The sequence below is a fragment of the Rhinolophus ferrumequinum genome, chromosome 25, assembly GCF_004115265.2.
Source record: "Rhinolophus ferrumequinum isolate MPI-CBG mRhiFer1 chromosome 25, mRhiFer1_v1.p, whole genome shotgun sequence".
Lineage (NCBI taxonomy): Eukaryota > Metazoa > Chordata > Mammalia > Chiroptera > Rhinolophidae > Rhinolophus > Rhinolophus ferrumequinum.
The window spans coordinates 20,214,145-20,355,406 of NC_046308.1; the positions used below are offsets into that span (position 1 = coordinate 20,214,145).

The 141,262-nt window shown below is 48.0% G+C and overlaps 4 protein-coding genes and 1 non-coding gene across 10 annotated transcripts in view; 3 read left to right on the plus strand and 2 right to left on the minus strand.

The window, feature by feature from the left end:
- The first annotated feature begins 2,866 nt into the window (after positions 1-2,866).
- Positions 2,867-57,265, plus strand: LIMK2 (LIM domain kinase 2). Of its 2 annotated transcripts, XM_033097847.1 has the most exons (16): positions 2,867-3,035; positions 14,490-14,589; positions 40,729-40,864; positions 41,523-41,632; positions 42,232-42,420; positions 43,595-43,700; positions 44,061-44,257; positions 45,964-46,150; positions 46,987-47,073; positions 47,773-47,904; positions 48,148-48,204; positions 50,166-50,231; positions 51,175-51,349; positions 52,097-52,152; positions 53,290-53,447; positions 55,495-57,265. In XM_033097847.1, exons 1-16 carry the CDS (start codon positions 3,020-3,022, stop codon positions 55,637-55,639), a joined length of 1,917 nt encoding a protein of 638 aa, XP_032953738.1. In that variant the 5' UTR covers positions 2,867-3,019; the 3' UTR covers positions 55,640-57,265. The 2 variants fall into 2 exon arrangements, with proteins under 2 accessions (XP_032953738.1, XP_032953739.1); XM_033097848.1 differs by lacking the exons at positions 2,867-3,035; positions 14,490-14,589 and adding an exon at positions 32,562-32,998.
- Positions 9,305-9,378, plus strand: TRNAT-GGU (transfer RNA threonine (anticodon GGU)). The gene has a single exon. It is a non-coding gene; the product is annotated as a tRNA-Thr (tRNA).
- Positions 57,266-58,422: 1,157 nt separating the features above from the next.
- PIK3IP1 (phosphoinositide-3-kinase interacting protein 1) lies at positions 58,423-69,289 on the minus strand. The gene is made up of 6 exons (XM_033098356.1): positions 69,090-69,289; positions 68,142-68,258; positions 67,936-68,055; positions 66,369-66,569; positions 66,196-66,274; positions 58,423-60,155 (listed from the first exon to the last, which is right to left on the minus strand). The coding sequence occupies exons 1-6, from the start codon at positions 69,172-69,174 to the stop codon at positions 59,951-59,953; spliced, it is 807 nt and encodes a 268-aa protein (XP_032954247.1). The 5' UTR covers positions 69,175-69,289; the 3' UTR covers positions 58,423-59,950.
- Positions 69,290-89,054: 19,765 nt separating this feature from the next.
- PATZ1 (POZ/BTB and AT hook containing zinc finger 1) lies at positions 89,055-107,864 on the minus strand. Of its 5 annotated transcripts, none has more exons than XM_033097288.1 (5): positions 105,849-107,511; positions 104,367-104,430; positions 97,933-98,104; positions 92,057-92,194; positions 89,055-90,581 (listed from the first exon to the last, which is right to left on the minus strand). In XM_033097288.1, exons 1-5 carry the CDS (start codon positions 107,117-107,119, stop codon positions 90,166-90,168), a joined length of 2,061 nt encoding a protein of 686 aa, XP_032953179.1. In that variant the 5' UTR covers positions 107,120-107,511; the 3' UTR covers positions 89,055-90,165. The 5 variants fall into 5 exon arrangements, with proteins under 5 accessions (XP_032953179.1, XP_032953181.1, XP_032953178.1 ...); XM_033097290.1 differs by having other exon boundaries at positions 89,070-90,584; positions 92,057-92,129; positions 105,849-107,864; XM_033097287.1 differs by having other exon boundaries at positions 89,070-90,584; positions 105,849-107,864.
- Positions 107,865-130,108: 22,244 nt separating this feature from the next.
- Positions 130,109-141,262, plus strand: part of DRG1 (developmentally regulated GTP binding protein 1) — an 18,924-nt gene continuing 7,770 nt past the window's right edge. Inside the window, exons 1-5 of the mRNA XM_033097293.1 lie at positions 130,109-130,266; positions 131,103-131,226; positions 132,047-132,222; positions 138,920-138,989; positions 140,920-141,089. Coding sequence (XP_032953184.1) covers positions 130,225-130,266; positions 131,103-131,226; positions 132,047-132,222; positions 138,920-138,989; positions 140,920-141,089 — 582 coding nt within the window. The 5' untranslated portion in view covers positions 130,109-130,224. The remainder of the gene's footprint in view (positions 130,267-131,102; positions 131,227-132,046; positions 132,223-138,919; positions 138,990-140,919; positions 141,090-141,262) is intronic.

The following is a 141,262-nucleotide window of genomic DNA, read 5'->3' on the forward strand; positions in this document are numbered from 1 at the left end:
TGAGTTTCCCACAGCTTCAGTTTTGCTATTTGCATCACTGTGATGTTAACAAGCTCCTCATACTCTTGTATTTCCTGTAAATTGGTTGTTAGATCTAGAGGCTTGACCAGATTCACGCTTGATTTTTTTTTTGTGGGGTGGGGGTGGGGGTAAGAAGCTTATGTCCTAAATGGCAGTGTATACTTCTTGTTGCATTGTATCAGGAGACACGTAATGTCTGGTAGTCCCTCTTTGCGTCGTTAGCAATCCTTACTGATCATTTTCTAAAACAGCACTCACTACTGTCCAATAGAATTTTCTGCTATGATGAAGATGTTCTCTATATGTACTGTCCAACTCAGCCACCAGCCACATGTGGCCATCAAGCACATGCAGTGTGGCTAGTGGGCTGAGGAACTGAATATTTCTATGTAAATGTAGCTACATGTGGCGAATGGCTATGGCATTGGACAGTGCAGATTGAGATTAATTCATAGGGGTTGCAAAGTGGTATAATTGAAAATAACAATGTGCTAAGAGTTTTAAAACAAGACTGCACTTCTGGGCAGAATGGGACAACAAAATTACAGAGAATGTGGGGGTACTTGCAGGTGGTTATAGGAAGGACAGAGTGGTAAGAGGGCAGAATGTGTTCAGGGGGAAAAAGCAGAGTCCTGGGGTGAATGGAGCAGAGAGAGATACCACAGAGTGAGATGTAGTTAGCTCGTGAGGGCCAGGTTTGGCCTTTGTTTCATAGACAATGGAACTATTGAAGGTTTTGAGCAGAGAGGTGATAGAAACATAATTTGGGAAAATTTATCAGTCCATCTTAGGTGGGATGATTCAGGGAGGGGAGAGAGACTAGAGGTCAAAAACTGGCTTAATTTGAAGCAAGCGGTAGTGGCATTAAGGTCTGGCTGGGGACTAGTAGACTAGTTCTCTCAGGATGGCAGATCCTGAATTTGAAGATGGTGGTCAGGGTTCAGGTTCTATTTCCAGAGAGTTGATTGTGAGTCAGTCGAGGATCTGGGCTCAAGCCATGGTCAGGTAAACTGGTCAATGGACTTGGGTGTTAGAAACCCAGTAGGTCTTTTTCCTGCCCAGGCCTTTTCCGTCCTCCAGAAGTCTCCCTCAAATTCACAAGTGATTTTGGAATGTTTGGGGGCCCATATTGAAAAGATATCTCTTGGTTATATCATTTCTTCAGACTGCTGTGCTCTTCCTTTACATTTCAATTTGCATTTCTCAGAGTTACCTGAACTTTCTTGGGAGGAACTCAGTGGAGGCACACCCTCCTGGTGAAGACCATGAGGCTGGAGGGAAAGAAGTGGGATGAGAGACAGTGAAAAGGCAGAAGAGACAGACCTGGGTGCAGAGGGAGAGGGAGGATACCTAGGGGTCTTGGTTCCAAGGATGCCAGTGCCTGGGTATCTGGGAAAATACAATGTAACCTCTTTACATGTAAATAACATCTCCACCCCATCCCACCCCCCCTTTTGCTAGCCATGAGGTGGCTTGGCAGAAGAGTTCCCTGGGTCCCCGTCACTTTAATTCAGTACACAATCTTACGGTTACTATTTATAATCCTAGCAGAGATTTCCTCAGAAACTAAAGCCGACTGCTGAAGAGGGTTCCCAGGAATTAATAGAAGTCAGGCACACTGCCCCCACCACCGCCGCCACCCCCTTTTCCCACCCCCAGCATTTTCTGCATGCTCAGGATATCAGGAGCCACCTGCCACACCCAGAGGAGAAAAATCTGACCTGCATCCGGTTTGGACTAAATGGTCAGGGCAGGAAGAAAGAGAATTGCACTCATATTTGCTTATTTCAGTGCTGGGACCAGAGGCAGCTGGGTTGACCTTTGTCCTTGGTGGAGGCGTCATGATCCATTTCCTTGGGCCCCATCCCTGTCCCTTCCTGGTCATTTGGACACTTTTCCCATGACCTAAATCTGATCTAAGGAAATGAGTTCCCAAAGATCCAGCATTAGAGAATCAGATGGGAGGGACCTCAGGGACCAGATGATGTGGTCAACCCTTCATCACATGGAGGACCCCAATTCCCTGCCAAGCCCATGGGGGGGAAATGGTTCTCAGGGCCCCTCAGCCAGCTAGCAGCTTCCAGAAACCAGTGTGCTGTCCTAACTCCTCATCCAGTGCTCCCTCTATAAAGAGGAGCCCACAGGGCAAATCCAGTCCACAAGTGTGTTTCCTTTGGCCTACATGGCATTGTTAGACTTTTTACATGTTCCCAACATTTTTAAAAGTGGGAAATTTCACCTAATATCTAATTTGGGGCTTGTTTTCAAAAACCGGAAGATCTGATGTGCTGAGTTCATTTATATACCTACTTGGCCTAGCTAAGGAACTGCCATGGAATGGTGGCTGCACCACCTCCATGCCATCTTTGACTTAGAGATTACCTACTGAGTGTCATCTTAATGGCGCAGAGAAGTTGCATCTCTGAACTGGAAGCTTCTAAGAAAAGTCCACCCTCAACCCCCACCCATCCCCCCCAAAGCTATTTTGTGGGGTAGACCTTGTTTTTCCATATTCATATTCTTGATTCCAAACATTCAACTTCAAAGAGCTTTAGACTGGGAGTCAGGAGACCTTTCCATCCCAGCTCAGCTCCTAATGAGCTTTGCTATTTTGAGAAAATCGAACTTGTCCTCTCTGGCCCTCAGCTGTCCCCATCTGTAAAATGGGTCCTCTGTGCTGAGGCCTCCGGCCTGCGCAGAATCATCCTTACCAGGTCTGGCACCCACGGATGCAGAGCTCGCACTAGGGGGCGCCAGGGCCACCGCAAAGCCCAAGCGAGGGGCGGGTCCGGGTCCCCGGGGCGGGCCGTCGGCAGGGTGGGGCGTCGGCGGGCGGGCCCTGGTGCCAGGTGCGGTTTGGTCCTACCCGGGTCCCGTAGGCGGCGCATCCCGCTGGTGCCCGGGGCTGAGGTTCTCCAGCGCCCGAGGCGACGGCGGGAGCTGAGAGAAACTGCTGCGGTCCCCGCCTTTTCTTCCCCATTTCCGCGCCCCCGGGACCATGGCTGCGCAAGCCGGTAAGGAGGGGCCGCGCTATCTTGTCCCGCCGTTACCTCGGAAGCCGGGGCCCTGAAGGGAGCCGGCGGCCTCGGGGGCGTTCGGGCTGAGTGAACCCCCATGGGTCCCGGGTCCTTGGGAGGAGAATTTGGGGAGTGAGCACCGCGGAGCCTCGGAGGTTGTGGGGCTCCGGAAATTGGGGAGCCGACGTTAGAGACTCCAAGGAGCATGCGGGGGGGGGGGGCAGCTTCCCGCGAGTTGAGGTCCCCGGGAGGAAGGGATGCTGGCTCTGCCGGGCGAGGGGGGGGCAGCTTTTTTTGTGGACCTGGCGGCGACCTGGCAGGTTCCCAAATTAAAACCCTTTCTAAGGAGCGCATTTGAGAGCTTGCTTCCCAGCATGTCATCAGCTCGTCTCAAACTCGCATAAAAATTCTCAAAAAAAAGAAAAAGAAAAACCTTTCCAAGGAAGTTGAGGGGTGTGGGTTCAGGTGAAGTTTGGGTGTTTTGGAGTATCGGGATTACGGGATCCTCAGCGTTCGAGATAATTGTGAGGGGATGGAGAGTTACCCCGGCTTCTGAATTTGCGGTGAAAAATGGAGGAGAGTATCACTTCCTGACAGGATCCAAGATGTCTCGCAGATATCTTGGTGCCTGCGGTCCCCTGGGTCTTGGGGCTCTTTGCAGGAAATAGGTGAATGTGGGCTCTTCTTGGGGAAGGTAGGCCCCTTGGGATTATGGGCCCTCCCATGGGAGCTGGGTCCTCCCTTGTCCTCTGTCAGACAGGAGAGGAATGTGACCAAACACCTCCTGGAAGAGTGTTCCAGGGGCGCAAGGGTAGCTTCGGGGTTAGCTTAGCTGGACCTGCGGTCCTCTCCCAGTCACCTCCCACACCACCCTGCAGCTTCCTGCCCTCCTCCGCTGTCTCCCAGCAACAAGGACTTTTTGTTGCCTGTGTTTCCCAGCCACCTGTGTGAGTGGCCCAGCCTCTAGGTGACCAGGGTCAGCGTCCAGAAGCTTTCTACAGGTGGCAGGAGGGAACAGTGGAGGAGGGAGGCTGTCCTGGATATGTGCCCCCACTTCCTGGCTTTCAGCCTTTAGACAGTCACTTCCTCCATCCTGAATACAAGGACCAGGCCACGAGTGGGTCACTTCCTCACCATGGGAGTGTGGGATTTTCTCCTTATTCTTGGAGGGCTAGGGGTAGAACTGTATCCTGTTCCTTCCTTTTATTTTTTTAGCTTCCAGAATTCTTCAGCTGAAATGATTTCTGATGACTTTCTAACCTCTGTGTAACGTAGGTTCCCTGTCTTGAATCTCGATCCTCAGAAACTTGTAAAAGATCTTAAGAGTGCAGGAGTGTGGATTAGGTTTTCTCTGAGTGAACCAAAGCCTGGCTAGAGGCATCAAGCCTCTAGGTGCATTAGTTGATGCATTCTTCCATATGAATATTTGTTGGATACTTCTGCGCCATGTATTTAGCCAAGCACTGAGGAATATAGTGATGAACAAAACAGACAGTGCCATTTGCCTTTGTGGTGCTTATAGTCCTAGAGATGGACGGTAGGTAATTGAGGTAACAAATGAGATAAATGCTGTAATAATTAAACAATTGAAGTAAGTGTTATAAGAGTGCCCTAGGGGTGAGGACAGTGAATAGGGAATACTTTCCTTTAAAAAGCATACTTTTTATGCTGACCCCTAAGGCTAAGTAGAAATTAGCCCAGCAAAGAAAGGGCAAAGAACATTCCAGGTTGAGGGGAGACCCTGAGGTAGGAAGCACGTAGTACCTTTGAAGAGCTGAGAGAAAGCCAGTATGGGGAGGAGGCTAAGGCTCAGAAATCACTTGTTCAAGTTTCCATAGCCAAATAAATGGCAGTGGTCAGAGTTCATATTTTCTAACTTCAAGTTCAGTGCTTCATCCTCTCTGTATCACAAACACCAGAATGAGGTTGCCTTTGGAATCAGAGAAGAAAGTGGGACTTAAACTTTTACTTGTTCTGACCAAACTGTTCCAAGACAACTCCGATTCCTGTGTAACAGGAGAATCAACAACAAAGAAATCAAATATTTACTGAGTGCCTGTGATCTCTAAGACATTGGGTTGAGACAGGTTTTACCTCTTTTAACAGATTCTAGAGCCAGGAGACACTTGAGGTAATGTAACTCTCCTCGTTTTACATAAGAAGAAACTGAGGCCCAGGGAGGAAAATGAATTTGTGCAGGATCCTTCAACTAGTGGTAGAGCCAGGATTAACCTAGGACTTCTCCAGCGCTCTTTCCTTTCTTTCCTAAGGTTTTTAAAAACTTTTTTGAATTAAAATTTATTGAGGTGACGGTGGTCAACAAAACTACATAGGTTTCAAGTGTACAATTCTATAATACGTCATCTATATATTGCATTATGTGTTCACCACCCAGAGTCAGTGCTTCCATCACCATAGACAGAGGGTGCCAAAAAAATGTATACATATTTTAAGAAAGTAAAGAACTGTTAAGATTGTAATACTCAATATACACCGATAACAAAAGATGAATACAGGTCACATTTGACTTCTGCAATTACAAGAGGTGCTCAAAGTAGTTACCATCAGCGTCCAGACACTTCTGATGACGGCGAACTGCTGCTTGACTTGTTGCTGTGCGAGGCCTCAGGATCTTCCCTTGTGCCCGTCACACACGGTACCATGCATCTCAGACTTATCACGAATGCGTGCAGTTGTTAGGCGTGTTGGAGCTTCTGCTGCATACTCACGCCTCCATTGTCATACTTCCACAACGTTCTCGAGTTTCAATTACCACTTCCAAATGGTCTTGCGCTCCTCCAACTACAACTGTGCGTCTGCCATTTTCCTCGACTGTCCTACCTGTTGATGGTGGTGCTAGCATTCATTTAATTAACACCATCTTTTGAGCGAATGTCATACTACACTGCTACCATAATTCAGTTCAACTTCGAAAAGTAATACATAGATAACATTGCTTAAAATGTGTACACATTTTTTTGGCACCCCTGGTATTTGACCCCCTTACCCTCTTCTACCATCCCCACTCCCCCTTTACCCTTTGGTAACCACTAAACTGTCGTCTGTGTCTATGAGTTTTTGTTTCTTTGTTTGTCTTGTTCCTTTGCTGCCTTCAGTTTTTTATCCCGCATATGAGTGAAGTCAGTTGGTTCTTGACTTTTTCTGTCTGACTTACCTCACTTAGCATAATAATCTCAAGATCCATCCGTGTTGTTGCAAATGGCAGTATTTCATCTTTTCTTATGGCAGAATAGTATTCCATTGTGTATATATACCACACCTTCTTTATCCATTCATCTATCGAAGGACTCTGGTTGTTTCCATGTCTTGGCCACCGTGAATAACGCTGTAATGAACATTGGAGTACATATATCTTTACGGATAAATGTTTTCAGATTTTTGGGGTAGATACCCAGGAGAGGGATTGCTGGGTCATATGGTAATTCTATTCTTAATTTTTTGAGGAACCTCCACACTTCCTTCCATAGCAGCTGCACCAGTCTGCATTCCCACCAACAGTGTCTGAGGGTTCCTTTTCCTCCACAGCCTCTCCAACACTTGTTACTACATATTGGCCTTGTTGATGATAGCCATTCTGACTGGGGTGAGGTGATATCTCATTGTGGTTTTGATTTGCAGTTCCCTAACAGTGAAGTTGAACATTTTTTCATATATCTGTTAGCCGTTTGTATGTCTTGTTGAGAGAAGTTTCTGTTCTCCAGCGCTCTTTCTAATATTCCAGGCTGCTTGAGGCATACAGGGTCTGCCACACAATAAGCCCTTAATAAGTACATATGGAAATGAATAATACATGGTTTGTGCCTTCGAGAAATTCACTGTCTGCTTAGAGTGATTAAGAAAAAAAGGATAAATCAAGACAAGCTATATAAAGTCTGCGTGTGATAATATTATGGAATTTCAAAGCTAAGGGAGACCTCTATTCATACACTCATTCTACAAGTATATATTGAGTTCCTACTATGTGCCAAGGACTTTCAGGCCCTGGAGGATACATCAGGGAACAAAGTAGACCAAATCGCTTCCCTCATAGGAATTATGTGCTGGTGCAGAGAGATAGGCGATGATTAAATATATGAATACCGTACATCAGGGATAAATGCTCTGAAGAGAAATAAAGTAAGGGCACAGGAGCAATGGGAGATCAGGGAAGCTTCTCTGGTTAATGACATCTGAGCAGAGAATTGAAGCAAGGGGTTGAGCCATTTGGATGTCTGGGTGAAGAACATTTTAGAATAAAAGAATGAACCAAGGCTCTGAGCCAGGAATGTGCGTGGCATATTTAGGAACAGCAAGGTGTCCAGGCTGGCTACCAGATTTGGTCAGGGAATGCTGCTTCAAGGAGGTAAGATTTGAAAAGTCTTAGGTCGGTTGAAAAAAGGATGGAGGGCATGATATCTTGCTAGGGAAGAAACTGGGCGTGGGATTCAAAGCTGGGCAAGTTTCAAGGTCTTCGCCAGGGATGTTGAATTGATACGTGTGGTAGAGACAGCGACTGGAAGGTGGGAGCGTTGTGGGAAGTGGAAGGTAAGGCCGAGGGTGGGTGAAGCCACGCTGTGGAGGGCTTCATGCTAGGCGTGTGGACTTTTCCAGTCTGCAGTAGAGACTGTCATGGGCAGGGCAGGGTGACTTGGATAGCCCTGGATATAGGATGGGGGGGATCAAGGTAGGGTCGCGAGGACCAAAAGGTTTCAAGCTGACTAGAAACCCATCAGGTTGAAAAGGCTGTATTAAGCTTGCCACATTCCTGATGGGGTTTCTGCATCTGTTGGAGGCTGGGTTGATTCCCAGCCTAGGGCTAGCTTCTGGTCGGTGCAACCTGGAGGGGGCATCGGGAGGGGGGAGGCATCACTGGCCTTTCAGTGAGAAGACCTGGAGCTGTACCCGTCTCTTGCAAGTCTATCTTCTCTCTGATTCTAGACCTTTCTTTATCCAGTAGCAAGAATTACGCTCTTTTACCTTTTAATTTACATCCAACAGTAGCTAGACCATGAAACCATTGCTTGGTTTGTATACCTTGAGCGTCCACCCTGGGATTCTGTTTGGTCAGTTCTTTCTGCCTGTAATTTATTTTTCCAGGAAAGAAAGTCTAAAATGTAGTTGAAGACATAGACTTTGGAGTTAGCGGACCTGTGGTCTAATCCCAGCTCGGCCACTTGTAGGTTGAGCATTTCAGCTTCCTCTTCAGTGAAATGGGAACAATAATAGTCCTTCAATACTAGTCCTTACCTCATGGGATCTTTATATTTGATTAATTCATGCTTGCATAGTGCTTAGGACACTGCCTGCCACATAATAAGGACTCAAAGTAGTTAAGAGTTTTTTTTCTCTGTCATTGACAATGGGTAGAGAACTGCTGTCTGGGATATATGAATTGGTTAACCAGTTTTCTGATAAAGAGATTCTTTGTAGGCCTTCCTCTCTATAAGAAATTGCGAACTCATTCACAGTTAAGTCAACTTATGGTTGGAAAGGAAAACCTGAGTGCCCTAAAGCCACAGGAACCATCTGTCTTTTTGTTTTTCTACCAAGTATCTTATTACTCTGCCAAGTTTGCCCTGCCCCCAACACCTGATTTATCCCTCGTTGATATTTCTGTGCATATCCTTGACCCTCACACCCCAGGAGTTCTCACCAAGGCCTCCAGCTGTTCGTGGCGGCCTACTCTGTGTCTTGCACATAGGCACATAGAAAACATTTGCCGAATTTGTTTTGAAAACGTTCTCTTCAGATTATAAAGTGTACTTACTTAGTGTACTCAGCTCAGCCTTTTCCCAGGCCAACCCCCTAGATATACATGAAAGACAGAAGAAAAGCTACTCACAATTCTAAGTGCCAGGCATCATGGGAGGTATTTTCACGTATATTGCATTATTTCTCTAATCCTCTTGGTAATCCTGTAAGGAAGTGGTGATATCCTCTTATTAAAGATTAAGGCACAAGCTCAGAAAGGTTAAACAATTTGCCTAAGGACACAGAGCCAGGTTTCAAACCTAAGTCTAACTTCAATTCTTCTGCTTGACCCTTACAGATTTTTCCTAATAAATTAAAGTGCAGAAGAAAACAACAGCAAGGATGAAAGCTTCTGAAATGCCTCTGTCTGTGCCTTAACCTGAAAAATGAGAGGCCCCTGTTTTGGTGTCACAGACTCTCAGAGCTAAAAGGAATAATTTGATCCCTCCTTTTATAAAGGAAAAATCTAAGGTCCAGAGAAGTCCAGAAGCTCCTTTAAAAATCAGCTAGGGCATGGCCTGTTAGCTCAGTTGGTTAGAGCATGGTGCTGGTAGCACCAAGGTTGCGGGTTCGATCCCCACATGGGCCACTGTGAGCTGCGCCCTCCTTAAAAAAAAAATCATCTAATCTTTTTTCCTTAGACACTCCCTTTGGTAATATTTGGTAAGCTAGTGAAGAGGAAAACCCTTTGGGATACAGGGGAGAGTATCTGGAGGAACATTAGTTGTTACTATTAGTCTTGTTGATAGTCACTTCATTAAAATGTGATCTTTTCTCTCTTGGCTGTTTCCCGCCAGTTGCTGCCCTGCCCTCTGCTTCCTGCTTTATCCTGGAACAAGTGGGATTTATACACCTGACCTGCCAGTTCCCATGAGGCCCAGCGGTTAATATGCTTGTTGTTTTGTGCTACACTGAATTGGCTGGGTTTTGTTCCTGGTTCTCATTGTCTAGTGGAACATGAGAAGCACCAAAGATTTTTCTTAAATGAAAGGATAGGATCTGTGCATGTTGGTTCAGTCTAGGCTTTATGGTCTCATGAGCTCTCAGCCCTCGGGGATTTCTCACAACTTTGAAGTCTGAAAAGGACTAGTTTGCAGAAACCCAGCTCTCAGACCAAGATTAAGGTGAATGGTAGTGTCTTGTGAGAAATGCACTGGCACTGAGCTGGGGTACCAGGCCGAGCCCTTCCACTGAATAACTGTGTAGTCTTGAGCAAGTCTTGCCTTGTCTGAAGCTGCATTGGGTAATAAAAATGCAACTGATGGGGTAGTCTCAGAACTCGGGTTTGAGCCCCTCCCAGACCCGCTTTCTCATGGTTAGAAAACTTGATTCTCCTTCTCCAAGCCCATTTGTCTTCCAGAAAAATGAAAGGGTTGGATGAGAGTAGATGATTTTTAAAGGCCCTTCCCACCTTACCATCCTGCCATTCTAGTGCCTGCCCAGTGGATTCACAGCTTGGCTGAGGATCACATCATCAATTATTAAGTTGGGAGAAAGAAGTGTATATAAACTGAACGTATTTTATACCAGTGTCCAAAAGCTCCTGAAGGTGAGAACCTTGTAATGAGCCATTTGCTACAAGTCTTACCTTGTTTGCATTGCACACTTCCCACTTAAAAGCAACAAGTTCCCATAAGGAAGGCACAGTTTTCTGATTATTAAACACCTAATAAAGGCCCATTATTGTTTGAGGCTGCTGGGGACATTTACTTAATCAAGCTCCCTTTCTGGACTCTGACAGTCAGTAGCCCTGTTGATAAGTGCAAATATGAGAGAAAAACACAGTAGAGGGAGGGAGAGGGTAAACAGCCTGGTGCAATGAGATATTTTCCTAGAGGAAGAATGTCCCAGCAGACTGGGCTGGACTCTGTAAGACTGGTCTTCCACGAGCCCTCACAGGCATCTCCATAGACTTTGTATTATTATATTTATCTTGCTTTTCTAGAATGAAAGTTGTTAGAGCTAGGATCATCAACTTTCGGGGCTATGAGAGAGTTGAAGAGACCAAGAGTGTTCTTTTGAAGAGTGTCTGGGCTTGGGAGGCTGAACGCTCTGGGTAAATATGTTTGCTTGGGTGCAACATGATAGATGAGGCCTGTGCATCTACATGTGACTTTACCTGTAGGTGGTCACCTGGGAACCAGAACACTTCTTGTGGAATCATCCCTGCCGACCGTTGGAGCTTATCTTTGGAAATTACTGGCAGTTGGCTACAACTTTTCAGTTGGATTCATCGCACAAAGGAGTATTTATTCTGCACCAGGCGTTATGCTAGGCCCTGGAGATCTGAAGATTTTCAAGATGCAATCTTTGCCCCTTAGAGCTGGGGGCGGGCCGGAGGGCAGAGAGGAAGGGACCGAGGGAGACAGAAATATAATGGACTGTAATTACAGAGCAAATAATATAAAACACATATAGACAAAGTGAAACAACCACTGCCTGTCTTTGGGGGACCATCAAGGAAGGATAGAAGTTTGATTGGGGCAAAAGGTGGGTAAAATATTCTAAACACAGAATAGCTTGAGGTGTGACTGTTAGGATGTAAGAACATGAACATGTGTGGTAAGAATAGAAAATAGATCAAGATGTGACTAGAGCATCCCCTTGTAAGGGGTGATGAGATATAAAAGTTCTTTGGGGCCACTTTGAGGAGGGCCAGGGACCAGTCTTGGGTCCACTAGTCCTTTGGAACTGATAATAGCCAACTTTAATAGTGTGAGGAGTTTTCACTCCTGCCACAGGACCTTTGCACATGTCTCTCCCCCCATCCCAGTCTCCAGTGATCCTTCCCTCCTCCTTTTTGCCTGGTTAATTTATGTTCCTCCTTCAGAACTCAGCTTGAAAATTACTTCCTTAAGGAATACGTGTTTGCTCTACCCCACCGCCATTTTCCTGGTTATGAACTTGATCTCTCCATACCACTTGCCCTAATTATAATTAACATAATTATGTTATTATTCACTACCTGTTCTATGTATAATCTCTCTCTTGTTTGCTGCTCTTTCCCCAGCACAATGTTAGACATGTAGTTGGCATGCAGTAAATATTTGCTGAAAGATTAACTGAAGCATGTCCATTGAATTTAGCAATAAGCGGTCACTGTTGACCTTGGTGAGACGGTTTCAGAGAAATGGTGGGGGTGGAAGTCAGTTTGCAGTGGAGTATGAGGTAAGTGGGAAGTGAGGAAATGAGGGCAGACAACTTTTTAATACATGTGGCTGTGAAGGGGGAAGCAAGTGTGGTAGTTAGAAGAGAAAATGCTGTCCAGAGTGGTGGTTTTTTTCAATGGAAAAGACTTGAACTTGTTTAAGTGCTCATTGGAAGGAGTCAGTAGAGAAGAGAGGGGTGGTGGAGATAACTGAAAGTGGAGATGTTCGAAGAGGTGGGATAAGATGGAATCCCCCACAGAAGTGCCATGCTAAGCAGTTGAGCCTTCGTTCTCTAGACACTGGGGAGCCTGGGTGAACCAGCTAATGAGGAGAAGCCAAAGACCTGAATGAGGGCTGCGGTGAAGGGTGGGGAAGGACTGGAGGGTCGTCTGGGAGGTAGAACCGGGTGGATATGAGAGGAGAGAGTAGGGGTCTTGAGTTTTGCGCCCCTCGTGCCCAGCCCAGAGCAGGTGCTAAATAAGGGTTGAGTGGCTTGGAGTTTCTCAAGACTGGAGAAAACAGGGCGGGCTCTGAAGGGTACAGCAAGAACAAGTTCTCCTGAATATCCTCATAGTGGAAAGTCCTGATCCTTTTCGTGTTTTGGAAACCCCCCAGTCTTTCAGAGCCAAGATGTTGAGTTGTTGAGTAAGTGGGTGGTCAGGTTAGAAACTGTGCCTTTTGAGTTAAAAAGTAAAAACATGGTGTGGCTTCACGTAATGAGATTTGCTGGGGTGGGGCGTGGTGGGTCACAAACGGACTCTGAAAGCCCTGCAATGTAAGAGTTCCACACATATTTCACACGGGTACCTCCAGAACTCGGGAGATTCGTTTGGACATCTGTGTTCATTAAAACCCTCTCACTAGTTCAGTGTCTCGCCCACTGTCCATAACTCAACTGAATGAGTCTCTCGGGCTTTCTGCCTTGGAGTTTGTGAGGATGATGGTATTCTCTCAGGCCTCTACCACTCCCCAAACAAAAAGTCCTCTTGTGAGAGTCTGAGAATTTGAGATTCAGGTGAGGGGCATATATATGCCCCCTCACTGGAACTAGAAGAGAGGAGCGGGTGGATGGAAGTTTTCAAGCCTCTACCAGCTGACTGAACTCTCTTGTGGGTATGAGGACAGCTTCTGTGCCCTGGCTGCCCCAGAATGCTGCTGAACAATCTTGAAGTGCCTGGGGCTGTGCATTGTCTATTCATGGCCCCTGTGCCTGTGAAACGGGGGATTGGTGACTGTCACTGTGCCTGTGGCAGTCTAGAGTTACCCAGAGAGAACAAAGCTGCCTACACAGAGCACACAAGGGAGTCTTGTAACAACCTTGTCCCGCTTTCTAGGGCTGAGGCAGGTACCACAGCTTGATCTCAGCTGCCCTCTTTATTTCAAGAAGTTGGCATCTGAGCCACTCAGGAGTATTGTGTTTTGTCCCTTTTGGAGGGACACAGACCGACTCGGTGCTATTGTCCATGCTAATATCTCAGCCTACATAGCCCTTCCCCAGCCTTTCTCAGCCTTTGGTAAATCTTCCCCATCTTTCAAGGCTCAGCTCAAGTGTCAGCTTCCTCTCCAAAGACTTTCCTGGCTCCCCTAAGTGGACCAAGTAGGAATTAACGTGGTGGAGAGAGAGGGACGAGCACGGGCTTTAAGAACGAGCCAGACTTGAGTTGGGATCTGAGATCTGCCACTTGGCCTGGCACCCCTGGCCCCAAGTTTCAATTCTCCCGTGTGTTAAATGAATATAATAATATCTGACTCACAGGATTGTTTGAAAATAAAATGAGATTGGATCTGGGAAAGCACCTAGCACAGTTCTTGGCATATGGGAAGTATTCATTAAATGTTTGTTCTTTCCTTTCTATACCTGTTAACTTCTTTCCCTGAACTAAAATAGCACTTCACTTCTACTGCTGAAAGAACATCTAAGCGAAACATGACAATATGGAAGAATTGTTTCTTTTCCAGTGAATTTGCTCCCTGGGGAACAGGGATGTTATCCAATAGTCCCCAATGTAGAGCTTGGAGAGGACTCATGGGTCCATGGAGAGGACCCATGATGTTGGCTAAATGAGTGAGCTCCTGGACCAGGTGATGGCAAATCTGCACAACCAGGACTTTTGAGGGATAGGAGAAGGAAATAATGTGATTAGCCCAGAGAGGAGACGTTCCTGGGTGCTGGTTGGGAATAGCTGTAGGAAGGGCTGACCTGAAAAGAGACCTTGTTCACGTATCTACTCAAAACTAGAAGCAAGGACTGACACTTCTAGAAATGGCAGGTTTTGTTTCAGTAGCAAAAAGAATGATCAGAACCATCTTGTAAAAAATGGAATGAGACTACTTTGGAGGCCATGAATTCCCTGTCCCTGGGGCTGTGAGCAGGCCCCGTAAGTGCTTACCAGAGATCTTGTGGAGGAGGGAATTGTGCACATAGCACGCTGTTGTCCCAGCCCTTTCAATATGAAGGTCTGTTAACTCGAGTCTTATTCCACACGGTAGGACTCCCGTCCCTCTGCCCCATGCTGCTTCCCGCCTCTGAATCCCTTGGGTTTGTGTGCAGGTGAAGACGCCTGGAGGTGTCGCGGCTGTGGGGACCATGTCATTCCGAGCCAGAGGCGGTACAGGACTGTCAACGAAGCCTGGCACACCTCTTGCTTCCGGTAAGTAGCTCTGTAGTGTTTTTGCCAGTTACAGGCCAGGAACTATTTCATTTTCTGGAAAACACAAAAACAAGCTTCTGCCGGGAGAGTTTCCATTTCGGTGGGTGTGGAGTGGGGAGAGATGTGCCAAGGAAGAGCCCGTGAGCAAAGTGAAAGTGGAAGAGCCACAGATGGGTTTGGTACATGTTGGGTGAGGGGAAGGGAGGAGGCCTTTCCAGGGTGTCCCAGCACCCTCACTTTATAGGTGAGGAAACTGAGGCCCACAGTGACTTTCTCTTGCCTGCACCACTGATGACGCAGGTGCCGTGAAGGTTGTTTTTCAGTGCAGTTGGCAAAGCCATCTCTTCACTGCAGGATGCCTCCCTAGTTTCCTGCTTTTTGTTATTAACTTTATTGTAGCGCTTACTGTTTTGAAGCAGCTTGGTTTCTTGAAAATAACACCAACTTTAAAGTCAGATTTGTTCCTGTTGTCTGAGGTTGTTTCCTCATCAGGAAAATACAGATGTTAAGGATCTGCCTCGTAGACTCACTAAGATTGAATGAAATAATAGGCCAATATACGCCAAGGGCCCAGCCCGTGGTGAGCCCCCACGGGATGGTTGTTCCTTTCTTCTGTGAGATTGGAATCCTCAAGAGTGGGAGCTTGTCTCTGCATTTTCCAGAACATAAAACAGTGTCTGGCCTGTAGCCATGACTCACCAGAGGCTGGGTGGGCATGTGGCCCCCGCGGTCTGAGTGGTGGGGCTGTGCACCCATCCCGAGAATGAGGCAGACTAACTGGGCACCACTTGCTGTAGATTCCAGCTCCCACACGTAGCTCTTGCTGCAAAGCATCCCCTATACTGATATCAAGTAATTTAATTGACCTTTAAGCACTTGCCTTCCCCCCTCCTCCCCGGAACTACGTGGGGGGGTTGGCCTGGAGAGCTCTGGCCTCTGGAAGAATTGGAGAAGAACCAGCCTTTTCTGCCCTTTCAGTTCTAACTCTGCTCTCCAATCTTCTCTGGATCTTACCTTCGTTCCTCTTCCTTTTACCCTCAGGGAAGTTGATTTCTACCTTTACTGTGCCTTTTAGTAAGCAGAGTGTGAGAGCTGTAAAGCCTTGGGCTAGCATTTTAGAGCTGAGGCTAACCAGCAATATCAGAATCAAGTAAGTTTCCAGGCTAGGGCTGGCCTTGGCATCTAACCCATAGGGTCATATTTGTTCCTGCTGTTTTCCTATTTGTATGAATATTTCCTATCCAAAATAAGCAGAAGCTGGTAGAACAATCTAATCTTTGGAATTTCTGGATTCTCTTATAACCAAAGAACTTTAGAACCAGAAGGGACCACCTACTTATGCTATAACCCCTTCACATCGGAGATGAGAAGCTTAAAACCAGAAAAACAAAAAGAGTTACACAGACACAGACAGGCGTGGATGATAGGAGCTGGTCTTAGAACTGAAGTCTTGGGTCATTTGTAGGCCTGGGCAGATGCTAGCTTATTAGAGAGCACTGTGTGTGTGAGTGTGTGTGTGTGTGTGTGTGTGTGTGTGTGTCAGAGAGACAGAGGGGGGACATACACACAAATACATGCTTGTAAAGAAGTAAGGCACGTTATTGTGGCAGATAAGAGTGCAGGTTATGGATTGAGACTGTCTGGTTTCGAATCCTGGCTTTGCAATTTATTAACTGGCCTTAGGTGACTTTCCTGAGCTTCAGGCACCTCATGTATAAAATGGGAATGAGAATAGTACTCATCCCACGAGGTTGTTGGGGAGAATTAGGTGTGCTGACCTGTATAAAGTGCCTAGCGTAGCACCTGACACATAAAAACCCTTATAATCAGTAGCTGTCACTTGATATTATATACTTGCTCATGCATACATTTATTTCTCTTATTACATACTCATTGGCCATTTGATGTGGAACCTCTGGAATTAAATTTAACTTTGAACTACCCTGGCACAATTAAACCAAAGATAATGCCTGTGGGGGAAGTAGAGCATCCAGGTTCGGTCTCCTATTTACAGCTTTTCCTCAAGGACATTGTCTCTCTAATCCAGCTCTATTGAAGGAGCGATCTCCTGATTCCTGAGCTTTCCCACACAAACTGGATGACACGGAGTCTGGTTTGCAGCCTGGTCCTTTGCCCTGGGGAGAATGGCTGCTTTGGAGCCAATCTGACTTTTGCCCAAACGGGAGGAAAATCTTCAGGGCAGGAAAGGACTGTACTTGTCTGACCCCAGAAGTAACCTACGTGGTGTGGAGCATGAGGCGTCAGCCTGAATGGTCTTTTTTTAAGGTCTCTCCCACCCCAGCTTATCTGTGATTCTCTGATGAATTCAGAGTGACTGGGTGCAGGCCAGCAGGACGCTCCCTTCATGCCACCCAAAGCAATTCATTCTTCATGACTCCCTTCCAGCCTCGCTCTTACCCAGCTGGCCTACAGTTACAATAAAGGAAATGACTTTTCTTACCCCTGCCCCCACACCTTTGTTTTCCTAGTCACGGGGTGGGGCTGGATATTGAATGGAGAAATTGCTGGGGTTTGGCCCAGAGTCCTCCCCTCAGCTTCTCCTTGTACTACCCCATTCGCTGTCTGTAGCCACATCCGTAATCCTGCCTCTCAGAGCCCTCCGCCAGTTTCTAGGGGCCTGGGACAATAGGAAGCCACTTAAGGCTGGAACCCTAAGTGGAGGCCAGCTGACAGATCGCCTGGAAGTAGCCCAGTCTGTAACTGTGCTGGTGCAGCTGGGCACCTGGCCAGGGTCCCTCTGATCTCTGGGCACCTGGCTGACCAGCCCTCCTGTTTCCTCTCTCCAGCCTCACAACAGGCCTGTTTGGACTCTGAAGTTCCCTGTGGCTTTCGCTTTCCTTGAGCAGTGCCATTGGTTCTAGAGCGGGGGCCATTCTCTCCGAAGCTCTCTGGAACTGGCTGCCTCTCCTTGGGGAAGGCCGGGAAAGGAGCTGGACTGCGTGTCGTTTGCAGCTGAGGTTCAAGTGTGGAGCTATGAATGTTGACCTGGCCTGGTGGCATGTTGGCAAACCAAGGAACCTTAAGTTTTCTGGTGATTGAGTTTTCACCCTCATTAGAGGTGTTTGGCGCAGGAGGAGGAGCTGTGGGAGGAGGGCGAAGCTGTCTCTATTCGTGTTTATGGCCCCTATCTGGGGCTCTGTTGCTTGACCTGGTTCCTAACAGCCTTGTCAGAGGGGAAAAACCCACGATTCTTAAGGCTCCTGGGAAGTGTTCAGGGCCTCCTTTCTCAGGATCATAAACACGGACTAGTTGAGCTTTCTCTTTTGAAAAGGGATTTCTCATGCCTATGTTCTAGAAAAGGGGTAATGCAGACAGAAAGCCGTTGTCAGTTCATCAGACAGCAGACCATTTCCGCCAAAGCTGTGACTCCAGGAAAGTCCAGTGAAGAAATTACACACGTGGCAACCAGAGACTGTGGTGTAATAGGCTGGCTGATGACAGTGTTTTCTGTGACACCGAAAGCCATGCTCATTTTCTCACCCACACCCCTATCTAAACATGCGCGGTAGAAGCGTAATTACAGTCATAGGTTCCATTTATTGAGTGCTTGCTCTGCATTAGACACTGTCCTAAGTATTTGACATGTGTTCTCTCATTTAATTCTTACAACAACCTAATAACTGTAGAACTGGTCCTAACCTATGTTACAGAGAGGGAAATGGAGGTTACCTGCTCACGGTCACAGAGCTAGTCACAGAGCTGGGATTTGAACCCAGGCACTCTGACTCCTTACCTAGAAGAGTCTCTTTGCACTCCTGAATATGGACATGTCACTTAACTTCCCTGAGGCTCTGTTTCCTCTTCTGTAACTTCAGGGTGAAAACACTCACCCTGCCTGCCACATACTGGGTGTCAGATAACATTGAAGTGTATTGGTTCATGAACTCTCAAGTGTCAATAGAAGTGCTGTTTAAAACGTCTCCTGGATCTCTGGCTCCTGGCGTGGGAGTCAGTGGAGCAACCCCGCCATCTGCTGTTGATGTTGCTGCCGCATTTATTGACCCAAGCCTTTGATTCTGGTTTGCTCGTTTGTCTGGTTTATCTCTAAGGAAACAGCCAGCCAGCAGGTCATTAAGTCTAGCTGTTGGACAGGGGGCTGGGGCCTTCCTGACAGAGGAAGGGAAGAACAGACACCTGGGCCTTCCTCTGCCCCCACGAGGGACTCCAGCATGAACAGAGAGTATAGGATTCCTGGTATGTAGCAGCAGCAGCATGTAACGTGCAATGTGTCTTAATCCTGCTCTGTTCTTTGGGAAGAGAGAACTAAGACCCTATAGAAGCTCCACAGGTGCTGTTCAGCGCAGAGATGGAGAGGAGCGGGGGTGGGGCCGGGGGTGGATGATATTATTTATTAAGCATTGTTTAGCGAGCTTCACTTAGATTATCTGATTCAGCCCTCACAATAACCCTGCAACCCCATTTTAGAGTAAAACAGGAAGGCCCAGACAGGTGGAGTAACTTGCCCAGGGTCACACAGAGCTGACATTTGAACTCAGGTCTCCCCAGCTCCCAAGAAGGTCTTCTTTGCACTGGGACTCCCAGGAAAGAACAGGAGACTTGGAGTCAGAAGACCTGAATTTGAGCCTTAGCTGAGCCAGGCCAGCTATGTAACTGGGCAAGTTCCTTCGCCACTGTGAGCTTCAGTTTTGTATGTGTAAATTGTGATGACAGTAACCCACTTTGTGGAGGAGTTGTGGGGGCCAGGTAGGTAATGGAGAGGGAAGCACCCTGAAAACATGCGAATGGTGTCACGTGAGGGTTAGCAGCAGCACGTGGCAGCTCCTTACACTAACCGCTCGCGTGTAACTGTTAGCATCATCTGCTGTATTACGGGCAGCAAATGAAATGCCATTGCGGATACAGACTTCATGTATTGGCCTGGTCCCCTAACTGGCTCCCTCAGACAGCTGCAAAACAGGTACTAATGTGGAACCGTCCTAATAGTGGGCTCTAGTCTGGCTTCCATTGTGTCTCGCCCCTGAAACTACGTACATTCTCTTACTAATGTTCCAAGGACAGTCTCATCAGTCGGTCCACAGGCTACTCTTCCGTCTTCATCTTATATGACCTCCAAACGGCACTAAAAGTAGCAGAGAAAAGTGAGTCAGAGTTGAGAGTCAGCTGCTTGAATTTTCATCCCAACTTCTCTTACCAGCCACCTGACATTGAGTTAGCTGCTTAATCTTTCTCTGCCCTGGTTTCCTCATCTCTAAAAGGGGAAATGGTTCTCCTCTGAAAAGGTTGTTGTGCAGATTAAATGTGATCATATATTCAAAGCCCTTAGCCAGTGCCTGGCCATAATTAGGATTTAACAGATGTTAGCATTTATTATTGGTGTCTTTGTCACTCTTGAAATGTTCTCTTCCCTTGGCTTTCATGACATTCCTCATTCTCCCGCTTCCCCCGCTCACTTCTCTGGTCATTTCAGTGTGCTTATCCTCCTCTGTGTCGCTCTGAGATGTTGACGTTTCTCCAGGTTCTCTGGGTTTGCCCCCTAGGCAGTCTCCCCCACACCGGTGGCTTCTGTTGTCCTGATGACCCCCAAATCAATATCTTCCACTGAGCTCTAGACCTAGCTATCCTGCTGTCAGCGTCCCATGTCCATTTGAATGTCTTCCAGGCATCTCATACCCAGGTGGGCTTTCAGTCTTCCCCCCAAAACTGGCTTCTCTCCCGTCGTAACCTGCCGCGTTGAATGGCAGCACCACCCACCCACTGCTGAGCCAGCACCTTGGAGTCCTTCTCGATGCCTCCTCTCTCTCGTCCTCCAAGCCTCCAGGCTGTGTTATCTCCAGATTCTATTTTGAGTGTGTCCACCTCTTTCCATTTCTCCTTCTACCACCCTGTTCCAGGCTACCATCATCTCACATGGATGACGGCAACAGCCTTCTGTCCATCGTCACTGTACGCCCTAATCCATTCTCCACAGGGCAGCAGGAGGGAGTGATCGTTAAACAAAAAATCTGACCACATCACACTGTCATCTCTCTGTCCTTACACGTTGCCACAACTTTCTAGCGTTCTTGGATAAAGACCAGAGCCCTTAAAGTGGCCTGCAGGGCCCCCCGGGGGCTGGCTTCTCCCCACAGCCTCCTGCTCTCTCTACTTGAGCCTCACTGCTCTTCACAGGGCCCAGAATACACCCTTCTTCCTTCTGGTGTGGCCTTTGATCCTGCTGTTCCCTCTGCCAGGAATGTCCACTTGCCCTCTTTTGGCCTAATTAACTCCTGTTCATCTCTCAGATCTTTACCTGGATGTCTCAGGGAAATAGTTATAGAACAGGTCATGGCCCTGTTTCATGCTTTCCTAGACCTTCCCTTTTTTGTGCTTTTAATTTCTTGTTTATTTATTTAATCCTCCCCTTAATGACATCCTGAGACCTCAAAGATTCTGTAAGCATAACTTGGTCAGGGACAATGGGGCTTTTTGCCCCTCATTGAGTCACCACTGAGCATATTGTTGGCATGGGAGGGACATTTGTTGAAGGAATTGCCGCGGTGGCCAAGAGATATGATGTAAGCGGGGCCTTCCCCTGCCCTTCCCCTCCCCCACATCCTTCCCTGAGCGGCCGCCGTGGCACAGTTACTGTAAATGGCAGGCAGGGATCCGTTCCGGACATTGGGTTGTTTTGGAAAATTGCCTGCAAGTGTCGGGGTGAGAAGTTAAAGCTTTGTCTTCTGCCCCCAAGTGAGCCCGAGAGGCTGACCCAGGAGTCCCGGGTAGCAGCAGATCCGGCGCTGCACGTTTCTGCAGGTACAGTCCTTGAGAGAGGCAGTCGAGGAAAGAATGATTTCAACTACTGTAGCCCCAACGAATTATGAATTGCCCTGAAAGCTGACAAACCTCAATTCTAATTGTAAGTTTGATTGATTGATTGATTGAAATTTTAGAAATCTTCGAAGATGGCGTTCACTAAAGATGCTCATTGAGTATAGAGGGGAAGAAAGGGGATACTTCCACAGTATCTTTTACTTACAGGTGATTTACGGTGGGGAGGAGGTAGACAGGTGGGTGATGCCCCCACGAACTTTGAAATGGAAGTGTGTCCTCTGGGAGTTCACCTGGCTCGATCTACACGTTAGGAGAGCAGTCGTGTGGTGGTTAAGAGCACAGCCTCCAGAACCAGATTGCTCAGGTTCAAATCCTGGCTCGGCCACTGATTAGCTGTACACCTTTGGCAAGTTACTCGCCCTTTCTGTGCTTCATTTCCACGTCTATGAAATGGAGATACCGACCTACGGCCTGCCTCCTAAATGTTACTGTGAGGGGTAAGTAAATGAGCGAAGTTACGAGTAGTACTGGGCCTCCTTGCACAGAGTGAGCGCTCTTGAGTACTAGCCACTTGTTATTAACTACTAGGGAGCCCCGTGTCTCCCAAGGCTGACTACTGTGTGAATTTGCTGATACATGTTTAAAGAAGTAATGATTTTTTTCAGTTACAAAGTAGTTTTAAGAAACAGTGGGATAATGAATGGCCAGCAGTGAAACCGAAAGTGAAAAGTTACTGAGGCAAAACCAGTATGTGTCTTAATAAAGATACTGAATCTGCATTTGGTCACCCGAAGGGGTTTCTTTGTTGTAGGCGGGGCTGGTTTGGCCGGCTCCTGCCAGAAGGAGATTTCTCTCCATGGCTTCTCATTTCCCCTTCTTTTAGGTCCGTGCTCACAGAGCAACCTTCTGATGCCTAGTTCAGCTTCCTAAGACTCTTGATAACAGGAAGGGTTGGGAGGTAGTACCTGTAGAGGGGGTGTGGGTGTTCTGATTTCAATTGTCAATTCTTAAATGGACAGTGGGATTGATAAATGTTAGGTAGAATCATCCTAGAACATCTGCACCTGTCTGGGTACTGTGAAGTCCTGTTTCTGGATCTAAAAGACCAAAAATGAGGCCTGGATTAGGATCGTTCACCAAGGTGACGCAAGCCTCAGGGTGGTCGGCCCATCAGTCTTTCTCTGACCATAGTCGCTTCCTCCTGGCTTCCTTCAGCATTGACCTACTGGTATGGAATTTTGTATTCACCTAAGTACTCCTTCCTTGTACAGAGGAAGATATTGAAGCCCAGAGAGGTTTCATGGCTTACCTCAGATCACACAGCAGGTTAGTTATTAGCCAGGTCACATTTTCAGCTCTTCTCTGCCATGGCCAGGGCTCTTCTGGCATTCCCCGGAGATTTGTTAAGGTATCCAGCCAGCCCTTTTCCCCAGTGCAGACAGGAGGAGAACATCAGTGTAAACACAGCATTTGACACTGAATATTGCACATTCGATTTTCTAATATTAGTATCACAGAGCAACCGTGGATGATTATATACAAGGGGTTGTGATCCCATTCTGCCGTCCATACAGACAAATCTCATCTGTTAAAATGACCAACTCAATAGAGACGTAGCCTGAGGACGAAGCCATAGTCTGCTGATAGTGGATACATGTTGGCCAGCAGATGTCACGTGGACATATATGCAGCCAGCTGTAGACTTGAGAGAGAGAAACTGGCAGCTAAAGACCAGGGCTCGCTTTGGTGTTTCAGGCTTTACATCCCATTCATTGGGAGCCTCTGCTCGTGTAAATACCTCCAATAACTGTTCACTGCCTATGGGCGACTCTTCCACCTGGCAGACCCGGCCCTTGGTGCTCTTACCCTGCTCTCTTCACCATGTCAGCCTCCTCTCTGCTCACTCCTCACCTGTGCCCCGCGCTGCAGCTTGCAGGCCAGACTCTTAGGCCCCAGTGCATTTGCTCCTGGTGTTCCCTCAGGCTGAGATGCTGGTCTGCCTGGCTCTCAGCCTGTTAGATTCGGCCAATACGTCCTGTCCTCTGCGGAGGAGCCTCCCCAAATCAACCCTCACCCTTCCCCAGCAATAGAGGAGACTTTTTCTCTTGGCTATTCTCCTATCTTTGTTACAGCCGTGTCATTATTTGTTTACAGCTCTAACGTCACTCTGAGGGTGTGAAATTCTGTCAGTATCTAGTTCGTAGGGGATTGATATGGAGCCGTATCTAGTTCGTCTGTATCCCAGAGCTTAGCAAAGTGCCTAGATTTGGTGGGTCCTCAGTGTTTGTTGGACGAATGATGTTTTTGTCGTGTGATCACCTTTCCCTTTGGACACTTGGATCATGCCCTTCTGCTATGCATCACCACGGTCTCTGCTCTGCAGTATTCTCCCAGGCAAGAGCTTTTCTTTTGACGTGGGGGCAGGGAATAAGAGCTCTGTCTGCAAATGTCAATCCCAAGTCTACAATCACCAAAACTAGGGCCTTCTGCACTGCCTCAGGGGGCTGCTGATTTGCCTTGTATTTTTCCCCCAAGCATTAGAATCCCTCCTCCCCTGGGCAGTGTTGGAGCGGTGCTAATAAATTCTCTTTCTCCATGTTCCTCACCATTACCAGGACAAACGTCCAAGTCCCTCAAGGCTGACTTGAATGAGGGTAGTTTTCTTCTGGCCATGCCTTCCTGAAGCTGCTCTGTAGTGGTCCTGCTCACATCGGAGGGTGCGTGGCTGGGCTCCGTTCCCCTCAGTAGCACGGTTTCTGAAGTTAGCTAATGTCAGTCCTTGGGTTTCGTTTCTTTAAACTTGTTTCAGTACGAAAGGCAGCCTTTTCATGAGATGACCCTGTATTCTGGAGTCACCTTTTCCCACTGTACCCTGAGCACCACCACAGTTGTCACTGAGGAAAAGAGAGAGGCAGCACCTGGAGGGTTACAGATGAGTAAGAACAGCACCGGGAAGGTGAAAGTCCCCCACCAAACGTTTACTCATTAAGCTGTATCCAGAATAAGATGAACAACCTATCTTGTAATCATTTCCTCATTTGTATCAAGGGGATAAATAGTGATCTATCCTACCTGCCTCGCAGGGTTCGTATGAGAGTGGAATGAAATCACGTCGAAGAGCCCGTAGGAAGGAGGAAAGCAGTGGTTTCCATCATCGGTGTGCATCAGAAACTCGGGGGTTTGTTTCGAATGCAGATTGTAGGGTTAGAAATATTCATTTTTCAGCAAGCTGCCCAGCGGAGTGCAATGCTGCCATTCTTTCAGCCACACTTTCAGAAATGCCAAAGTAAATCAGATAGCAAATGTAAAATAGTTATTTTTTTCTATTCTCGTAATGTTTATTAAATCATCCCGAATTCAAGAGTTTCAAAACAATATAATTCTTTAAAGAAGGCACTTTTGAAAGTAGCCACAATTGCATACATAATGGTCGTCTCTCTCAACATTTTAGTGTGTATTTCCCAGGAAAAAGTATATTCTCTTTTGTAACTACTACTGTGTTTCCTCGAAAATAAGACCTAGCCGGACCATCAGCTCTAATGTGTCCTTTGGAGCAAAAATTAATATAAGACTCAGTATTATATTATATTATATTATATTATATTATATTATATTATATTATAAGACCTGGTCTTATAGTAAAATAATACCGGGTCTTATATTAATTTTTGCTCTGAAACACGCATTAGAGCGTGTTTTATTTTTGGACAATAAAAAAATAATAAAACTAGGTCTTATTTTTGGAGAAACACGGTAGACAGTTATCCACTTCAACACTTTAACATTGATATTTTATTCTATGAATCTTATTCTATGAATCATCTTCTGATTTTTGTCCTTCATGGTACTTTTTGCTTTGAGGCTGGGGTCCAGGATCACATTTCGCTGTCATGTTTCTTTGGTCTCCTTTGATCTAGAAAAATTCCTTCGTCTTTCATTGTTTTTCATAACATCGCCTACCATTTTTGAAGAATCCATTCTATTTTATAAAGTACTTCTTAATTTGGGTTTGTCTGATATTTCCTCATGATTTGATTCAGCTTATGCATTCCTGACTTTTCTCAGGATTCTTCATGCTTGTGGAGTGGCTGTTATTCTAAAAGGGTATATGGAAGCCGCCTGGCCAAGGAAACAGATCAATTCTGCGAGGCTAGTTAGTCTTCTTGTTTTAGGCCTTCAAAGCTCCTGACCTACTGGACTGCAGGTTCCTCCGTTGCTGTTATTTTTTAAGTACTTTTATGACTGTCTGATAGCTGACCTATTGATAAATCTGGAACTTATAAAAGTCAGTTTTCCTGACTCCTCGCTCTGCAAGCCTTCTGGCTAACTCCATCTCATTTTTCAGTGCTCTCCAAGAAGCTCTCCTGTTATCTCACTCTGAGACAACTTTAGTGTCTTGGACCTGGAATCCAGAGACTTGGGTTAAATCCCAGCTCTGCCAAGTTTCAGATCTGTGACCTGTACAACAACCTTCACTGTGAACCTCAGTTCCTCATGTACAAAAGAGATGACAACCCCAACCTCAAGCGTTACGAGAATTAAATAAATGGAAGCATATGTGAGTGAGCCCACTGGAGTGCTTGGCTCATGGAACAGGCAGTGTTTTCCAGAGGGGGAGCTAAGTGTCCACGCCTGCTGGAAGGTGGTGTCATGTTCACAAACATCAGGCAAAAGACACTCCTTGGCGTCCATGTTAATCAAGTATCATGGAAATCTGGATAGAACCTTAGAGATTTAGTTGAATCCTTTGTTTTATAGCTCATGAACTTGAAGCTAGGAAGGAAGGTTGGGAAGCCCGACAATGTGCTTAGATTTTCAGACTGGAAAAATTGTGTCCCAATATGCTGAAAAAAAACTTACCAGGACAGTAATGGAACCACTGTTAGTAACTTTTGAGAAACCATGGGGAATGCAGGTAATACCCCAAGTATGAGTATTTGTTCCACACCTACTATATATCAGGCACTAGGGATCGATTAGTGAAATAAAAATGGAGATGGCTAACTGGTCCAGTTTTCAAAAAAGGAGGTAAAAGAGATCCTAGAAAAAGGATCAAGTCATAATCCTTTTGACTTGACTCCTTCCCAAATTTCTGATGGAATTTTGTGAACCAGTTCTGAGGGAATGCTGTGGAGTTTTGCAGATGATGGACTTGGTGGACAGGGCATACTTTGAAAAGGAGCTGGCCTCTAGGATTCGGCAGCAGTGAATTCGTCATGACTAATCAGATTTGACTTCGTGTTTTCACTGGGTTGCTCATCATGAGACCCTCCCTTGATTCCCACAAGGCATTTGATTACCTCTTTTCATGATGTCCTGTAACAATGTGGGCAGAACATCTAGAAAACTCAGATGCAGGAGTTCAGCATACCCATCAGTTTGGGGCCCGGTACTAGAGAAGCGGGATTCCTGAAAGCCTCGGAGGGCTCACGTTGAGGAAAGGGCATGAGATTTGAGCTCAGCAAACCTGGATTTAATCTCAGTCCTACACATCCCAGTAGCAACCTTGGATGAACTACCGAACATCTCTGGGCTTCCTGGACCCTTCCTGTGCTGTAGATACTCCTCAAGGGGTTGTTGCAGGGACTAAACTAGATGATGAGCGTAAAAGCCCTTTATAAACTGAAAACGCTTTGTAAACGTTAGTTCTCATCACCATTCTAGTACTGTAGTTTCTCATAAAGGGGCTCCTGAATCATGTGTTTAGTTATATCTGCGGATGCCAGGTGTGGGCCTGGTGAGGGCCTCACGTAACTGATGTGGTGGTAGACAGGTATGGGCTTAGAGCCCTTCCTGTGTGCGATGTGCTTGGGGACACGTAAACGGAACCCTTTCCAGAGGAGATTGATTGAGTGCTGTGTTGAAGTGGGGCCTGGAAAAAAAGGAAGAGGAGACAGCCACCAGCTGTAGACATAGGAGGCTACAGAAGGAGCTAAGAGAGAAGACTTAGAGGGCTTCTGGGGAGAGTCTTATGTGATGGGTCAGGAAGTGGAGTGGGGCAGGAGGTGGCCAGAGTGGTCAGCCTCGTGGTGAAGCTGAAGAGAGAGCCCTAGGGGTCGTGCGTGCAGTGTACCCAGGCAGGCTTTGCCTTTGGACAACAGCACTAGGAAAAAAGTGAGAAGGAGGTGTTCACTCTCAATCGTGGGACTTCTTTTTGTTGTCCATTTATCATTTTTAAAAGTAGCACTTAAGTGTAAGAAAAAATGTAAACAATATCAAAACAATAGAAAATAAGTGCTATTTCGTCCTGGCTTCTTGTCTCATTACTCTAAAGAGAAACTGATAATAACCATGTCGAGGAATCTTCCAGATGGTCTCTGGATTATGTGCAGAGACTGTTTAAACGATGGGACTATACTATACACTCTTTCTGACGCTTGGATTTTTCTCGTGACCCCTTACCCGGGAGAATTTCTGTTGTAGTACCTAGGATTTACCTGCCTGTTTTTCACAGCTGCATAGTATTCTGTTGTAGGGATGTGTTATTTGGCCCACGCCTGTTGTTGGACCTGTGGATTGTTCCTAATCTTTTAGTATTAAACAGTGCAAGATACATGTCTTGGCACACTTGTAAGAATATTTCTCTAGGCAAAATTTCTAGCAGTGGAATTCCTGGGACTCTTCTTTTAGAAAGAAGACTACTGATGTAATGTAGAAAGTGAGTTGGAAGAGAGGAGCAGAGGCAGGAAAAATGGTGAGTAATGGGGGTGACAGTGCTCACCTTTCAAGGTTCAGAAGTTGCAGCATCCCCAGGATTTGCCTTCCCTGGTTGGAGTCCTCCCAGCCAGTAGAGGGCCCCATATGAACACAGTTCCCTGGGCTTCAGATTATCTGAGGAGAGCCGCCTTGTGAGGAGAAGTTGGAGTGATTCATTCATTCGCTGCTCCTCCCCAGAGCTTTCGCTTGGGCCTGCTGGCCCTGTCGGCTGTTGTCTCCAGCCTGTCACAGCCGCCCTCAGGCCTGTGTCTCAGCTGGTTCCAAGGAGTCAGTTTGCTCGGCTGCCAGCCAGTTTTCCAACTTGTGAAATGTGCAGGAGATTAGCACCTCTCCTACCATCTTATCCCGTCTGTAGCTGCCAGTCCAAGGGTCCCTGCAGTTGCCTCTGGCAGCTGTAACTGCTGAGTCCTCTGCCAGCTGCTCTGGCGACCTAGAAGAGAAGCTTTCTACCCGGAACAGTATCCAACGGCAAGAGGGGGAAATATATCCTCCAGTGTGACCTTCCTCCCCCCAGTTCTGGGTGGTGGGGCCCTTCAAAGTTGGCCCCGAGGAACGACACACTTGGGGCTGAGTGGCCAGCAGTTGATCACATCTGATGTGGTTCCTCCTGAAGTCCGGATTTATGGGGGTCAGATGGCTTCCACCTCGGAGGAGCTTCCGCTTCAGATCAGGACGTGGGGAGACCGCTGCCCCTCTTCCACGGGGAGGCAGTTCTCGCGGCATTGAGAAGTCCTCTCACTAGTTCCCCACACACCCGCCCACCCACCCACAGAGTCCTTTGTAAGGAGAGTGGGGGGAAAGGAGAACGCCTGCAGCCTCCTGCTCACATTCCTAGACATCGACTCACTGCACCCGCCGCCTCTGGAACAGCAGAGCTGTGTGAAATGTCAAGAGGAGTTATGCTCACGGGCTCCCTGGCCCCGGTCTCTTTGTGGCTTGCATTTTCTTCCATCCGCACTCTGTTCATCAGATGGAAATCAGAGGGTGCAATTGGAAGATAATTTGCTTGTTCCAGGCTTAATTTGGGGCCCCATTCTTGCCTGATCGAATTACAGGAAACATAATAGATTTTTGGTGAGAAAGAGTTGGCTCTGTGGCTGGGAGAAAGAGAGCTCCCGGCTCTCCAGCTGGGCAGCCCTTTCAGGGTCCTGTGTTGTTCCCCCCCTTCCACCCTGCTCCTCTGTGGCTCTTGTGTGGTCCCCACGCCAGGATCCTGATCCCCTCAGGACAGGCTCAAGAAGTTTAAACTCAACTTGAGACCCAAGGAAAAGAGGGAGCCCTCTGCAACCTCAGAGGGCTGAAAAATGTTGAAGCTGGAAGCTATTTAGAGACCTAATCAAGGCCCAGACAGAGGCAGCGCCTTGCTGAAGGCCACATAGCTAGCCCATAGTGGCGGTAACAATAGTCTTAATGATATTAGCAGCTAACATTTATCAACCCTTAATGTGTTCCAGCCTGTGTGCCAAAGGCTTACGTGCAGTGCATTGTCGCATTCAAACCCAGACAGTCTGGCTCTGGGCCCAGGCGGGGCTCCAGCATAGCAGTGGTAGAGCTCAATATGCACAGCCTGGGTTCGAATCCTGACTTCACCTCTCCCTGATACAGCTGGGTGACCGCAAGCAAGTGATTTAAAACCTCTGCACCTCCGTTCCTTCCTCTAAAAGACGGGACACCCCAGCACTACTGACTAGTGTGGGTTAAAAGTTCATTCATATGTGTTAAGTGCTGCAAGCAGTGCTTGGTGCAGGGTGAGCGCCTGTCCTAGGGCTCCCTCCCCGCTGCTTCTGGGGCTGGAGTGTGGTGTCTGTGTGGCAGTCGATAAATGTGGCTGAGTGCTGCACAAATGCCAAAAGCTGGTCTTTACTATTGGAGGTAGTAAACAGAGTGGGTGAGTGCACTGGCTCTAGAGCAGAGATAGCAGACGGTAGCCCCAACTCTCATTTTCGCACATCTGTGATTTTTACATTTGTAAATAGTGGTGGGGGGGAGCAAAAGAATATTTCGTGGCGCATGAAAATTAAATAAAATTCACCTTTCAATGTCCATAAATAAAGTTTTATTGGAACACAGCCATGTCCATTTGTTCACATTTTAGATGTGGCCACTTTTGTGCTCCAGTGACAGAGTTGAGTAGCTGTGACAGAGTCTGTATTTGTACAGATCTGCAAAACCTAAAATATTTGTTCTTTGCCCCTTTACAGAAGAAGTGTCCTGACCCCTGCTCTAGAACCACACTTACTGGGTTCGAGACCCAGCTCCACCACTTACCAGTTGTTTGTCTTCAGGCTAGTGACATAACCCTTCAGAACCTCAGTTTCCTCATCTGTTAAATGGGGACAATAACATCTAACCCATATATTGGCAATTTAAGTATGATAACAGATGCAGGCCTATGCAAATTTGAACTATTGTCCGTCACCTGGCCGCATGGCCTAATGGATAAGGCATCTGATTCCGGATCTGGAGATTGGGGGTTCAGGTCCCTTCGTGGTCATTCCTGGGCTTGTTTTTCTACCTTCATTTTAAAATTTCCCCCCCTTGGTACTGTGCCCTACCCAGGCCTGGGACCCTCTCGTTGTGCCAGCCACCTGCCTTCCCACCCCTCCAATGTAGTCCTGTGCCTGCAACCATGGAGCTTGGGACACAGGGCCAAAATTGCACCCAGGGCGATCCCAAGGGTGCTGCTGGACCAATGCTGACCAGACTCGGGCAGACTGTGTGTCCTGAAGCCACTGACCCCAAGTCTCGGGAACCCACTGGGGATTGGCTACATGAATTAGAGTTCAGGCGAAGAGAACTGTGACAGATGAGGGGTTGGACTAGGGTGGAGGGTGGGAGAGTGGCCCCAGGGGGTTCAAGGGACAGGTGCATTTTAAAATATAATAGATTATTGTGATGAAAAAGGTTTGGAAATAGTGGTGATGGTTGTACGATATTGTGAATGTAACTGATACTACTAAATTGTACATTTAAAAGTTTAATGCCATACGTTTGTGTGTGTGTGTGTGTTTACCACAATAAAGGTGTTTTCAAAAAAATGGATGCAAGGAACTTAACACAGGGCCTGTAATGTATTAAGTGCTCAATAAATGGTAGCTTATAATTGGGTGCAAACACAATCTCTCTTATCACTTTCATTGTTATCCCTGTGCCCAGTCAGAGGAATAGAAAAGGGCTCCCTTGTAACCCAGCCACCATCTTTGCCACACACTTTCCTGTCACAGTGACAGGGTGACTTTGGGGAGAGGAATGTATGCCTGGTGGGAGAGAGCTGGTGTCACTCTCTCAAGTCCAAAGGTGAGGTGTGCACCTGCCCCAGTCTCCTCCAGCAGCCTTGCTTTTCCCCTCAATAGTCCTGCAGACAGGGGGCGGGGCCTTTTTCAGTGGTAGGCTCTGGCGTGGGCATCCCTACAGCTGGGCTCCTCAGGCAGCCCCTCCTCCAGGTCCCGAGGCCCATCATCCCACAGGCATCCAGGCCTTGTCCTCCATCAGGCCCCGTTTTTTTAGTTTGAGCAGCCTGGTTACCATGGACACAGTGGAAAAAGCACCACTGCCCACTGAGGCTGACAGATGGCATTCTGGGAGTGAACACATGAATGACAGAGAGGGGACAGGTGACTTGGTCTCCAGTCCCTGTGCTGTCTCCTACTTGCAGAAGGGCTTTGAGGGAGATGTTTCCCTTTGAAGAGGCAGCCAGAACTCTGCCTGAGAGTTCCGGCTCTGGAATCACATGGATCTAGATTTAAATCCCACCCCTGCCACTGACTAGTTTTTTGGCTTTAGGTAAGTTACCTAATCTCTCTGTACCTCACTTTCCCTGTTTATAAAGTGGAGATAATTCCCATCTCAGGGAAATAGGAGCGTGCTTACACAGTACTTGCCACATGGAGAAGCGTGAGGTGTCAGTTAACACTCTGGGCCTTGTTCCCTCATCCACAGCACTGCTCTGCCCAGAAAAGGAGTGGCCGCCCCCATTGGCCAGCTTTTGGGGCTGTCCCCGGGCCAGGCAGAGGGAAGGGATGAATGGGAACCTCAGCGCCAGGACCAAGTTGATGCCTGCCTGAGCAGAGAGCAGAGAGCTCAGAGGGCAGCTCTCCCGACCTGGGTCTCTGGACCAGCCTCTCCTGCCAAAGAGCCCTCCCTCCCATTCTGGGGGCGTGGCTTGGCCTGGAGCTGGTATCCTGGGCTTTTCTTCACCTCCCAGCAGAGTTACTGGCATTTGGGCAGCTTCTCAGGCTGGGGACCCTTGGGGGCATATGTGCTCACTCTCTTTCCTCCCCTGCCCTGCCCTGCGCTCAGGGATGGACGCCCTGCCAGCCCTGACTATTGTCTGCGGTGCTGCCGACAGCCTCTCTCCAGCCCAGCTCCACCCCTTGCCTGCAAGGTCTGTTTCCTAATAGCTGCTCCAACCACACACCTCGGTTCCGCGAGGAGCCCCTCCTCTTCCTCCCTCCCTCCCTCATCAGGGGTGGGACTGAAGAAGAAGGCTAACTTGACAGCAGCGCTTCTTTCTTAGCTAGTCACCGGCCCCTGCCCAAGAATGCTTGTGTGTGTGTAGCCTCCGCAGAGGTGGTTCTCCCGGAGTCCCGAGGGGCCGCCTGAGCTTCCGAGAACCAGGGAGGAGCCGTTCCAGCCATGAGCCCCTTCGGGAATCTGCCGGGGGGCAAGTGGCCCAGAGTCCTCATGCCCCTCCGGCTGCTCCAGAGGGAGAGGTGAGCGCCGGAGAAGCCAGCCTGCAGCCAGAGGTGCCGGGAGCCCCGGGCCTGTCATGGTGGCCGTCTGCAGCCAGCCTGAGGCACTCCCGGACGGGTTTGCAGTTGAGCTTGTGTATCTGGTGTGTGAAGAAGATGGGGAGTTACTTGTCCATCCCGGCTTACTTCACCTCCAGAGACCCCTTTCGGTGAGTTGGGCTCTGAGTTCTCCTCCCCATCTCCTTCTGACCCCTGGTCCTGAGAGGAGGGCAGAGCCTTCCCTGAATCTACTTCTCAGATTTCATTAGTCCTCTGACCCTCGATTCTGTTAGGCAGAAGCCAGCAGAAGCTGTTCCCAAGCAGAACCAGCCTGGCAAAGGCTCGCCACCATGTTCTGGGGATGGTGAGGTGAGGGATCTGCCCAGAAGGAAGCTCCTGGGGAACTCTGGCTCTCCTTCCCTCCTTCCTTCCCAGACACACCTGGGACAGCCTCTGAAAGATGCTGCTGACCGGCCTGCTCTTGGTGTTACTGCTTCCGGGGGAAGAGCACAAACAGGGTGCTGTTCTTCCAGCTCTCACATATCTTACCTGCAGGCTGTGCTGCCTCCCCGGGAATTTGTCTCAACAAGCAGGATGGACAGGTTTTGCCAAACTGCATGGAAGCTGACACGGTCTGGGTGTGGGCAGCCTGGTACACAGTAGGCATTCTTCATGGCAAGCACATTTGCCTCTGGTGAGTTCAGGTGCTAGGGAAAGGCCTGTGCTGGTGCTTCGGAGACTGGGGCAGTTGGCCTTGGAGTGTTCCTGAGCTGTAGGGCCAGCCCCATGCATGCCAGGCCTGAGGACCTCTGGGGGCCTCTTTCTGTGGAGCCTCTCAGAGGGAGGTGTGGAAACTTTCTCACTACCTCAGACCTGCCTTTCTTTGCTCTCTGCCCCACCCTACCTCCAACAGAAACTCCCCAGGGGGTGACTGGCCCTCAGGGTCCCTCCTGAATGGAGTCATTCCTGGCTGGGGTGGGGCTTGTTTTCATTCTTTGGGAGCTGCCTGTTGTTCCAAGGGCTGCCTCCTCCTCACCAGTGGTCCCATCCCGCTTGATGTCTGCCTTCTGGCTTCCCCAACCCAGCACCATGCCCAGACCTCACTGCTGGTATACTAGGTCAGGTGGCCAGGCCTGGGCAGGAAAGCAGAATGCCATGTAGTTTCACGGAATTGCTGGACCCTGGCAGAGAGGTGGGAAGCCTCTGGATTTTGGGGACGGGGGAGGGAACTGGTCCTCCGTTGGGACCCCACTCGGCATCCTGATAGGCGCCTTATCCTTTGATCTCTTAGCAGCCTAAAGACATTATGTATCCCTATTTTTCAGCTGAGGTAACCAGATTTAGCAGCATTAACACGTGAGGTCTCTCTGGCCAGCCTTTCTGTCTTCCTGAGTTTCTCTCATCCTTCAGAAGGCTGTACCTCCCCCCAGGGGTGCCCTAGGTTTGGACTTTCTCTCCCATCAGAGAAGGCAGGAAAAAGACCCCCAGAGTTTGTCTGGTTGGCAAACTGGAAGGGATGACCAAGATTCTTTTCTGAAGAGCCGATGGGAATTGATCTTGAGTTTAGGAGGCAGGTTTTACCACGTGGACTCCGGATGCCAAGTGTTTGAAATCTGAAGTAGCCACTGGTTTAAACGAGGACCTCATTAATCCCTTTTACTCTTAATCCTAGAAAGGGAGATTGGCGGTGGGGTTGTTCCCTCAGGAGCCAGGAATGCTGTGCCCCTTTTAATCTCTGGGAGTAGGACCAAACTTCTCTGGAGCTATAGCAGATAATGAACTCTTAACCTGGACCTTTGAGGGCCAGGCCACCAGTGCTGCCCTGGTCTTCCTGTCCTTTGTCTTGTTCTGCCCTGCCCCTCTGGGGAACCTGTCAACCCCCACCCAGCTCTGTTTGCCCAGCTGGAGTCGGGGGTACTGACTCACTCACTCTAAACCCTCTCCCCTCCCCCAAATTGGAGGCCACATTCCTGAAGCCACTTCTGAAGAGATAGCCGGCACCCTGGGCTCTGTCCCACTGGAGGGACCACCCAGACCCTCTGCTCTCCCTCCCAGGTATCAGTCTAATCAATCACCACTGTCACTGCCTGGTCAGAAAGCTGCTTCCCCCATCAGCCCCCTCCTTTATTACAGGGTGCCTCCAAGGTTGCTGTCTGCTCAGCCAGGTGCCTGTCCCCTGCCGGGCCTCAGTTTCTTCCTCTGCAGAGCACAGGGGCTGAACTTCCTGGGGTCCTGAACACGACCCTTGCCAGATTCTGTGGAACAAATTAAATCCTTGACCCCAGGCCTCTGGGGGAGTACAAAGTCCACCGGGAGTTCAGAAGCTGTGGTCGTAAGGAAAGTGACGCAACCAGATTCCATGGGGACATGATCAGGCGTGACAGCAGCAAAAGAGGGAAGAGGGAGCAGAGAATGAAGAATGTACCCCTGCCTGACAGGCCGCACTCCGCAGAATGCACTGTCTTCCTCTGCCAGTGCCACTCGTGTCAGGGGTGAGATGCAATTAAGGTGTGCTCCCAAGAAAAGACCTCAAATTGGAATTTACATGAGGGAAATTAAGGAGTGACTTTTATCTGACATCTTTAAAGCGTTTTTCTTTTTATAGAATTTCCCTTAATGTCCAACATTGATTTAATGGGTTTGGTTTACACATTGTCCCTTGGAGAAAACAAGAGCATCTTTGTAGTCTAAAGCAACCCATGTTTAAAGGGAAAAATGATTCTGAACCCTGCCCAGCTTAGCAGTAACTTTTGGCAGCTGCTTTAGGTCCTCGGGGATGCTTTTCCTCCTCATCTGAAAAATGAAGGGCTTGGATCAGGTGAATGGTTCCCAACTCCGCAACTCCTGTGGCTCCTCAGAGACACACAACCTCTTTTCCTTTTTTTCCCAGTAACGGAGGCTCTACCCTTAACTGCAGTACAAACGGCACAAGTTACTTGAAACTACATAGGTCTCCTGGTTGGAACTGAATCAGTGCACTCTGGTAACACTTATTTCTTGTTGACCAGAGGCTCATTATGTGTTTGGTTAATTTTTAAAAACAAGATACCAACATATTCCATAATAATCAGAGCTTAATTGAAAGCCTGTTTCAATGTACAGGGTCTGCAGGAAGGAGGAGTAATAATGGGCTCTATGGTGGTAGAAGACAGGGCTCTGATGACCAGAGTCTTTACGCCCCTGTTTTATCTGTCCCTCTGGGCCCTGGGGGAACAGTTGGCATTTCATCTCCAGTTGTGACACACCCAGGGTGAGCATGAGCCAGGCCTTTACCGGGATGTGGGAGGGTTTGTGCTTTAACCTGCGTAAATCCACTGTAATGGTGACTGTTTGATTCCATTACCACGTAAGGTTGACAATTTAGCCTGAAGAATTTACGGGTGAGCGAGGGCTGGGCCTCTCTTATCTCATGTGGTGTCTCCCCGTATAGTACCTTGCCTGTTTGGTCTTGCACATCCAAGATGCACAGTAACTGTTTCCTAATTGATAGGCATTGATTAGAATCTGTTGATTTTCTCATGGATTAGATAAATAATTCATTTTAGAACCTTTTCTACGCACAAAAATCTGTTTGGTTCTGGGCCAAAAAGCAGGTCCATATACTGCGTGGGCACGGGAGGAAAAGGAGTCTGTCTCCTTTCACCCTTAACGTTCTCAAGCTAAAGAGGAGAGGGAGACACGTGAATACTTACTGGGCACCTGCTGTGAGCCACACATCATGCTAGGCCTTTGTAGTCAATCTAATTCTCATAAGCCCGTGAGATTTTATCATCACCAGTGTGCAAATGAGGAAACTGAGGCTGAGTCATAAAGTTAACTGGCTCTAGGTGACATATAGTAAATGGCAGAGAAGGAACATGGACCTGGGTCTTAAAAGAGTTATTTGTGAGAATCTCAACCGATTTATCTTTTTTAAAAAATCTGTGTGTTCCCTGGTGACTCAAAAGACATCGATTTAGATCTGAGCTGCCCACGGAACTGACTGCCAGTGTTCGGTTCACTGTGTAGCTACCCAGACCCTCTAATGCTTTGGAAGGAGTATTGGAGGTCGTCTCAATGCACGTGAGCCTTAGTGATCTCCCCTGGCTGGAGGGTTTCAGCTCTGTTCACTCTGGCTGTTCCAGCGCAAACTTGGACTTTTCAGTTGAAATTTCCAAAAATTGAAAGCTGGAAAATCTTTGTCTTTGGGAAGAACACATTGTAACCAGAGCCTCTGAGAACCTGAGGTGGGATTTTTTGTTTATGAGTAGCACCTTACATTTCCAGAGTGTGTTTTGGGTTCTTAAAAGGGCAGAGATTGCTGGGGAAACCAAATGCTGTAGAATAAATGCAGGAGGAAAATCTTGCCATTTAATATTTGGTACTTGGGCTTAAGGAAAAGCCTCACGAAATGTAACACTCCGGGGACTTGAGCTGTCAGGGCTCCAGCCTCTGTATTTTCACAGATGCGAATCCTGAAGCCCAGCTGAGCAGATGTGCCGCCTTAGGCAGGTGATGCAGTACAGTGGGAATGGCGTCATAGCCAGGTCCACACAGTTCAGATTCCAGCTCCATCAGGTGTTAGGCAACACTGCAGAAGCGACTTGACTCTGCGTTTCAGTCTTCTAGTCTAGAAAACTCACGGGGTAATCCTGTCACCTTGCAGGGTGTGGTCAGGATTCGAGATAATGTAAGTATACGAGGCACCTCCTAGAGTGCCTGGAATGTGGTTGGCATTCAAGTAACCAGTAACAGTAGCTGTTGTTACTGTCGAAGCTAGGACTCTATGTCCTAGGAAGGCAAGGCACCTTCACCAGTGGCCAAAGAACCACTTGTGTTCCGTAGCAAAACAGCTTGGAGACCCATAGCTGTTCACCTTCCTGTTCTGCACAGACACCAGTGGTGATTGACTCTGGCTGGTTTCCGGCCGTGCCTTTCAAAGGCATTCCTTGACATAGATGTGTGCGTTGGTGATGTCGCTCTCCAGCCAGGTGCTCTTCCCCGCAGGCTGGCGTGGCTTTTGCCTACATGCCGACACTCGTTTCTCTCCCCACTCCCTCTCCTGAGCCTGGCCGGGGCATTTGTAGCAAACAAAAGCAGGATATTGGCAATGGAAACGAGGACGTGTTCTGGTGCTCCCGTGCCCTACAGCTCACATGCCATTGCAAGGGTGTCACAGGGCGCACGTCTGCAGTTGGGTCCACATACATCTGTACCAGGTGTTCTCCACTGCAGACAGAAGCGTGACCCGGTGACCATGAGCCCCCGAGCCCCTGTGCTCCCACCTGGACTGCTGGTTCTTGCCACTCGCACCATGTTTGGTTTGGAAACATTTGCGAAGGGCTTACTCTGCCAGGCCATTTGCAAGGTGCTGATTCCACCACGACTAAATGGGACACTGTTCCCGTCTTTAGGGAGCTCACAATCTAGTGAAGAAGAAAGACGGGTACCCCAGAGCTTTAAGTCAGAAGGTGGGAGACGAGAAGGGAAGCCCCCGCTTCTAGCGCTGGCCCTGTGCTGGGCACCTCACAGCCATTCAGAACCTCACTGAATTGTACCCCGCAAGTAGGTGGTGATGGTGCCGGCTCACAAATGAGAAGTGAAGCAGCCAGTCACTTAAGTGTAAGTGGCGGTGCTGAGATCCGAACCATGCGTCATCTAGAGAAAAACGTCCATATGCACAGAATTGAGGAGGTCTGGGGTATAGCCAGTCTAACCGTGTCATTTCACAGGTGGGGAAACTGAAGCCAGAGAGGGAAAGGGACTTGTCCAAGAGCACGTAGCTCCGAAGAACCTGAACAGAGAGGAATCCGAGCTGCATGCCCAGAACAGGGTCATCCCCTCGGCCTCTTCTAATTTATGGTTCTCACTGCACCATTCTAGGCACTTCGTATCCATACTCTTGATGCCATACTGAGCTCTTACGACCCTGTAGTTCAGCATCCATGGGACAAGCAGGAAACGATACAGGATGGGGGTGGCCGATGACAGAAGCCACCTGTTTGTTGAGCACCTAGGGGAATTGGACACTCCAGAAGGAGGGATTCTCAGAGTCCTGCTTCTCTAGACTTCCCTAGCCCCGCAGCTTCCTCCCTTTCCTTCTTCTCCACTGCTGCTTCAATTCATTCCTGCCTCCCTCCTCTACCCTGCCTCCTGTCGTACCTGAAGGCGGTAGCACTCACTGTGGCCTCTCACCTTGCATTATGAAGTTTTGTTTAGACATTCTCTTCAGCTCATTGTAAGCTCTTGGAAGGTGGAGTAGGGGACCTTGTATAGCTATCTATCTTTTGTATCTGCAGTGCCTAGCAAATGGCTACAATAATACGCTTGCTTTGTTTGCCCTTCACGGTTTGCCAAAGGCTTTCCTCATACGTTCACTTATTTACATTATCACCATTTTCGCGGTGGCTCTTTATGGGTAGGATGCTGTTGGTCTCTGGAATGGGCTGGCAGAGAGATGTCACATTTTGTCAATGAGGAAATGCTACTGAGAGTTGTCCCGAGCTATCCAGCTAGTGGCAGTAAGTGGCCAGTAACGTGGGCTCCCATTATTACCATCTGTAATAGTTAACACTTACTGCGTTCCTACTGGACCAGGTCTTTTATATGTATACTTTCATACATATGATTTCACTTTCACAGTGGTCCATTTTACCGATGAGGAAGCTGGGTCAGAGAAGTGAAATCACTTGCCCAAGATGACATAGCTAGTCAGTGGCAGGGTCAGGATTCAAACCAAGAGGCAGCTGCTCTCTGTCTCAGAAGCAGAGATGTGGCCAGTGTGGGTGGTATGAGGCCTTGACACCAAGAATAGAGAGTCTGTTAACTAGGAGGAGAGGTGGCACGGGCTCAGCAGGGCACGGAGCTCTTAGCCTGGGTGCTGGGAGGCTCAGAGATGAGGAGGAGCTCGTACGTGCGGACTTGGCCTGAGAACACACCTGACCGGACTGAGGTGGACTGAGGTGGAGATTCACACCCATGTGACTGGAGAGAAAGGCGCTGTGGTCTAACATACACCGTGCATAGTGCTAATGGAGTTTTGGTTTGTTCCCCACAATGTTTGGTTTTGAAATTTTCCAAATATATAGAAAAGTTGAAAGAATACTCATGCCCTTCACCTAGATTCATCATTTGCCATTTTATCTGTCTCTACACACATACACACAATGTATGTATTTTTGCCGAACTATTTAAAAGTAAGTTGTAGGTATCTTGATTTTCGCCCTTAATTAATATGTTTCTTGTAAGAATTCTTCTGTGTAACCAAAGTACTGTTATCACATCCAAGAAAATTGACAATTTCACAATATACTCTAACGTATAGTCCGAATTCAAATTTCCTCAGTTGTTCGAAAAATGTCACTCATGGCTGTTATCTTTTTCAATCCAGAATTGAATCCAAGGTTTAGGTGCTGAATTTAGTTGCTATGTCTCTAGGCTTTTTTAATCTCTGTGCCTCTCCTGCCCCCAAACCCCCCGTGACATTAACATTTTGGAAGAGTCTAGACCAGCTGTCTTATTGAATGGCCTGCATTCTGGATTTGCCTGATTGTTTCTTTATTCTTAATATTTTTGGGGAAAGAATGCTATATCAGTAATGCTGTTGGTGAAGCATTACTATATCAGTAATGCTAATTTTGAAGCATACAAGTGTCTAAGCTTCTTTGGTTCAAGATATCTCTCTAGACCAGAGGTTCTTAACTGAGGCCGTAATTAGGCTTCAATTCTTAACCCCCACACACACCCCATAACTAAATTACATGCACCTTTTCCTTGCATATGCATTTTTCTGGGAGAGGCTTCTTGACTCTTACCAGATTCCCAAAGAGCTTCAAGACCCAAAGAGGTTAAGAAACACTGGATCCCAGAGACATCTGAATCCCGAGGATCCAGGCACGTTTCTTTTCATCTTGTCTTTCAGGTGTTCAGAATGCCAGGAGCCCCTCACCAGCTGGTGCTATGAGAAGGATGGGAAGCTGTACTGCCACAAGGATTACTGGGGGAAGTTTGGGGAGTTCTGCCATGGCTGCTCTCTGCTGATGACAGGGCCCGTCATGGTGAGTGGAGTCCCCCGCCTCTGCCCCTCTTGGTCATCAGAGTCCATTGAAAGTGTCTCCAGGTCCCTATGGCCATGCATCTTCCAGTCTTCCCATCCACGCAGGCCTTTCCCTTTTATTTAACCATTGAAAAGATATCTGTTGAGCACCTGTTAAGTGCCAGGTAAGATCCTTCCCTCAAAGGCTTAAGAGTCTGACGTTGGGCGTGGCTGGGTAGGCAGGCAGGGAGGAGACACAGCACAATGGGATGCAGGCCTCAAAGGAAAGCATTCCGGGTAGAGAGGAGGATACACCTAAGTTGGGTTCAGGGAATCTGGAATGAGCTGGCAGAGAGAGGTTCCGCCTCCCCTACCTGCTCTAGACCAAGGGCTGCAAGGCCAGTCACAGACTTGCCAGCCCTGTGTGCCTTTCTAAGGGGGAGATTACTTCTGGGGATTTGTTCTCATGGCTGAGACCAAAACAGTTTCACAATCTCAGAAATGTTAGGGAGGCAGCAGCCTGACACTCCTCTGGAAGCTCTAGGGCAGGAAGTGCAAAGGTACATTAGGATCGGGGTCTGTAGCTCCTTGATCGGAGGTCACTCACCCACCCTTACCCTCAGTGCAGTGACAGTGACGACTCACTTTCTTTGTCCACCCTTCTCCCCACCTGCTCACAGGTGGCCGGGGAATTCAAGTACCACCCAGAGTGCTTTGCCTGTATGAGCTGCAAGGTGATCATCGAGGATGGGGACGCATATGCCCTGGTGCAGCACGCCACCCTCTACTGGTAAGATGGTGGCCCTGTGTCCCTCCTCCCCTCCCTACAAGAGCGGCTGAGAGAGAGTGACAGGGGCAGTGTGAGTGGGGCAGAAGGACTGACTACTGAAGTATCAGAGCACTGGATTCCTTCCTACCACAGCAATGCTCTTAACCAGCTCTGTAACCTATAAGCAAAACGATTAACATTCCTCTGGCCTCTGGCCTTACCTACTGGGAGAATAACAATACTCTGCCCTGCGACCCTCCCAGAGGGAGAGAATGGCTGCAATGCCTGCAAGGTCCTTCTCAGAGAAGGATCCCAGAGCCCCTTAGAGCTCACTCAGTCCAACTGCCTTGGTTGACAAAAGAAGTCAGGCTGAGGCCCAAAAGAAGTCAGGAAGGGGGCTGGGTTCTCACTGAGTCAGAGAGAACCCAGGCCACCTCCCCCCTGTCCCAGCCCGCCCCAGAGAACCCAGGCTCCCCATCCTGAGCAGCCAGCTGCATTGTGGCAAGGACAGTAAGAGTGGCACTAGGGGTAGTGTTACTTAAAGCCACATGGTGCGGTGGTTGCTGGGGGCGTCCAGGTGGGGCTCCGTGATCTTAGCCCCTGTATGCTTCTCTCCCCAGTGGGAAGTGCCACAACGAGCTGGTGCTGGCCCCCATGTTTGAGAGGCTCTCCACGGAGTCTGTTCAGGACCAGCTGCCCTATTCAGTCACCCACATCTCCATGCCAGCCACCCCCGAGGGCCGGCGGGGCTTCTCTGTGTCTGTGGAGAGTGCCTGCGCCAACTATGCCACCACTGTGCAAGTAAAAGAGTAAGTATCGCGAGAACCCGGAGCAGGGGTTCTTGGGCAGAGTCCATAGATGGGCCCCAAGGGGCTCAGAGTTCCCAAGTCTTCGGCAGAGCTCCCTTCATCCTCATCTCATATCTTCCTCCCGGAGCTCACTGTGCTGTAACCACACCTGGGATTTGGCACTTACCGTTCTCTCCCTACGCTGCTTCCCACCTAAGATACTTAATGCCGGAACTGCTCACCTTTCACGTGTCAAGTTCCAGATCATGTTTGCTCTTTGAAATTATCTGGCTTGGTTATGTGTATTGGTCTATCATCTGCCTCCCCACGAGTTCCTTCTGAAACTTAGTCGTGTTCAGTACTGCGTGCCCTGGGCCTAGAACAGTGACTGGCATCCCGTAGGTGTGCACTGATTCTTGTTTTATTGGCTGAGTGAACGGAGGAAGGAGGAGAAAGAGATTAAGATGCCATCCTAGGTCCAGGTCAGAGGCCAAATGGAGAAAGAGTCTGTGTCCCCCTCAGTACCAGTAACGAGGCGCCTGCGGCTGCCAGTGCTGTAAAGTCATGGCTGTGCACTTGCTGTGTGCCGGGCGCTGGGTGCTTGCAGTGTAGGTGAGAGGTACTAGGGTTGGGGGGGGCGGGAAAGGGGGAGGTCTGCGCTGAAGCCTGTACATGAAGAGGGAGGCACTTGTGCTCAGGGCAGAGGTGGGACTCGGTGATTGTGTCTGGTGGAGCTCAGGGGTTGGGAGTAGCCAGAGATGGGGCTGGTAAGTCATGGAGGGTCTGGATTCTGAAGATTTAGCAGGACTTTTGAGGGATTAAAGCCATAAAGTGACTCGACCAGGTTAGCTATTTAGAAGGATCGCTGGTGTGGAAGTTGGTGAGAGGGGAGCAAGCCCAGAGATGTAGAGACCAGATAGGAGGCTGTTGCAAGATCCAGGTGAGCGATGTTGGTAACTATGGTGATGGAGAGAAGGCAGGATTCTCCAAGATGGCGAGGGTCGGGGGCAGTGAGGGAACTGATGGGGAGGATGGCGTCCAAGTTTCTGCTGGGTGAGTGGCCTTTTCCTGTGAGTGGCCTGGGCCCTGAGGGCCAATAGGGGCCTGGGACCTGGTGAGCATTCCTTGCACAAGTGAAATTTTTTAGCACGTTTTTAGGACGCCTTTGCCCTACCTCAACTCTTGTCTGGCCCAGGGTCAACCGGATGCACATCAGTCCCAACAACCGCAATGCCATCCACCCGGGGGACCGCATCCTGGAGATCAATGGGACCCCCGTCCGCACACTCCGAGTGGAGGAGGTACAGTGTGTGTCCAGTCTGTTTTAAGGGGGTGGGACATGAAACAGACCCTCTGGGAGATCAAGCTGTGGTCTTTACCTTTCCCCACCCCTGGTCTATCTCTTTGTCTTGCCACTGAGCCTGTGACCACTGGTGAACTGCTCTGTCAGCCTGGCATGTTCCCCAGGCAGCAGGGATGGCTTCCCAGAAGGGGAAGCTGACAGGATGCCAGGCAGAGTGTACTGTGGGCAGTGGCAGCTGGAGGTCACCGTTAGCCAAGTTAAGCATTGGCCACACTGGACCTGGATCATCTGGGCTGGTGGTGGGCGGCCGGTCTGGGGCAGCCAGTGGGAGCCAGCCTGACATTGCTCTTGGCCACAGGTAGAGGATGCGATTAGCCAGACGAGCCAGACGCTTCAGCTCTTGATCGAACATGATCCCGTCTCCCAGCGCCTGGACCAGATGCGGCTGGATGCACGGCTCTCTCCCCACATGCAGAATACTGGACAGTCCCACACCCTCAGCACCCTGGACACCAAGGAGAATCTGGAAGGGACACTGAGGAGACGCTCCCTGAGGTGCCACCTTCCACCCTCGCTCTGTGCTGTGCCATGCCCGTCTCTCAGATGAGGCGGAGCTGGCTTTCGGAAGCCAGCAGAGTTAGGAAGGGAACCAGCTGGCCAGGGACAGGCTATGAGGATTGTGCTGACCCAGCTCCCCCCACGGAGATCACAATTCATATCCAGGACGTGTGTGTGAGCCGACCCAGCTGTCTGCCAGGTTTCCTTAGAAACCAGGGGGTCAGCCTCTGTCCACTGAACTCCTGAGCTAGACAGGAGGCAGTGACACTGGACCCTGAAAGGCAGCATGGCCTGTGGGGGGAGCAAGTAGGGGCACAGATAGGATTAAGCAGTATAAATAAGGACATGGAAAACTAGAGAGCCAGAGAGGTGTCGTGCAAGAGAGGGGGCAGCTCACCTGGTGTGCAAGAGAAGAATCCAAGTTATTTTAGACTTGAGGGACCAACACCTGAAACCTCAGAGTTGTCCAGGTGTGTGGGGAGGGAGCAGGCGCCAAGTAGGGAGACAACGAGTAGGAGTCTGGAGCACTGGCTCTCTAGGCAGACACACCCACATGGCGCCCGCCTTCGAGCTGAGCTCCCTCCCTCCCTCCACAAATCACTCGTCTCTCCTAACCTCTGTCTGCATCTGTGAAGTGGAGTTGCAAGATAAAGTTGGCTATCTCACCAATTATGCAAGGATTCCGTGTGGGAAAGGATGCAAAGTAGCACAGTGCCATCACAGGGTCAGTGCTTGGGAATCAGGTTCTTTATCTGCCCTCCTGACCAGATAGACTGAATCACTCGGGGCCCTCTTGGCTGACACCTGGTGGAAATAGGGCCCTCCCCACAGGTGACTCCTGCCACCCCTGACTGGTCTCTTGGCCTCAGTCAGCATGAGTGAGCTGGTGGAGGCAGGGCTCCAGAGCGCAGAGAAGGCCTGGGACCAGTGCATGGCCTGGAACAGGGAAGATGTGAGTGGTGGTGGCCAGAGAGCTGTCATGCAAGAGAGGGGGCAGCTCACCTGGTGTGCTCCATGGGCACACTTGGCAAGAGACCGAGCAGAAGAGCAAGGGCTGGGAAGCTGCAGGCAGTCCTTTCCAGGTCACCCAAGGGAAACGAGCACACCGGGAGAGGAGGGGGAGGGGTCATAGCCCACCTGCAGTGCAGTGGACTTCAGCCACCTTGTCCCTTCTTCAGGGAGTCAAAGTAACTAACAGTCATCAACCATTACTATTACTGTTGCTTTTAAAAATGTAAGCATACTGGATTTATTGCTAAACAAATTACACATGCTTATTATTTTAAAGTTTGGGAAATGTAGACAGGTACAAAGGTGTGCAGAATATCCAAAATCCCGTTGGGTCATTTTTTGGCTGGCAGTGGGCCATCACTCTGACCCAGTTAGTGCCTTGAATCAAGCAGACATGGAAGGTGGCGCACGACCTACAGTGCTGTCACGTATTGAGCACTATAAGCCAGAAGCATCTAGTCAGTTATTCCAAATGAGACGTTCCTGCTTTGAATGTGTTTTTACTACACTTAAACTGATGTCTGCAGCCCCCCAAAGGCACGTCGGTCTGATATGAGCCCCCCTCCTCCATCATAGCCCCTGAACTACAGACATTAGAATGGACAGGTGGCCCTGAGGTTCCTGCCCCCAGAGTTTTCTGGCGGGTCTCTGAGGACTACCCTGTCCTTACCTCCCTCTTTCCTCCTCTGCAGGCGTAGTAACAGCATTTCCAAGTCCCCCGGCCCCAGCTCCCCAAAGGAGCCCCTGCTGTTCAGCCGAGACATCAGCCGCTCAGAATCCCTCCGTTGTTCCAGCAGCTACTCCCAGCAAATCTTCCGGCCCTGTGACCTGATCCACGGGGAGGTCCTGGGCAAAGGCTTCTTTGGGCAGGCCATCAAGGTACACACAGCCGCTGCTCTGCGCCTCTGTCCCCCCTCCCTCTCTTACCGGGTTTCGGGGAGTTCTTACCACACGGTCTTGCCCTGCATCCTGCAGGACACCAGGCCTCCTTGCTGGTGGCAGGTGATGTGAGGGCTGCAGCCCTGCCCTCCCAGGGCGCCCACGCGCAGCGTTGCTGTTGCCGTGAGCTTAGCGAACCTGGAGGCCTGGGATGGGGTGAGCTGGGCCATGGTCCTCCCACCTCCAGTCAGTGGGTGTTTTAGGAGCCCAGAGGCCTGTGCTGGGCGTACCACAGGGAGCACACCGGGGAGTGGCTCCTGCCTCCTTGATGAAGTCTCGGGGACTAACCTCTCTCTCTTTTTCTCCTCCTCCTCCTCTACTGAGAGCTGGGAGGGGGGGTCAGGTAAGCCATGTGTCTCAGCTTTCGGGGCATTGAGGCTGGAGAGCTCACCCCCGGCCCACCAGCTCCCTGGCGCATGTCTGTGGCACTGACCTTCCTGTCCCCAGACTTCTGTTCACTCAAGGGACATTCCTGTGTCAGATGATCAAAGCCCCTGCTTGGCTTGAAAGCGTCCCCTTCTGCCTCCTTCCGCACGTCCCTTTTCTGAATTCTTACCTCTCCTGTGTGCATGGCCAGCCAGCTGTCCAGAGAAGAGGGAGTGCTCCCTTCTGAGAGCCCTGTTGCCCTGTGCTGTGTCTTCTACACGTGAACTCTGTCCATCTGATCCGGCTCAGTGTGTCCTCCAGGGCATGGGATGGCCAGCTGCATAGATTTTCACACAGTTCTCCAGAACTGCCTCTGGTCTCTGCTCTCATAACCATCGCCCTGTTTGCAGGTGACACACAAAGCCACAGGCAAAGTGATGGTCATGAAGGAATTAATTCGGTGTGACGAGGAAACACAGAAGACTTTTCTGACTGAGGTAGGAAGGTGGGGTGGCGTTAGGAGTTTGGTGTCACTGTTGGAAGAGGGAAGATCTGAAATCATGGTTTCGAGAGGAAGCTTAATTTGGAATCATTTTCTTAAAGGCTGAGCCGAAAAGTGTACTAGAGGAATGGCCCTGGCCCTCTGAATTACAGCATTATTATTTGCTCCATGAACACGTACTGAAGACAGGGCCTGGGTACAAGGGATGCAGTAACAAATGAGGTGTGGTTCAGAGGCCTTCACGGATAATGGGGTGATGAATGTGAAAGCAGACCAATGTAGTACAACTGGGTACTGGAATCACTGCCTGAACAGCCTGCTAAGGTTCCCTGGAGAGGGGCCTCCCAGAGAACTGACCACCCTTGAGCATTTTCACAGCTTTTCCCACCTCTCGCAAGGTGCTCCATTAATTTGGCTGGGTACGGCTGTGGTCCGGGTGCTGTCCTCCAGGCCTTTGGTGCACTCTTGGGCCGTTCCACTCCAACATCCCCCCGTGCACTTCCTAGAAAGGCAGGGTCCTAAGGGTAAGGCCTGGGGGGCCCTTCCCACCCACGTGGAGGTGTTCTTCACCGTCACATAAGATAGGAGGTAGGAGGTGCAGGTAACACGGGTCAAGCTGACCCCTGGAGGGAAAGCGTGAGGAAGACATAGGGGGAAGTAAGCGCCCGCCTTCCTTGGCTCCCCCCACCCCTAGGTAAAGGTGATGCGCAGCCTGGACCACCCCAACGTGCTCAAGTTCATCGGCGTGCTGTATAAGGACAAGAAGCTGAACCTGTTAACAGAGTACATTGAGGGGGGCACGCTGAAGGACTTTGTACGCAGTGTGGTGAGCACCCCACTCCCATAGTCCCCAAGAGCCTTGGTGGGTTGTCAGTTGGACCCCTATATCACCACCGCCCTGGAGCCACAGTGGCCAGAGAGACTTGCTGCTTTGCATACAAAGGGCCATAATGAGTGGAACTGGGCACAGGCAGGGAGGGTTTGCTGGAAGATCGTGTTGACCCATGGAGCCTGGACCACGAGTGGGACAGGGCCCACAAGCCTCTGATGGACATTCCTCATCTTGCAGGACCCGTTCCCCTGGCAGCAGAAGGTCAGGTTTGCCAAAGGCATCGCCTCTGGAATGGTGAGTCTTGGCAATAACTTTGCCAGCGGGTTACGGGGGGTGGGGAGGTCGGGAGAGGTACAAGGATTGCAGGCAGGCGTTGGAACACAGAGACCCCACCCTGGGGTGTGCGCTGCACACCAGCAGCGTGTGCGCTGGGTCATTCAGCAGCTGTGTACTGAGCTTCTCTGTGCCAGTGAAATTGACCCCAGATGGCTGTTCTCAGCTCACAGCCCTACTCTCAAAGAATCCAAACCTTCAAGGGCAAACAGGACATGCATGAGCAAGGCAAACTGGAGAAGCAAACTAGCACAAGGTGGCCTGGCCTTACTGTCACAGAGTTGTCCAGGGTCTTCAGCGTCTTTGGAGCAAGCAGAGAACCTCGCTGCCTAGGAAATATGAGAAGGGGGAAAATGCGTTCTACTTGAGCGCTGAAGGATGAGGCAGAATTGGGCAAAAGTTCCTCTTGGCAGAGAGGCCCCAAGGTTGAAGAGAGGACAGCAGCCAAAACCTGGGAGGAAACAGTGTTTTACCTGGGGAAGAATGTCACCAATGAGACCAATAATAAGTGACAATTGCTGAGTGCTTTCTAAGTGCCAGGAACGAGCTGAGGGACTAACATGCATGTGCCTGTTTATTCCTCTCCACAGCCTGGTTTCCAGATGAGAAGCTGAGGCTAGAAAGGGACAGAGCTAGGAGCTTGGGCTAGTCAGTCCTGAGATTTTAATCACTCTTCATGTGGGGTCGTGAAGACAGTATTAGTCTAGGGGCACGTGAAGGCCCTGTGTTTTTAAGCTAAAGTGTCTGGACTTGATTTAGGAAGCCAAAAAGACATGTAAAAAAATTTTAAGCAAGAAAGGTTGATGGCGAGAGCTGGGCTTTTTTGCAATTGAGTCTGGTGTGGTCAGCAGGTTGGGGGGGAATTGGAGGATACTCAAGGCAGAAGGGCGTGAGGGGGTGCTAGTCACATCTCAGGTTTCTGAATTAAGGTACGACTGGGGGAACAGAAGATGGGGAGGCAGGGTGCAGTCAGGTTGGCAGTGAGGGCACAGGGGTCGAGGGAGGGGGGGTTGGGTGGCTTGAGGTGCCGAGAAGAAGGATGGCGTCTCTCACCAGACATTCGGGGATGGCAGTTATGGTAGGGAAACAGGTTTGGGAAGAGCTAGGATAGGTGCCTGCTGAGGCTGATGTGTGGTTCATGGGGGTCAACACGTAACAGAAGGTGGCTTCGAGAAGGGCGGGAAGGAAAAAGCAGGCACGCAGGTAGTGTGGGAGAGGTGTGGGCAACCTGTGTGGAGGGGGTGGGCAGGTCACGAGCTACAGCGATTCAGGAAATGCTCCCTGGGTGTGAGGGCACCTCCAGAAGCCTAGGGGATGGAAGCAGTATTGCAGGGGCCTGGGGAGGTGGAAGTGGCTTCAGAGTAACAAGAGCCAGAGGTGGAGGCTTGGAGGAGGGAGATAGCAAACAGACCTGTTTGGAAACATTTAGGTAGGAAGAGGGAGAAATCAAAGTGCAGACAGAGAGAAAGGAGGGTGCCGAGTCTCAGGGGAGGAGAATATGAGGAATACAGAGCCAGCTGGACCAGGGAGAGGTCATTTCTTCCCCTGTCACAGGCTAAAGGGACCCAGGGTAGCTGAAGCCAGAGATTTTGGGGTAAAGGGACCAGGAGCTGTGCATCTGAGGGCACTGACTTCAGCTGGCCTGGATCTAAGTAAATGAGTAGAGGGGAGGGGGACATGCCAGGGCCTGGGCCCAGTATGTTGGGGACTTCAGGAGGTAACAGGAAGAGAGAGGAAGCCCAGGCAGCCTTGGCTTTCTGTCGGTGTTAGGACAAGGGAGTGACAGCAGGAGGGCCTGGGCTCTGGAGTCCAGGGTGGATTCTGAAGCTGGGTGAGGATGGCCTGGGAGAAGAGCGGGTTCTATGGCCCCAAATCCAGAGTCAGCGTCTGGTTGATTTACTCAGCTCATCCTTCTGTTCCAGGCTTATTTGCACTCCATGTGCATCATCCATCGGGACCTGAACTCACACAACTGCCTCATCAAGCTGGTATGTCCCGCCGCTCTGGGCCTCCCCGGGGCCCAGCCTTTCTGCCTTCCTTGTCTCAAAGGAGACTGACCTGACCCTCTTGTTTTAGACCAGAAATATTGCTTAGGGCTCCTATCTTGCCCTTCCTGCTGCCACCATATGCCCTTCTCAGTCTTCTAGGGGCTCCCAGACACATGCAGACACAATTCCGTCTTCTTCCGGTAGCAGCCTTTGAAATCCTTTAGTTAGAATGGATTTGAGAAGTTCTTTACCTGAACTTATAGAGCCCTGTCAGTTTTCCTGGTTTTGCCCCGTGATGGTCCTGGAGAGCAGCTCACGGTGGACTCCATTTTACAGCTGCGGCACCTGAAGCCACAGAGCTAGTGAATTTTCAGTGACGGGCTGGAGGCCAGCATTTGTCCCACTGGCCGGGACGCTCCAGTTGTTACAATGTTATTCCTCCTGTTGACTTGCAGTCAGGCTTCCCGGGTGTCCACTGGCCCTGGCTCCACCCTCTGGACTCACACCAAACAATCTTAATCCCTTTTCCACATGACAGCCCCATCGCTATTTGAAGAGTTTATCTCCCCCACATCCCCCACTGACTGCCTCCACCTTGCCTTTTTCTGTCTTATCCTGGTTCTAGCCGTGGCCTTAAGTCTTTGGGGGAATAAGGCAGGATGGGGAACAAACAAAAGAGAAGACATCCCCTGTGCTGCCTCTGCGTTCCACTGTCCAGGTCCCAGATCCCTGCTCCTCCAGGCTCCACGGGCTCTGCTGCGAGTGCCCCCAGGCCTGGGGAATCTGCTGTGCCCTTGATACCAGCCTGTTAGAAAGCCAACGATGCCTCGGCTGCCAGGGCTTTGGCTGTGACTCTCCTTTGCTACACCACCCTTTCTCCCCTTCTCAACGGCTTCTCTTGGAAATGTCCCCACCAAGCCCTGACCTGGCCCTATCGTACCAGGACAAGACCGTGGTGGTGGCAGACTTTGGACTGTCACGGCTCATAGTCGAAGAGAGGAAAAAGCCCCCAGTGGAGAAGGCCACCACCAAGAAACGTACCCTGCGTAAGAATGACCGCAAGAAGCGCTACACTGTGGTGGGAAACCCCTACTGGATGGCCCCTGAGATGCTGAACGGTGAGTCCTGGTGCTCTGAAGGGGACATGCCCCCAGAGGGGAATTGGGGGCCACATCTTACAGCAGAGCCCTGGTAGCTCCAGGGGACGCCTGTGAAGTGTAAGGCCAAATACCTAGAGCTGAAGTCGATATGATGGTTATCGCTCGTCAGACTGGGTCTCTAACTCCTCCCTGAGCCCAGGCCTACCAGCTGGTCAGTGTTCCATCCTGGGCTTAGGGTGAGGTGGCTTTTGTGGCCCAGGGGTACGTGAGAGCACAGGCTGTCTATTGCCTGAGCTTAGCCTTTTCTTCTCTCTCCGTGCTGAAGTGTGGTGCCCCCTTGTGGATAATGCTCAAACCAACCAGAGATGCTGCTGGCTGGATCTCTTGAAACACAAGGTTGTGAGGCCTCAGAAGTGGCCTGATACAACCCTTTTTGGGATCTGAGGACCAGAGAAGCTCAGTGCTTTGCTCAGGAGCACACAGCTGGCTAATGGAACCGTCCAGATGAACCCTGGTCCAGTTCTCTTTCATTATCCCACGCAGTTTCATCATGGGCAGTGTTGTTCCATAAGATCTTTCCAAGGCAGCCCACCCAGGGCTTAGGAAAGGTAGTTTTCAGATGGTACCAGTCCTGGGAATCCTGTGGGGCATCCCCACGGAACCTGTTCTGACCCAGTTCTTGGCTATGGCCTGGCCTGGCCCTAGACTCAGTGCAGGGCAGGTAAGGGGCCAAACCTAACACACTGCTCTCCTGTGTTCCCCAAGGAAAGAGCTACGATGAGACGGTGGATGTCTTCTCTTTTGGGATCGTTCTCTGTGAGGTGAGCTCCGGCACGTACGCAAGGCCTGAGGCAGCTCTGCCCTGCCTCATAACTGGGGTCCCTCCTAAGGATGAGTAACTCGCCATGAAACCAACACGACTGTAGGATTGTACAGTTCATCACACAGCTGTTGACACATTCAAGTCTCATTGGTCCCATGATAAGGACGAAGTAGGGTTTTTTCAGGTGAGGAAACAGGCTTAGAAAGAGGCAGTGAGGGTGGCCAGTTAGCTCAGTTAGTTAGAGTGTGGTGCTGATAGCACCAAGGTTGCCGGTTCGATCCCCACATGGGCCACTGTGTGTTGTGCCCTCCTTTAAAGAAAGAGAAAGAGGCAGTGGCTTGCTCTTAGTCACATGGCTGGTGAGGGGCAGGTGAGACTCGGAACTCCACCAGGAAAGGCAGGAGATTGGTCATGGTGCTGTCCCTCTAGCTCTTGGGCCAGATGCAACCTCCTCCTTCCAGGCCCTGGTGGTGCCCCTGCCCTCAGCCTGGAAGTGGAAGTAGCCACTCCAGGAAGTACCAGCCCATCTGGCACAGTGCTAGGTACTGTGGGGTACAAAGTGAGTCTTCGAAAGATACATACCCTTAGGAGCTTAGCTCAGTCTATCTCAAAGCATGCAGTGGAACATATATTTTCAGAGGCTTCTGTAATCCCTGCAAAGTGGTGAGTGATAGAGGAGAGACAGGGACACTTGGAATATTGAAGGAAGGTTCTTTTAAAAATTGTTTTCTTTAATAGAGATCAATTGAACATTTGTGTACAAAGCACTAGGCTGGCACCAAAGGGTTTCAGACATGAATCAGACATAGCACCTCACTTCACAGAACCTGACTTCTGGCAGGGGACATGGGGACATGCAGGGTGGGGTGTATAGGAGCTGCCCCTCCAGATTTGGAATACTGTGCTTCGGCTACAGTGACACCTCTTCTAAACCCTCTTCAGTAACCAGACTTTCAATTGAGAGACAAATCTGGATTAGCCAGATTTGGACAGAGTTGGGGGGCAGCTCTCTGACCTCGGTTTTTATCTCCCTCTCCTGCCCATCCTTCCTGTCCATGATCCAGCATCCCTCTCTCCTGCTCTGTGGCCGCACCCACCTTAGTCCATTCCTGACCAGCCATCTTCTCACCTGCAGATCATTGGGCAGGTGTATGCAGATCCTGATTGCCTGCCCCGAACACTGGACTTTGGCCTCAACGTGAAGCTTTTCTGGGAGAAGTTTGTCCCCACAGACTGTCCCCCGGCCTTCTTTCCCCTGGCTGTCATATGCTGCAAACTGGAGCCCGAGAGCAGGTTGGTATCCCACCCCTTTCCACCACCTCACAAGGTCTTGGGATGCTTGCTCCGGCCTTCGGCTATCCCCAAGCCTTTCCCAGGCACAGGGGTGGGGCAAAAGCCTTGAGATCAACCACTGAAGGCACCCAACAACTCTGACGTGCCAGGTGGGGGATTGGGGTGCGGGGGGGAACGAGGGCATAGTACTAAGTGACCTGGGTATAACACAGAGACACGGCCGTTAACAGAAACTTTAACAGAAGAAAACTCACCCAAACCTATACCATTCTAACAGAATAAATGTCTTCGTGTCTCCATATTCCCCTGTCCATGGCCACACACACACATTTTTTTTTTATAATTATGATCTGAGAGAAAAGTTTTATATTTTGCCCTGCATTTTTCTTGTTATTACCCAGTCTTCCTGTTTATCATTTTTGTTGACTACATGAAATTCTATTAAGAGACTCTAAACATATTATAATATATATAATGTAAATGTTTAGTTTTTTTCCAGTTTCTTTTCGTAATAGGTATTACCACAGTGAGCGTCTTTATATGTTTAGGTAATTTTCTCCTTTAAAGAAATCTTTTTACAATTACCTTAATTCTCTCAGGGTATAGCTTTCATTATTACCAGTTTCCCTAGGTCTTTACAAGTTTGTGCATTAGAGAGCTAAAATCTTTGTGCTTTTTTCTGCTATCAAAAGCATGTTTCTTTTAAAAAAACAAATTGAAACATTAACAAAATACAGAGGGTGCCAAAAAAAATGGATACACATTTTAAGAAAGGAAAAAACTATTGAAACTGTAATACTCAATATATACCAAAAGATGAATACAAGTCACGTTTGACTTCTGCAATTACAAGAGGTGCTCAAAGTGGTTACTATCAACGTCCAGACTCTTCTGATTATGGCGAACTACTGCTTGAGCAACGGTGACCAAAGTGTCCACTTGTCTACATTTTTTGGCACGCCCAGTTTATAGCACGGGAAGTGTACGTCGTCTGTCATCTCCTAACCAATATGCCTGTCAACACTCTCCTGCCCCCCAACTCCATCCCCCCAAGGTAACCAGTTGGCACATAACCTTTAGTTTAAAATGATTTCCAAAGGTCCACCGTTGCATCTGGACTGGCTGGTGGGGGGCTCTATATTCATGGGCCAGAGGACCGCAGTCCTTCAGTAACACCGGAGTAAGAGCATGAGCAAAACATGTGAAGCTACACAATATTTGTTTGCTAAAATTAATAGCCCTTCTCTGTCATTCTAAATGTCTGTCTTTAATTCATTGACAAATATCTACTGAGTGCCTCCCATGTGCTGGATACTATGCTAAATATGTGGGATACATCAGTGAACAAAACGAAGGTGCCTGCCCTCCTGGAACTCACATCCTAGCACGGAAAGATGATGAGCAACAGATAAACGATATTGAATATAAGAAAGTGACAAATGCTATTAAAAAATGTAACGCTGAGGAAAGAGGACTATTTAGGGTACAAGTTGTCGTTTTAAATCACAGTGTTGGGGTAGCTGAGAGGTTGATAAGATGTTGAAGCAACAACATGGGGCGGGCGGGGGCGTGAGGCTGAGACGTCTTATTATTCCGGGGCACCTAAGCTACCCCTGTTTGCTTTCTCCTTGGCATGAGCTGCGGAGTCTCTGAAATGCCCCTTCCCGGGCTGATCCACTGATGTGGCAACAGTCTGAGGACTGGAAAGGAACTTTAAAAAGGCACTTAGTCCAGTCCCGCCTTTGATGGTTACATTTTCTCTAAGGCATACGTAGGAGGAGCTTTTTTCTCCTGGACTTTCTTTTTTCAAGCTACCCCCTGGAGCAAGGCCAGCCTTCTCACAGTATTATCTCTGATCTTTCTAGCAACTCTATGCAGTAGCAATAGCATCATCTCATCCCCATTTCCCACAGAAGTGCAAGGTTAAGAGGCTTTCCCGAGGTCCTACAACTAGGAAGTGGTTGAGCCACAGGCCCGGGTACCGCCCACACCACCCCATGGCCTGCCCATATTTTACCTGCCTCCAACTCACCCCTTTTCTTTCTAGACCGGCGTTCTCAAAACTGGAGGACTACTTTGAGGCCCTCTCCCTGTACCTGGGGGAGCTGGGCATCCCGCTGCCTGCAGAGCTGGAGGAGTTGGACCACACTGTGAGCGTGCAGTACGGCCTGAGCAGGGACTCGCCCCCCTAGCCCTGGCCCAGCCCCCTGCGGGGGGGCGTTCCACAGCCAGCATTGCCCCCTCTGCGCCCTATCCCTGCTGTGGGCAGGGCCATCTGGGCTTCCTGTGGATTGGCGGCTTGTTTAGACACAGAACAAGCCATCCCTACTACCTCCCCAGGAGGCGAGCGGGCGCAGCACCAGGGAAATGCATCTCCACAAGTTTTGGGGCCTGGTTACTGTCTGTAAATCCAACACTCGCCTGAAAGCTGTGAAGAAGACAAAAAAAGCCTGGCTCCTGGGCCAGGAAGAAGCTGTTACTCGTGACCACTGGGGAACTACCTGGCAGTGGGTTTCCAGGAGGCTCTTGCTTACACTAATCAGCGTGACCTGGACCTGCTGGGCAGGATTCCAGGGTGAACCTGCCCGTGGGCTCTGAAGTCCCTGGTCCAGCTGGGGACAGGAGGACTTCAAATGGGAGTGTGGATAAGAGAAAGACTGGTGGCCAGGTGGCGATCCAAGGATGTGAAATGAAAGTGGTGCTACCCCCCTTCCACTCCATGTCCCGCCCTCCCCTGGGGCAGGGGTTGAGGGAGTAGATTTTGAAGAGTCCCTTAGTTTGTGGTGGAACCGGCCTGGAGTCGGGAAGGAAGGGTTGGGTTCTGTTCACCTCAGGCCACATCTGTGTGAGGGGAACTTCCACCTAGTTCTCAAACTGTACTGCTAACGACTGGCTGAGAACGTCTGGGTGGCATCCTCTCTGCCTGCAGTAAGAAGTCACCCACAGTGCAGGAAGAGGCTGGCGGATGGAAAGAGGCTCTGCCCTCTAGAAAACCCGTATCCTGCCTGCTGTCACTCATACCCTGATGGGCATCTCAGTCAGAAGCCCGAGACACTTTCTATAGCTAGATGGGTTCTGGAGGACAGTGTGGCTTGTCATGGACCCAGTGTGTGAGGCCGGAGGAGTGGGACTCTCAGCCATCTCTTGGCTTTGCGGCAGCTACTGCTCACCCTTCATGCCTGGTCCAGGTACCAACTTGGGCAGGAAGAGGTGGGGCCAGTCCCAGAGCTTAGAGACAGCTCCCTGAGCTGGGCCTTCTGGCTTCTACGTCCCTCGTTGGCTGGCCCAGCTCACTAGCTCCCGGCTGCAACCTCCTGAGCCACAGCCATGGGTTGGAAAGCCCTGGGGGCAGCCTCCACCTTGGCTCCCACAGTTCCAGGGACTCAACACAAATACTAGATTTGCCTCCTCCTAAGTGTCTGTGTGCTTGCGCCATATTTAACAAATTGCGGGTGGGTTTGGGATATTACTGCGATGTGTGGTGGTTGTATTGGGGGTGGGAGGGAGGAGGCGGGTGGGACTGATCCAAAAGAGTGGTTGCTGTTAATACTATCTTGTTGTATCTGTTGGGTGATATGTGAAATACTGTTCATAGACCTGATGAGCTGTGGGATTCGACGTCATCTCTGGCTATGCTGTATAGACCATACTTATGTGTGAGTGTGCAAGCTCGTGGGGTTGAGCCCTGGGCTCCCAGCAGCAGCAAGGTCAGCATTGTATGGCTGGTTGTGCCTCAGCCGTCCCGCAAGCTTGGGAGTGGTGGGTCCAAGCCGGGCCATTGAGCAGACCAAATAAATTAAGCAGTTAACAAAACTGGAGCTACTGAGAGTGTGACTTGGGACCTGGCTCAAAGAGATGCATGTGGAGGGTCTGCTGGCCTGTCTGCTCCCTTCTGGAGGAATGCTACTGGCCAGGCCACATGACTCCCCAACTCTAATCCCCATTCCTTATAGAACAGGTACATACCACCTGGGGCAGCCCAGGCCTTAGAGCAGGTCTGACGCCCACCTGCCAGCTGGGTCGTTCCTTTGGAGCCCTACACTCCCCCCCCCAATACACGTGCACTCCTGAAGCCTGGCTATCCTGGAGTCCTGTCCGCAGGGCTGGTGCCGCCTTCATGATGGGAAGAAAGGAATGCAAGTCACCCCCAGCCCTAGTGCTTGTGAGAGGAAAAGACGCAGTTCTTGCTTCTGCACGTGGGGGTGTTGTCGAGGGGTAACCATTGGGCAGGATGATGCTATCTGGTGTGCGGGATCCTGAGCACAGTACACATCCATCTACCCAAAGGTGATTTCTCCAAAGCCTGAGGAGCCCCAACTTAAGAGCAGAATCTGATTCCTGGAAAAACTGAAGCTGGAGGGTGCCCCTTGCAGATAGAACTATAGAGCGGTGTCTGGGCGTGGGCAGAGGTCACCCTCGTGTTCCTACGGACTAAACCTATTGCTAAAATCCCTTGCTAAAACTCTTAACAAACACTCCCATTGTTAGTTGCTTCCCATTGTTAGGGAGCCCTAGGAGTCACCTGGCAGGGTCCTTCCTCAGCCCAGAGTTGTCCCCGGCGGCCCAAGAATCCATCCCCCTCTGCACACACACCCTTCCTCTGGCTGCTGCAGCACCACCACCCACCAGCTGTTTCCAGCCCCAGCCAAAGGCTGCCTGGATGTCCATTTTAACTACCCGCACCTCAGAAAGAACGCTGAGGGGGAGAGGATTTGCAGTGACCAACAACCTATTGAGACGCCCGCACACCCATCTTGCCTTCAGCTTCAACCTGAAAGATTCCTGGTGATGACAGACGGAGGCTGCAGTTACCAACCATTCAACTGTTGCCACCTCCAGGTTACAGGGCCAGGGTGAGGGAGAAAGCCAGAGCTTGCCACACAGGTGTTGACAAGGTAACCAAAAGCTTTCCACTTTCTGGGAGGAGTGTTTCTAGCACCCAAGAAAAACTTGGCAATATGGAATCTTTTTTTTATTTATTTATTTATATAAGTCAAATGCAGAGCAGTTTTCTGCATTTTATATGCAGGTGTCAGAATGAGGTATATTAAACATGTAGAGAGAGAAATGCTTTTATAGAAAAGTAGAAACCAGTAATGTTCTCTTCTTCAGTATCAGTAATACCAAGGGACCCCCTGAGGCATAGGTCCCAATAGGTACCACTGACCCCTGGGAACAGTCTGCTAAAGAGGATGGGCCCCACTAACCGCCGCCCCCCACCACCACCAAAGGGGGCAGTGGAAGGGCTTTGGGAAGGAAGCTCTGGATTGGGAGCACTCATAAGGCCTCCGAGTGTGACCTCAGGACTTGGAGGCCCTGCTGAGCCTTTGCCACAGGTAGCACAGTGGGAAAATGTACTCTCTTGGCCATGCCAGTAGCTTGTTCTATGGCCTCGGGTGTCACTTTCCCCCTCTGGACCCCTGTGTCCAAAAGGCTTGAGGAACCCTAAGATCCCTTCCAGTGGTTCTATGACAGCTTTACAAGTTAGGGGTTGTGACCCTAGTCCCAGTGCCCCGCTGGAAGGCACTGGCCTAGAAGCCACAGAGCCACCTGCAAATTTAGGCCACTGCAGGGGTAGGCCCTGAAGCACTTTATTACCTTGCCTCTGAGCTTAGTTTCCAGGTTAGTCTCTGAGTAGCAGCTCACAAGGCCCCACAGTGTAATTCCCATAGGTTAGCTGGCTGTAGTCTTACCCCTGCAAAACCAAGAGAGGTCACTGAAAGACAGCATCTGGAGCACTCCAGCTCCATCTCAGGTCCTGTGGCCTAAGGCAGTCGCGATCCTTCTCTACCCTCTTCCTAAGTGGAATGTTCAGTGCTCTTCTTCCGTTCCTTTCCTTTCGAAACAGGAAGAGTCCCTGGGCCCGGGCCCAGGCCCAGCCCACTGGTGTCAAGGCACATCTCTGCCAGCAGGCTGGTGCACACCCAGCGGTCCCCCGCCTAGATCCCGTTCTCAACCCACAGCTCAGACTGTTAGACGAACGCATTTCCCGTTCTCAGAGGTCAGTAGAGTGTTCCATCCCAAATATTTAAAAAACTAAATATATTTTTTTAAATGCCGCCTCTCGACCTGCTTGACCTGAACTATGAATAACAGTGTACGCCACTCAAGCCCACAAAAAACAAATGGAAGGGCGGACACCAAGGCCACCTTAGATAATAAAGCACAGAGGAGCCCCGGGGAGCTCGCTGTCCATCCCTGATTCAGTTCTGGGGCACAGGCAGTGTTTGGAAGCCCTTGTCAGCAGCACTGCTGTGGGGGCTGCCACAGTCTCCATCCACGGGCAAACTCCTGCTCCAAGAAACGGAGAAAGAGCATTGGTAGGACCCTACTCAGGACTCGCCCTCAGCCCACAGTGTCACGTGCTTCTTATGATTCACCAAAAACAAAGAAAAGGAGGGGAGGGTTTTAACCACAACAAAATGTGTCAGTCCTCCCAGCTGTAGGAGGGTAGGCCATCCTGCACCAGTGTCTGCATGGGCTACTGCCCACTGTGCAGGGGCTCAGGCCCCAGGAGTGCCTGCCTGGCCCATAAGGGGGACGCTGCCCTCCTGAAGGTCGACTGGAGTCTGATTGGTGTGGACCACGACAGTCGTCTCATCCACGATCTCACAGGTGGGGTTAGTGAAGGCAGACAAGGGCAGGGTGATTCGCTGCATCTCCCTCTCACACACTTTGTGCTCATGCTGCTCTTTCAGGTCCTTCCCCCTGGCGAGAAAAGAGGAAAGCGTTTAGGCTGTGCCTCCTGCAGGCTCGGCTCATTAGATAGCATCTCGAGGCCCAGGCAGGGCAGGAGCCAGCTGTGTGGTCCCAGCGATAAACAGTGATGCCTAGATTTCCATTCTGCCAGACCCTTAACCAGGAGCTCGTGCACCTCTGGTCTCTGCTTCCTCCTCTGTAAAATGGGGGTGATAGTGGCATGAACCTCACAGAGCTAGTGGGCTTCCATGAAGAGAATGTAGAGGAAAAACACTTCAAGTAAGATGAAGTTTTGTTCTTTCAGCCTAAGACTCCAGGAGACCCAGAGAGCTATCTCAGCCCAAACCCATAAAGTCCATAAAGCTGACCCGACTATCCTGTTCTGAGACAGTTGTCTTATCCTAAAGTCCCAGCAGGTGTGAACCCCAGCTGGAAACAGGGACAGTCCTCAACCCACGCAGACGGCAAAAAGTACTCTGAAGGCTGCTTAGCTCAACTGGGAAATGAGATAATGACCATCAGACCCCTCAGTTTTCACACGCCTTTGAATTTTCATAGTGCTCAGTGACCCAATTAGGCCATGGTGTTGCCTCATTTACTTACGTGGAATATTTACTCCATGCTAAGGACTTTATGTACATTATCTCACTTCATTCTCAGCTGAACTCGAAGAATTAGATCTTATTCATTTTACAGATGAGGAAATGGCCCAGAGAAGTTAAAGAACTCCCCAACCACATGATGGGCTCAGACTGAAGTCTTGAACTCTGCTGATAACTCAGGAAAGTTCAGACCGGATCAGGCTCACCCCAAAGAAATGGTGGGGCAGGGACTCAAGCCCCGTGTTCTGGCTACACATGTAGGGCCATCCCCACTGGCCCAGGCTACCCGCATGGCAGGCCAAAGGGGTGAGTGCCTAGCACACTGCACACCAGAACCAGCACCCAGGACCCAGGTCAGCATCCTCCAAAGCCAGCAACTAGATATGTGGGCTCAGCTGCCAGAGGAAATCTTCCTGGAAGGAGCACCTCCCCCAAAGAGGCCTTGTAACAGGCAGCTGACGGATGACTCGGTGAAACAATACGAGCCTACTTTAGACCTCCTCACAGAGATGGATGAGATCTGAAAGATTATATATCTGTCACGATGTGAGATGCAATGACAGAAGTTTCCAGAGACAGGAGACTATTAAGAAAATAATAGGTGCTGGAAGAAGTGGAGTTTGTACAGGTACCTCAGAACTGTCTAAATCAACCAGTTCTCTTTACTCATGTTCTAGTACCAACGGCCTTGGCTGTGTGACACTTGGCAAAACACTTAGCCTTGCTGAGCCTTGGTTCCCTTATCTGTAAAATGGGGATAATATCTGCCTCAGAATAAGATAATGAATGTGAAAGCATTTCAAAACCAGTGTAACTGCTATATAAAACTCATAGGAGGTTATTATGATTTGTCCTGAATATGACTTGACTCACCAAGCAATGTTATCTTAATCTGGTTTCCCAAGGAAACTCTCCTACTGACCAGCCAAGGCTAGTATTGTTTACGTGACCTCAGCAATTCCCCTCCTCTCTGGGCATTCATTTCATCCTCTGTAAAACAAGGAGATGGAATACGGCCCCTAACACTCTGTAAGAGAACTAGGGAATCAGAGCATGAGACGTGCTCTGATTCCCTAGTTCTCAGTGTAAGGTCACAGAAGGCAAATTTGTGAGCTCATCTCCCTGAGTCACCCTGGGTGACTGAGTTTCTGGATGTGCAAGCCTGAGGCTCCTCCCCTATCCTTCTCACTAGTCTCTGTACTGGACTCCACCAACTCCTGCAGCAGAGTAACTCCCAGAGCGCCCAGAGGAGAAACGGAGGGACATGGGGGAAGGGTCGTTTAGACCAAGTGCATCCCCACTCACAGCCCGAGATTCATTTTGTCCCTGGACACTGTTCATCAGTTACAACTGCTGCCACATAGAAGGAAATACCTACCTCTATAATAAAACAAAAAGCCAGATTCTTCAAGGTTGCCCATGTAGGGAGAATCTTGGAAGATCTGGGTTTAATTTTATTTTTAAGGGAGCCCCTAAGCCAGCAGAAGAGCAAAAGGCAATTTTCAAAAGAAGTGGAGTGTGCAAGTGTCTTTTGCCCAGGCCTGAATTTCAAAATCTAAGGGGCTGGAGGGAAAGGGTTCTTCCTGAGTACCTACTGAGGTGCCAGGAAATGGCCTTCCCATCCAGGATGAGGAGAGCTTCCTATACATCTACTGGATGCCACACACTTTATATATCATCTTTAATTTCCACACCAACTTTGCAAGATAATATCCACATTTTATAGATGAAGAAACAGACTGTTTTCCTTAGCTACCTCCTTTACCAAACATCTGGCTGTGTTCAGCCGAGCTGTTGACAATGGTCAGGCTGCATCATACATGAGTCTTTAGGGGGGAAAAATCAATTTCATATTAATGAGGCAGAGCAGGGCCGAAAGAGCAGCCAAGGGTAAAGGAAGCAGGTGCTGGGATTCATCTGGATTATAGTGTCATCCATTTAGAAGCCTCAAAACACGCCCAACCCCATGTGCCTCCTGTTAACGATACCTGTGTGTCCTGCAGATGCAGCGGCCGCCCCCAGCTCCCTTCAAGATTTGAGAGGCTACTAGGCCTGCTGCTTTGACCATCAGGCAGCTCAGCCCATTCTCACTGCCTTTCTTGGGGGGTGGGGGCAGCCAGGCTGTTGTCTGGCAGCCAAGAAAGGACAAAAGGCTTATTCACTGACTCAGCTCCTTTCCTAAGGGGGTAGAGTGGTTTTGACTTACAGTTTTTCCTTTGCCTTTTTAATCAGAAAAAAAGCGCTCCCTCCAGAGCTAGCAAAGGCACTGACTGCGCTTGGGGCAGGGACCAGGGAGGGAACTGCAGACTGGACGTCTGAACCTCGTGGCCTAGACAACCAGGACAAAGACCAGCCTGGCTAAGCCCTCACCCACCCCCACCTGCCGCCCTTCCTCCCCTGAGAGGAAGCCTGGTGCCTACCCGCCCTTCCCAGCCAGGGGAAAGCTCCATCCCATTAGCCTCATGGCCTTTGGCAGAGTTCAAGGCTTTGGTAATTCTATCCCCGACTGCTCCAGAGCCAGGATCGGGAGCTGGCCAGAGAGAGCAGGTGTGGATGAAACTCCTGCCTGCCTCTCACATCTTTTTTTCCCCCCGTGGGGGAGGTTGTGGAGCCACTGAAGACTACCTTCAGGCAACACAGGTTTCTTCAAATTATTACGTAACTCTGAACCATGGCTATTTTCCCAGTCAGCAGTGCTGTGCCACACTGCTGCTCAGGGAAAGTTCCTCAAGGCAGCTAAGGTGAACACCAACTGTATGCCCAAACAACACTGTCTCGTTTCATCCTCACAACAAACCTGTATGGTATCTATTAGGATTTGTGGTTCAGAGATGGGAAGGCAGGTGCAGAGAGGTTAAATCATTTATTCAAGCAAATGGCAGAGCTGGGATTTGAACCCAGTACTGCCTGCAACCACCAGCACGTAATATTGTCTTTTTAGGAAATATTAGATCATCATATCTAACCTCCTGCCCCTACACTATTTTAAGATGAGGAAACCAGAGAAGGTAAATGATTTGTCCAGTGTCTCACCCAGAATTGGTAGTAGTTCCAGAACTGGATCCTGGTTTATTTTATTTTATTTTTTTATTATTTTGACTTCTAAAGCCAGCTATTTTATTTTTAAAGTTTCTATTTTTCCTACTGGCCTTTGCAATTCAAAGCAAATTTGCATGAAGCTACGAGGCCTCTCTGGAGGTATGGGAGCTATTGATAATCTGTAGACACAGCTTATTAGCTGTGTACCTTGGACATGGCATGTAAAACAGTGTAAAAGCAATTCTTCTAGTGTGGCCATGAGGCTTGGGCAAGATCCTACAAGTGTTCTACTATTTACATTTACTATTTGTAATAATCTTTGGGGGGGTGTGGGATGCGTATGATGTGTGTGGAGGGAGGCTATATCCCCATTTAACAGACAAGAGACCGAGGTGCACAGTGGCAGAACATACATTCAACAGGACACGTGTTCTCTGACTCTGGGGAGAGCTTGCCGCTAGCCCACATGTGGTTTCCTGTTGTATAGTGTTCTCAGAGCACTTTTGCGAGGAAAGGGGTGGTCCCGGTGGTTAGTGACGGAGAGTCTGGTGACTTGGTGTCCTGCCCTGAGTTTACAGGAAAGTAAATATTAGGCTTCAGGGCAGTCTCATGACAATCTAAGAGTAGCAAATCTAGAAGAAAGGCCTGGCCTCCTCAATGGGCATGAGAACTGAGCTTGGAATTAAAAACGTTTAGTCAATTCAAGCACCTGGAGACCAGGAAACTGTCACAAGATTGGAGGAGAGTCAACTGCTATCCAGTGGCTGAGGAAGGAGGGTTAAACTCAGCTAACATGGTTTGGTTCTGACTACAAACTGTAGGCCAGGGCCACTACATCATTTCCTCTAACTCTCTGATATGAACAGGCAGGTGTCCCTAGACCTGCCATGTCAACCATCCCACTGGGGGCAACCACCTTGGACCGGGACTCAGGAGATCCTCTCAGGTCAATACTTCCCTTCTCTGAACCTCTGCTTCCTGAAATCACGGAAAATTAGAGAAGCAACAGGGCTTGGAGAGCGCTAGTACAGTACCCACATTTTACAGAAAAGAAAAACAGCTATTGTTAGGAACCACCGAGCTAAGCAGTCATATGCCTTAGCTACAGCAATGTTCTGGAGTAGGAAATAGAAGCCCCTTGCCCAAAGTCACACCGACAGCTAGTTAGGGGCAGGGCTAAAACTTGCTTCCACCAAATGTTAGGTGTGTGATCTCAGGCAAGGTACATATCCTATTTTACCTTCAGTTTTATAATCTGTAAACTGGGGATTAATAACATTATTTGCCTCATAAACGTGATTGTGAGAATTGAGTTAAAGCATGCAACTGCTTGAGGCAGCATCTGGCATATGTTAAATGTTTGTTGCTGCTGCTGCTGCTGCTGCTAGTGTTGTTTTTGTCGTTCCCTTTTACATCTGTAAAATGAGGAGGTTGACGACATCACCTCTAAGGACACCTTAGGTTGATTTAATGCTGCGTGATTCACTAGGGCTGTGGGCTCAGACATGCAGGCCACCATGTCACTTCCCTTACATGAAGACTTCTCAGACCACAGGAGAGAAATGCCACAGAAAATCAGGGCTGGAGGGCAAATCCCCTGATTCTGACAAATCCCCCAAAATGGCAAATAGTTTTCCCAGCATCAGCCATTCCTATAAAAATGAATGCAACTCGGGCTTATCATCATGCACCTGTCATATGACAGCCTTTGCCACAGGTTAACTCAGGGAATCCTCTCAAAATAAGCATTTTTCCTCTTGCTGTCTCATGACACAGGTCATGTCCCTGGGTTTCCCAGGTAGCCTCTTGGCTTTCTGATATGTGGTGAGGGGTAGTAAATAGGCTCTCTGTCCTCCAACTCACTTTTGTCATCCTGTCCTAGAGGAGATCCTTAATGGCTCAGGAAATTCAAGCCACAGTGGCAAAAGTGGTGGCTGGGGACCTCTTCTTATAGCAGAATTTTATAACTCATGGAAAGAATTCCATCTCTGGATCCCTGCAGTGAGTGTCCAGCCTGATTTCTGCAGTGCCACTCACTTCACCCAGACACACTGGCTTAGACCATCAGGGAGTTTGGTATCAAAAGAGCTGGGTTTGAATCCAGGTTCTGCCACTCCCAGGCAGTGACCTTGGGCAACTCACTTTACCTCTCTGACAAAGGTTTCCTCATCTATAAAATGGGGAACAAGAACACCTACTTCCAAAGGCTTTTGGGTGGGGAGTAAAGGCACCAAAGGAAAGGGTCTGTCTAAGGTCGCCTAGTAAAGACTAGAACCAAGTCTCTACATCTTGAGCTGGTATTTCCTCTTTCCTCACTTTCTTTTTGAGTAATGACCCAAAGAAGTGTGGTTTGACTTTGTGTACCTTCCCCCCGTCCTCTCAGGGAGCCCAGAAGAGAAGCTACTGACCTCTTATAGGTGTAGCCCAAGATGATGCCAGCTCCAATGGCAATGATAATCACCATCATGGTAATGCCCAGCACATAACCTGCCAAGGACAGGACATAAGGCCCATTAGCCTCATCCCAGATAATCAGCAAATACTTCATGAATCCCACAGGGCCGGGGTGGGGCCGTCCTACCTAGGGTTCCCAGATCCTTTTTCTCCTTAGCATTCACCCGCACCCGCTGGCTGATTCCAATCACTGGCTGAACAGCTGCCACCTCGCTCCGGGCAGGCAGGGTGTTGGCAGGAGCGAACACCTGCACCTCATCTCCACCTGGCACTTCAGACGCCTCCTTGGTTTCTGTTGTGGAGGTTGGTGGGTCCTGGGAAGCGGTCTCTGGAAGTGAAGTGGGACACAGCTCTCATCAGAGAGTGACCTGAGCGAATTCCACAATTAAACCAGGCCTGAGTATTGGGGGAGTAGGGGTTGTCCACCTTAGAATGACCCATACACACTGAAATCAAACCTTGCCCCAGCGGCAAGACCAAGCCTGAAAGGGCTGTACCATTGCTGGAACAAGGGAAATTGTGGGGACAGAGCCCCAAAAAGCAGTTTCCAGGCTCTCGGCCTCACATAGAAAGGTGCTGGCTCAGGTAGTAAATGACCATCGACTGTGATCAAATGGCCATCAGCTGTGGCTAGTTGGCCGTCAGCTGTAACCAGTGAGCCATTGGGCACTAATATAACTGCCATGGCTAGGCTAGCAGAAAATGGGGCTAGCAAGAAGATGGTGGCTGAGCCTGCAAGCGGCACAGTGAGGGTTGAGAATTGTGTGGCTCCTGTTTCCTGTTTCTCCAACCCAGCCACCAGTGAGAGTATAGAGATATGACTCCCCTACTTATGGCTCCGTGGGTGTTCCTTTTTGGCCTCACCATATCCTGCGTTCTTATGTGGGAAGCGGGACCAGAGACCCCACCTGACACCCCGCATGACACATGGCACTGTAAGCAGGGTCTCCCACATGACAGAAATGTAAGGGGAAGGCCATAAGGCCTCTCCTGCCTCCCATGTCTTCATCTGTTCAAATCTTTGCCCTCCTCTCCAGGGTGCCCCCCTCTATAAGAGAAGACAGTCCCAGTGTCCCAGTCTTCTGGACAATTCACCTTTATTGAGCCCAAGCTACACACCAATCCCTGTTATATGCTTTATGTATTCCATTTAATCCTAGAGAACTGTCTTGCTGCCTTTGAAGCAACAAGCCTGCGCTCTGGAATCTAAGAAACTTGGATTCAAATCTGGACCCTGCCATTGCCTTCAGTAAGTTGCTGAACTTCTCTGAGGCTTAGATCCCCCAGTTTCTTCCCAGGGGGCGCTGTGAGCATAGCCTAGCAGAGAGCAGATGATCCACAAACTGTCAGTAAACACTGAGGGGATCGCTAAGGGTGTGGGACCCAGGACGCGGGTCCCTTGGGCTACCCCAGGCAGCCGGGCGGGCACAGGGCTCACGGCCGAGGGGCGGAGCCCCGCCTCCCACGGTTGTTTACAAGGCGGTCGCGTAGGATGAGCTCACTCCGAGAGGCTGCAGTGGCCAATGAGCTTTGGGCCCCGCGGCCTGGAGATAGCCCTGGCCAATCGGACGGCGCGGGGGCGGGGCTGGGCCAGCCGGCGTCGTGCGGCCGCACGTGCGTGGAGGCTGTAACAGCCGCTCCCAGGCGCCCTGGGCTTGGGGGCTCCTGAGGTTCCCCGGGTCTGAGGCGGGTACCTGGGCAGCGCGTGTTCTCGCAAGGTCGCTTCTCGGGAGCGCCCGCCTCGCCGCTGACGTAGCACCAGGGCCCGCGCGGGTCCTGGTCTGGGTTCCGGCAGTAGCTGTGGTTGCCGGCGCCTGGGAGGGGAAAGAAGGCGCCATGGACCCGGGCCGGGGCCGCGACCGCGGCCGCCTCCCGCCCACCGCCCAGGGTGGACACTCACCGGACTCAGGGGTAGAGGCCAGGCTGCTCTGCGCATTCAGCCAGTTGAGGCAGCGGAGGCCCGGCGAGGGAGAGGGCTGGTCTGCCCTGTACAGGTGGCCGTTGTCCCAGAAGCAGCCTGTGAGGAAAAGGAGTTCCTCGGATACTGAGTGGCGAGCAGGGAAGTCCTGGTCACTCCGCCTGGGAGACCCTAGGTCCTGCTGGGCTTTCCCTGCCTCACGTGGAAAACCCCGCCGGTGCCCAGACCTCTTGTTTTTCTTTTTTAAGCCGGAAAACACTGCACAAGTGCAAAGGGTTGTTATCCTGGTACCTGTGGCCCCTCAGGAGGAGGGTGCGGGGGAGGGCCTGGGTGTTTTGGGTCAGTGGGCAGCCAGGCCTGAAATTCATCCCTGTGTTGTAATTCCATGTTACGTAAATTCTGGTGTACCCTTCTCTGCGGATATGGCCAAACTTCCAACAGGCAACACTGCCAAGAGAATTCTACAAAAGCCTTGATAAGAGTTAGGCAAAAGACATCCTCAAATGGAGGGAATCTGCCTCATCAGCTGCCTGGATGTGATTCCACACTTCCACTCCCCTCAGCAGGAGAGCCACGGGAAAAGGCTGGGGAAGGAGGGCCTATGCTCTGGCCGCCGCACCATGCAAAGCCCCTGAAAAGAACAGGACTTAGGGAGTAGGGGGGATAAACCCCCAAGTTCCATCCACTCATGAGCCACAGGCAAGGAAAAGGAAAGAGAAAGTGGCTATTTGCCTTTGTTCTTAAAAGCAAAGATGGAGCTGCAAGTCTCTTGCAGGGAAAGAAGGGGGAAAAGCTATGGGACAACAGAAACCACCTAAAAGCTTCGTGTCCTGTCATCTTCCTGTGGAGCCTGGCCATGCTTGGGAAATGGGGAGCTTTTCCCTTTCTGCTTCCTTAAGTTGCTGCAGAAAGGAAAGATTGTAATCTTACCTCCAGATCCATAGACTTCTGCTAGGAGCATGTTGCTGAGGAGGAATGTTTGCATCCAGGCTAACAGCATCCTCACCAGCTTCATCTTGCAGGTGATTGACCAACCAGTGTCCCACCGGAGTCCCTTTTTGCGGCAGCTCTGCCTCCCTGTCCCAGCCTTGCAGTCAGACCTGCCCTTGTTATGCTCTTCTGGTAAACAGCCTCTCTTTAGAACTGGGAGCTTCCCAGCTAGCTTGCTGCAGCGAGGTGTTTTTCGGCTGCAAGGCGCCCCCTGGGTCCTAAGCCTCCTATGCCACGCAAGATCACTAACCCTGAGCCAGGAGAGGAACTCTGCTAGATGAAAGGAGGCAGAGAAATTCAGGTTGTGCCTAACGGGCGATCAGTTTGAGACCTGCACTGGCTGCATCCCCAGGGCTTTTCATTTCTTCTGTTTCCATTTGTGTGAGTACAGAAAGTAATTCTGTCAAGAGGCATCATTGCTGGGTAGGGGGTTTGGAGTTATAGTCACTAGGGCAGAACAGCTTAGGGAAAACATGCTAGCTGCAACAACTGAGAGGAACTCAAGACCACAGAGGGGGCACAAATAACGAGGTGGGAGTAACCTCTTTAAAAAAAGGGCCTTTGTGGTTTATGCGTGTTTATGAACATTGACTTTTTTTTTTTTTAACTGTAACTGCTACGGTCAGATCAGACATATTCCTTTGCTTATATTTGGAGTTTGGGTTATCATATATAGTAGGAATATAGAAGTAGTCTCTTTAGTTGAAAACACATGCAAACATTGGGACATTTGCTCAGCCATATTTAATAGTCTATCCTTTCTAATAGCCCTGAATTCATATAGAGGAAGTTAAATGTTTGCTTTCTTCCCCCCACCCTGTGGGAAATCCATTTGCAGTGATTTATATCCATCATTAAACCTCACCACATCCATATGGCTTAGGCCTTTTGGAGTTAGGCAGAAGGGCCCTCTTCCTGTTTGGCTGACAGTTCAAGTTCCCAGGCAGCTTCAATAAACTGAGAGATAGAGCAGAGTGATTCGCCAAGACTACCTTGTGACTCAGGCAACTCTCAAAATAGAAATGGGAGACTGTTCCGTCTGAGAGCGTGCATCTTGCAGGGAGTAATTTAGAGAGGAGAGAGAGAAAAAACTTTACTAAATAAGTTTGGACATTTTATCAAGGAAGAAAGCTAATGTCAAATCCCAACTAATCTGAAGTGAATTTGAATTCACTACAGTCAGATTTCAGATATGGAAAGGACAGAAATAAATTTTGTTTACTCTTTAGAGAAATTTGCTGACATTGATTGATTCCTTCAGTCCTTTTAAGAAGACATGTTGCTTTGTTTTGTTTTTGCAGTCACTCTCCTATCTCCTCACACAAGCTTCTGGTCCTCTGACTCCTGACTTGATCTATATTGGGAATTACACCATAGAGTCGGTAAATTTACTCTCTCACACACACGTATACACAGATAGGCCAAATTTTTAGAATTTTACAATTCTAACAATATATAGGGGTCTTTTTTTAACACTTTTATTAAGTTTACAAAATTTTTGAGACCCTACTACATGCTAGATACAGTTCTATATACTGAGAATATACCTGTGAACAAAATATTTGAAATCTCTGCACTCATGTAACATGTTCTAATTGGGAAAGACAAATGATAAATATATAAAATGTCAGGTGGTCTTAGGTGTTATGAAAAAAAGTGAAACGGTAAGGGAGAGAGTAATGGTGGTATTTCACTTGCTAGAGAAATCTTACACTATTTTCAGGGAACCAGTGAGGATATTTCTACAGGCAAAGGCTAAAGGGGAAGGGAGTTGCACAGTTTTCCTTGTGGGTCCTAAATACTCCCACACCACTGCAAGAGGCATATGGATTTTGTTTCATTATATAAAATATATAGGCTTGAGAAAATGAGAATGCATTTTTAAATTTCAGAGTAGCAGGGGGTTCTTTTGGATTGATTGCTCAGCACCTGATCTATTGCCTTTGTATGCAGTGAGTGCTCAATCGTTGTCTGATGAAATGCTGCACCTTAGACTGTGAAAGTCTGCTTCTGCTGGATTATAATACTTTTCTTTCTAATTATGATAGAGACAGGCTGTACACGGGCCAGCACTTGTACCGTTTTCAGATTACATAGGTTGCCCCTGTAGGGGTGCCAGTATTTCTTCCTCAGAATCTCAAAGCTTCTTTACCTTTGCTGTTATCATCTGATTTTTCTATTTAAGAAACTGCTATCTTCTCTAACTTACACACCTTGATATATAGCAAAACCATATTTTGTACCATGTGTCTTATCAGGAACATTGTTGCCTAGAAAAGAAGTAAGACAAGCCAGAGGAGATTTTGTTCAGCTTAGTCATCTCTGCTTTTTCTCCTTTCTAACTAATAATATATTTATCAGTGTGATTTGATTTTTTTTTTCCAGGAATGATTACTCAGGACTGCTACTCAGTCCTTCAAAGGCATATTCTATTATAATAGGTTCCTGAGGTTGCCTTCCTCAGGAAAATCAGATTTAGTTCAGAGAGGTGGCTGTCATCATAACTGATGATGTTTTGGTCTTTTTCTCATGATCCAGATTTGAATTTTACTTCATTTATTGGTATAATATGGCCATATTTTATGGCTGATAGTTACTCCAGACTTCAGATTTCTTCTGGAAATATTGCTACAATAATATGATACAGCACTACTCAAATACTGGTTTTGGATTTTTTTATATTCCTGAAGACAATGCTGTGAAATATAATACTCATATTGTACTAAATATTTCAGGGATATTTGACTATTGGTTTCAAATTAAATCAGTACTAATCCAGACAGATAAGGCCAGACTGTTAACTCAGGAAATAGCCTCCAGAGCATTTCCCAAGAAGGATGGCAGTTCATTTTGATAACATGGTATGTTAGTGGGAGAGCTCTAATAAGGACGCTATAAATCTGTTAAAAGGCATAAGAATCTTTTTTTTAGCAAAAGAGGGCCAAGGTATTGGTAAAAATCTTTGGAGTAAGATCTAATGACTTGGCTCCAGCTATTCTCTCCATACCACATGCTGTAAAAGTAGCCATTGAGATTTTGCTGAAAGATGTTTGGATGTATGATTGCAAACTGAGCAGGAGATGATTTTATGAAGCTTGTTAAGGAAATAATATTGCAGTCAAAATATCTAAACCCAAGGCTGTTTCTTTGAAAGTATGGCCTTCAGTGAGTTAGGTTATTTCCATTTTGGTACGTAGTTAAGTGTCTAATAAATGTTTGAAATAAAGGGAAAAGCAGAGTACTATGTAAGGAAAGTGAGTCTAATAAGCCTACAGGGAGTAGTAATTTTTTTAAGAGTAAACAATAAAACAGCCAAGAAGGCTTGTGGGTCACAGGTTCCTTTCAGAAACAAGGCATTCCACACTGAGGAACTGAGGAACCACAAAAGCAGAGCACTTGGGAACATCACATCACTGGTTTTGAGAAATAAAGGGAAGCGTACATTCCTGAGAGAGGATTTTGACTGAGGCCAGTCTTAGAAAACATGGCTTTCACATTGAAACCCGTATTTAAGGTAAACCAACCCAATAAGCTACAACTCTGCCTCTTTTGAAATATAATATTCTCCAATCTTAGTAAATTGGATTTGCAGCTTTTAAAATTTATCAACACCTAGTATGAGCTTTAGCGTTGACATTTAAAGCAAGAGAAGCAGTATGTCAAATAATAGGCTTTGGAAAGACTTGGGTTCCAGTCCAGCCCAATAATATAATATGATCTTGGGTAAATTACTTAGCATCTGTAAATCTAAGTTTCCTTAGCCTATTAGTACAGTGTTTAAAAGCACAGGCATCGATGTCGGGATTCAAATCCCAACTGTCACTTACTAGCGATGTCATCTTAGGGAAGCTACTAAACTCTCTATGACTCAGTTTCCTCATATGCAGAGAGAGAGAGAGAGAGAAATAGTCCTTCTATCATTGGATTGTCGACATTCATTGAGCCCTGAATAAATGTTAGCTGTGTCAGTTTTTTCGTCAGTAACCTCTAATTTACAAGTACTGAGTATATTTGCTGTCTTCTAGAAACTTACAGTCTGGTTATAAGCTCAGGCTAACATATATAAAAATAAAAGCAATATAGGGTTTTTATCAGTAGGTGTGAAAGAGTGTGATATAGACAATAAAGGTTTATTGATTCAATCATTATTTATTAAATGTCTACTGTGTACCAGGCAGGCACTAAGCTGAGTACTGAGGATACAACAGTGAATCCTACATGGTCCTTGTTCTCAAGAAGTTTACCATCTTGTGACAGAGCAAATACTAATAGACAGGCAAAACAACAGTGAAATAAATGCTACAGCTGCGATTAGCACTGGGGGCTGTGGATGCTCACGGGAAGGGCATATGGCCTGGTTTTAGGAGGCCAGAAAAGATGTATGAGAAAAAGTAAAATCTAAAAGGGGAAGGAGTTAAGTGTTCTTGGCAGGTCAGACAATGTGCAGAAGCATGGAAGTGTAAGCTATCACTGTGGCTAGTGGAACCTTCAGGGTGGTGATTAAAATGAGGTCAAAAAACAAAAACATGAAGCCAAAGAGGTAAGTACTTGCTGACCAAGTTATGGAGGTTCCCCAGGGTGGACTTTATCCTGAAGACAGTGAGGAGCAAGTGAAGAGTTTTAAGCGAGACAGTGACAAGAGTCAAACTTAAGTTTTAGTGAGATCACTTGGGCCGCAGGATGGATTGGAGGAAGCCACGACAAAAAGCCAGAAGGCTGTTGCATGATCTAAGTGAGAGGGGAGTGGACCTGGACCCCAAATTGAGTCAAGCCACCTGGGTGTGAATCCTGCTCTGCCACTTAATAGCTGTGGGAGCTTATGCAAGTTACTTAACCACCCTGTCTCTATTTATTTTTTTAATTTTTAAAAAGATTTTTTATTGGGGAAGGGGAACAGGACTCCATTGGGGAACAGTGTGTACTTCCAGGTCCTTTCCCAAGTCAAGCTGTTGTCCCTTCAATCCCAGTCGTGCAGGACGCAGCCCAGCTCCAGGTCCAGCCACTGCTGTCAGCTGCAGGGGGTGCAGCCCACGATCCCTTGCGGGAGTCGACCTGACAACCCTGTGGTTGAGGACACGCTCCAACCAACTGAGCCATCCAACAGCCATCCGGGAGCTCAGCGGCAGCCCAGCGGCAGCCCAGCTCAAGCTGCTGTTTTCAATCTTAGTTGCAGGAGGCGTAACCCACCATCCCTTGTGGGAGTCGAGGAATCGAACCAGCAACTTTGTGATTGAGAGCCCACTGGTCCATGTGGGAATCGAACCAGCAGGCTTCGGCGTTAGGAGCATGGAGCTCTAACCGCCTGAGCCACCGAGCTGGCCCCCTATGTCTCTATTTAAATTGGAGATGATAATAAAATTTACCTTAGAGGTTCATTGTAAGGATTAAAACACTTAGAACACACCTGCCTGGCACATAGTTAGTGCTCCATAAATGTAGGCAATGAGGCTGAAGAGAGGCAGTCTAGGAAGAAGAATAAGCAAGACTTTGTAACTGCGTGATATAAAGAGCGAGGAGGAGGAGTTAAGGAAGTTGGTTTCTGGTTTGGGAGCTTAGGAGATGGTGGTGCCATTCACTGAGCTAAGGAACAGGAGGAAAAGCAGGTTTGGGGAAGGCTGAGAAAATGTAGCCAAAGGTGAGTGGATTGCAATCAGGAAAGTATGGTGGTAGAGAAGCTAAGGCTTGGGGGGTGGGAGTGGGGGCAGAGGGAGAGTGTTTCAGAAAGGAGGGAGTGGTCAGCACTGTTAAATGCTACCAGGAAGGTCCAGTAAGATAAGAGCTAAAAATAATCCATTGGTTTTAGCAACAAGAGGGCCACTGGTGACTGTCAGGAGGAATTTTGGTGGTGGAGGTGGGGGGAAGCCAAATGTATGAGGGAAAAGGAGATGATGAAGGGAGACTGTGAGAACAGACAACTCCTTCAGGAAGTTTAGCTGAGAAGGACGAGAAGTGGCTGGAATGATTATTGGCACGGCTAACATTGGACCCAGTAAACTGATTTGGCCTGCTGGTGGGTGGATTTCTGAGTGGCTGTGCATCCATTCTGATTGCTCAGTAGCTAGGGAGGTTAAGAAGTGAAGTTGATTTAGGGAAAAGTAATGGATTAGGCCCCACTGGTTTTGAATTTGACATAAGGGCAAGGTATGCATGTAGAAATGCCCAGCAGGCAGCTTTATAAGGGACTAATGGTGGGCCAACTGGACAACAAAAATCAGAGTAAGACTCAGGTGAGTGATGAGTTAAGGAGATACAGTGGTACCTCGATTTTCAAACGTCTCCATTGACGAACATTTCGGTTTATGAACGCCATAAATTTTATGGACCTATGGTATCATTAGATAGTAAAATTCATGCTAAATTTGCAGTTTTAGGGGTTGATTTTAAAAGTCTGGAACAGATTAATCCATTTTGCATAATTGTCTATGGGGAAACCGTGCCTCGGTTTTCAAACGTTTCAGAACTCAAACCGTCTTTCGGAACGGATTATGTTCGAAAACCGATGTACCACTGTACTAGAATAAAGGCAGGCTGGCAGGAAGGCACAAAGCAGCTTTGGGTCTAGCCTTAGCATTCATGAGCTCCACAGAGCCAGGTGCCGATAGGATGGGAAATGGGTCTCAAAGTGGAGGTAAGAAACAAGGCCTCACATCCAGACTTTATACCTTATCAAGAGCATTTGCAATAAACAGGTGAGTTCAGAGATGGAGCCCAGGAGTTCTAAGCTGTTAGGGAGAAGGAGCAAGAAAGGAAAGTCCTGGGTTTGGCGTTGGGGCAACTGACCTTCACCAGATGCTAGGCTTAGTCTAGGCAGTCACAGGGCCTGATGGGCTCTGTGGGTTAATGTTATGCAATGAATGCAATGAATGCAATGCTTTTGTCCTAATCTTTGCTATGTCTTCAAAATGTAAAACCTCTCTGTGTATTTCAGGTGTGCCAAGCCCTGATTGTGGTGTTTGCCATGAATTACTTTTTTTTTTTTAAAGATTTTATTGGAGAAGGGGAACAGGACTTTATTGGGTAACAGTGTGTACTTCCAGGACTTTTTTCCAAGTCAAGTTGTTGTCCTTTCAATCTTAGTTGTGGAGGGTGCCGTTCAGCTTCAAGTTGTTGTCCTTTCAGTCTTAGTTGTGGAGGGTGCTGTTCAGCTTCAGGTTGTTGTCCTTTTGGTCTTAGTTGTGGAGGGCGCAGCTCAGCTCTATGTCCAGTTGCCGTTGCCAGTTACAGGGGGCGCAGCCAACCATCCCTTGCGGGACTTGAGGAATCGAATTGGCAACCTTGTGGTTGAGAGCCCATGCTCCAACCAACTGAGCCATCCGGGAGGTAGCTCAGCTCAAGGTGCCATATTCAATCTTAGTTGCAGGCGGCAGAGCCCACCATCTATTGCAGGACTTGAGAAGTTGAACCGGCAACCTTGTGGTTGACAGCCCACTGGCCCATGTGGGAATCGAACCGGCAGCCTTCAGAATTAGGAGCATGGAGCTCCTATCACCTGAGCCACCAGGCCGGCCCCTGCCATGAATTACTTTTATCATACACCGTTATAGTTAGCATTTGTATTTATGTAAGCTATATGTAAATCAGATGTTTATCTATTAAATATATCCTGGGTGGGGGAAAAACAGGTAGCTGGAAAAATACCTCTGTTCCACCTTTAGAATTCTGGCATTTCATTCTACTATTACTGTGTATGCTTCAGTCAGCAAACAGTTACTTAACCTTTCTGAACCTGTCTACCTTCTGTGTCAGGGACTGCTTTTCCTTTCATCATCTTAGTTCCCTCCTGGCCGTCTCTCCCATTGTGCACTGTCATGTGGATTATTCTCTTCGAAACTTTCTTCACCCATCTTTTCGCATGGTTGATTCCACCCCATTTCCTCTTAAGAGAAATCCTTTAAAGAATGTGTATGTCAGGAAATACTAATTAATGTTATATCTTCTTCAGACTCTATCAGAGTCAAATGGAGAAAGAAGAAAAGAATCTCAAATGAGATCATAGAGTGATTGTAGCTGGAAGGAAATGCAAGGACGAGAGAAATCAACATCTTATCACTATGAGGCCCAGCCCTAAGACCTGATTGCTGCCCTTCTCACCCTCTGTGAAGCCCAGATAACAGAAGTGAGCAGTGCAATGGGGGTGCTATAAATGGACTCAGATTGGCCCCAGCATGGCAAGATCTTGAGTTCAATAATAGAAGGTTAAGTACCAGCTTCAAACACTCTCAGTGTGTTCTCTGAGTTCACAGTGATATTTCTACCTGGAGCTTTCTTCTACATTTACTTTAATGGCTCAGTTGGAAGTCAGCCATCGCTGCTAAGTGTTCTTGAGTTTTCTGCAGTATTGGCAGCAGCTTCCTTATTATCCTGACATTAGAAATAAGAAATTCTGCCCCACTGCAGCCAGGCTATTTCTGCCCAGGCAGTGGTGGAACATTTCCACTTTCTAGGATCTTGTCGTCTCCCTCACTGAGTGGCCTAACCTTTTGTCACCTTCACGAGTCATCAGATTTATGAGAAAGCCTCCCGTTCCTAGAGTGACTCTGCCATCAGCCAGCAACATGCTTTTGCCCTGAGTTTCTGATCTCTTGGATATACTAGTAGGAAAATCTCCAATAAACATTAAATTGTTAATATATGTAAAACACTTAGAAGAGTGCCTCACATATGAAGAACTTCTGCTGTTATTGTTGTTACTGCCACCATCTAGAACCAGAAGCTAGAAGAGCCTGGCTAAACGTCTGATATTGCTCTTGTTATTGCTAGCTAAGCAAATCCAAATGACCTGGCTATAGGGTTGAAAATGTTCGGTTTCCTCTCAATTTTGTGACCATTGCCAGTTCAAAGAGTCTTACAAAGGTCAAACTGTTGTCACTTCAGTATTTTTACTTGTTGGATTTTTCACATTCCCTCTTTGGATTCCTAAGAGACTCTAGTCCTGACTTGACAGGATGGATAATCTCGCAATCGCAGCATAGAATAATGTACATTTTATCTAGCCATCCAGTGTTTACCAAACAGCTCAACATGGGACAGTAATAAACATCATAACTAACATTAATGAGCACTTAGTATGTGCCAGATACTGTTCTAAGTGCATCTTACCTATTTTTAATAAAAATCCTATTGTAAGCACTATTATTATTCTCATTTAGTAAATGAAGAAACAGTCATAAAGAGGTTAAGTAACTTGTCTAAAGCCACAAAGATATTAAGTGGAAAAGTCAGGAGATGTAGTCAGGCAGTCTGATGACAACCTTACTGTGCTGACAAGGAGAACCGTGGATTTGAGGTCCAATTCTGAGCTCAACTTCTCCACTCCGTCACTTAAACTGAATGATCTGGAGAAAGTCACTCAACCTTTTTGAACCTGTCTACTCATCTGTAAAATGGGGATGGTAATTAACATATACTTTAAAGGATGGTTATGAAGATTAATTGTTATGTGCCCTGCGCTTATTAGGCATTCAGTAAATGTTAGTTTCTTCTCTTCCTACTCTATTCTAAGCACTACATTAGTGTCCAAGATGGAATAGGAAAGTTGTGCCGCCTTGTGGTCTTAGAGTGAGGTGGAGAGGGAAGAGGGAAGAAGAGGACAAACATGGGACTAAACCATTACAATATAGTATAAGAAATGCCACTGTAGAGGAACATACAGAGAGAGGTACAGAGAAAGTAACATTTTCTGAGTGGGGGCGGAGTGCAGTTGGAGAAGCTTCAAAGCATCAGTGACATTTGTGCTGGGTATTGAAGGACAAGATAAGATTGGATGAGGTGGGGGCAGCTGAGTTAGCTCAGTTGGTTAGAGCGCAATGTTCCTAACACCAGGGTTGCTGGTTCGATCCCCACATGGGCCACTATAAGCTGCGCCCTCCCCAACTAGATTGAAACAACTACTTGACTTGGAGCTGATGGGTCCTGGAAAAACACACTTAAAATAAAAAAAAAATTAAAAATTAAAAAAAAATAAAAAAAGATTGGATGAGGTGGACAGAGAGTGCAAGATTCCAGGCAGAAGGACTAGCATGAGCACAGGTGCTGAAGTATTCAAGAGCTTGGCAGTCTGTGTTTGGGTAATGACGGAGGTTTGGTATGCAGTTGAGGATTGAAGATGAGATGGGAACTGATGGTAACAAATGAGTTACAAAGAAAGGGGCACACAAGCCTTCAGATGTCAGTATATCCCTGTACCATTAAGACATAAACAGTTTTAAAAACAAATTTTAATGAACTTAAGTAAATTTAAGAACAAAAAGAATTATGAATGCTCAATTTTTTATTGAGCTATAGTTCATATACCATAAAATTCACCATTTCGTGGTACGCAATTCAGCAGTTTTTAGTATATTCATAAGGTTGTGCAACCATCACCACTATCTGATTCCAGAACATTTTCATCACCTCAAAAAGAAACCTACCACCCATTAGCAGTTACTCTCCATTCTCTGGCAACCCTTAATCTACTTACTTTCTGTTTCTATGGATTTGCCTATTCTGGACATGTTTAAATCGATGGAGTCATACTACATTTGACCTTTTGTGTCTGGCTTCTTTTACTAGGCATATTGTTTTCAAAATTCATCTATGTTGCAGTATATGTCAGTATTTCATTCCCTTTTATGACTGAGTAATATCCCTTTATATGGTTCTACCACATTTGTTTATCCATTCATCAGTGGGTGGACACTTGGGTTGTTTCCACCTTTTTACTATTATGAGTAATGCTGCTACAAACAGTCATGTACAGGTTTTTGTTTGATACCTGTTTTAAATTCTTTTGGGTGTATACCTAGGAGTAGAATTCCTGGGTAATTCTATGTTTAACTTTTCGAGGAACTGCCAAACTATTTTCCATAGTGGACTCTCAATTCTATTCCACTAGTATCTATGTTTATTTTCATACCAGTAACATACTGTTTTGATTACTGTAGCTTTGTGAGTGCTCTGTTTTTATTATTCCAGATGTACCTCTGATTTGTAATACATTTATATATTATTATCAGTACTCTATTTTCCTTTTCTCTTTTTTTGGAGCATGTACTTCTCTGGGGATCATTTATATAATCAATACCTTTATCATTTAAAATAATTAACAAGTGTTTTTTTTATTGCCTTACTGTGCTGTGCTTGGTTTTGTCAAGTTCTTATTTTACCCTGTTTTCTGTGTTGATTTTATTGTCCTAGACAGCCTTGTTTGCACTGTTTCTTCTGAATCCAGAGTCATTAGCTATCAAGCCCCACTTCCTGATGTCAGGATATGATGGTGCTGTTTTTAGTTCATCCTCACTGAAACTTGGACTACTCCCCTTAGCCTCAGCTCAGACCCAATACTTCCTGCCAGCTGTGAATTAAACCTCGGGGCAGAATGGCTGCTAAGAAAACCTCTTTCTTGAGCCAGAGCTTTCCGGAGGCCAGGAGTGGCACCAGCCTTATGATCTGCGGTATGCTTTTTTGTAAATTACTATTCCTGAGATGTCACACTGATGAGGAGACATATGGGAACCTATCTTCTGAATTTCTCTCATGTTGCCAAAACAAGTATTTACAAGTGCTGTTTCCATATGTAATAGGTCCCTGTCTTTAGAAAGGAGGAGCTCCCAGAGATTATGGGACTTGTACAAGGTTGCCCAGTGACCTCACAGTGCTACTAAGAACAGAATTCATCCTCTACTCCCATGGATTCCCGTCTCATCATCATTACCAAACACCTTCCCTATTGGGCAACGGAAGATAGAACTTACATCTCAGTATTTTCCCTGAGGGAGGTTTTGAGTTTCTTCTTACCTGCTCTTGTGAATAACACAGATAACCCTACCTCCCAACTCTGAAGACCAGTAAGAACTCTTAAATGAAGAGACAATTATCTGAGCCTCTTGAGAAGTAGCTTTTATTCTTGATCCTTTCCTCTCGCTGAAGAATCTGAATTTCTCTGGCTCCCCCTGCTGGTCCCTCCTGGGCAGTTGCATCTGGTGGCAAAGGATTGGAGCCAGAGTCTAGTTCTACTAAAGGAAAGGAGAACATTATTGTGGAGTGCCCTAGCCAGTCCAGGCAGATCTGAGGAATAGAGAAGCTTGTTGAAAACAGTTCTGGGAAGTGCAGCTTTCTGTGTAAGGGGCAGGATATAAGGTGGCCCACCGCCAGCGCAAGTCAGGAAGGCAGGGTTGGCGCCTATAGCACTGGAAGAACAGGAGTATCAGGACCACGTGGGCCCATAAATCGGTAATTCTTTGTAATTCTATGTGGATCAGACCCTATATTGAGAACAGAGATGGGCTCCTCCCCTTAAGACAAAGCAGGCTGGGGTCAAACATAGCAACCATGCCGACAGAGTGGCTCCAGTTTTATTTTGGCCTCCTGTGAAAGCTGAGGCAAGGAAGGTGGTGAAGGTAGATGAGAGTGTCCCCAGAGTTCATGGTCCTGTGTGGTGTACATGATCTCACCTCCCAACTCTGAAGACCAGTAAGAACTCTGTGGAGCCCTGGGTGCATGTTTTGCTGGGGCCTCCTCCTTCCACCTTCTGTAACTGCAGTCAATTCTCCATGCCTACCCACCCCCTAGATCACATTTCTGGTTGTTTACATGTATTTATCTTTCCCACAACACAACTTCCCAGGAAATGGACTTGGCGGAATGAATCTTGCCAGACTCCAGCCAGCTATAGGCATCAGGAAGAGGGTTAAAGATGGTCAGACATGAAGGCAGATCCCCCGCTCTTCTCTCAAACCCCAAACTCCAAGCATAGCGTATTTCCACTTAAAGTTGAACATGGAAAATAGGCTTCTGTTCCCCTTCAGGACATAGAAGGAAGCATGTGATTTTCCCCAGTACACAAGGAAGGGGACACAGTCCAGAAGAACCCCAGGGCATGAAAAAATTGCCATTGGACTTGGGCAAATGCAACTATGGAACAGTCATTATAAAGAAATTCATTATAAAGGAATTCATTTCTGTACTGGGTGCTGGGGATGTAGCAGTAGGCAGAGTCCTGCGTTCTACTGGGGGAAGACAAGCCACAAACAAACTTATAACAGGTGAGGGGCACTAAGCACTATGAAGGAAGAAAAACAGGGCAAAGGGAGAGGGCAGAAGTGCGTTGTTTTAGACTTGGTGGTCAGCGAAAACAACTCTGTCCAGGTGAGGGAGCAAGCCGTGTGACTATATGGAGAAAGAGTATTCCAGGCAGAGGGATGAGAGTGCAAAGGCCGAGGTAGGAGGATGCTTGGCTTGTGAAAGAAATAGGGAAGAGACCTATAGGCTGGTGCTGGGTGAGTGAGGGAGAGAGTGGCAGGAGTAAGGTCAGAGAACCAGGACCAGATCACATGGGGCGTTGACCACCTTGGCAGGGCTTTGGATTTGCTTTGAGTGAGATGGAAAGCCATAAGAGGGTTTGGAGCCAAAAGTAACGTGAACCAGTTTATGTTTGAAAAGGCTCACTCTGCTGCAGGGTGTATCACAGGGAGGCAAGGATGAAGAAAGGAGACCGATTGGAGGATTGTTGCCAGAGACAGGCGATGTGGCTTGGATGGGGTAGATACAGTTTAAAAGTATAGCCAGCAGGGTCTGCTGATGGATTGAATGTTGAGTGTGAGAGAAGGAGAGGGCCAAGGCCTGTGTCACTAGAAGAGTGGAGTTGCTCTTTACAATATGGGGAAGACTTGGGGAAGAGCGGATCTGAGGGAAAATTCACCAGTTCACTTTCCATCTAGTAAGTGAATACCTTTTGGATCCCCAAGAGGAGGTATCCAAATAATCGTAGACATTTCAAATAATAGGCTCCTCAAAAGAATAATAATAGCCAATAACTGCTCACATAGTGCTTTATAGTTGACAGTGTTCCGCATACGTTATCTTACTCTGTTTTCACATCACCCACATAAGGAAGTTCATTTTCTTTCCATTTTACAGATAAGGAAGCTGAGATTCAGAAAGGTTTGCACAAAAGAGGCAGTTTTTAGATGCTGCCACGCAGAGGAAGACAACGACCAGTTAGTCTTGAAGAGCAGCAGCCAACCAACAGAGAGAAGGCCGCCTCCACGAGGCTGTGGGGTTGGAAGACCTGTGCCTCCCCAGCCCTGCCCCAGCCCAAACGCAGAGAAGAACCGGTGGGGAAGTGGCGGAGAAGGCTACATTCTCCCACCCTCTACTCAAACCACCGTGGCCGTGGCCAGGCCTAGCTTCCCGGGGAGGAGGCAGGGCAAAAGCTTTGAAGAGAAGCTTGAAATGGACATTTTAAAAATCAATATTTGTGTAAACATTTGAAACAAATCATAAAATACCAGAAGGAGACTATTCTAATTCCTGAAAGTATCTGAGAATCTACAGCATCCATCATTAAGCTATGCAGTGAGAAAAAGGGTTTTGACACGGTGTCACTGAGGGCAGCTATTGAAAAAGATCAAAAAAAGCATTTTAGGATTACTTTGTTAGATAGCTCCCTACAAGTAGAATTATTGGTTTAAAGGACATGAGCATTTTTAGACTCTCGATAAATTAAAACAAATTATTTTCTAAAAAGGTTCTGCCATCAGTATAGGAAAGTAAGAGTATGCTTTGGAACCAAGATTTCTGACTCTAAATCTCAGGCATTTTATTCTGTGCTGGGTTTATGAGCCTCGGTTTTCTTATTTGCAAAATGGAGACAACTGTACCTGTTGCAATCATGAGAATCAGAAGAACTGTGTACTCAATACGTGGTGGTAGTTTATATTATAACGAGAGAAGATTTGTTATTTAAAAAGCTGGCACAGAATTCCTCTTGGGAAATCGTCTTTGTTCGTTCACCCAAACTGGCTCCACATTGGGTCAGTCACCCAAAGTGACCCCTACACACACAGGTCTACGCTGACCAGCTCCTTCACAATCTGATTGCTGGCTGACTTTTTCCAGCAGCTCCTACTACAGTCTGAAATGGCCCTTTTCTCCCTCAGTGACATGAAGGGATTTGTCACTTTGGTCATCAGCTAGTATTTGGACTTCAAGGGCAAGTTTGTCCATGTCCTCCCTTCTCTGAGCTCCCATGCTTCCCCCACCCCCAGCCCACTATACCCGAGTCCTAAGCATGCTCCAGGGTCCTACTCTTAATGCCACCACCTTCTCAGACCTGGCCAACATCTCTTCCTTCTCCAAATCATCAGAGCATTTATTCCTCCTCACCTCTCTCTTGTGGTACCGACATTTGTTTATGTGTATGTTCCATGTCCTGTATTGCTCTGTACACTTACATTCCTTGAGAGCAGGAACTAAGTCTTCCTTAGCACACAGTAGCCATTAAAAATATCTGTTGAATAAACTAGTGGCTGCTAAGTGTCAAACACCAATCTAGGTGTTGTGAATACAGAGATGAATTACCTTTGAATAAACCCCATTTGCAAAGAAACCTGGTCTCATGGGGAGACAGATCCATAAAAAGATGATGCAAAAGTACAAATATGTGCAGAACAGGGAGATGGCACAGAGGAAAACACAGCTATGGAGCCCTGGGCTCCACAGTCAGACAGTTCAGGATTCAAGTCTTGGCTCTGCCACTTCACAGCTCTGTGGGCCTCAGTGAGAATAAAGTAGTACCTACTCCGTAGGGGTTGTTATGCGCGTGAGGCCCCCCCCCCGCCACCCCCCCCCCTCCCCGCACAGTGCATGGCGCCTAGTAGTGATGCAATAAATGACAACTGTCTCTCTTCTGGGGGTCAGGGGGAAGCTATGCAGAAGAGGGGCCGTTTGAGCTGAGCTTTGAATAAGAACTCCGCAGGTAGCCAAGAGGTTAAGGACTTTACAGGCAGAGGAAACGACATGAATAAGCAAACAGTGTATCATCATCCGAAGAAAAGCTTTAAAAAAATTTGAACACAGGCCCCGCCCCTCATGGAGTTTGTGTTCTTTCACATGGACCCCAAAGCTTTCAGCCGGCTCAGGGCACAGATTTTGACTCAGAAAAGAAGATCAGAAGAGAATGCCCTTGGAGGGAGGAGGATATCAGTAATCACGCAGTTTTCTTGTCAGCGCTACCGCAGCCTTTGACCTCAGACTGGTATGTGCTGGCCATGAGCTCAGACGGCAGCTTTCGGGAGGGCAGCAGACTTTCCCTGAAGCAAAAACAAGTCATTTTCCTGTGGTGCCCATCCATCGCTACACAAAGGCTTTATTCAGAGCTGCTTACCTCCACACTGCCTTGTCCTGAAAGAAAACTTGTTTTGTTAGGACGGATTAGTCTCTTAGATAAATATTTGGCATTTCCTTTTACAGCAGTTAGCAAGAGATGCAGATCCAGACAGTAATTATTCTGCCCCCCTCCTCCTCCTCACCGACCCAGTGAGAACCTCTTCACAGGGTGTAAGAGGCACCCTCTCCACTCTTGGAGAGGACCAGGGAGGGTCGGGCTGGTGGCCGTGGGCGACGGGGGTGGGGGTGGGGGTGTCAGGACTAGAATTCTGGGGACCCTGATGCCAGGTGTCTGGGCATGATTATGTAAACTGGAGGGACCCCCAGCCTGCTGCTTCCGAGGGCCGGGAGGGACTTGCGAGATCTGTGGTAACTTAGTGTGAGTTTTAGGTGACTTTAGGGAGAGTGCTGACCACTGTCACTCAACGTAAGAGATGGGCATAACTGTGGGATTTCCCCCTGCAAGGGGCACTCAAGAGAACTGAAATTCTGAATTCACTGCCAAACGGGCAGCCCTCGCTTTATCCCTGGTGACTCCAAGTACAAGCCTTTCAGGAAAACCAGAAAGCGGAGGGAGATAAGCAGCCAGAAGGAACCCGAGGAGACAGGAACAGGCTCAGTCACTGATGGGCCTCATTCACCACTACCCAGTCCTTCCTTCTGCCAGCTCCCTGCCTCCCTATCCTCTGCCCTCCGTCCTTCCTCCTCTGCCCCTACCCTCCAAAGGAGACATGCGTGAAAACAAAATAACCAGAAAACACGTGAACTGGGCATACAGTTCTTATTCTGAGCACATTAGGTCCTTCTTTGTGTGGACGCTGAAGTTTCTTAGAATGACCTTGGTTGGCGGACCTGGTATTGTACTCTGCGTGGATCAATGGATTGATTGATCCACAGACCAAGAAATCACAAGCTCTGGATGTCAGATCAGTTGATCAGTTTAACTCACATGAACTGTGAGCCTGCAGTTGGCTGGGACCCGAGTCTGGGTGACATCCAAGATCTGAGATCAGTGTAGGGCTTGGAGAAGCAGGAAGAGAAGCTGGCCTTGTGCAGTAGTCAGCAATCCATGGCCTGGGGGCCAAACCCAGCCCACCACCTGTTTTTGTACAGCCTGCGAGCTAAGAATTGTTTTTACAATTTTAAATGGTTGGAAAAAATCAAAAGAAGAATATTTTCTAACATGTAAAAATTACAAGAAATTCAAATTTCAGTGTCCCATCAGTGAAAGTTTATGGGAACAAAGCTCTGCCCACCCATTTATGGATTGTCTGTGCCTGGCTGCTCTTGTACAACAGCAGAGCTGAGTAGCTGTGACAGAGCCGTATGGTTCACAAAGCTGAAAATGTCTACCCTCCGGCTCTTTACATAAAAAGTTCGCTTATCCATGCTCTTGTTCATTATTGTGAGCGTGTAGTCTGGTGGAGGAGGTCAACTAAAAGGGAGCTTTTTGAGTGTTTCCGAATGTGCTTTACAGGTATCAGCCCACGTAATCCTCACAGCAGCCATGTGAATAAGAACTGTGATCCTCGTGTCCCACACGAGGAAATGGAGATGCACTTGTCCGAGGTCACCCAGCTAGAAAGTGGTGGTGCTGGGATCTGCCCCAGCACTGTCTCTGGAGACCTGTGAACCAGGGCACAGTGATGGTGACCCGGATGCAGTGCTGAGGAACGTCAGAGAACAGCGGCCAAGGCCATGAGAGGATAAGAGTCAGATGCTCAGAGCTGGGAAGGAAGAGCCTCCAGGTGGAAGGGCAGGTGTGCTGGGAACTGACGTCTGTACTGAGTGGGGCGGGATGCACCTCGCCCCGAGTGTCAATCTAAGTATGCAGCGTGTGCTTGCTCACACTTGGTCTCTGGGCACTCCCTCTGGCACCGACCCTGACTTCCTCAGTGCGTGTTTCTGCTGTGCTGTGCAGGCCCTCATCCAGGGCACCTGGCAGGGCATCCAGAGTCTCCTCTATGCCAAGCATGGTTACATGTGTGTAAGGGCACTATCTGTCACTGCGAGTTTGGGAATGAAGATTCTGGAGTCAGAGGACAGATGTGAGTTTGAATCCCAGTTTGGTCACTTACTATGTGACCTGGGGTGTGGGTGGGGAAGCCTCCACCCCTGAGCCTGTTTGCCCATCTGCAGGAGAGGGACAGTGATAGGACCGACCTCACAGGGAGTGCCGAGGATTAGGCAGAGAATGTTAGCTCATGAGGATGATCTCCCTTAGTCTTCACAGCCCATCTTACAGATGAAGAGACTGAGGCTCAGAGATTTGCCCAGGGTGGCACTGCACAGTCAAAGCGCAGGCTCTTCACCCTTGACCATGGCAAGAGAAGTCAATCTGCCTTCGCACACCCGTGTTCCACACAGCTTCTCTGCCCATGGCTTGAAGTGTATGGCATACAGACGAGATGCAGAGGTTGGAGGCACCAGGGGCAGGCAGGGCCATCTCCACTGGCTGCTCAGGTCCCCAGGTGAGTAGTGGTTTGGAAGAAACGGCAGCCTGCTTGCTTTGTTGTTCCCCTCCTGCCCTGTGACAAATACCGCTTCCTAATGGAGGTCCCTTCCTGTCCTCGGACACAACCAGGGGCTTTAGGTGGGGAGCAGGATCGAGAATGTCTCAAGTCCTTTGTTCAAGGCCAGGGTCTTTGCTTTAATATCCAATGGGTATGACCAGCTGGCAGATCCTGAAGTGGTCTACAACACGTATGTCCACAGGACCTCAGCATTCCAGGGTTTGTTTTCTCTGATACTCACACCAAACAGCCCCAGCCTCTGTCCCACACGCTCCACAGAGCCCAGCCACTTACCCAAGATTTCGTGTCGGTGGGTTAGGATTTTTTTTTTTTAGTAAATCCAGTTCAGAGTCTTTTTGCCTTTAAATCAAAACGATGTGATTACTGATATTAATGTGGATCTAAATCATTTTGTGCTCTGTGTTCCTCCTGGTCTGTGTTTATTTTTCTCTCCTTTATCACTTTTTTCTACTTGTTTGGAGGTTAAATGCAGTTTCTATTAATTTAGGAAGTTTCCCTCTTCCCTGAGTTTTCTTAAGATACTCCAGCTACCCTAAGTCTACCTGTCCCCTCACTCTGATTCTTGCTCCCGTAAATTCTCCACTGTGCTCACTTCTTGCTTCGTTTCCTGTTATCTGTCCCCCTTCTCTTCCTGCATTCACCAATGAAGGGTGCAACAACCTTTTACTTACCGCATAGGTAACAAAGGGTTGGGGTGATTCAAGTTGCTGAGCTTCTTAGAGCCCGTTGGCCACGAGGATTTGCAGCCTGCCCGTCCCTCCTTAGGACCCAGCCGGTCCCCTCTAACTGTAGATCTTCTCTCAAGAGTCCCACCCCTCTGCCTCTCACCTTCCTAGACACCCCACTCACCCGCCCTCTGTTACTGTTCCTATTTTGCCCAGTTTTCCTTCTTGGACTTCTCATGATCTGACCTCAGGTTAAAGCTGCTTACTTGTTAATTGTTTCTCTCCCATTAAGCTCCGCAAGGGTGTTCTTTCACCACTGTATCCCCAGGGTCAGACGCTGGGCACAGCAGAAGACAACAAAGAGTGAATATTTGTTGAACAAATGGGTGAATGCTGGCAGCTGAGTCTTCAGTGGGACCATCTACCTGTGAATCCCAGTGGAACTGGTGCAAGGAAGAGAAAGATAGGTCTTCTGGGATTCCATCCCCAGGTGCAAGGGTGTAGACTGCCTACCCTCTGGGTCCCACAGACCCCCGCAGCCTGAAAAACCGGACTCAGGGGAGCAGGTAGAGTAACGTACTAACGTTTTTAATACAGTCTGATCAGATCAATTCACATCACGAGGTCAACCTAGGCTTGCTCATGTGTGACACAACCGAGGTACACAATGTCCCCACCTGCCAGCTCTCCTGCCTTGCTGGCTCCCAACAGCACTGAAAATCCCTACCTCCCTGACCAGACTGGCATTTTTTTAAATTTTGCATAAAACTATTTCTTCCATAGACTTCAAACAATCAACTAGCCAAGTTAATTATGGTACATCTAAACAAAGTTTAATACTAACCCTAACTTGTGACTGCGGTTTACAAAGAGCTCTGTATCACCTGGGATAGCTTTCAGTAGCAATTCACTACAACTGGTCCTAAAAAATAATAACGACAATAATAATAATAATTAGAGAATTAAAACCCAACAGCAAGTTGAATGGTTAAAATCACATAAGAACTGGAATTTGGGGTGGGGGTATCCTCAGTAGCTAAGCTTGCCCTTAGTAGCAAAATGCTAGCCTCCAAACAGGGCTCAGAAAGGTCTGGGCCCTCCAGGTCAAGGGTCAAACTTAGCGGGCTCTCAGAGGACACTCACCCCATGGTCCATGGGATGCTATAGGCTTCCAGCTTCCTTAAACAGTTGGGCATCAGCGTTGTGTAAGTGGGTGGGGACCCTACTGTGGTTTCTTTTGAGGAATATGAGAAAGGGGAATGAGGGATTAGAGAAGTACGAGGGGACCAAATCACTGAGGTCCCAGAATGCTGTCAGGTGTGGGTCTGGGATGGGGGTCACTAAGAAATAAGCACCAGGAATTCCCGCTTCTGCCCATTAGCAAAACCGGGACTGGTGTTGCCTCGGAGGCCTATGTAGTGTTTCCTGCCCTTGCCCCATATGGGTCTTGCAGATATTTCTGCAGAGCATGGGATGAGAATCTATTTCTAAAGACCATTGGGGGAACGGGTGGTGGAGAGGGATGGGGTGATAAGGCTGGGGGGTGGGGAGTTAAAAACGAATAAAAATCTCTCAGCTACAGAACCCAAATACATCACTTCCCTCCGCGTTCACAGCATTTCTCAGCAGTCCCCGGATGGCCGTTTCCGTGGGGACACAGCATCTGCCTCACTTCCCCTCAGGCCCCATGGGCTGCTGGTCAACCTCAGGATCTACTAAAGATGATGCAAACGCCGACTGAACAATCTGAAACCCAAAGGACTCAAGGAGAGACATGTTCTGCTGGGGAGAGAAAGGTGAGCCGAGGGCGGGGCCCAGGTCCCCCAGGGGGCCCCCGAGAGCCCGGACATGCACCTTCTGGATGTGTTTGTTCAAGTAGGACTTGGAGCGGAAGAAGCTCCCACATTCAGGGCAAGGGTACTTCTTCTCCCCGTCAGACTCCATTTTGTTTTTGGGGACTGCCATGTCGCAGGAGAAGGAGCCATTGGTGCTCTGCTTCTCAGGCGTCTTCAGGTCGCTGGCGTCCGAAAGGTCACCGTAGGAGTCGGAGCTCTCAATCGGATCCTGATGTGAGCATTTCTGGCCTTCTAGGAGAAAAGAAAACACAGAAAAGAGATGAGGCCAGGCTTTGGAGATGACCCTTCCTGGAGGGGTCATGAGGGGCCAGCTCACAGGCCTGTGGAGGGCAGCCAATGGCCAGCCACTGCCCTGGCAGAACCCTCGGAGGTTCAGCTGGTCAGTTTGGGAGCCTGGCATACCTATGGGGGTGAGACAGCAGGGCCCTGGGGCTGACAGCCTCCCTTGCCGCGGACTCTTCATGCAGGTGCACACGTACCGCTCATCACCATCTCAGCCTGCTTCAAGGAAGGGGGTGCAGAGAGGGGACCTCCACTGCTTCTGTCCAGAATAACTCAAACACCCCCAACTCCTAGGCATTCTCTTGGGTGCCTCTGAAGGGAAAAACAGCTATTCTCATGATGCCGAGCAGGTATGTCAACGGCCGCACCTCTGCACCAGACTAGCTGCACCCTAGCAAGGCAGAACCAGAGCTGCTGGGTCCTCAACCCGGCAGACCCCATCGATGGCTGAGACAGAAGTGCATCCTCTTCCCAATGCTGCAAACACAAGCCCTGCCTTACCACCTTCCTTCTGCAAAAACCCTTCCTGGGCCGAGTGGCTAAAGCACAGAGATTAAAAGCAACTTTGAACAACCCAGTCGGCTGGCTGCCACACGCAGGACCCAGGACAAGCTGGGCCTTGAGACAACCCTCACTGCTCTGCCTGCCCAGTCCACCTGCAGTCCTCCACCGATCAGCAGCTTCCTGCCTGGGTTCAGAGAGCCATGCCAGGAAGGGAGGTCTGTGATGGGAGCGTGGAGCATGCCATCTCTGCCATCCACCAAGCCCCTGGCCTCATCCCCAAGGCAACAGCAACTTGAAATACCGCAGAACACTCTGAATCAACAAGTGAAGGTGGGGCTTACGAAGCTCTATGCAAACCTTCTCCAAACCTTCTCCAAGTCAGAGGCAGCCAGGTAGCTCATTGAGCGCCATGCATCTCACAAACGCAGCCAGAGGCCCTCTGGAAAGGGCCACTCACAGCAACCAGTCACCCCTATCAAGGGGGGAGCCAGCCCTTGGCTCCCCCTGCCCTGCAGGGTCAAAGGAGAGGAAAGCATTCAGCCACAGCTCCGCACCACCCTTAAAGAGCCACAGGCAACAGACCAGCCCAAAGTGACTCATCATGCAGGCTCCTCTTCCTGCCCTGGGCCTGGGGCATCCCTGCAGGGCTCCAGACAGCGGGACTGGAGCAAGGGAGGAGGGCTGGCGAAGAGGAGGCGGGGGGCTGGATCATGGCAGTGCCCTTAAAGCCTCACTCACTGCCCTGGAGTGAGATACCTACTGTGACTTTTGTCCTGGAGGCCACTGCCACTCAGATCTCCGAGCCCCCTCGAGGCGGCCAGCAAGCCGGCAGCCTTCCCGCCTCCCCACGCCCGGCCCAGCGCCCCCACAACACAGTCTGCGCAGAGAAGCAAAGTGCAGAGCAAGGGGTCGCTTGCCTTTGTTGCCATAGGTCCTGGCGCAGTGGAACGCTGCTCCCCCATTCGGTATGGGCTCCGGGTGCCTGGAGACCTGGGGAAGGGGAACACCGTGGTGGGTTTTAACATGGACCTTTAAGTAGGAGGCAGAGGAGAAACCTAAACAAGACAAAAGGAGATGAGATCCCGCGGCCAGCACAGAGATACCTGTCTGCTTCCCCCAAGCCTCTCCTCTGGCCGCTCTGGCTAGCATTCCCAGGTCAGCTGCACCTAGAAGGGGCCCCTCCTTGGCTCAAAAACGGCTGCAGCCACGGGAGCCACCTGGCTCAGGATGGAGGGTGACAGTGTCCTCGATTCGGCTTCTCTGCAGAGCCCACTGCAGGGCTGCAGTGGAGGGCCCCGGCCGGACAGTTGGAGACCCTGCTCCACCAAACGCCTCTAGGCTTGCTTGGCACATCACTAACAAGTGGTTTGAGTGGAGGTCCCACAGCCGCAGGTCAGCTGCAGGGACCACAGCTAGAAATGTAGTGAGAAAAGTATATGGGGCTCCAGGGCCGCCATGGACCACCATCCAGAATGCCTGCTAACACTTGTAAAGGTAAACTGCACAACAAACCAGATGGAGGCAGGATGAAATCCCAAAGGAATGCCTCCGGGAGTCCCCCTTCTTCTATTAGGACATGTTCTGTTTTGCTAACTTTCTCACCTTCAGAATACGTAACTGGATTTAGTAACGGTTTAGACCTTTTGAAGAGCAGCAAAAATAGGAAGTTATGTTAAAGAGGCGCAGTCATCTCTTATTCATGGTGGTCTTTTTGGTTTAGTTTTGCAGCATTCATCGGAGGAAACAGGGATGATCTTTGTCCTTATTTTGGGGGAGGGGCTGTCCAGCCATCTTGGAGCTGCTCCAGCCCAACCTAGACGCTCCGGTCATTCTGAGCCGTGTCGTATCTCAGGCTGGGAAGAGATCTTGGGCCAACTTCCACACCAGCCACAAGTCTGAGGATATGGAACCAGGTCGGCCGGTGAAAGGATGCTGACGGGTCTTGCAGGAAGGAGGGGTGTCCTTGAACCCCATGAGGGTCAGGTATCAGAAAGTGCCTTCCTGCAGTTTTTTAGCACAAGGCCTAGCTGGAATGCCAGGCCCTGATGATCCCCCTTTAATCCACTCCAGATCTGGTTGACACATTCTCAGGTTCTTTCATTCCCTTTTAAAATGACAGTTACAGGATAACAGTGGGATCCACTACGAACAGGTCAGAGGCTGGAGAGAACTGTGTAATGTCTGCAGAAGACTTGTGTTAGAAGGTCGGAATTGGCCTGGCCTTTGGGATGCTGCTGGAACTATAGTAAGGTCCACGGTCAGCAAGCGGTGATCGTGTGCCCGGGCCCAGCGCACTGCCTGCATTATCCTGTGGTATTTCCCGGCCACCCTATGAGCTGGGAATGATTATACCTATTTTACAGGTGACAAAAATAAGAGGCTTGGTGAGGTTAAGGAGCTGGCAGTCATGTGTACAGCTACTAAATGGCAGGGCCTGGACTCCGACCCCAGGACCCGGTGCCACCACGTGCTCCTTAACCACTGGGCAGACTCTTGAATGGTTCCGGTGTCTTGGCCCTGGCCCTAAAACGTCCCTTGGATTTTTGTAATAGGTTTTGTTATCACCATTTACACTCCTGTATTTCTCTTCTATTAGACTGGAAGCTGTGAGCAGATAAGGGCTGACCTGTGGGAAGTTTGTTTAACAAATACTCCCTTGATGGCAGCGCTTGGTGGTTCTGGAGGAAATGGGGGCACTGAGTGGATTTTCCTTCCTTTCCTGACACAGTTACTTCAAGACCTGCTTGGACCACATGCTGGTGTCCTGTGCTGGGACCAAGTGGTCTGCCTGGGCCCAATCATAGGGGACATACTGGCTGAAGAGGGTCCTGTACAAACATTCCTCAAGGGAGGCTGTAGTCAGGAAAGAGACGATGAGGCTGACGGAAAGAGGATCTTAGCCCCGCTCGTTGCTGTGGCCCCGACAACCAGCAAAAGGTAGCAGGACTTTCTGATGATATGATAGTGCCACTTTAGAAGGGAATTTTTTCCTTTGTTTTGGAATCTCTTGCGGGGCCTCTGAAGTGGTAAGGTGTACTCAGGCAGGTCCACTGCAGTCAAAGGGGGTGGGCAAGGAGGGAAGGAGCACCAGGAATTGTTATATTTACTCCCTGTGGGAAGAGGCATACCAGGGGAATACAGCAGATGCTCAATGAAAACTTGCTGCTTTTTCCTGAAAAACAGTCTGAAAAACACATGGCTGGGTCCTCTTGACTTTACCCAGCTGCAGACTGTACTATCTATAGCAAAACCACATGGCTGGGTGGGAGGAATGGACCCACAGCTGCCACTTTAAACCCACAATTTAAACAGAGAGCAACTCAGCAGCCAAGTGTTGGGATAAAACAGAAACTGAGTTTCTGAGAACACATCTATAAAGTCAGAAATATTTAGTTGGACTTCTGAACTCACCTGCCCCACTCACCACTGACTAACCAAGAATCAAAGAGGCCGCTTGATCCAGGCACCAGAATGATGGAGACACTGAGCACACATGTGACTCCACTAGAGCCAACAAGTCACCCTCCCTCGCACTCTAGGGACGAAGAATTTATTACCAAAAGGCTAACTGCTCCTCCCATTGCATTTTCTTATTTGTTGTGCTGCATTTTGCACTCCAGAAGCAAATCCTCCTTTTGCAAGTTCCCCATGCACACAGGGGTCAGGGACTGCTTTCTCCTTGTCCAAACCTTGGTGGGGCCATGCCCACCGGGGCAGTGCCAGAGGGAGGCACTAAGTCGGTTTTTGTCAGCTCAGGCCGGGGGGATGGCAGGCTGCCTGCACCCATGACTGGCACTGATGACAACTTGTACACCCACCTCTGACTGGGGAGAAGACTTCCTCTACCTTTTAAGAAATGATGTTTCAGACCAGATATTGTCTCTGTCAAAGGCAGAGTCCCAATAAGCTATGCCTCCTCCTCACGCATGTACACAGAGAACCTGCTACAGAAATTTTAAAAGAAAGAAGGACCATCATGGCGATCTACCAGGTCCTTCCTTCCTTCCCACTGATCAACTTATAACTGATTTCCTCCACTTGAAAATGAGAGATCAAGCTTTCCTACCTGTCATATTCCTGCTACTGCATATTATCTTCCTCTCCAGAAGGTCTGCCCCACATCCTGATATGTCTCTAGGACAAAGACAAGGTCATCTGTCTCACGTGTGGGGCTAGAGCACACTTTCCCATTCTTCTCAGACAAGAGTCTTTTGTGTGGCAAAGACTGAAAAAGGCAGATCTCTGGGTAGGTAAGTTGACCCCTTAGGAATTGTTGGGATTGAAGGACCTCAGAGGGCACTTGGAAATTCACCTAATCGAACCTCAACCGTCTTGACCAGCTGGCTGACATTAGCCTTTACGCAAACCCTTGTAGAGAGATAAGAACATTCATTTGTTTTGCGCAGCTCGTCCTGTCTTCACAGCCGTGGTAGCCGGCAGGACAGAGGATGACCCAGAGCTGTCTGCATTCTGATTCTGGTCTCAGTGTCTTTGATGTCCTTATCCTCTTCCTGGAAAAACTGCCTTCCTCTTTGCTTTTGCTTGTTTTTTTCCGGGAGGAGTCTCTTCCTATTTCTGTCCAAGAAATGAATCCAGAAGTAGAATCCTGCTCCTTCTCTTCCGATAAAAACTGAAATTGTTTTCTCTTCCTTCTGAGTACCCAAGGTGGGTTGGACCAGAGCCCTCTTTTATCTTCTTGGAGGAATGGGACTTCCCGTTCTCACTTTGGGACCCAAAGCTGTTTAGCCCGTGATCCAGATCTAGTCTTGGCTTTTCTGAGAAAAAGGTGGCCTCTGCTTTTCCTCTTCTGGTGCCCCCATCCCATTCCTGTAGCCTGTGGCTGCTGCCCAACTCCTCTTGACCAGCCCCAGGAGAAAGAAATTCTGACGTACAACAGTTGTTGGCTTTGCCACATCAGCTGTCTCGTAACTGGGTCGACTTTCCCTGCTGTTCCCTGCTGCTCTCAGCTCTTCTTTCCTCACAGGCTGTACCCCCCATGGGCTATGGCCCTGGGTCTCCCGCCAGTTCTTGCCCCACTCTGCAATCTGGGCGAGGCTTTCTGGGTTTCCTCCTTAGTATCCTTCTCCACTCTCACTGGGTCCCGCCTCTGGTCTCTGACCTCAGTTCTCAGGCTGAGAACTTCAACCGGGAAAACTTGATGTAATGCCTGAGGATGGCATTACAGCATGTTTAGCGTTATTGGGGGTGCTGTCAGGAAGCCAGGTTAGGATGAAACAAGACAAGAAACTTTTTCTAGAGCTGAGGCAGCCACGGTCAAGATGGTCAGCCCCAGCCTGATAGCTCCCTGTACACAGTCCCACTTCTCACTACCTGGGGGAGGTTCCTGCCAGAAAGGGCTCTACTGACAGGTCAAAACAGGACAGACACGTAAGCAGCTTTTATTACCACCTCCCCGTTTTCCCAGCAGTTTCCCCGGGGCTACAAACAGTGACATTCTGTAGCCTTCAAGGCAAACCCCAGGTGTGCAGTCCCCGGGAGGGACCCAGCTTTAGGGCACCAAGAACACCCAGCTACTCAGCAGTGTCCCTCCACCAGTGACCTCAGGGCACGTGGACACAGCACAGGTACCCAAAGGTTCCGGTCACGGACGGCAGGGAAGCCGCGCCTGGTCCAAACCAGAGAGCCATGTCTTTTCTAACTGTTCCAAGTATGAGGATGGGGCTCCCGAATGTGCAGCACCTTGTGGGGTTCAGTTAACTTTCCTCTCTACCTTGTCGGCTGGGATCCTCACAACAACCCTGTGAGGTGGGCAAGGGGGTGTTCTTAACCCCATTTAAAAGATGAGGAAACTGAGGTTTACAGAGGGGAAGGGAGAGCCCAAAGTCACATAGTAGGGGGAGGTAGGAGGGGCCGCAATTAAACCCTAGGTCGCCTGTCTCCTGGTTCAGTACTCAATCCACTAAGTCATACCCAAGACTTCCAGAAGCATTGGGACAAGAGTGTCCCAGGAGATAGGACTTCCCAGCAGTGTCCACACCTGGCCAAAGCAAGCGCACCATGCAGAAGCGTCCTCACACCCACCACACACAGCTGCCCCGACTGCCTTCAGCACAGACACCGCACAGGCCTCCTCCACTGACACGATGCTTGCAGAACACAAACCTCAGCCCTTCCAACAGCCAACAAGCCCTGGCAGAAGCTCAGGGACAGGACAGGCCTGACTTCATCCAACACGACACCGGGGCCTAGAGCCAGACGCCACCTAGGCCGACCTCAGCCGCAAGCACGCTGCCCTGCTTAGAACACCTTCCACTTTCCTCTTTCATCAAGGCCACCGTCCGCCTGGGTTTGTGCTCTTTGCTGATCATTTGTGCTAGAAAGTTTCCGCCTTTTATCCATCTCCAGACTCAACCTCCTTCACATGCCAGTGAATCAGCCAGCAAAAGCTCTCAGGCAGGACCCCTCTTTCTCCCACTTCTTGGGGCCCAATGACTCTCCCACCAACATCCAGAGTTCAGTGGTATCGACAGAGGCATCCATCCTGCCACCTGAGCAGCAGATGCATGATGGCCCAAGCTTGGAAACAACACTCTCTCCTTCTGTTCCCACTTGTTGATCTCCCGGGAACTCCCATTCCAAGTACCCCAAGTTTCTTGGGAAGGAAGGGGTGACAAGCAGCTAGCTGGGCGACGAAGGTGTTTACCATTCAGTGGGAAGGGAGGGCCAGCCGAGCAAAGAATGGAGTCTGAGGGAGGGTGGTCAAGACACCCCACGGCCTCCCACACAGGCTCAGGCCCATCCTCTGGGAGTGAGGAAACAGCAGGGAGATTACCTCGGTTACAGATACTGCAGAAGTTGCTGGGCCCCTCGCTGTGCTTCTTTAGGTGGTCTGCCATGTACGCTGCCCGCAAGTACTTCCCACACACCTGGCAGGGCACCTTGTCTTCATGACAGGCCAGGTGGGAGCGCAGACGGTCTCGGGTGGCAAAAGAAGCATTGCAGGTCTGTGGGCAGAAAGGAGAACAGGATGAGGTGAAAGCTGGCATTGCACACCTGACTCACTACCAGGCACACCATGAAACAAAACCATTTCTGGCCAACACACTAGGCTCCCTGTATAAAGAGAACTTCAGAATGTGATCCCGGCTTTCTCCCCAGCATGTCGAGTAGCTGCTCTGATTTCCCATGACGGCTCCTCATGGGTCACCGGAGTCGGAATTATTGGTTCCAAATGGCTACCACACGTGCCTAGAACGTGGCACACTGAGTTCCGTGCTCCTATACAAAATGAGGGTTTGGCATTTGTTCAGTTGTAAACATTAAGAATTGACTGCAGTTGCACCGACAATCAGTAAATTGACAGAAGAGTTACTGGCATCTGAACAGACCAGTCTTCCTGATCTCCATCCTGGGTTTCCCCTCGTTGCTTCATACAAAGAATTCAATTTATTCACTTTATTCAAAAGTGACATTAGTCTTGGCCACAGGGAAATGGAAAGGAAAGGCAGGACAAAGCACAGAGATTACTCTTTGTAATCTCATGAGTTTGTATTGAAAAAGCAACCCCTAACATGATAGCGTCAATTCTGCTAACGTGAGAATGAGCAGAGGCTTTCGGGAGCGTCTGTGAGAGGTTACGTAGGGAAGTGCTAGTAATAACAAGCAAGGGGATACTGCCCTGCATTGACTGAGCACTCCTTCTACGCCAGGCAGGCACCGTGCTTAGCCTTTTAGAGGCACTTATCTGATGCAGTCCATCCTTACAGCAGCCCTCCCAGGAAGGATGTGTTAGCACCCTCCAAGAAAGTGTGGTCACAGACAGCTGTGCTGTGAGCACCAGCTCACAGCCAGGTCCCAAGGGTGGATGAGACAGGTCCTGAATGTCAGCACCAGCACCCTGGGAGGGCAGCCCCAGGCCCCGGCCGCACCTGGGGACCTGACTCAGTCTCTGTCCCGGATCTTCCCGCAGCATCCCTTCCTCAGCTGGGGCCTGCACAGGCATCCCCGCCTTGGAGGTCACGGGACGTCAGGAAAGCCCTCAGGAGACATCAATCTGGTGACTCTCAAGCAAGTTTGGTTCTATGGAAGTGTTTCAGGGCTTTTAGTCCAGCTTGCCTCATTTCTCTGTGTGTTTCACAGCTTTAGAATTGCAAGAGAAAGCAACGTTCACCTTGAAGTGCACGGCAGATCGCATGTTAACCCACTGAACACCTGCCACCCTGTTCACTTGCTACAACGGAGCTGCTCCTGCCGTGTCTAACAGAAGCGTATCCTGCGAACTCGAGACCTCAAGGTAAGTATCTGAACACTGTCACCACTCACACTTTATCTCCTTACTGTACAATCAAAAGCAAGAAACAAATGCATGCACTACTGCAGTACTGTGGACGCAGAGAATGCCACTGTTGCTCCCCCAATCTCAAATGTCCTGAGGACCGGCCTTGCTCTTCTCAGTCATTAGCTTTCAAATAAATCTTACAAATTCGAACAGAAAATTTATACTAATGAAATACTGATTTTATCTGTTTTATATATCGAGTTCGTTCATTTGACAAATGAGGCAGCTAAGTTTAGAAAGTGCCCAAAGCACATGACTCAGCTATGAGAGAAAGCAGCAGTCGAAACACCCTGCCGCTGCCAGGCCATTCCCTACCAATCCTCCTGGCTACCCTGGGCTTTCTTGTCTTCCCTGATTTACAGCGGGGCCGATGGAGGCCGTGGGAGGATAAGGGACAGCTGGCCTATGGGCCAGCAGCCCCAGAGAGCCTGTGCTCTTACCATCTCCAGACTCAGTAGAGTTCGCTTCTAGTGAGTGCAAGGTACTGATACTTTTTAACACAGTGTATTTGGTAGCCAGGACTGCCCTGACGGGGAGAGATGACAACTCTCGAGTACTTACATGACTCAGAGAGCCTGACGGCGCAGCGGATGCTCGTGGAACACCACAGGTGGGCCCACCTCAGTCTGGGACCTCAGGGCCCAATTATAGGCCACAATGAGGGGGAAAAGTCTGAATCGTCCACCTAGCCCACCAGCCTATGAACCAGAGCAAGGGCTGCCGTAAACACCCTCAGGAGAGAGGGGTGCACCTGTCAATTTGTCCACGGTCAAGAGCTGACTTTGCCAGCCCGTGACCAGAGGACCACCCCTCCAATGATGAGAGGCAGTGTGATCTATCTCTCAGAACTCAAAGGAACCAAACGGACCAGGTGTGAGAAAATGCGGCTGAAAGCACACATTCAGGATTCTGCCTTCTGTGGTCCCTGGGAGACGGCCCACTAGAGGGATATGAAAGAGATGCCTTGTTTCTCTTGCCAACCTTCTTTTGGGATCTATCCTTTTAAAGTATTGCCTGTCATACTTTGCTACCTAAAGATAATGGACAGCCAAATCTCAATTATCCACAAGTGGGTTATCCATTTGAGGGATTAGCTAAGCAAAATTAAAATCCCAGGCCAGGCTGACTTCCCCCACCCACGTCCTCCATTGATTCTCTCAAGGAATGAAAGCTAACTTTAGCCTGAGTAAACATAATTAGGAATGTAAATCTGCTGGCGGGGGGAACCCACAAACACAACAAAAACTTTCAGTGTTACAAAGCAAAGCTGAAGTGATTGTTGGCTTCTCTGTGCCAGAATTGACCCTTCGTAGCCGAATGCCCAAGGTTTTTCTGGGGGAATTGGGAAAGTACGAGTTTGAGTCTAGAGCTGCCAGAAGTTCGGAAAACACAGGACATAAAAAGCCTGGTCACATGACCCAGTAGAGAAGGGACATAGAAGAGTGGCTGAGGGAGAGACAGATCTCAAACAAGGGGACACCTAGAACCTCCATGCTGGGGCCACTCGGGAGAGGCACTTCCCTTCTGGGAGACAGGGAGAAGGCAGAGACCTTGACGGAACAAGAGTGAGCCAGCAGTAGCGTGACCTGACTGCCGACGGTGCTCGGTGCTCGAAGTGGCCACCCTGCCCATGCAGCCACCTATTGTTCGGCAGACCTGCCGGGTCCCCGCCCAGCCACCATGAGCGTGGAGATTCTGCGCTCATCACCACTCAACACTGAGACCCAGTCATGCTCCCTTCCCTCCCCCACCAGTTTCTCCCCATCCAAGACTTCCTAAAGCTTTTCTTCCCAAGGGTTGAGCAGCTCAGGAATGGGACCCAATGGTATCAGGGACACCTGACCTTTGGTGGCCTTTTAAGTCTGGCAGCCTCAGGGTGTATCTTAAGCAGCCTTTTCCACAGCCCTGGAAAAGTCTCAAGGCAATGCATGGAGGCCCAGTGCCCTGGGCCTTGCTGGCCCCCTTCTTCTTCTTGAGGGTGTCAGCTCCCTTATTCCTACCTCCCATTCATTCCTTCTCTAACGAGCTATCCCTCCAGCCCAAGCCACCCCAACTAGCCCAAGAGGTGGGGCTGCTGGAAGCAATGGGAGCGGTCTCAGCTGTTCTAGCCTCTAGGCTTTAGGCTGAGCTCCACGTGGGGGACATGTCCCAGCCCAGTGCACTCCTCACAGACCCATCTGCACCAGTTAAGGGACACGCAGGCCAATCCCAGAGGAGATTTGTGTGTCACTGCCAAGCCCGAGGCTTCATGCCTCAACATCCGATGGCCTTTTTACTTAAGCTGTGGCACCAGTCTCGGTAACTGGCCCCTTTTGTCCTCTGTGGCATCAGGAGGGGCCGAGAGGGACAGCCCATACCCAACTCTGCCAGGGACCCAAGGAACCGACTCCCAAAGAGCCATCTCTTCACCTCTGAGGCTTTCAGAATACACACCATGCAAACCAGAGGCCCCTGAGAGTCAACCAAGCCCGGGCACACCTGGCTGGCCAGCCCCACGCCTGAGAGCCAGCATGTCTTCACCTGCTGGGTCATCCTTAGAGGAATTCTGGCTATGGGGCTGGAAGTGGGGCCAGCAGGTCTGTGAGAATGCGTGTTGGAGGGGCAGGGGAAGAGCGGGCTCGTACACCGACGGACAGTGACGTCAGTGTTATGACACAGACCAAGGACAAAACACACAAAGCCTCAAATGTTAGAATGAAAACTTTTATCATCACTCCTGTTACCCCCGCGGAGTCTGCGGGGGCGAAAGGGCACACCACCGGAATCCGAGGGGGGTCTACATCTGCTTTATCTGCCCCCAAAGCCATATACTGGGGTGACCCAATATACAGCTACTGGTTAGTCTAGTTCCTGAGCAGACCTGCTAATAAACCTCAAAAACACAAAAGTCTAATTCACTAGCCAGAAATGAAAGCAGGAACCTGTCTGAGTGGGAAGGGAAGAGGGCAGTGTGGGTTGACCTAGCTGGAGTTGCACCAGTCTCCTCTGGAGGGGCATTGGATGCCAGGGTGGGGGGAGGGGTGGCCAGGCCCCATTCTAGAAACCCTGTGCCTTAGGGGAGGTGATGCCAGGGGAGGGGAAGCGTAGAAGCCAGGGGCTTAGTTCCCAGGAAAGCACCAACCTCCAAAATCACCCAGGCAAAGATAGACACCCAGGGGTACCATCTAGTAAAGGGGGGTTAAAAAAGGCAAGAAAGCCCAGAAAGAAACCTGGAAGCTGCAGGGGGACCCAGAAAGGAGCTTCTTGCTATCACCATCTGGGGTCCCTGAGCTGGGAAAGACTCCAGGTCACCCAGGGAGGAGCCGGGCATGGTGGGTGGGAACACTCTGTTGGCTTCTCCCAAAAGGCAGGGTCTCAGAACAACCGCCACTCCCTTTTCCTCCACAGAAAACCCTCTCAGGGAGGCCAGGCTAGCCTACAGGCCACTGGGGAAAGGCTCGGCTGCCCTCTGGGGCAGTCCAGCCCTGCCTCAGATATCCCGGTGGGGCTGGGCAGAAGAGAGTGTTGCTGGAGTGTGCTGGGCCCAGGTTTTCGAGGGCTGGGAATGATTTTTTTAGAGAAAGGGAAAAGGCGGTGTCAGGAACCGAATGGGACGACCTCCACAAAGCAGGCTGGGCAAAGTCCCATGATGGCAGGTCGCTAGGAAGAGATTCCAGGGGCGGCAGGCCGCTGCTGCTCCCAACCCACACCTGGAAAAAGGGCAGAGAGTGCAGGTTACCCCCCCAGGCCACCGGGCACGCCCCCACTGCCCTCTGGGCTCCTCCTACTCTGCCGGGCTGCTCAGCACACTACCTGGGAGAGTCAGAATGTGCTCTGTGATGAGAGAACCAGAGACAGAGAGAGAGAAGGCAGCGAGGCACAGATGGATCCCAGCAGGCCCACCCCTGGGTCATCGTCCTTGGGGGAGGCCACCTAGCCTGACATAAGTGAACACCATCCACACTTGGCCCCTGGGGGCTCTCTGCCCTACCTACAACATGTCCATCCCTCTCTACAGGTTTCCCTGAACCCTCCCTCCTTGCCACCACAGGATAAAGAGAAGCAGGTCACCCTACCAGAGTTTGTCATAAGCATCCCATAACTCTGGCTCCCTCTCAGATGGCGGGAACTTGGCACGGGAGAGGGGAGGTAACCAAGGAGAAGAGAGAGGCGTGTTTTCCATCCACACAGGTATGCTTAGTGGCCAGGAGAGGAAACTCAATTTTCTGGGTGCCACAGGGCCCCAGATACTATTCAAGCAGACAAACCAAAGGGGATAATCTTGCCCAGCCTTCCCTACCTGCTACACAAAGAGCTCACAGGAGAGGAAGCCACTTGCTCTCCAGTCCTCAGAAGCCCTGACTACTTGCACACATGGCTCAGGAGGGCTAAACAAGTGCCAGTGCTCTAAGATGAGGCCACCCAACCATCACCCCCTCCTGCCTGTGCCCTAACCTGAGGGGACCCAAAAGGAGCTCCAACTTGGGTCAGGCTGCCTGGCAGGCAAGGAGAAGAGTTGTTGGCTGGACCACTAGGAGCCCTTTACAAACCCTTCCCTCCCCACAGTGGCCCCTGCAAACTGCTGAGAACCAGAAGCTGGGCCCAGTGGGGTGAGAGTGCCCCCAGGACAACACTTGTGCAATGTGGCCCACCATCCAAGGAGCTGGCTAACACCAGGAGAGGAAAGCCAAGCAACAGAGCAAAGATGGAAACAGGGTGGGAACCAGGACCCAGCAACCAGGAAGGAGGGGACATCAGCAGTGGGGGGAAGAGGGCCAGGGGGAAGAACAAAGGAGAAGAGCAGACCGGAGGGTGGAGGGACAGAGGGGGAGGTGTGCAAAGCGGTGGTCAGTCAGCCAGCCCAGCACACACATCAGCTGGCTCCTGGCTGGGCTGTGAAAACAGCAGCAATCTCTTTCAGCCCATCTATGCCCTGGCCCGACCCCTACCTGACACTTGTGAGGCCGCTCAGAAGTGTGCACCTGCTTGATATGTCCGTTCAAGTGATCAGGCCTGGAAAAGAGAGAACCAAGACAGACTTTAAAATATGACCTCAAAAAATGGGCCACACACTTGGCCAGCACCCCCACCCACATTGGAGCGCGCCGAGCGCGCGCGCACACACTGCTGGAGAGGCCTCGCTCCCCCCCTTCCCCCCCAGCATGACAAAGACACAGTCACCACCCAGCTCGGGTTCCACAGGCCCAGGCCTCTCTGCCCTGGTTTTCTCTAGAGGGGAAGGGAAGTGAGCATTTGTCTCTGATCTTGCCTACCCGCCTCCCCCCACCAGAAACTCAATGATTTCTAGGACCCGAGGAGGTGGCTTTAGAATGAGACAGGGCTGCAGCCTTTCCGGGAGGGGGTATGTGTGATTCATTGTCCAGACTAAAGCCCCTTAGAAACTCCGTATTCCCCTCCCCCAGCCTCTCCCACCGTGGCAGCCAATGAATGCCACCCGGATGGAATTCAGTCCCCAGAGGCCAAGGGATGGAGCCTTAAGTCCCCAGCTGGGCTGGTAAGCCAGATGCCAGCCAGAGCAGGTGGGCAGGGGCTGCCTGACCGGTAAGACTGGTTCCTGGTTGGGGCCTCTCTGAGGGAGTTCTCCATCCCTAGGTTCCACACACAAGGTCTTCAGTATCCAGGCAAGTGAAAACCAGGCTGTTATTCTGGATTTTCTCTTAAAGAGGAGAAACAAAACAACCCTCTGCTCCTAGACAAGTCCTCAGTTCCCTTTCAGGCTCACTAAAAAGTGAATCTAAAAAGGTATCCTGCCCCTCCTTCTTCCTTTCTGTCCTGAGAACATAAAAGGGACCTGTGGGTTCAGTTAGGCGCTGGAGCCACCAGGTCAGAGCTGATCAAAGATTTCAGTGTTAGGAGACTCTGGGTGCCCAACTCTGTGCCCTGTAATCCCAGGGGGCTGTGAGGGGCAAAGCTGGAATCGACTGATCTATGATTGCCGGTGCTCTATGCTGGGGGATTTGGTGGCACAGGAGCGTAAGGAGTCCCAGATGCACTTGTTTCTGTTTCAGTCCCTCCCTCGGCAGCCATTCAAGCGGAGAAAGTCGCTGGAGAAGCCCAGCCTCCCGCCCCCAGAGGGGGCCCCACGCCTGGTGCCGGAAACACAAAGGGAGCCCAGGGAGAAGAATGGTGAGGCCCGGTGGCTGTGGCCTGAGGAATCCGGCCCCTTCCCACCAAGCCCCAAGGAAGAGAGACAGCAGGGCTCGCCTAGTGCCAGAGAACTTCCCTCAGGGAAGAGAAAGCAGCTTCTTGACCATACCATCTCAAAAGCAGGACTGGGAAAACATTCCCCAAAGCTGACATGGCTCTATAAGGTCAAGTGACCCCCACAAGTCCCACATGCCCAGATCTTTGCAAGTTTTCTCATGAGCCAGGAATAGGACAGGTCATGGGGTGGGGGTACCATTCCTCACCTGGAGAAGCCTTTCCCACAGCTCTGGCAGATGTAGGGCTTGCCCACAGACCCGTCGTGGGACCGCACATGGTAGGACATGCGATCTTTTCTCTTGAACCGAAGCCCACACACAGGGCAGGAATAGGGCTTCTCCCCCGAGTGGGAAAGCTTGTGCCGATTGAGATGGTACACGTCACGAAAGATCTTGCCGCAGATCTCACATGCCACCTGCTTCCTGGTCCGGCTCCTCTTTCGGGGGCCATCGGGGTCCTCAGAGATGGGTAGCCCATTCTCACCCAGCCTGGGAGGAGGAAGGTCGATGTAACCCAGCTGGAGGCTGGTGACACCATGCTGGGCCTCGTGCTGGCGGAGCCGGTTGGCATCAGTGAACACTTTCCCACAGAGGCCACATGGAAGGATGCCTGCTTCCCTCAGGCCCCCTGGGGACCCGAACATTGAGTCCAGCAGGTTTGCCTTCCTTGGGCGTCCTCGGCCTCGCTTGCCAGTCAGGGGAGGGGCACTGGATGCCACATTGGGGAATGGGGAAGTCAGCAGTTGGGGGGACAGGGGTCCAGCCACCATGGGCAAGCGGTCCACCCCAGGTAACACAGGCAGGGAAGCTTGGCTTGCAATGGCTGCACCAGCTGCCCGAGCTGCCTCCTCCTCGGGCTGCATGCTGCCTGCAATGCCATTGCTGTTGGCTGCCAAGGCTGCCCCGTTGGTCATGTCCAAAGGGAAACCCAAGTCCGAGGTCCCAGGGGGACGAAAGAGCATGATGTCAGCCCGGGCAGGGGGCACCAGGATCTGCACATTGGACTGTTTGATGACTTCCTGGCAGATCTCAATGACCGACCTCATCAGAAGGAACTTGGCGGCCGTCATGAGCTCAGGGAAGCTCTCCAGGCGAACCACGATGCGAGAAGTATAGGCGAAGTCCAGGATGTCCCCGAACACCTTAGAGCTGATAGTATGCATCTCCAGCTCCCGGCTGCCCCCAGCCCCGCCGCCCGGAGCCGCCGCCGCGCCACCCACGTCAGCGGGACCCCCGTCCGCAGCTCCGCCGTCGCCCAACTGGGCGCTGAACACCGACTCAAAGTACTCGCTGCAGGCGGCCAGCACGGCGCGGTGTGCTGGGAAGCTCTCGTCACCCACCCGCAGGAGCACGTCGCAGAAGCGCCCGCCGTTTTTGCGCTGCTGGTTCAGGTTGTGCAGCATCTCGGTGCTGTGCCGGCTCACCTGGTAGGTGTAGCAGCCCGACGGGCCGCAGGAAGCGTCGTTCACCCGCTCCATGGCCGCCGCCCCCTCCCCAGAAACCGGGCCGCGGCACTTGCCCGCCCCCCTCTCTTCCCCTAGGCGGCTACAAGAGGGGCGCAGCGGACGTGTCTACACTCCCCACACGTGCCGACCTGGGGCTCTGTAGTCTCGCAGGTGTGCCGAACGCACACGCCCCCTGCCTGGATCGGACTGTCTAGACTGCAGGGCGCACCACCCCCCGCATAGCGGCCCCTACCCCTGCTAGATCGCGCGCTCCTCTCTCCTCTCCGCCCGCCCGCCTCTCCTTCTCGGTCTACCTCGGGGGGGTAACAGAGCAAAGAGGTGCGCCCCTCCAGCAAACGCGCCTGCCACCTCCCCTCCCGCCCGCCAGGCGGCGCCGGCGCGCAGCCAAGAGGGACGCGCGCGCGCGCGCGCGGAGTAGGAGGGGTCAGCCGCGCAGGCGCGCGCGCGCGCGCCGCGGCTTCTCCCGGGCCCGCTGGGGGCGCGCGCTGCGTCCCCTGCAAAGCGCGAGCCGGGGCGGGGGCGCCGGAGCGGAGGAAACAAAAGGCGAAGGCGGCGGCGGCGGCGGCGGCTGGGCGCGCACTGGGGCAGCAGCGCGGGCCGGGTCCCGGAGCCTGGCGGGCGGTGGAGGCAGCGAAGGCTGGAGCGGGCGGGCGGCGGCGGCGGCAGAGTGGGCCCTTCCCCGGGCCGGGCGAAGCAGCAGCGGAGCGGCGGCGCTGCGGCCCCGGGCTCCGTGTGTTCGGAGCGGAGGAAAGATGGCAGCGGCTGCACTTCCTCTTGCACTTTCACCCCTGGGGGGAGGAGAAGGAGGGGGCGATACCAACAACACCCCCCCTCTCGCTTGCAGGAGAAAAAAAAAGAAACGGCAAGCTTGGTGTGGGGGGCTCCCGGCGCCCCCGGCCCTGCACGTGCGCACCCGGATCCCTGGCCCGGGCCGCCCCACGCTACAAACTTTCCACTTTCTTTGTGCCGAGCGCCCCCCCCTCACCCAGCCGAGGATGCACGTCCCCCCTTCCCTATTTATACAACCCCCCCGCAGCTCCACTCCCCCGGCTTCCTGCCCCCCCTCCCCATTCCCCAGCTCCGCCAATGCTAGCGCAGCTGAGCCCCCGTCCGGCCCCCGCCTTCCCACCCCGCCCGCGGGGCCGGGGGCTGCAGTCTCAGCCCCCCCGGACCAATGCAAACGAAGCGCCAAGCCAGCAAACCAGCTCCCACTGCCCCTCCCTCCCCGCCGAGAGTGGCGGCGAGCGGACGGGGCGGGGGGAAGGGGACCTAGAGGTGCAGATCTGGGCCCCCAGTTCCAGTCTGCGACGTGCGCCAGTAAGTGAAGCGGGTGTCGGCTACCCTTTGGAGCTCCCCTTTGATGCGCGAAATCCCCAGAAGTCGCCTGCCGACCGCCTTCCCGCTCCCAACCCCAGAGAGAGCCCGGGGTCCTAGCTGGGGGCAGGCCGAACCTCCGGAGCTGCTTCTGCAACCAGCGCACCGACCGAACCGAAGGGGCTGCGCGCCCTAGAGAGCTGGGGAGATGAGGCCATCGTCCAGCCTCTCCCCAAACCGCCACACGCCCAGCTTTGTGCCCCGGGGAGCGGAAAGTCAACTGCTCTGGGAGGCGACAACATAGAGTCAAGGGCGATGGACAGAAGCAGGGATCCACGCGCACCCCAGCAACCCCCAGGGAAGTGAGGGTACTGGAGGGTCTGAAGATCGTCCTTCGGCCTCCTCAGGCTGGGAACATGCCCAGCGCCCGCAGCCCAGCAAGTCGCCAAGCGCTCAGGCCATGGACCCCGTGGGCAGGCCTGGGCGCTTTGTCCATGGCTGGCCCCGGGATGCTACTGCGCGCGGGTTGGACACCCAGGTCCGCCTGCTGGGGAAGCGCTGGCGACCGCTGTCGGGCAGCCCGACTTGAAGCCACGGGCTGCAGGCACTGCGTGTGCGGGCGGGAAGTTCCCACAGTTGCAGAGGGAGCGAAGTATGTGTTCCAAACTTTCCACGGTTCCAAACTGAGCGCTTCCATTAAGAGAAGCGGCGGCGGCGGGGGGTGGGGGGAGCTTAGTGAGCATTCTGGGTATTAGCATGCAAATGAACGGGCCTGGCTTCCAACTCCCCACTCGAGGTTCCCACCGCCGCGCGCCCTCCCTGTACCAAGCCATGCGAGCCGGGAAGGGTTCCACGCGAGGCGCCGCGGGAGGATCCGAGTTCGAATTCGAGAGCTCCGCTCTCTGGTTGTTTGTTCTGGTGCCAGTCAGTTGGCCTCTCTGAGCCTCTCGGTTACACAGTTTTCCTAATATGTACACGGGACAGCAGCACCTGTTTCATGAAGTGATGAGGATTCAAAGCTCACTTAATTCTGAGCTGGGTCTTTTTCCTTACACACGTCTACCCTTTCTAGGGTGTAGTAGGTGCCAAGTGCCTTTTGGAGAGAACAAATGATGTTTAGAGGCTTCAGTCAAGTTTCCTGGACTCGGAGCCAGGCTACCTGTGTTCTAAGCCCAAACTAGCTGTGTCACCTCGGGCTAGTGCCTTAACCTCCCTGAACCAGAGCTCAGAGATTCTTGGGCAGATTGTGGAACCGGCAATTTTTTGTGTTCCAGAGTGCTGCTGGGAGCAGCCACAAAGGAAGAAGAAAGGAATCTGATTATTGAGTGCTTAAGGTATACACACATCTTCAAGATAGATAAAGCCATTCCTATTCTACCGCTAAAGAAACCGAAATGAATGACTTGGCCAAAGCCGCACAGTGGTAGAGCCAGGAATCCAACCAGTTGACCCGTGTGCCCCTTCCTTACCAGTGGCTTCTGAACCCCCTCAGTGGCTCCATGTGAAACAGGAACTGGCTCTCAATCTGCTGTGCTTAGAAAATGGTGCTGTGACTAGATTCATCCCAGAGGGTTCACCCTATAAAGATGGGTTCACAGAGTGCTCTTAGGATCCCCATCCACAGTGCTCTGAGAAAAACAGAAGATGCACCAACCCCATTTTGCAGGTAGGAAGCCTGAGGCTCAGGGAGCTTGAGTGAGTGGCCCAGGATGCCACCATGGTGAAGTGGCCAGAGAAAAATCCAGATTCTAGTTCTGACCCCAGCTGCGTATCACCTTGGCAGTGTAACTGTGTTGGAGGCCTGTGATGATGTCTCAACTTCTTAACTTGACCGTCAAGCCTTGCCCATCTCTTAGGCTCTCAGGATTTCATTCTGTAACTTAAGTCTACAAGGCATACTTGCAGGACATATAGTTTTTATGTGTGATTAAGGTGAAATTCACATAAAATTGAACTATTTTAGTGTGTAATTCAGTAGCATGTATTATATTTACTGTGGTGCAAGCCACACGTCTATCAAGTTCCAAAACATTTTCATTACCCCAAAAGAAAATTTTGTACCAACTAGGCAAGTACTCCCTACTTCCCTCTTCCTCCAACCCCTGGCAACCGCCAGTCTGCATTCCTTCTCTGAATTTACCTGCACTAGATATTTAATATAAATGGAATCATATAATATTTGAACATTTGAGTCTGGCTTCTTTCACTTAGCGTAATTTTTTCAGTAGTTCATGTCTTTTACGGCTGAATTTCATTGTACGTATATAATACCTTTTCTTTATCCATCCATTCATGGCCTTTTGGCTGTTGTGAATAGCGCTGCTATGAACGTTTGAGTACAAGTGTTTGTTTAAGTACCTGTTTTCAATTCTCTTGGGCATATACCTACAAGTGGAATTGCTGAGTCGTGTGATAATTCTATGTTTAACTTTTTGGGGAGCTACCAAACTTTTCCACAGCAGCTATACTATTTTAAATTCCTACTACACAGGTCTTTTCATAAGTAAATTTAGAGCTAAACTTCCCATTTATGAATGAACATGCTGAGGCCCAGAAAGGTTAAATAATTTGTCCAAGGTCACACAGCAGGGTCCAGAATAGAAACAAACTTTCCTGAGTTCCTGGACTTCCATCCACTAAAAGCCTCCCACCCACCATCAAAGATCTGAACTACCTGCCTGAGCATTTATTGATTCATTTGACAAACTTGTCCAGTGAACAACTGAATTAACCATGTTTATGAAGTTCCTTCTTTTCCCTCAACGCTTACTGAAAGAGCCCACCGCCATTTTCCCAATTTCCAGGCTACACCTTGAAAAGATGCAGAGCTCACAATCCCTGTGTGTGTCTCCTGCTGCTGGCCTGGCTGGCTCTCTTCTGTTGTCATGGAAACCACACACCTCCGTTTTGGCAATGCACCAGCTGGACAGCGAACTGAGAGCATCCTTGTCTCCCAGGCTAAGTGGAACTGTCAAGGTTATTCGATCGCTAGATCTGTATTTATTGAGCACCTACTAAGCAACAGGTTTTTTTGGGTTTTGTTTTAGATGGTAGGGATACAGCAGTGAACAAGCTAGACCCTGGACCATGCCCTCAAGGAGCCCACAGTGTAGGGGAGGAGACTGACAAAGAAAAACAAGGAAATAAAAAAAAGGCTTCTCTTGGCTCCCCTCCCCAATTCTTCAAATTTCCCCATCCTTGGAGGCCCTGCTCAAATCCCACTTCCCCTGGGCATCCTCTCCCGGAGCCCAGATCCAAGTGACAGTTCCTCTCTGCTCTCAGAGTTTTTATTTATCTTTCCTGATTGAAAAAGTGACACATGCATTGCAGAAAATGTAGGAAATACATGAAAACAGAAAAATAAAGATTCCCCTATAATTTCACCACCAAGAGTTAAGCACTGCCAACATTTCTTTCTGGTCCTTTTTCCTTTCTACATCTGTATAATGTTTTGTTTTTAACACAATTGGGCCCTATTTTCTATACTGATTTATAATCTTGTTTCATAACAATGTATTTTCCTTCCAACATCAATTCGAAGTTCCCCAAGGGCATTGATAACAGTGAGCATTTATTGAGCACTGGCTCTGCCAGCCATGGTACTGAGAGGACTCTTGGTCTACTCTAATCGTCGAACCACTCCTATGAGGGTCCTACTATGGGAGTCTCATTTTACAGATGAGGAAACTGAGGAATTGCCAGGTGAGGAAGGGAAAGGGATGGCCCAAACTGAAAGGCGACAGAATGGGACCTGGACCCCAGCCTGCTCCTGGGGCCCACCCCAGGAACCCAAGGCTTCCAGGTTTTATTGAGTGATTGGCCATGAGCCAGGACCCCAACTGGAGGCAATGATGAAGGGAAGCACAGGAGAGGGGCACCCTTGTTTCTTCCAGACAACAAGAAACCACCCCACTTGCCTTTATCAGGACTGCTTAGCCGGCATGTGAAGCCAACCCACCTCCTCCCTGACTCTTCAATGCTCGGTTGTGTTTGGCTTCCTAATAACGACAGGGACAAGCTCATTCATTGAGCAGTCATGGCACCTTGTGCAGGAGCAGCATTCAGGGTTTGGAGCCAGGCAGACACCATTCAGGTTCCATCTCTGCCCCTTGCTGACAGTGGAGTTCTGGTTGATCTATGCCAGAAGTTTATTTAGTGCCCCCAGCCTTCCTCTGAGAATAACTGGGAAGTTAGGTGGTTCATCCAAGTCTGTACAGTGGAGGGTGGAGGCACAAGTCCTTCCTGACTCCGACAGCCAGGCTCTTTATACAGAACCCTGCACCTCTTTTCTTTCTTGAAATTGAGTTTTCTTTGTGACTGGAATGAATGTGCAAATCATCTGCCTGTTCTGGAGGCCCAGCTCTTTAAGCTTCATCAAGGATCCTGCAAGAGGCACAGGCTCAGCAGTTAGTTCCTGCCTCCCCACCCAACCCGGGTTATCTCTGCCGGTCGGCGCTGTGGTCTTCAGCACAGAGGACCCTGTGGGCCATGGTTTATCATAAGCCACATTTCCTGCTTCTGTGCCACCAGGAGGACCTTAACTCTTTCAGTTAATCAGGAACAACAACAACAAAAATCCTCATATGAAACTTTTATATTTTCAGTACACAAATCTATGAGGATTTTCTTTTTTTGTCCCTTATTAACTGACAGAGAGTTAAGATGTGACCAGTGACATGGAGGCAAGAAACATGGCAGATGTTAAACTATGGCGGGTGCGCATACACACAAGGCAAATGGCCAACTGAAGAATACTGGCTACATATGACAGAAAGAATCAATATCCTTAACATAGAAAGAGCTCTTAAAGATCGACTCAAAAATCCACCCCCCCACACACCACCACTAGGGTATTTGTTTTACTGCTTTTTAAACATCTTGTGGATTTGAAATTTTTCAAAATAAATTAATTTAGAAAGAGAACTCCCCACTGCACAACATTGTGAATGTACCAAATGTCACTGAATTTTACACTTTAAAATGGTTAACACAATGAATTTTATGTGAATTTTACCTCAATTAAAATTTTTTTTGGTTTTTTAAAGAATACCTTAAAGGAAAATAATGTGCAAAGGATAGAAGCAGGCAACTCACAAAAGAGGAAATGTAAATGGCCTATAAACACCAAATACTATTTCCAAGATACTAATTGCTCTCTGTAAATGCGGCTTCCTCTGAGAGGCTGCCCCAAAGACCCTAAGTAGTTAGGGCCTTCTGTCACGGTTCCAATAATGCCCTAAGCTTCCCCTTTCCTCTTTCACAGAAGTTCTGACACCAGTACTCCTCTACATGATAATTACCTCTTATATTGTCTTCTCTCTCACTAGACAGAGGATCCAATGGCAGAGACCCCTACTATCTTGTCCCTACAGGGTCTCCATGCCCAGCATGGTGCATGGCACTCGTAAATATTTGTTGAGTGGATACATGAAAAACTCATTTTTAGCTATCAAATTGTCAAATATTTTGCTAACTGTCATTATGGCCGGCAAGGACCTGGAAGTACCCAGTGTTCTCACACCCTGCTGCTGAGAGGGTACCTTGGTGCAACTTTCTGAAAAGTGATCTGGCAATATGTTTTAAAAGCCTAGGAAAGGGGCGGCTGGTTAGCTCAGTTGGTTAGAGCACGATGCTCCTAACACCAGGGTTGCTGATTCGGTCCCCACATGGGCCACTGTGAGCTGCGCCCGCCACAACTAGATTGAAACAACTACTTGATTTGCAGCTGATGGGTCCTGGAAAAACACACTTAAAATAAATAAATTAAGAAAAAAAGGCCTAGGAAATAACACCTACCCTTTGACCCAGCAATTTCACTGGTAGGAATCTGACGAAATAAGTACAGTGGTGAACCTACAGCTCTAAGATGTACGTTCGCTGGAGCACTGTTTCTAATAATGAAAACTGGAAACCATCTAAATGACCAACAGCAGGGGTCAGTTGCGTGAACAAAGGTGCTGGTGCTTGGGTTGAGTTAGGCCAACTGGGTTGGCCACTGGGCTGGCCCGTAGCAGAAGTTTTAAAATGATCATCTGATTTTATAGGCTGAACTAATAGAGGAAGATTGTTTCTGGGGTCAATGGTGTTTTCACAAGGAGTTTTCTACTGGAGGTGGGAGATAAATAGATTTTGGCGGAGGGGGCTTAAAACAACAGAAATTTATTCAGAAGTCCAAAACTTTGACTTTAAAATAGAATTATTATATAAATTACTGGAGTTTAGCTAAATGAGCCTTAGTTCCACTCTGGCTCAGGAAGGTGGAGTGTCGTTCCAAGCTGGTTAATCGTTGTTCACTTCAGTCCCAGGCTGGGGTGGACGGTAGGTGGGCACAGAAGCAAAAGCTTGTGGTTCAATTCATGGTCCATATTTACAAAAACACTGCCTAGTCCCTTGAGGTTCCCTCCTAGGGCGACTTCCCAGCTCCCATCTTTGGAGACCTGACAGAGAACCTGGAAAGTCAAGGGGATGAAGTAAAACCCACGTCCTCAGGACTTTGGGTCTCACTTGATTGAAAATCCATGTCTCACAACTGAGATACAAAAAATAGAGCATCAGCTTTGTGTCAGACAAGGTCTCATCTCCACTTCCATGAGATTTGGGGGAAATTTACTTCCCAGGCCTAAGGAGTTCTTATAGAGATTAATGAGAATATTCTTATGCACATTTTTAATGCTTAAGCAAGTGGTAGCTATTTTGTTGTTGTTTGCAAGTCAGTGTTAAATGCTATGATTAGGGAAGCATCAGAATTAGATCATATCAGGGATGCTGGAACTTAATCTGGGGGATCAGGGTAGGCTTCTACAGCCAAATTCTGAGTGGCAAAGAAGAAAGGCCCTGGGGTATTTCTTTTCTGGCAGCTGGGCCTTTCTGAGTAAGCAAGTAGCACATTCCAGTGCCAGGTGATTCCCAAGCCTGCTGGGTTGGGGGTGGGGAGGAGAGGGGAGGAGAGGTCAGGAGGGGGATGGGTGGAATGGAAGGTTACATGAGATTCTGGAGGCACCAGCACAGAGGGAACTGCTATTCCATTCTGTGTGAGGCCCCTGGCATACAGTAGGTTTTCAACCTTCACCTCAGGCATGAGGAGTCGTGGTTTTCTGGTCTATGGCTTGTGCTCCGAAAGAAACGCAGGACTGAGAGCTGGACCTTGGAAACTAGCTAGAGACTCCAGTCTTTGTGACCCTAGTTAAGTCGCTTCCCGTCTCTAGGATTCAGTTTCCTCACCTGTAAAATGAGAGAGTCGACCTAGATCAAGGGTCTCAAACTCAAGCGCCTCCGAGGCCCAGGGTAACTTGGTGAGGTGTGTGAGCTGAGTGGGAACTCTGGGGCTGAGTGAAGCGGCAGCCAGAGTCTCCAGCCCATCGTGGAATATGGGCCCAGTGTTGTCAGATTTTCCCATTTTTCATGACCATCTAGAAATCTGGAAATCTCCCATTTTTAAATGTTCGATATCTAGTCCAAACTTTTCAGTAACTGTGCTGGCCAAATGGAACAGGCCAGGGAGCCCAGTTTATCATCTCTGGAATGGCTCCTCTCAGAGGAGTCCTCTGACTCACAGTTTGCCCTTTTATGTGCCTGGAAATTGCTCCCAGGATTCCCGGCTGAGCCTTTCTCTGTCAATGAAACATAATATACAACCTTGGGCAGCGAGGTCAAATGCTTTGAGCTTGCAGTCTGTTCTCCCACCACAGAAACACTCCGAGATGGGGCCTGAGCCTCAAAACCAGTCCCACGTAGCTTCCCAGAAACTCAGAGCTTTCTTAGAAATTCCTAGAAACCCCTGCATTGTCCCCAACCCATGGCAGGCTCATCTGACCTACCAGATCCCAATGGCTGACAAAAATACTGTAGTGAATCAGAACCTGGAATCACGGGGATTAAGCCTGGACAGCCTTAGGTATCATCTGTTAAATTCCTCCATGTTACAGGCCCAGAGTGGGAAGCAATCGGCCCCAAATTCTGGAGGACCCAGATCCCTGCTAAAGGGCCAGTGGTTACTGGTGATCACTTAGAAACCAGGCAGGCCTGGGTTCAAATCCTGATTTTGCACTTGCCAACTCCCAATGTTAGGACTTTTTCTAGGTAAATAAATCTGTTCTGTAATCTACTTCGCAAAAAAATCATGCCAGTGGCATTTAGTGAGGGGGCAGAATTCACCTGTAGGTGAAATTTTTTTCTACTTCCCTTTTCATGTTATTCTTCATTTTCAGAATGTTCTACATAACCATATAATTTAATCACTTTGTAGTCATTATAAAATAGCAATTCTTTACACTGTTGAATCTCATACTCGTCCACCACGCAGCAGCTTTGGGTGATCAGGAAAGTAAGGAGGACTATTATTCCCATTTTAGAGGTGCTCAGACTGAGGTTACAGGGGGGTCTAGGATTTGTCCAAAGTCTGAAGCTAAGGCACAGAGCCAAGAATGAAACCCAGGATCTCCCAAGTCCCGTTCTTTGCTGCGTTAGGGGAAACCCCCTGTCACTTCCTGCATTTTTCTAGCCATGCACATGAGGCATCTAAAGATTGGGCAAGCGGCAGAGAAGCCAGTAAAAACAAATATGTAAAGTCACGTCTCCAATAGGGTTGGGGGAACTTGGTCCAACATTGACTTCTGCATATATGCAGCCATGTGTTGTTTTAGTCAAAACTCTTTGCAAAGACCTATTCAAACTAGCTTAAATGAACAGAGTGTGAATTTACCAGAAGGCCACTGTCACATCTCACTGAACCCAAAAGTAATGTGGTCTCAGGAGGCCTCAAACAAGATATGGGAAGGAGATGGGAGTCCCGAGAATCAGTTAGAGCTCTTTTGGTTGCAAGTAACAAAATCAATTCAAGCTCTGTAAAAACAAACAAACAAACAAACGAAACCCCACAAATTTTGTTTGAAAGACACTAGCGTATTCCCGGGAGCCAACAAGCAGGAATGCCAGCAGGCGCAGAAGAAGGGAGAAGAGCTCTCGGGGATCACGTATATCTTATCTCTATAATTTGTCTCTGAAGTGTTTTTCTCAGGCTGCAGAGCAGCGTCTCTGCTTCTCTGGTCTGGATGAGAGCAGATACGTCTGTTCTTAAGACTGGACTGCTCACCAAATTCCTAGGGGAAGGACTAAGTGGCAAGACTTGGATACACTGCCACGCAGGTCTAGTCAGCTGTGGTCAAAGACAGCATCACATGGTACAAACACAGCTGCCAGAAGCCATGTCTTCTTTTCCCTGAGCAATCGTGCCCTCTACAGATTGGCTTTATCTATCTACCCAGGCATGTGGCAAAAGATGGCTACACCATGGATCCCAAATGTTGCAATCTTCCTCACCCCAGACACACTAGGAAATGATTAGAACTGCTGAGCCTCAGGGCCGAATCTTTTGGCGAGAGAATTGGATGAGCCCATCTCAGGTCCCTTATCCACCCTGGTACCATCCTCTGTGGCCAGGAGAAAGGGAGGGGTCTTGTCCTACCAAATGGCTGCCCTGACCCACGCTGCAGGAAGAGGGTTGTTCTCAAAAAATGAGGATTGTTAGGAACCTTACAAGATGAGGACTCTTCTTGATGTAATTACATCATGTCACAGCTGCTCAACTTGAAAGCATCATAAGTGAGGGGCTAGCTTCACTATGGTCCATTGGGGTGCCTTTTTCTTTTAAAGATATCAGGATTAAAAACCTTTGTGCACACTGACTAATTCAATTTGGCCAGCATATTGAGCAATAACTTTGAGCTCGACACTGTGCCAGGTTCTGGCCACAGAAAGAAGATCAGATATCATCTCTGCTCAGTAGATCCCACCCACCCCTGCCCCCAGTATTGTGTTCCTATCAGTCAAGTTCATTTAGAAATCTGTTATTTCCGACACAGCCTGCTTTGGAACTTCCGTCTGACTGCATTAGGAGACAACTAAATTGCAGGAATTCATCTGAGAGTTGAGATCACAGGAACTAATAATGTACTTGATCTCCTTACTCCAAATCATCATTTTTTAAAACAAAAATATTATAAAGGCCATTGACAGTGGTGAAATTAATATCCGGTTGGGATTTCCCAAGCAGCTTCAGAGGCCGGTCATGATGGAGTGGAATCTGGGCCAGACACACTTGTGATGCTCTCCAGCGTCTGCCTTGGCTTGTCATGATATTAATGGTTCTGCTAAAAGCATGAAGGGAACACATTTGATGGGGGAGGCAAGTCCCGATTCTTCCATTTAGTAGCTGGGTCACGGTGGATGGCACACCTCCCCTCTCCGAGTCTCAGTTATCACCTCCCTAGAAAAGTCACAGAACCACACACTAGCTGCTTTTACTTCTGGGAGGAGTGGGGGATTTCAGTGAGCAGCAAAAAGACATTTTCTCATATTACTTCATTAGAGGTTGTCTGAATTAACTACCGAGAGCTTGTATTTCTCTTGATTTTCAGAACAAATTAGAAAAACCTCAAGAGTAGAGTGGACAAAGATAAATTAAGAAAAGACGTTGCATGTCAGCTTTTAACTCGTCCAGACATGTGTTGCTGCTAATATCTCCTTGTACTAAAGCTAAATAAATGGTGCTGCTATTTCAGTTGGGTCTTTTTCTCCTTTTACCTTGAGTGCCTCACTCAGAAGCAGAGATCCGAGGATTTCTCTCTTGGTTGCCCCCAGGGCTGGCTATAATTTGTGGGATCCTGTGCAAAATGAAAATGTGGGGCCCCTTGTACAAAAAGCAGGGGGGAAATGCTGTTGAAAGTAACATGGAAAGCTTTTTCCTTTCTCCGGTTTTTCTCTCAAGTTGTCATTTAAAAAAAATTGCTATTTAATGTCATTCTAGGGGAAGAAAAAACAAATTTTTAAATTATAAGCATGAATTTTACCATTTGTGTTTATGTTGTGTAATGCCAGTTTTATATGCAAAAAATATAAGAGACTTTACTCATATGTGGAATAACCAAATTCACACAATTTGTATTTTGTGACTTGTACGTGTGTGTTTGTATTTTGTTCTTGCTACCGCAGTGGAAATGCTGCACGAAACAAGCTCAAGTACTTTTATTTCGCTTCTTCTTCTTCTTTTTCTTTTTTTTTAAAGATTTTATTGGGTTAAGGGAACTGGACTTCATTGGGGAACAGTGTGTATTTCCAGGATTTTTTCCAAGTCAAGTTGTCCTTTCAGTCTTAGTTGTGGAGGGCACAGCTCAGCTCCAGGTCCAGTTGCCGTTGTTAGTTGCAGGGGGCGCAGCCCACCATCCCTTGCGGTAGTCGAACCGGCAGCCTTCTGGTTAAGAGCCCACTGGCCCATGTGGGAATCGAAATGGCAGCCTTTGGCATTAGGAGCACGGAGCTCCAACCGCCTGAGCCACTGGCCGGCCCTACTTCTCTTCTTGATACATGCTCATGCTACCAACACTCTCTCTCACCTTACTGATGAATAAGGAAAGACTAACAGGAAAAGGAGCTATGTGGTTGCCCTATCTTTCCTTTTCCTTCTGTCATCATTTTCAGCATAAGTAATTAGCTGAAGGCACATGAGTAAGGCAGAATATGATAGGGTTTTTTGGTCCTTCATGTTGCTTAGAACATTAGTGACTTCTTTCTGTGTTCAAACAAGTTTTGATTCAAGTAGAAGACATGGCCTCTCAGGACTGTGGCTCGCTTGTTTTCAATAGTCAGCTCAGATTTCAGTCTTAGAGTAACCCTTATACTCTATTTGAGTCTTACTGAACTCCCATGTATGGTGCATCCACTGGAATTCTGTGCTCATGGGGCATCGAAAATGCCATGACCATTCTCCAACTAAAACTATGTATGACAATTAAGTTTACAAACTCATCCTAGAAAAAGTGCTACATACCTCATTGCTGAATATCACTATGGTCACCTTCAAGGTACTCCCCTTGGGAAGCTATGCACCAACGCCAGTGCCTAGTCCAACCTTCAAAGCAATTTTGGAACTCTTTTTCTGGAATGGCCATCAGAGCTGTCATCGTATTACCCTTGATGTCCTGAATGTCATCAAAAGGACTTCCTTTCAATATTTCCTTTATCTTCGGGTAAATAAAGAAGTCATTGGGGGCCAGATCAGGTGAGGAGGGAAGGTGTTCCAGTACAGTTGTTTGTTCACTGGCTAAAAACTCCCTCACAGGCAGTGCCATGTGAGCTGGTGCATTGTCGTGATGTAAGAACCATAAATTGTTGGTGAAAAGTTCAGCTTGTCTAACTTTTTCACGCAGCCTTTTCAGCACTTCCAAGTACTAAACATGGTTACCTGTTTGTCCAATTGGTACAAATTCATAACGACTAATCCCTCTGATATCAGAAAAGGTTAACAACATTGTATGCAACAAAGTCCTCAAACTTAATTGTCAGACCTTGTACTATCTCCATGGTTTAGCACTGCTGACTTGACGGTGGCCTTGATCACCTGGCTAAGACAGTGTTTGCGGGTCCTCCACTGTCAAGGTCCTCCCCTCCATATGTACTGTGCTCCTTAGAAGGAAGTCACTATGTAGAGCCCACACCTAAGTAGTGGGAACCTATTTCTCCTTCAGAGGATCTATATAAATCATTTCCAGTTCTGCACAGGAGATTTGTCTCTTTCCCCCATTTATTTATTTAATCAATAATTTATATCAGTTTGAACTCATGGATATTTATTATTTATACTTTGGGTTCTAATCCCATACTTCTTTATTTATCTTTTTGCTCAAATTGTTCCAGCTTTGGCCATTGGGAGCTTCTATCTATAGGATTTTATGCAAGGTTTTTTTGTTTGCTTATATTTTTACAAAAATTAGGTGAATTGTACATATTATTCTATAAATTGATTTTTCACCTAAAAATAAATTATCATGTATTTGCTTCCTAGAAAATATAAAGATATTATTCATTGTTTTCTACTGTTCCCCTACTGATGGGCATTGGGTTATTTTAGGCTTTTTCTTTTTTGTAGCCACAAACAATATTGCCATAAACATTCTTGTACTATATAGGAATCATAGAATAGATTTCCCAAAGTGGGAATGCAGGGTCAAAGGACATGTATGTTTTAAATTTTAGTAAATGTTACCATTTTATTTCCCAAAAGGATTGTAACAATTCACCTTTCTAGTAGCAAGGAATTAGAGTACCCCCTTTTCCACATTCTTATTAGCAGTGGATGTCACTTCTCTGTTTTTATCAATACCACAGGGACAAAATGCTATCTCATTTTGTCTCTCATTGGAATTTCCCTTGTTAGTAGACATGGTAAGCAGTTTTTCATATATTTATTGACTATTTGGGTTTCTTCTTCTTGGAATTGCCTGTTCATATCCTTTGCTCCCTTCTCTGTTGAATTGTTTATCTTTTTTTCCCCCCACAATTATACAGACTTTTTTGTATAGTAGGAATCGTAAATCTTTGTCTTTCATATGTGTTGTAAACATTTTTACCAATTGGTCATTTGTTTCTTACTTTGTTTTGGGTATATCCTGCAGTCCAAAAATATGTTTTGGGGTTTGTTTGTTTTTTAAGTTAAATTTGCCAGTCATTTCCTCTAAGGCCCTTGGGTTTGTCTTATTTTGGAAGGCCTCTCTCGAGCAAAGTTTTATAAATGTTTTCCTAAAATTTCTTCTAATACTTTTAATTGTGGCCATTTAGAAAAGATTTAATGTTGTACCATTCCACGTAACATGTAAGACTCTTACAACAATATAATTCCATTTACACCTTCAGTATTTTCCCTTGTGCTATCATAGTCTTATATTTCATGTGTCTATACAAACCTCACAATACAATATTTCTGTTTTTGCTTTAACCAGTCAGTTGTCTTTTAAAGAAAATAAGAAAATATAAAAGATAAATTTTCCAGTTATGTTGAGATATAATTGACATATAACATTGTGTTTAAAAAATAATTTAAAAAATGTTTCTCTATGTCTTTATCATTTCCAGTGCTCTTCATTCCTTACTGCAGATCTGCGTTCCACCTGGTATCATGTCCCTTCAGCCAGGAGAATTTCCTTTTAACATTTCTTATGGCTGGCAATAAACTCTGTTTAATTTAATCTGAACATGTCTTTATTTCACTCTCATTTTCTAAGGATATTTTTACTGGATAGAACTGTGGACACTTTCTCTATTTCAGCACTTTTAAGATCTTGCTCCAGTATCTTCTGGCATCTGTTTCTGATGAGAAAGAAGTGAGTTGTCATTGAATCTTTTTCCTCCTGTATATAAATGGGTCTTGTTTTCCTCTGGCTACTGTTTAGATTTTCTCTTTAACCATGGTTTTTAGCACTTTGAGTATTATGTTCCTAGGTGTGTGTGTGCGTGTTTATTTGTATTTATCTTACTTGAGATCTGCTGAGCTTCTTGGATCTGCCAGGTGATGTTTTCTGTCAAATTTGGGAAATTTTGGCCCTTATTTCTTCACACAGTTTTTCTATCCCATTATCTCTCCTCTCCCTCTGTCCGGTATGTTACAGTTTGGTACTGGCCCACGGGACATGAAGACTCTGTTCATTTTTATCTCCATTTTTTTCTCTTTGTTTTTCAATTTAGATAATTTTTATTGATCTTTCAAGTTTATTTAAGCTTCATGCTACATTCTTTGATCTTTTGTTAACTTTACTCGGTGAATTTTTCATTTCAGATATAGTGCTTATCTGTTCTATAGATCCCATTTTTTTATATTTTCCATTTCTCCGCTGAGATGTTCCCTCATTATATCCATTTTTCATTTAAATCCTTGAACCTGTTGATAGTAGTTGAGTTAAATCCTTTTCTGCCAATTCCAATATCTAAGTGCTCTTGGGGTCTTTTACTATTGACTTTCCCCCTAGATTATTTATCTCATATTCCTTCATCTTTGCAAGTGTAATAATTTTTTATGGTATGGTACATATGAATGATACATTGCAGGGAGTCTGGATTTTGTTGCATTATTTTCAAGGGTTTTGAGTTGTTGTTTCTTTTCTGATAGGTGGTTAAATTATTGATAAAGCCTCTTGTTCCTATCAGGTTTCGTTTTAATTTTGTTTGGAAGATTTCCTTTTGATTTTGTCTTTGGTCCTAGAGCATGGCCCTTACTCTGGGACTTGGTCCTTAATCCTAAAACATGGCCGTTTGGGGGTCTCCACTGAATGCCCAAAATGTTTAGCATGTCCACTCTGGCTGGGCTTGAACTCCAACATGTTCCATACTGAGCAAACTCTGGTATTCAGCTCTCAGCCTTGAGCTAAGCCTCATATCACAATGTCTGTACACATACAGTCCACAGCCCAGCCTTCTTTGGCCAAAGACTCCAGAGGAATTCCTGTGTAGAAACTTCTGCCTCCTTCTACCCCTGTTGTGCTACTCCCTCCTATTCTGTACCCTGACCTGCAAATTCCTGCTGCTTCACCAGCTCCAAATATTGATTTCTGCCTTTTCAGCTCAGGAAGACAACTCCTTTGCTTGAGGTCCACCTCTCTCCACTGTAGTTGGGAAATTGTCCCCAGGCAGAAAGCCAGGACAAACATAGGGCTCATCTTGTCTATTTCCCTTTTCTCAAGGTTCAGAGTCTACGTGTATGTTGTCTGTTTTCCAGGGCCTGAAAACAATCGCCTCTGAGTTCGTCCAGGTTTATAGTTGTTTAGAATTAAAGGATTGGTTCATCATCAGTGGAAGTCCTACTTCCTGTCTTTTTGTAAACATTTTTTTAGAGGTATAACTGACATATAATACATTGTACATATTTAAAGCGTACAACTGATGAGTTTTTATTTATGCATATACCCGTGGAACCATCACCACAATGAAGAAATGAAGATAATGAACATATCTATCACCTCCAATTTTCCTCTTGTTCTTTAAGATTGAAGACATCTCAGCTGTAAAACCATCTGAACCTGGTGTCTTCTAAAATGATTGATACTTTTTCAATCTCTTTTGCAGCTATTATTCTATTTAGGCCTTCTTTCTCTTCTTGAGGAAATTAGAGTATTTCATTTTTTTTGCCAGGAAGTTATTTCCCCTAGATTTTAAAATTATTTGGTATATAGTTATACACATAGCCTTTTAGAATTCTTTTAGTTGCTATTGGTGGTGGTTCTATTCCCTTTCTTTTTCATGATTACTGTTTATTATTATTTTTTTCTTCTATCCTTTACTCTTTATTCAGGCTAGCCAGGGTATTTTTCCTTTCTATTTTATTGGTCCTTTCAAATCCTTTCAACTACTTTGACAAATTGTTATTTTGTTAATTTTAGATTTTAAGTTTTAGAAGTTTCTTTCTATTTTATTTTGGTTTACTTGTACAATTTATTTTTATTGTACTAATTTTTAAATTTGAATATTTAATTCATTCATCTTTTTTTTTTAATGATAAAAACCTTTAAGACTACATGATTTCCTCTGAGTATAGCTTTAGCAGTATTCCCATGGTTTTGGTATGAAGTGTTCTTTCCATAAGATTATAAATGATTTGAATTTTTACTTTTTGTTTTTATTTAAGAGAGTGGTTCTTAGTTTCCAAGTGATTACATTCTCCTCATATCTTTCTTTGCTGCTGATATTTCATTTTATTGAATTATGTTCAGAGAGTACAGCCTATATAATCTCTACTATTTGGTGTACTTGGAAGATTTAAAAAATATTCTCGCATTTTTTAAAACTACAATTCAATAGTTTTTTAGTATATTTACAAGGTTGTACAGCTATAGCTACAATCAATTTTATAACATTTTCATCACCTAAAAAGAAACCCATACCCTTTGGCAGTCATCTCCCCACCAAATCCTGAGCAGTAACTAGTGTACTTTCTGTCTCTATAGATTTGCCTGTTCTGGACATTTCATATAAATGAAATCATATTGAATATAATATGTGGTCTTTTGAAACTGGCTTCTTTTACTCAGCAAACTATTTTTAAGGTTCATGCATATTGTAACACATATCAGTACTTCATTCTTTTTTATTGCTAAATAATATTCCATTTTATGGATATACATATTTTATTTATCCATTTGTCAGTTGATAGACATTTGGATTATTTCCTTTTTTTACCTATTATGAATATTGCTGTTTTCTTTGTCTTTGCAATTATCTGGCCTGTCTTTGATCACCTAGCTATCTATTTTCACTCTTTTTTTTTTTAACCTTTGTCACTTTGTTTAGGTGTTTTCTTCATATTTAAGATCCAGGTAGATATTTTAAAAACCCAATTTGACAATCTCTGTTTTTGAAAGTGGAATTCAGCCTGTTTATTGTATGATAACAGATATAGCGGATGCTATTCCCTTCATTCTACCATATGTTTACTATTCTACTTGATTATTTCCTCTTTCTCTTTTTCCTGACTTTTGCTGCCTTACTCACATTTCCCTATCCCTCCTGTTATTTCAGAAGCTCCACTATGCTTTTCAATTCTACCATGGTTACCTTCCCATTGCCAACATCATAATCACAGGTATATTTTTTTATTAACATACCACAATTAAATTAAATAATGACTAAGGCTTTAGAGAACAGTTATTTCTCTATTTCCCCCCACTCTCAATGCCTCCATTTTGCTAAAACTAGATAGACATTTCTAATCCAGTGTTTTAATTAGATTTCTCTTTAGTTCATTTCTTCTTCTTTTTTTCTTTTTTAAGAGTTTTTTAATTGGGGAAGGGGAACAGGACTTTATTGGAGAACAGCGTGTACTTCCAGGATTTTTTTTTTTTTTTTTTTCCAAATCAAGTTGTTGTCCTTTCAATCCTAGTTGTGGAGGGTGCCATTCAGCTTCAAGTTGTCCTTTCAGTCTTAGTTGTGGAGGGCGCAGCTCAGCTCCAGGTCCAGTTGCCGTTGTTAGTTGCAGGGGGCACAGCTCACCCACCATCCCTTGCGGGAGTCGAACCGGCAACCTTGTCAACCACAAGAGGACACGCTCCAACCAACTGGGCCACCTGGGAGGCAGCTCAGCTCAAGGTGCCGTGTTCAATCTTCGTTGCAGGCGGCCGAGCCCACCATCCCTTGCAGGACTCGAGGAGTTGAAGTGGCAATCTTGTGGTTGAGAGCCCACTGGCCCATGTGGGAATCGAACCGGCAGCCTTCGGAGTTAGAAGCACGGAGCTCTAACCGCCTGAGCCACCAGGCCGGCCCATTTCTTCTATTTTGAGCATACTTACTTAGAACAAACAATATAAGTTTTTGGACATTTTTGCAACTTTCTCAGAAAAAGCCTAAGGAAGGAAAGTAAATTATCTTTTACCAAAGTACAATTTTGCATGACTGGTCATGCTGATCATATTCCCGATCTCAGGAGGATGAGCAGGATGTGTGTTGATAATCAAAAATAATTTTCTGTTTTGGGATGTTCTTAGCATATACAGTCTCAATCCATCCCACTGGCACTTGTGGAAACTACAGATGTTCACGGTGTTTCCCTCTGCCCTGCTTTTTGCTTCTCTCTCTGGAATGGTTTCTCTCTTCCATCTCCATCTTCCCAGGCCCATCTCTTCTAGAAGCCTTTTCTGACCCAAACCAGATGGAAGTGCACAAGATATCTCATTTATATCTCTTTTGACACTTACCTCGTTGGGCTTGTATTACTGAGGTTTGTGTATTTGTATATCTTCACTCCTCTCCTCTTCTCTTGGGGTATGGGGAGGTATCTTGTTTTTGTATCCCTGGTTTCTAGCACAGTCCCTGGCACATAATACATACTGAGATGAAATGACTAGAGGTACTAGATGGGTCAAGGAATCACCCACTTGAATGACAGAAAAAGCAGACTTTGATTTAGTGAAGACTTTTGGGCACTTATAGTTTTTGCATCTCTGAGACAAAGTATTTATAGAGAAGAACTGTCTTCATTGTGCCGTAGATAAGCACATTCTTGAGAATTCCCTTTTTAAAAGCAAAACATTTATCACTCACTAATGGTATCAATAACTGTCCTTCATCTAGGTCTTCCCACTCCCTACTGCTACAGTATCCTGGGAATTTTGATGTATCCTGTACAATTTCTACAGTATCCTGGGAAATTGATCCTGGGAATTTAGTTTAGAAGCTAAACTTAAAAATGTGGCAACATGCTACATTGTTTTGTACACTTGAAACTAATAAAAAAATACACCTAATGTAAAAAAAAAAAAAAAAAAGTGGTAACATGGATTTTTTTTTCCGGTATCATTATCCTGTTACTTTTCATTGTTATCAGCCAACCAGACCCAGTTGGTTTAGCTCTCAATTACTGTGGTGTCTTTAATAAGGAATAAATGCTCATTTAGGAAAACAAAAATTACATACCTTTTCTGCTTTTTCTTTAATTTTTTTTTCTGTCTCCTTGCTTTTATTTCCATTTGTTTAATAAATATGTTTCAAGAGCTTGCTGTAGCTGCCCTTATACTGGTGCTTCAGATACATCCTGCTCCTCTCTCATGGGCTCAGGGGTTATTGGGAAGTCAGACGAATCAACAGGCAGAGTGATTGTACTCTGATGGGGTGAGAACCTGGGACTGGGAAAACGGAATCCTACTGAGCCAAGGAATGCTTCTCAGAACTATACAGATCAGAAAACTATGAGAATGAGGGAGACTTAGCCAGCTATGGGTGGTGAAAGGAAAGGGTGGGAGAATAATATACTTAACAGAAAAATCAAGTGCCAGAGAACATTCCCATACTTGAAGAAGTGTAATTACTTCAGAGTGGTTGGAGTGTCCCAGCAAGAAATAAAGCTTTTCTGTTTCATTTACTTTTTTTTTTTTTTTTTTTTTTTTTTTTTTAGAAACACAGTTGGCAAGGCACTGTGATTTAGCCATATGGCAAAACAGGCCCGCTGTTCTGGTTAATACCAAGCAGACGTCGGCTAGCTATGGCTCTTAGGAACTTAAAGCTTAAAGGCCTGACCTTGGCCTCCCAACCTAGATACTGCTTAAGTGCAGGGACATTGTCTGATTCACTCTCTGCTCTGTCCCCAGCCCTGGTACAGCGCCAGGCAGCAGTCAAAGCTCAGTAAATATTCATCAGATGAGTAAGATGGCCACTTAAGACCCTGGGGGAGATGAATTACCCTTTGGCACACTCTCGACTGCTTGGGGCACCCAAGGTGGGTCTTAGGGTGTCTTTGAGCAATGAAGTAGTTAACTTAGCCCCAGGTCTCCTAAGACAGATTTGCTAAGGAGAACCTACTCACAGAGCAGTGATGCCCTTGATATTGTCAGCCAATTAATTCCTTAAGTACTCCGAGTTAGGAAAGGCCTGCTGATTTGATTTTATCTGTCTTTTAAGACTGATCTTTGATCATATCCCATTCCAGCTGGACTTCCTCTCCTCTTCTTCCCTCCTCCATTACTGATGGTACGGGATCTAATTACCTCATCACCCCTTAATTTATTTATGAAAGGGCTGAGGTTAAAGAAAAGAAGAACAAAACTCCTGGGCCCTTTGGGGATCTTGGGTAAAAGCTTTCCTTTCTCTTTTCCCTCCCTGATGCCCAATAAAACCTCCTTTTCTGTCTCTGGCAAGTTGGAATTGTTCTTACTTACAAATTTAAATAAATAAACTTCCCTCCCAGGGCTGAGCGGAGGCCAGCCATGTGGGTAAGCTTGGCCTGCCACTCCCAATGGATCAATCAATCTATCAACAAGAATTCATTGATCCCTCAGGAAGCAGATTTCAAAACCAGCACATAGCTCCTGGACATCCTGGCTTCCTTTTTACAAGACAGTTGGGGAAGAGGAGTGTTTTGAAATTTTAAATTTTATTATTACTCAAATATTACATGGATACATTCACCTTTTAAAAAAAATTCCAACAACACAAATATGTGGCGTAACAAGTGGAAGGCTTTCTCCATTTCCTCACATCCATCCCACTGTTAAGAGCTTGAGATTGTATCCTTTTATTAAGACCTTGAACCAATGCACTTTCATTGATGTACACCTGTATAAACATCTTATTTAAAAAAACAACAAATGGAATCACAGCGTAGGTACCGTTTTTTTTTTTCTTTTTTTTAGCAGTTAAGTCCTGGACATCGGAGCAGTCAGACCACACACACCTACGTTTAAATGGCTGAAATAGTATTTAACAGCATAGAGGGACCATTATTTACTTGTTTCCCTATTGATGGGCGTTAACATAAGTTTCAAATTTTTCAGTATTATAAGCTATGTTGCAAGTACCGGTTCTCTAGGAATTATCCATTTAACCATGCATTTATTGTGGGCTCACCAGGTGCCATGCACTCGGGGTTAGGGGTAAACAAAACAGACACCTAAAAACAGTTTGAGCGATGGAAAAGCGGTTATTTTCTTTTTCCAAAAGGCGGAGACAGGCTGAAGATCGTTCTCTACATCAACCCAGGAGGCCGAGGAGTCCGCCGCGGTGTCTCCTCAGCATGGAAAGGGGCTCCGGGACCCGTAAGGTTGTGGCGAGGAAGAAGGGTGGAGAGCACAAGTGCGCTTTTCAAGAATGCCCAGGATCTGAAGGCTGCGGGTCTGGAGGTGCCACACATAGCGAAGAGCCGCTCATCGCACACCAGAAGCTCGGCGCAGGTCCGGCGGGGCAGGGCGGGGCCGAGCAGCGCGCGACCCTCGGCGCGCTCGGGAAGGTACGGACCAGAGCGGCCTCTCTGGCCCCCGCTCCCGCGGGCTCTATGACACCGCGTTGGCTAGCGGGACGGGGCGGGGTTGCCTGAGGGGGAGGAGACTACTCCACACTGTGCATCTCGCGGTGAACCTCGAGCGGAGCTCTCTCGCGAGAACTAGGGAGTACCGCGCTTGCGCACTGAAGTAGCGCTTAGTGGCTGTAGCAGGTCCTCCAGCGGGTGTGGAGGGAGACAGTAAGTGTGGAGGCCAGTGGGCCCCCGGCAACTCACCACCATGAGCGGCACTTTAGCCAAGATTGCGGAGATCGAAGCCGAGGTAATGGGCGCAACTGGCGCATCCCTCTCCTTCCGAGTGTTCTTTCTTCCGCGGCGTTGCTCCTGGCTGAACTCCTTTCAGCAGCATCGGGCCCCACATTCCCCGACTCCCCTCAGCCCGGACTCGTGTTCCCCGATTCCCCCCTGCCCGGTTCGGCGTTCTCCCACTCCCCTCCTCCGGGGACCGCGATCCACACCCCTGCACCTTGTTTGGTACTCTCTTCCAGTGTTCATCTTGTCCGAACGTTGTTTCTCTCAGTTTTTTCTTCCTTTTCTTGTGAGCGACACCGAATCCTGTTCTCCTACTCTAGCCCTCACTGCTCACGTACTTTAGTATCTTTCCTTATCATCCTTCGAAATCCCCACCTTCCCCAGTCTCTACTTTGATGACTCCCTTTCCTAGAGTATAGCTTCCGGGAATAGGATCTAGAAATAAATTGACATCTGTGGTAGCTGTTGATTCCACCTGGATTAGTGTGTGATTCGATTGCCTGAAGCGCGCAGAGCTCTTTAAATTCGGCGAATTGGTGGCTCTGTCAGATGGGGCATGCCAGGACAAGCAGTAGAAAAGGAATTAGCAGATGAGTTTTAGTCTTATCGGTGGTCATGTCTCTCTAGGGGCCTCAGTTGTTTGCTCTGTAATGAGGTGAATGAGCTGGGTGATGGAGAGAATGGATTTTTACATTTTTTTTTTAAGTCTGACTAAAATGGGTATACCGAAGTTAGAGGGACCTAGGAAAAAAACATCATTCTTTCAGAGCTGGGGGAGCATTCATTCTGCATATTTTACCCTGTAGGACCTGCTTCTGATTTATGGCTGTGATTCTTCCCTTATAGATGGCTCGGACTCAAAAGAACAAGGCCACTGCACACCACCTAGGGCTGCTTAAGGCTCGCCTTGCTAAGCTTCGCAGAGAACTCATTACTCCAAAAGGTGGTGGTGGTGGTGGGCCCGGAGAAGGTTTGTGTTTTTCGTCAACATTTTTTTTTTTCTGGTATAATTTCTACCAAAATAATATAGGCATAATGGTTTAAAAATAATTTTAAAATTTGTATCAAAGTATTTCTATCAATTGTATTTTCTAAGCCTAAATTCTTCAATTGTGTTTATTTTATTTTATTCTGCTGGCTTCAAAGACAAATGAATATTGTCTAATTGAATTAGGGTTTTATTTATGTATACCTTATACTGATCCAAATAGGTTTACGTTGGCTTACAGAAATATATAAGCATATACAATCAACAAGATGAAAAAATAAGTAAGGACATTGATGCAAAGGGAAATGAAGGTAGGAAGAATAAGTTGAAGCCAAGAGAAAGAAGGTTAGGATCGAGTAATGTCATAAGGTGAGTATACTTCCTAGAGAAGGGCTACAAATTTGACTTTGAACGTGTTTGCAGCCATTGTAAAAATAAATAAATAGAAAGAAAACTCAGTTAATCACACAGTTTCCAGGGTTTGTAAGACAAAAAGAGAAACCCATTTTTAAGATGAGTTATCATATATAATATTTGAGCCTTAAATACTGTGGGTACTAGAAAGGTATATAAGTTTAAGTGGTAGAGGAATAAAGTTTTTATGTCAAACACTCTGTTAAACATTGTGAATTCCTATGGGGGAATTTTGTATGCATAAGTTCTACTCTAGAAGTAAACTGTAAAAAATTGGAGAAATAGGTCCTAGAGAGAGATGCAGCCAGAATGTGAAAGGAATTACATGAGTCTCAATACTCCCAGAAATAACTTTCTTCCTCTTTTTTGGTATTTATTGATACTTTAGGTTTTGATGTGGCCAAAACAGGTGATGCTCGAATTGGGTTTGTTGGTTTTCCATCTGTGGGGAAGTCAACACTGCTCAGTAACCTGGCAGGGGTGTATTCGGAGGTGGCAGCCTATGAGTTCACTACTCTGACCACTGTGCCTGGTGTCATCAGGTACAAAGGTGCCAAGATCCAGGTGAGTCAGGCCTGCAGGCCAAGGAAGAGAAGAAATCTGTTCCTTAATTCATTTAAAAAGTACTTATTAGGAACTTCTTATGTGTCAGACCTGATCTTTGATCTATCAGGCCCTCAATGTCTAGCAGGGAAGATAAAGCAGTAAAGACCGTAATACAGTGGGATAGTGCCTGTGAAAACGCAGAGAAACAAGGGACTACTTTTTCATCTGAATATTGGGGGTGGGGGAAGGTCTGGTAAGACCAAAAAAGCTTCATGTAGAAAGAGACAATGGAGGTGGGTTTTGAAGTTCAAATAGAATTTCACCAGCCAGGGAAGGTAAAGGGCAATTTCAGGGAGCTGTAATGGTGAACAGCCTACTATAATATGAGCTTAGGTGTGGGACAGGGAGTATTTGTAACTGAATCTGAAAAGGTAGGTTGGAGCTGAATTACAAAGGGCCTGTGTGCCTGCTAAGGAAGTTGAATTTTATTTTGTACAAAGCTAGGAACCATTAGAAACTTTTAAATGAAGAAATAATATCAGATTCTTTTTAGAAGATCTTATCTGTAAGGCCTAATGAGGTTGGTGTCCTGAGAAGTTCTTAGAAAGATGATAGACTTGGGGCTTCCAAATGAGGAGTCCCCTTGGCCATGAAAGAAGGTATATGTTAAAATAATGGAACATATTCTTGTTGGCTGCAAAGTTCTGAATTCCATATTTGAATCTAGGCTAAATATTCCCAAACTTTCTTGGTTCACAGCACACTTAGTGTCTCAGCAATTATTTCATGACACCTTTTCTTGTCCAGTAATTTTTTTATGGTGCCCCAAGCCAAAATAAACCACTAATGGTTCTGTTTGTAAAATAGGTCCAAAAAGCATAAGTACTTATGTCCGTACAGCGAGTTATTTACTAATGGGATATGTATACTGTTGGGTACCACGTAACTTCTCAAATCTTGGAAACAGATTAGATCCTGCCACATTTGTTTCCTTTTCCACAGTGGCTTTTTGTGTGGTGCTTACTTTTTACCATAGCAGCCACTGAAATCCAACTTCCCAAAGATTTGGATCTGACATAATTAAAAGCGATGTAGTAGAATTTAATACTGAAATTGTGAGCTATCTGGAGCTAGTATTTCCTTCAATGTCTGACAGAATTTCTGGTCCTCAAGGCATCAGTGCTCTGTGGTGTCAGAATCTTGTTGCATGTCTGCCTATATGCACGTGTGCCCACATGGCCTCAGATGACTATACCCAACAAGCCCAAAGCTATGGGGCTTACCCCACCTCGCCTGGACTGGGCTATGCCCAGCAGAGCAATCAGCCCTATGGACAGCAGAGTTACCATGGTTACAGCCAGTCAGCGGACACTTCCGGCTATGGCTAGAGCAGCTATGGTTCTTAAGGACAGACCTAGAACGCAGGATATGGCTCAACAGGTGGCTATGGCGGTGGCCAGAGTTCTCAGTTGTCTTAGGGGCAGCAGTCCTCCTACCCTGGCTCTGGCCAGTAGCCAGCTCCTGGCAGCACCTTGGGAAGTTACGGTAGCGGTTCTCAGAGCAGCAACTATGGGCAGCCCCAGAGTGGGGGCTGTGGTCCCCAGTGTGGTGAGGTGAACAACAGCAAGGCTGTGGACAGCAGCAAACCTCTCCTCCTCCTCAGGACTACGGACAGCAGAACCAGTGCAGCAGGAGCAGTGGAGGGCTTGTGGCGGTAACTGCGCCTGAGATCAACTCCTCGTGAGTGGTGGCAGCAGTGGTGGTGGTTATGGCCTCAGCACGCATGGCGGTGGGGTGGTGGCTACGAGGAGGCCATTCCTGGGGTGGTTACAACCGTGGCAGTGGTGGCTGTGAACCCAGAGGTCATGGAGGTGGCCCTGGAGGCAGAGGTGGCATGGGAGGAAGTGACTGTGGTGGCTTCAATAAACGTGGTGGCCCTCGGGACAAGGATCCCATCGTGACTCTGAACAGGATAATTCAGACACTAACGCCATCTTCGTGCAAGGCCTGGGTGAGAACGTTACAGTTGAGTCTGTGGCTGATGACTTCAAGTAGATGGGTATTATGAAGACAAGTGAGAAAATAGGACAGCCTGTGATTAATCTGCATACAGACAGGGAAACAGGCAAGCTCACGGGAGACGCACTGGTATCATTTGATGACCCATCTGCTAAAACCGCTGTTGACCAGTTTGATGGTAAAGAATTCTCTGGGAAGCTATCAAGGTCCATTTGCTACTTGGCAAGTAGATTGCAATTGGGATGGTGGCAGTGGTCGTGGAGGCCGAGGGCAAGGAGCACGATGGGCCGTGGAGCCTGTGGAGATGGTGGCCGTGGCCGGGGAGAATTCCCCTGTGGAGTGGTGGTGGTGGAGGACAGCAGCGAGCCGCAGACTGGAAGTGTTCTCCAGGTGAGGACATGAGCTTGTCCTGGAGTGTAAGGCCCTTAAACCGGATGGCCCAGCAGGGGGACCAGGAGGCTGTCATTTGGGGGTTAGTTCTGGAGATGATGGTCGTGGTGGCAGAGGAGGCTATGGTCGGGGCAGCTACATAGGGGCTTCCGAGGGGCCCGGGCTGGTGGGGGCTCCAGGTGTGACCACAGACAGGATCACAGGGAGAGGTCATATTAGCCTGGTTCTTGAGGTTCTGGAACAGCTTTTCTTCTCAAGTCCCACGGATTCTTTGTGTCAGTCTGTGTAATTGTAACCATATCTGTGGTTCCCATTAAAAACCATTTTATTAAAAAAAAAAAAAATCACTGTTTCTCTTGAAAATTTAGAATATCCCATGGCACCGCCAAGTTCACGGTGGTGCCTCAAGAATGCCTGAGCGAATCATTCGGGAACTATTGGTGTAAGCATTTGTTTTCCCTCTTACTGAGCTACACAGTGAATTGTGAGGTGCATTCATGCTTCTTTATTATAGAATCTGAAGTAGGGTGTACCAGTGTCCTGGTGTTATTCCAGGGTCTCTAGGACTCCTATTGTCCTATGTATATAATTGACCTGGCACATTTAAGTTATCTGCTTAAACCTCTGAAGGCATTTGAGTTTGAAGTAGGTTAATATCCAATTCTTAAAATCCTACATTTCCATGATTTAAAGAAATATTTTTTCTTTTCTTACATTTTGGTTGATTATAATATGAAATTCAGGTGTGTGAAGCCTGGGCTATTTTTATTGAAAAAAAAAGTCGCCACATTTAAATAGTTCAGTGTAACTTTAAAAATATTTCCCTCTTAAGAAAAGCTAAATTTAACTTACTTTTGTAGGGACCTCAATAAATTTCCCCTGTGTTTTCAGCTGCCATGGTTAGAAAATCCTTATTCTTTTCTCTCAGTATAATATTCTCTGTTTCAAATGGCTTTTTATTAGACGTTATAGTCACATCCCAGATTTAGGAGTTTTAGATTATCCAGATGGATATTTCCTTTCGAGTTTTTTTAAGCAGAAAAGGATTTACAAAGTGGTAGTAGATTACAGAATCTTTGAGAAAGCTGAAGAAATAGTCCCTAGACTTAATTTCTAGGAACTAATGATGAACTTTTTGTTGTTTTTTCAAATGTCTTTATTGAGGTGTAATTCACATACAATAAACTGCACATAAAATACACAATTTGATAAGTTTTGACATATCTATATGATAGTGCAAACGTCACCGTGATCAAGATTGTGAACATACCCTCAAATGTTTCTTCATGCCCCTGCCCTTCTGTCCCTTCTTGTCCCCTTCATCTCCAGGAAATCGCTTGCCTACTTTTTGTCACTATAGATTAGTTTACATGCTAAGAGTTTTATATAAATAAGGCCATGTGTAAATATAAATGTACTTTCTTTTTTGAGCCAGCTTCTTTCATTGAGCATAAATTATTTTGAGGTTCTCTATGTCATTCACCCTGCTGCCCTTAATGTTAACATCTTATATAACCACAGAATAATTATCAGGGATAGATTACCATTGGTGCAATAATATTCACTACAGACCTTATTTGAATTTTTACCAATTTACCCACCAATGTTCTTTTTCTTTTCCAAGATTCTATCTGAGATCATCCCATGTTGCTTTAGTTATTTCTCCTTATTCTCCTGCCATCTCTAATAGTTCCTCCTTCATGACCTTTACATTCTTAAAAGAATATTGATCAGTTAATGTGTAGAATGTTCTTCAATTTGGGTTTGTTTGGTGTTTTTTCATGATTAGACTGAGATGTGTATTTTTGGCAAGAGTAGCACATACATGATGTGTCCTTCTCAGTGCATTTTGGGATTCACGATGTCAGTATGTCTTGTTGGTGATGTTTACCTCCATCAGTTGGTTAAAGTGGTGTCTGCAGGCTGTCTCTACTGAAAAGCCATTTTCTTTCTTTTTGTGGTAATAAATATCTTGGGGGAGATATTTTGAGAAGAGGCAAATCCTGTTTCTCAAACTTGCCTGCTAATTTTAGCATCCATCTCGGGATCTTACCTGCAACAATTAATACTGTGCTTCTTGCCTAATGGTGGTTCTCTATCTTTCTCTTTCTTACTATGTTTATTAATTGGAATTCTACTGTATGGAAGAGCTGTTCATTCTCCCCCATGTATGTATTTATTTATTAATTTGTATCATGGTGGGCTCATGGATGTTTATTTTATGTTATGTGTTATAATCTAGTACTACCATTATTTTATTACTCAAATTGTTCCAGCTTTGACCATTAGGAACTCCTTCAGATTGGCTTCTGTGTTCTTTCCATAAGCCCCCGTCTTTTTGTGAGTACTTCCTTATTATTTTCAGGCACCACACGATGTTCCAGGCAAATCTTATATTATCCCTGCCCCAGCCCTGGAATCAGCCACTTGTGAAGGAATTCTAGTTCCTTTTATTGGAGAATGGTATTTAGAAATCAAGATCTGGTTTCCTTATTACTCCCCGTGTAGCCTTTTAAATCAATATAACTAAAGTTTCCAAGTCAAGGTAGGTGTATTGAATATAAATTATCTTTTTTGGGGCCGGCCTGGTGGCTCAGGCGGTTGGAGCTCTGTGCTCCTAACTCCAAAAGCTGCTGGTTCGATTCCCACATGGGCCAGTGGGCTGTCAACCACAGAGTTGCCAGTTCAACTCCTCGAGTCCCACAAGGGATGGTGGGCTGCGCCCCCTGCAACTAAGATTGAACACGGCACCTTGAGCTGAGCTGCCTCCCGGATGGCTCGGTTGGAGCGCAGGCTCTCAACCACAAGGTTGCTGGTTCGACTCCCGCAAGGGATGGTGGGCTGTGCCCCCTGCAACTAGCAACGGCAACTGGACCTGGAGCTGAGCTGCGCCCTCCACAACTAAGACTGAAAGGACAACAACTTGAAGGTGAACAGCACCCTCCACAACTAAGATTGAAAGGACAACAACTTGACTTGGAAAAAAAAAGTCCTGGAAATACACACTGTTCTCCAATAAAGTCCTGTAAAAAAAAAAAAAAAATTTATCCTTTTTGAAAGAGAAAGGGAAAACGTAGCTCACTTTGACTGATAATGTCGTATCAGTCTTAAAGGAGGCAATGTTATTTCTTAGGTTGTAAGGAATAGGGAGGAACTTTTGAGAAGGTTCTTGAATGGAAAAATTGAACTGCCTAAGCAACTTCTGAATTCTTTTTCACTGTGGTTTATTTAATGTGAAGTATATTTCTATAATGTTAGATATGCTTATAGCAAAGTTTGGTTAGTTTTAAACAATATTTTGATCAAATGCAACTCTGTTTCCAGTCCATTTGCGTGGATAATTCAGTATTGACCACACAATAGACCCGTGGTATTGTCAGATTTTACATGCTGTCTTAACTGTTTTTGACAGACTCTCAAGTGCTTAAAACTAATAGTTTGTAATTTTGTTGAGAGGTGAATTTGAATCATGTGCTATGGAGTTGGTTTTGGTGTTCTCATCATTAGATACATACACTATGACTTGTGTCAAGTTTTACTTTTACTGCATTTCCTGGGCAATTGAGCAGTCATTTTCATTTGGGGACACACATCAGGGTCATCCATGGAGCCTTTTGAAGTACAGATCAGTATCTGAACCCTACTTTGACCTTTCCAAATCAGAATCTGCTTACATAGCTGTGTTTCTAATGGTTTTACAGGTGATTTCTCCTGTGCTCGCCTAGTTAAGAATGGCTACAGGCATTTTTGTCATTGGGGATTTGCAAAGGTCTCAGTATGTATCACATGTGAATATCAAGATCCAGCTATTATCTATAGTAAGGAATTTGTGTGGAGGCTCAACTTTCTGAAGAGTGGGGGGATATTGAAAGATAGTAATGTAGAATAATGGATTTAGCCCCCTAAAATGTGGGGTATAATATTTGATTTGTTAGGACTATGACTTCGGGCAAGTCACTTAACTTCTATGAACTCAGTTAATGTCCTTACTCAGAGTTGTTAGGCATTTTTAACTTGATAAAGTATATAAAAAGCCTGCAGCTGACATTTTGTTTTTTATTTTTTTATTAGAGTTTATTGGCGCTAAACTGACGACATATTCTGGGGAATAAGATCTCAAATGCTCCCCTGTAGCTGACACTTAGAAGATGCTTAGTTAAAGTAATATTAATATACTCATAAGGAAGATTGGATTTGGGTCTCCTAAATGTTGGATAGTTGAGAAGTAAACCATTCTGTTTGATCTGCTCAGATTTATAACCTTTTTTTTCCTTTTCTCACCTTCCCCCTGTCCTTAATCTTGCAGCTCCTGGATCTCCCAGGTATCATTGAGGGTGCCAAGGATGGGAAAGGTAGAGGCCGTCAGGTCATTGCAGGTGAGTGGTCCAGGGCCACCATCCTGGGATATCATCCCTTTACCAGGTATTGTTCCTTTAGATGGGGACTGTGGGCTTGGAGATGATACCACAGTGAAGGGCATAGTTTTACCTGAGTTCTTACCAGAATAGAACGTCAGAACTTGAAGGGACCTCAGAGAGTAATAGTCCAGATCCCCATTTGAGGAGAAACAGTAAGGACAGGAGAAGTGAAGTGCTTTTGTCCAGTGTCACACTGTTCATGTCAGATTTAGAACTAGAACTCTTTTTTTTATTTAAAGTAAAATCTTACAAAAGGCTAATCACGAATTGCAACAATCTGCCTCCCGTCCTCACCTCATCTTCAGTTACTCCCCATTGGCAACATGCTGCCAGCTCTTCAACTGTTCCTTCTGCTACTTACCTTCATATTTAAAAAAATTATATTGCTGTTTCACAATTTTAGATATCATCTATTCGTTTATTGTGGTAGAGAATTAGCTCTCTTATACGCCATACCTCTTTTCCTATTCTTTCAAAGAAGTTACATCACAATTTTTCATTAACTCATCACTTGTGATTTACATAAGTATATAAAGACTGTAACTTTTGGGCAATGCTGAGATAAGTAGTAATTTATGACTGGGTTTCTTTTCTCTTGAAATCTGTTTTTGAAATTTGTTTTTCATGGAATTAATAATTGTCTGTTGTTTGCTAATATTTTTTAAATGTTCCAACAGATCAAGTGCCCATCAGTCGCCATTTTTCTAGATACTTAAATACAGTTCCAAAAATAATCTTGCTGATTTCATTCTCTCCCCTCAACCCTGACACTATCCTTTGTATTTGTGGTTCAGTCTGGATTGATTGCTTTCTAGAGCAGCACTGCCCAGTAATGGAAATATTCTGCAGTAATGGAAATGACCCGAATCTGCGCTGTCCAATAGGGTAGCCGCTAGACGTGTGTGGCTGTCGAGCGCTTTAAATGTGCCTAGTGCACCTGAGGAACTGAATTTTAAATTTTATCTTAATTTACATTTAGCCACAGGTGGCTAGCGGAGTCTGTATTGGACAGTATAGCCCTAGACTTTTTATGTGGCTGTCATCCTGAGATTTTCTTCTGTGTTCTTGTATGGGATCTTGTATTGCCTAGAGTCAGTGTTTTACTTTTTTTGGGTTATCGTTATCTTTTGCTGAAGTACATTCTTTAGTAACTCCAGAGAAAGGATAAATTAAATTAGAGGTAAATCTTTCTTTCTTTTTTTTTTTTTTTTTTACGTTTGAAAGTATTTTATTCAACCCTTATACTGGATTATTAATTTAGCTGTTTTATATAATTATAGGTTTCACGTCATTCATGGGTGAATATCAAAAACACGCTAAATTAAAAGAGGCAGGCGCAAAAGACTATATACGTTTTGTTTGAGTCTATTTATATGAAATTCTGAAAAATGGCTATGGTGACAGAAAGCAGATTGAGAATCAAGGGGAAGATTGATTGGATAGGCGGGGCACAAGGGAACTTTTGGAAGTGATGGAAATGTTCTGTATCTTGATTGCAGTACTGGTCACACAGGTTTTTTGTTGTTGTTGTAAATTATGCCTCAATAAAATTGATTAAAATATGCTAACCGGATACTCTTATTCTTTTGGAGTTCTTACTGTTTTAAATCTTTCTAAGCTCAGGAATTTAGGTTATTGCTCGGACTTGTTTTTCTACTAGAAGTTGACACAACTTCTAGATACACTAGTAGAAAACAAGGCATACATCGCAAATTGATGGCTAGCATATATCTTTGTAATCTTAAGCACTTCATGTGTGTCTATGTATTTACCAAAAAATCCTTTGTTTCTGAAGTGCAGGAACTCGGTCCCCCTCACACTTTGGAGTATTTGGATTAGTTAAGTCTTTAATGAAATTTAGGTATAATTTGTTTTTCCAATTTTGCAGTGGCCCGAACGTGTAACTTGATCCTCATTGTTCTGGATGTCCTGAAGCCCCTGGGGCATAAGAAGATGATTGAAAATGAACTGGAAGGCTTTGGCATTCGCTTGAACAGCAAGCCCCCCAACATTGGCTTTAAGAAGAAGGATAAGGGGGGCATTAACCTTACGGCCACTGTAAGTGGGGCAGGTGGTGTGCGGCAGGCTGCTGAAGAAACGGGGGTGGGAGTGGATTGAGGTACAGGGACACTGACATTTGGAAATCACCCAACTTCTTCTAGCACTAATTGAGGTAACAACAATGACCTTGTAATGACTGACAAGAATCAAGAGTAGAATAAGAGTCAATC

Bases quoted from the DNA above. Each gene is read 5' to 3' on its own strand.
- LIMK2 (XM_033097847.1), top strand. The intron at 40,865-41,522 runs GTGAGTGGAGTC...ACCTGCTCACAG, and splicing joins TGATGACAGGGCCCGTCATG to GTGGCCGGGGAATTCAAGTA. The intron at 50,232-51,174 runs GTATGTCCCGCC...CTATCGTACCAG, and splicing joins ACAACTGCCTCATCAAGCTG to GACAAGACCGTGGTGGTGGC.
- PIK3IP1 (XM_033098356.1), bottom strand. From the start codon at position 69,174: ATGAAGCTGGTGAGGATGCTGTTAGCCTGGATGCAAACATTCCTCCTC. The intron at 68,259-69,089 runs GTAAGATTACAA...TTTTCCTCACAG, and splicing joins AGAAGTCTATGGATCTGGAG to GCTGCTTCTGGGACAACGGC. The intron at 68,056-68,141 runs GTGAGTGTCCAC...TTCCCCTCCCAG, and splicing joins GGCCTCTACCCCTGAGTCCG to GCGCCGGCAACCACAGCTAC.
- PATZ1 (XM_033097287.1), bottom strand. From the start codon at position 107,119: ATGGAGCGGGTGAACGACGCTTCCTGCGGCCCGTCGGGCTGCTACACC. The intron at 92,195-97,932 runs GTAATCTCCCTG...TGTCTTGTTTAG, and splicing joins CTGCAGTATCTGTAACCGAG to GTTTCTCCTCTGCCTCCTAC. The intron at 90,585-92,056 runs GCAAGCGACCCC...CTTTTCTCCTAG, and splicing joins CAGGACCTATGGCAACAAAG to AAGGCCAGAAATGCTCACAT.